We start from the raw sequence: 122,994 nt of genomic DNA, 5'->3' as shown, positions 1-122,994 counted from the left end.
GGACTCTCTTTACCAGGTTCAGTCTCTCACAGGCTTTTAAACCTAGTATGGCTTGCACATCCTTTGGCACCACGATTAATGCTAGAGTGTGCTCTCTGTCCTTGTGTGTTACTTTGACAATGCATCTTCCTTTCACTGGCATATCAGTACCTGAGTATCCTGTCACTTTCACTTTTATTCCATGTATCTTTGGTCTGGGTCTAATTTTCTTAAAATCAGTCTCTGATATCACATTAACTTGTGCTCCAGTATCCAATTTAAATGGAATATGTATGTCATTCACTTTTAGTGTCAACATCCAGTCTCTCTTCTTTTTTGTTTTCAGACACAACATCCACATTGAACTCCTCTATCTTGCTTTCATCCACTGCATGGACCTTGCTTTGTTGCATTTGGTTCTTACAGCAACGGGCATAATGGTTGTTCTTGTTGCAACTATTGCATTTTTTACCATATGCTGGACACTTTTTTGATGGATGCTGTGTACCGCATCGACTACATGGCTTTCGATTGTCCCTTTCATTTTCGTTCGCTGGCCACGCCTCTTTTTTCACATTGGCGCTCTTTTTGTTAAACGGTTTGTATCCGTTCTTACTCACTGCATCCATGTTGCAGCTACTGTCACTGAACAGCTCCTTTGCCTGCAACTTCACAGTCTCTGTAGCCCTACACAGTGCTATGGCTTTTCCCAGGTCTAGATCTTGCTCTCTTAGCAGTCTTTCCCTTAGACCATTATCTGGAATACCACATACCAGTCTGTCTTTTATCAGCGAGTCTGTCAGTCCCCCAAATTCACACGATTTGCTTCGGTTTCTTAGTTCAGTCACATACTGATCAATAGTCTCAACCGTGTTCTGTACACATGTGAAAAATCTGTGCCTCTCAAACGTCACGTTACGTTTAGGTATGCAGTAGGCCTCAAACTGTTCCATTATTTTATCTAGCTTCATTTTGTCTCCATCAGCAGCGAATGTGAAGTTATTATACACCTCCAGCGCTTCATCACCCACGACATGTAAGAACAGTGATGATTTCTGTTTATTACTTTTCTCGTCAGCTCCGATTGCTGATAAATACAACCCCACACGTTCTTTGAATCTCCTCCAATTTTCAGCCACATTACCTGTCAATTGAAGCGTGGGTGTAAACCTTCCATTCTTTCACTTCGTTAGCTATTCTCTAATGGTAAGCAACGATGTTCTCTTTTGGCTTGCTAATATGTGGAGAGCTGATGTAACTTCAGATCTTTTCTCTTCATCTCTTTCAGTCACTTCTGACACCATGTATCAATTTCTTTGTGGGTTCAATGATGAGACATTTATGAAAGAGAATGAGTTTTAATCTAAAGTCTGTTCAACTCTTTATACAGCATTCAGGAGACACCATTATGCTAGTGATGCATCTAGAACAAAACTGAAACTAAAACTAACTGCCTTGCTTCTCTCGGTCACATGACCTCTGCTGGTCAGGCACAAGCAATCAATACATGCAATCATGCTGGTAAGACATGATAATCAAACAGGCAAATAACATCACTATTTGCTGATATCATTACAATTATGTTATAAATTTAATATTTTGGGACATATGGTGAGGTGACCACCTAAAGGATCTGGATAAAAAAATAAAATCAATGATTTGATTGGTTGCTTTTGTGGAGGTTGCTGGCTGTCCATTGACTGTATTTTAGTTAAGGAAAATTAATGACAGTAAGAGAAAATAATTTTACACATAGTCAGTGGGCTTTTTTACTACATTGTGGGAATTGACGAATTCCTAACTAATAACTAAGGTCGACTCAGGAGATCAATCAAACAGGTCTTTAATGTAAGACTAAACAAGTTTAAACAGTTTGATGAGATCGATACAGGAGAGCCACGAAAACAGGTCTTAACAAGATGGAGATTCCATGAGGACTGCCTGGGCAGTCACGTGGTTTGCAACGTGACGTCATCGCGTTTGCCCGCGCCCTTAAAGGGGCCACGCCCCGTGCAAACAAACACTATATACAAAACAAAATAATGTCTAACACAATGGTACAGGCTTAGGCTGGTGTTAGAACATCATTAAAGGGAATTATGTACAGTTGCCCAGAGTCATTCAGTGGCTCCGCCACATGCGACCCTCCAGAATTCGCTTTAACGGACAAAGTCAAACGGTGAGGGGGTCTGATGAGCCTGTTGGAACGACTCCTGTACTCCTGAGGTGGAGGCTGCTGGGCAGCTGGCGGTCTGGTGGGTGGTTGCGCTTGGTCTGCCGTAACGGCGATGGGTGGCCGACCTCGTCTCGGCGGTTGTGCTGTCTCGAAGGGGCGGTCGAGGTCCAGATGTGCCGGCTTTAATCGATCGACTGAAATGTGGTCCGGTTTACCACCGACATCTACCATGAAGGTTTTGTCCCCTGCCTCCAACACGCGGATGGGACCAGTGTATGGGGCCTCGAGTGGATCCCTATGAGCATCGTGGCGAATAAAGACGTATTCTGCCTTGTGAAGCTCCGTTGGAACGTGCAAACTCTGCAGCCCGTGGTGCAAAGTGGGCACCGGCGCGAAACATCTGGCCGCCTCTTGGTGACTAGTAAGCTGGTCAGACGCGGACCAAGGCTTCGTCGATTCTGGTAGGAAATCCCCTGGGACTCGCAGCGGTTGACCGTACACCAGCTCCGCGGATGAAGAGTGAAGGTCTTCTTTGGGGGCCGTGCGAAGGCCCAACAGGACCCACGGTAGCTTGTCTGCCCAACCAGCGTCCTGGAGGCTGGCCCTCAGGGCGGCTTTCAGTGACTGGTGGAAACATTCACAGAGACCATTCGCCTGCGGGTGGTAGGCTGTGGTGCGGTGTAATTTGACACCGAGTCCTTGGGCCACTGCAGTCCAGAGTTCAGAGGAAAACTGTCGTCCCCTGTCTGAAGAAATATCAGCGGGCACTCCGAAACGGGCGACCCAGGTGGAAATGAACGCCCTGGCCACGTCCGCCGAAGTAGTGGATGATAGGTGAACCGCATCTGGCCATCTGGTGGTGCGGTCAACCATGGTCAGGATGTGTGAAAAACCATGGGAGGGTGGGAGTGGACCCACCAGGTCCACATTGACATGGTCAAACCGTCGCTCCGGAACTGTGAAGGTGGCCAACGGAGCTTTAATGTGACGCTGTACTTTGGCTTCTTGGCAGACCACGCAGGTGTTGGTCCAGTCGCGGACATCCTTGTGCATGCCGTGCCATACGAATTTCGCTGACATCAGCTTCTGAGAGGCCTTCATTCCTGGGTGTGACAACCCATGTATGGCGTCGAACACTTTGCGGCGCCAGACGGCCGGTACGACAGGGCGAGGGTCCCGTATGGAGATGTCACACAAGAGTGTGGTACCTGCCGCATGGAACTGGACGTCGGCCAACTGGAGGCCAGTGACAGTGATTCTGTAGGCCTGGACTTCTGGGTCCGAGGCTTGATCCGCTGCCATGAGGGCATAATCGATGCCTAAATGAACCATATTGACGGTCGCGCGGGAGAGGCAGTCGGCCACCAGGTTGTCCTTACCGGCCACGTGCTGTATATCCGTGGTGAACTCGGATATGTAGGTCAGTTGACGTTGCTGTCGGGATGACCACGGTTCGGCAGTCTTAGCCATGGCGAAGGTGAGCAGCTTATGGTCCACGAAGGCGGTGAAGGGACGTCCTTCCAGGAAGAAGCGAAAATGGCGGATGGCCAGATAAAGAGCAAGCAACTCCCGGTCGAACATGCTATACGTTCTCTCGTTCCGCCGTAGTTGATGGCTGAAGAATGCCAACGGCTGCCACGTCCCATTCACCCACTGCTCTTGCACGGCGCCGATTGCGTAGTCTGACGCGTTGGTGGTGAGGGCGATGGTGGCTCCTGGCAGCGGGTGCGCCAGCATAGTCGCATTGGCCAAGGTGCTTTTGGTGTCGGCGAACGCCCAGGCCATGTCAATCGTCCAGTCTACCGTATCTTTGCCAGTCTTGCCCTTGAGGGCTTCGTACAGGGGCTGCATGAGTAGTGCTGCCTTAGGCACGAAACGGTGGTAAAAGTTTACCATGCCTAGGAATTCCTGCAGGGCCTTAATGGTTCGCGGGCGTGGAAAGGACGTCACCGCCTCAACCTTCGCTTGTAAAGGAACCGCTCCCTCTGAAGTGATGCGATGCCCCAGGAAATCAATTTGTTGCAGGCCAAACTGACACTTGGCCGGGTTGATAATCAGGCCGTGTTGGCTGAGACCTCGAAAAAGGGTGCGAAGGTGACAGATGTGTTCTTCTTTAGTGGGACTGGCAATGAGAATATCGTCCAGGTAGACGAAGAGGAACTTGAGGTCCCGCAGCACGGAGTCCATCAGGTGTTGGAAAGCCTGGGTGGCGTTCTTTAACCCAAACGGCATTCTTAAAAACTCAAAAAGGCCGAATGGGGTGATGACTGCAGTCTTCTGGACGTCTTGGGGATGAACGGGGACCTGGTGGTAGCCCCGGACGAGGTCGACTTTCGAGAAGACAGTGTTCCCTGCCAAATGGGCGGAGAAATCCTGGATGTGGGGGATCGGGTACCGATCAGGAGTGGTGACGTCGTTTAGGCGTTGATAGTCGCCGCATGGCCGTCATCCACTGCCAGGCTTCGGGACGATGTGGAGGGGTGAAGACCAGGGACTATTCGACCGGCGAATAATCCCTAACCGTTCCATGGTCGCGAACTCCGCTTTTGCTACCGCCAGCTTGCCAGGTTCCAGGCGCCGGGCCCGCGCGTAGACCGGGGGGCCGTTGGTGGTGATGTGGTGTTTCACACCATGTTTCGTGGCAGTGGAGGAGAACGTGGGTCTTGTCAGGTCGGGGAATTCGCCGAGCAGGCGAGCGAACTCATCCAGAGCCGGAAAAGCACAGGCGACGGTGCGCGACGTAGTGTTACTGTGGTAACAAGGGATAGAATGAAAAGTTGCCGCGTTGATCAACCGCCGGTTCCTCACGTCAACCAGGAGGCTGTTGGCGCACAGGAAATCCACGCCGAGAATGGGTTGCGAAACCTTGGCCGTCACAAACTCCCAGTAAAAACGTTGGCCCCTGAAACACAACTGCACCCGCCGTCTGCCGAAGGTCTGAATCGCTCCGCCATTGGCCGCTTCAAGGGTGAGGCCGTGAATCCCGGTCTGCACGTCGAGGGCGGACGCGGGTAATATGCTGCACTGCGCCCCGGTGTCGCACAGAAAACGATGACCAGAGAGAGTATCGGTGATAAACAGCAACTTGCCCGCATTGCCGATCGCCATCACGGCTGCGGGGCACCCGTTAGACCCATTCCTCGGTGGTCGTAGTTGTTTTTTTGGGGGGGAAGCTGCTGGGAGGGCAGCAACGTCTCGCATTCGCGCCGAACTGCGCGTGGTAGAAACACAGCCCAGCAGGCTGACGAGCTGGGGCGGCACCTGTGGGGGATGGGCGCCTCGTGGCGGCACAGTGCTGCTGAGTAACCGCGAAAATTTTGTCCGCCTCTACCGCGAGTGCTGCGCAGTCCTCAACTTCGGATCTGGCCAGGGCAACTTGCACCTGTTCAGGCAGCTGGCTGAGGAATATTTCACAGAATAGGAAGCATCCCGGTTCGGAGCCAAGGAGTATGAGCATTTGGCTCATTAACTCCGAAGGCTTGGAGTCCCTGAGCCCGGGCATAGCGAGCAATCGACGGGCGCGCTCCGCTTTAGTGAGCCCAAAAACTTGCAGCAACCACGCCTTGAGGGTTTCATACTTGCACTCCGTTGGAGGGTTCTCGAGGAGGCTGATGATTCGCGAGGTGGTAGAGCTGTCGAGTGCGGAGACCACATAGAGATATTTGGTCTGATCCGCAGGGATGTCCCTCAGGGCAAATTGGCCCTCGACCTGAATGAACCACGAGGTCGCTTGCTGCTCCCAGAACTGCGGTAGCTTCAGCGAATCGGCGTTGGCCTCCATGCTGTGTCCTTTTTGTGAAAAACGTTCACAAAAAATGGGGTCACCAATGTAGGAATTGACAAATTCCTAACTAATAACTGAGGTCGACTCAGGAGATCAATCAAACAGGTCTTTAATATAAGACTAAGCGAGTTTAAACAGTTTGATGAGATCGATACAGGAGAGCCACGAAAACGGGTCTTAACAAGATGGAGATTCCATGAGGACTGCCTGGGCAGTCACGTGGTTTGCGACGTGATGTCATCGCGTTTGCCTGCGTTTTCCCGTGCCCTTAAAGGGGCCATGCCCCGTGCATACAAACACTATATACAAAACAAAGTAATGTCTAACACAATGGTACAGGCTTAGGCTGGTGTTAGAACATCGTTAAAGGGAATTATGTACAGTTGCCCAGTCATTCAGTGGCTCCGCCACAACATGATACAAACTTTATAACTTTTATATTTTCTTTCTCCTCTGACAAGTATTCTGAAGTATTGTAGAGAAATCTATCATTACTCTTCCTTCATGCAGTACATTCTGGGAATAATAACATCACTGTAGCTATCCAGATATACAGGTAGACTATCCTTTATCCGAAAACCTCGGGACCAGCCGTGTTTCGGTTTTCGGAAAATTTCGGATTTCAGAAGGTATTTTGTAAGACTGGGAAATTTGTCGGGGGTGGGGGTGGCGGGGGGCCAGGGTGGGGGTCGGCGGGGGGTCAGGGGTGGGGGTTGGCGGGGATCGGCGTCGGCGGGGGGGTCGGGGTCGTGCGCACGACTTACGCTGAACGAAAAAACTTTCGGTTTTCAGAGGATTTCGGTTTTCGGAAGTGCGGATAAAGGATACACTATCCCTTATCCGAAAGGGTGGGGGTCGGGGGGGGGGAAGCAAAGAATATCGGACAGGCCGCTGCAGCTATCGGACGGGCCACTGTATTGTTGGGTTCACTCTCCCGGTATACCTCCTTCACACTGCCCGGCTCGGCTTGCAATCTCCTACCCAGGAGGGAACTCAGTGACCCTCTGCCCTCCTCAGCGTAAGTCGTGCGCCACTCTGGTCATGTCGTGCGCACGACTTACGCTGAACGAAAAAACTTTCAGTTTTTAGAGGGTTTCGGTTTTCAGAAGTTCGGATAAAGGATAGTCTACCTGTATTACAAAACTTGCTCGTAAAAAAATAATTTAAAAAATGATGTTAGGAACTACACTTCAAGCCTGTCTGAGAGGGTTTGAAGATGAACTGACTTGTACCTCTGCAAAGCTGAAGATGGAGCCTTTTCATATTGTGACTTAGCATGGAGATATTTTTCACTGTCCTTTTACTCATCTCCCATCTACCAGGGTATTTCAACTTTGCGGCCAATGCTGTAACAGGTCGTCCATTAACCAGGGCACTGAACCAACATCAGTGCATTGGTGTTCAATTAGATATAACGCTCAGAAGCTCTGGATAGGTTACATTTGTTGGTTACATTTTGTTGGCGGTATCTGACAGGTACATACAAAAATGACTGGCAATCATCAAGCAGTAATTTTAAATTATTACCAAATGGTAAGTGTTTTTTTTTAAATGTTTTAAAAGGTTCTTGAGTATAAATATGCCTACAGGAGGTTGTTATAAACAACAACTATGCCAAAGTCCTATTGAGAAAGATCACAATTAGAAATGGATGCAGCCTTGCTGATGGCTAGGTCTATTAAGAACAATTCAGAGGTAGTTGGCATATCAGGATTATCAGAAACTCAAAGATCATAACTGTATAATGTAATGTGGTCTCACGTTCCATTTGGAACATTAGCTGACAATTGTCAAAAGGTATATCTACAGAGGCCATAACATCATTTAGGACACAACCCATCATCACAGTTAAACTTGTGAGGTTACAATCTGAAGCCTGGATCAGGGTCCCAAGGGGTAGCCATATGTATTTCACTCCCCACGCACACAGCTACTCCATTTCCATTGTCCACCACAAGTCGTAAAAGAGATGTTTCCCTTGTCTTAATGGTTTGGCAGCAACTGGGGTAACTTGATTTTACACTGTTTGGTGAGATTTAATGAGGTTAATGCAGTAAACATGTTCCACCTGCTGGAGGAACATAAACCTGAAAACTGTCACGTTCTTCAGCTACTTCACCCTCACCAACCAAATGTGGTTCCAGGATAAGTCCCTGTTGGTGATCAGTAACAACGCCCTGGATACAAGATACTGTACATGATTGATTTGTATTGTGTTACTGCAGTTTTGGCAGAGATTTTGTTTTTCTAGTGTTTACCTGGTGGCTAACTTACAAAATACATTGAAAGCATACTTTCCATTTTTAATACTTAAATAATATTATGGGGCAGTTTATTGACACTATTTTGTTACTTTTCAGATGTTTCTGGATTAGGTCATTTTAAATTATTATTCAGAAAAAGAAAGGGACAGAATGGTCTGTGAGCACCTCCTTCAGGATAATCACCTCCATTGTTATAGTCCAACAATTATAAAGGAATAGCCATATTTCAGAAAGATACACCATTCTATGAACATAATTCTGATTTTATTAAAACATGACAAACTGGGGTTAAAAATCTAAAAGCCTCAATGACACAAGCTGTAAACAGAAATACAGGCTTCTGAGATAAGATGGTTTGTTGACACAAAGCTGTAAACACCATACAAGCTTTTGAAATGGGAATTGGTTGTTAATACTAAAACTATGGCCCTATTGAAAAAGCAAAGAGTTGCTTCCAGAATGTCTGCAGTTTGGGAGAAACACAATACCATTACCCAATTTAAAGTGTTATAAACCAACACTTCGAACAGAAACATAGAACATTAAAGGAACATGTGCCTTTGTAAAAGTAATATCAAATGAAAGACAGGAGACATAATTCTTAATACAACCAACTAAGATGGCTAGGAAAACAAACAAGTACTCGGTTGAAGTGTTTTTGATTTACATATTGTAAAAGGTACAAACAGAAGACTTTGTAAATATGACATCCATAGATGCACCAAGCAATCACATTGTGTTTGTGTTGAACTTAGAATAACTGGGAGACACAACGTCTGCTTACAAACAGCTAAGGTGATTTAAGAATTGAATTGAAGGCCTTCGTAAGAATGGCATCAAAGAGATACATCTGTCATAACCATTTTTTATGATAACATTTGAACACCTAAAAGGTAGAGACAGAAGTCTGCAAGTTAACAGCTGAACTGACAGTAAGATTAGAAAAAAAGTTAACAGAGAAATAACTAGAGGTAATTAGCTTCCATCAGCAGAAAACTTCAAAGGATATACCACTGCAAAAAGAGTACAAAATATAGAACTTTCAGGTAGAAAGTCAGAAGTTGCTGAAAGGGGCAAGCGATTTAGTTTTTAACTCTTTGAGTTTCGGGGATCAAAATGGTACTTTTATTTGATTTTGATGGATATCCTGGATTAGAAATAAGACTTAGAAATAAAAAAAATGTAACAAAGTTAAGATGTGAGAATAAGGATCTCTGAGAATAAGAAATGTAAGCTTCTGTATCAAACTCACAAACTCAATCTCTGTACACTCTTTGGTGAGGAGTTACAGAATTCTGGGGGAGTATTCCAGACCCTCATAATATCTGGAAGGTTACAGTCTAGTTAAACTTATTAAAGTGCTAACTGGAGGACGGTAACATCTTCAAGTCGTTCCATTCCTTTACGGAGAGATAGTCTGAACCTTTAGACCCAATTAAGCGTCCTATAGAATTCGGCTATCTCTAACTTTAGTTGAAGGCGAACGTCTGGGGAATATGCCTGGTCCGGGGTAGCCCAAAAAGGGCTAGGACTAGTAATTATCCCTTCACAATCTCCTCCAATAACTTTAGTGATAATCATATTTATGTAGGAGCACAACCAAATATAACAATACATTGATTTTTTTTTTAAATATTGTAATAATTGAATGGATGTTGCACATACTTTCACCAGTGCAAAGCAAACTTCAGCCACAATGCCTTATATTACACACAAAATTGCAACCTCCCTTCACCCTACCATTGGAGGACTGCCTTCAGCTGCCTAGGCCCCATGCTCCGGAAATCCCTCCCGAAGATGTCTCTGTCTCTTCACCTTCTTCTTCTCCTGTAATACCCTCTTTAAAAGCCACCTCCTTGACCAATCAACCCAACTAATAGCTCCTTTTTTGGCTCAGTGTCCATTTTTTTGTTTACACTTATGTGAAGTTTTATGGACATTTTTCTATATAAAAGGTGCTATATAAACGCAAGTTATTGATTGTTGTTGTAATGTAATGTACTGTCTACAAAGTTCTAGGGTTGATTTATAAAGACAGAAGTGTGCAATGACACAATTAGTGATACCACCGATTGTGTCTGCTTCATGAACAGCCCTTGATCGTGTCTGTTCTATTTCCTGCACTTCTGCTCTCATCCATGCCGGAACCATGATAGGGTTCCCCTTGCCCTCACCTTTCACTCCACCAGCCTCCACATTCAACGGATCATCCTCTGCCATTTCTGCCACCTCCAGTGTGATCCCACCACCAAACACATCTTCCCCTCATCTCCTCTTTCAGCATTCCGAAGAGACCGCTCCCTCCGCGACACCCTGGTCCACTCCTCTATCACCCCCAACACGCCTTCCCCTTCGCTCGGCACCTTCCCGTGCAAACGCAGGAGGTGCAACACATGCCCTTATGCCGCTCCCCTTCCCACTGTCCAGGCCCCAAATACTCCTTCCAGGTGAAGCAGCAATTTACTTGTACTTCTTGCAATTTAGTATACTGTATTCACTGCTCACGATTCGGTCTCCTCTACATTGGGGAGACCAAACACAGATTGGGTGACGGCTTTGCGGGACACCGCCGTTCAGTCTGTAAGGGTGACCCCGAGCTTCCGGTCGCCTGTCATTTTAATTCTCCACTCCACTCCCACTCAGGCCTCACCATCCTCGGCCTCTTACACTGTTCCAATGAAGCTCAACGTAAGCTCGAGGAACAGCACCTCATCTTTCGATTAGGCACTTTACAGCCTTCTGGACTCAACATTGAGTTCAACAATTTCAGACCATAACTTCTGCCCCTCTCCTTTTTTTATCCATTTCTTTTCTCTCTCCCACATGGCAGCTGTCTTTCATTCTGCCAGTGCCATTTACACTTCATCTAGAGCCATCTTTTGTTTCTTAACTTGTCCCATTACCATCTCCTTTTGCCTTGCACCATCTCTTAATCTTTCTTAACGTCTCTTAATCTCTCCTGCCTTCCATCCTATCACAGACCTTTCCTTTTGTTCTTTCCTCCCCTCCCCCCTTTCCCTGCCCCTACACTTGCTTAAAAACCTGTTCCATCTCCAGCTTTTTCTAGTTGTGATGAAGGGTCATCGACCTGAAATGTTAACTCTGTTTCTCTCTCCACAGATGCTGCCTGACCTGCTGAGTATTTCCAGCATTTTCTGTTTTTATTTCAGATTTCCAGCATCCGCAGTATTTTGCTTTTGTAAACATTATGTGAAGTTCAAGTAAAAACTGAAATAAAAGCAGGAAAACCGCATGACAAAAGTTCACAATGCAGTGGATGTAAAATATTCTTATATGCACGATGTATATATAACAGCATGAACTTTATACAATGGCCAACATGGACCAACTGTTGCAGAAACTTAGCTGACCAATATACTCTCCATTGTGACAACAATAATTGTTTAATGAGAATCCATATAACATTTTTTTCTTTCCCTTCCTTAAATCTCCTAATATCATGCACAACTCCCAGTCAAGAATGCCAGCAGATGACACCCTCGCAGACTTCTGACAATGCTACTCAAAAATTGGTCACTGGTGTGTGACAATAGTTTGCTGCAACTCTCCCTCCAATCTTCCCTCCCTCTATGGGGATGCCCTCAGCCTCTGCTTGATACTTTCCCACACAATGCGACTGTGAATGAGGACATGGACCTGCCACGCCCTGGCACTGTGCCTTGAGGCTCCAGTGCGCAGCATAATCTGTATTATTTCTTAAGTATACAGTTTGAGTCTAAATGTTTAGGCATGTACACAAAAACTGGAAACAGCAGGACTATAATCGTTCATAAAACTAAATATCATTTAAGGGCACGGTGGCATAGTGGTTAGCACTGTTGCCTCACAGCGCCAGGGACCCGGGTTCAAATCTGGCCTCGGGCGACTGTCTGTGTGGAGTTTGCACATTCTCCCTGTGTCTGCGTGGGTTTCCTCCGGGTGCTCCGGTTTCCTCCCACAGTCCAAAGATGTGCAGGTTAGGTTGATTTGGCTATGATAAATTGACCCTTAGTGTTAGGGGATTAAATACGTGGGGTTACGGGGATAGGGTGGGATATGTGTCGGTGCAGGCTCGATGGGCCGAAATGGCCTCTATCTGCACTGTAGATTCTGTGATTCTGTGATTATTCCATTTGTGTGCTGCCATTTAATATTGTCAATGCTGTACTTGCATTTATTATAATGTCAGTGACTCTATTGTCTGATACTGAAATGAAAAGAAGAATTCCATAATTATCAACACACATCGTACAGCAGAGGGGGAAGTGAAGACAGACAAATGGATTGGTGCCTAAATAACATAACATTGCATATCAATTTCTAAAGTATTTCCTCCAGTCGGATAGGTATTCACGGCTCTAACCAGAACAGACACGATGAGCTGAATGGCCTCCTTCTATGCTGTATGATTTCAGTAATACCAGTGTTGGTAGAATAGAGATCCTGGACAAATTGGTTTCAATTTACAGTTCTGTAGTCCATTGGCCATGTAAGTACTTTTAAACAGTATAGACAGTTTATGGACCAGCCACATAAATACTGTGGCAACAAGAGCAGGTCAGAGTCTAGGTATTCTGCGGTGAGTGTCTCACCTCCTGACTCCCCAAAGCCTTTCTACCATCTACAAGGCACAAGTAAGGAGTGTGATGGAATACTCTCCACTTGCCTGGATGAGTGCAGCTCCAACAACATTCAAGAAGCTCAATACCATCCAGGACAAAGCAGCCTACTTGATTGGCACCCCATCTACCACCATAAACATTCACTCCCTCCACCACTGGCGTACCATGGCTGCAGTGTGTACCATCTACAAGGTGCACCATAGCAACTTGCCAAGGCTTCTTCGGCAGCACCTCCCAAACCCGCGACCTCTTCCACCTAGAAGGACAAGAGCAGCAGGCACATGGGAACACCACCACCTCCAAGTTCCCCTCCAAGTCACACACCATCCTGACTTGGAAGTATATCGCCGATCCTTCATCGTCGCTGGGTCAAAATCCTGGAACTCCCTCCCTAACAGCACTGTGCGAGTGCCTTCACCACACGGACTGCAGCGGTTCAAGGCGGCGGCTCACCACCACCTTCTCAAGGGCAATTAGGGATGGGCAGCAACGCCCACATCCCATAAACAAATTTTTTAAATGTTGGTCACAGCCTTATCAATATGTATAAAATCAGGAAGATGGTTCATACTTCAGTTCTGAATTCAGTGTATTTTTCCAACCAGTTGGTTGAAGATCTGAAGTCAGAAGTCTGTACCCGATACTGTTACAGTGCTGCAGTTAAAATGTGTTTCTATTTATACTGAATTCCCTAGTGAGTCACAGAGTTAGAAAGTTAAACTAGTTACATGAAAAATGATTAAAACAGGATACTTTTGGAGCTGTGAGTGTAATATTTGTGAGGAACAGTAAGAAAAGAAAGCAGAAATTAGAGACGGAATCGTATATTTATCTCAGACTTTGCAACGCGTGTGGTTTACTAGTACATAAGTAATGTATAGTTAAGTACTGAAAGAGTAATAATTGCATAGAAGGTACAAAAATAAATTTGAAGAATAATTGGCAAAAACTGATAAAATGCTGCAATACTATTTTGAAAGAAAAACAAAGAGCTCACATTTATATAGCACCTTATGGCATCCTCGGAATATCCCAAAGCACATCACAGGCCATGAATTACTTGTGAATTCTGTTAGTTATGTAAGCAAATACAGCAGTCAATTTGCACTAAGCAAGATCCCACAAACAGCAAATTAGGTGAATGGCAAGTTAATCTGTTTTTGGTGGTGTTCGTTAAGACACCAGGAAAACTGCCTGCTCTTCTTCAAATAGTGCCACGGGACCTTTTAAACCTATCTAAACAGGCAGGCAGGGCCTCATTTTAACAGCTCATCCAAAAGACAGCAACTGAATACAATATCATACTCCCTCCTTGTGTCCTGCACCAAAGTGTCAGCCTAGATTATGATGATACTGAAATGGGGCTTGAACCCACAACTATCTGAGTAAAACAACCATCTGAGTAAAACTGATAAACTGAAGATAAGGATTTAGAAGATGCATAACAAGGTTAAGGTGCATAAGTGAAGTAGCATATTTCCTCAGTTAATTACAGCAGCATGTAGCAGTACCATTATGTCTCTTGAAACTCTAACCAACAGCTGGCACCTCTGACCTTTGATGACTCTACCCTTAATCCTTCCCATCTACCAACATTCTCAGCCTCATTATCACATCCGTCCTCAAATAGAACTCCCACATCTCCTCCAATGCTAAAGGTGTATCAAAGAAGCTTGGTTTCTTCTTTTATCTTCCAAATGTTATCTTCCCCTAACTCTTACCTCTCTATAATGCCAAATCTGCTCCCAACGTGAATACCGCACCTACCGCAAGGCTTTTGCACCCGATAGGAGAGTCCTCTCAACCAGTCGCCTACAATCTCTCTCTCTACTTTATCAATTCTAATATGCTCAATGCTTGTCTGAACTTTCCTCTCTTCCGCATACTCTTCCTCCTCCTTCTAAAACCCAACTGTATTGAAATCAAAATGCCAGTGTTTCCTTGACAGGGGCATGGGACAGGCTGGTGCTTGGGGTCGGGGTCCTATGTCAGAACACCATGTGGTGGGGAAGTCTGCACCCTTGGTGTCAAGATGCTCTTTTCTTATTCCAGTTTCATGGACTGCTGGCGCCTGCTACACTTTGCCAGTTTTTTTACGATTCCATTTTTACTTGCCTTACCCTATTTACATGTCAGCAAGTTTTCAATATATCTGGGGCTTGTGCTTGTGAAGTCTCCCTCAATATAATACATTGAGGTTTGGCAGCTATGATGTTTATAGAGGCTCCCACCTTGGAGTCATTTCATTAATATTACATAGAATTATACAGAATTTACAGCACAGAAACACACCATTCAGCCCAACTGGTCTGTGCTGGTGTTTATGCTCCACATGTGCCTCCTCCCACCCTACTTCATCTCACCCTATCAGCATAACCTCCTATTCCTTTCTCCCTCATGTACTTATCTAGCTTCCTTTTAAAGGCATCTATGCTATTCGCCTCAACTACTCCATATGGCAGCAAGTTCCACTGTGAAGGAATAAGCCATATAACCTATTCAGAAAAAGACACCATTCTATGAAAGAATTCTGGCCTTATTAAAACATGACAAACTGGGTCTGGAAATCTAGAAACCTAACTATGGAAAAGTTGTGATAGCATTCTGGCTATTGAGATAAGATAAGTTGTTGACACTGAATCAATAACCTTATTGAAACAGAAGGTTAAAGGCTCCTGACAGCCTGAACCTTTGGGAACAAGACAATAGTTCACCCTGTACAAGGTGTTCTAATTTACACCTCATAAAGAAGCACATAAAAGTAACAAACATCTGCCTTCATAAAAATGATACCAAGTAAAGTGCACCTGCTGGTACACCATTTTTTATGATAAACTTAGAACACCTAGAGGAGAGACATGGTTCTGTAGTGCTACCAGCTGAGGTGACTGTAAGAATTGCAGGGGTCAGCAGAAAAATGACTAGAGATAATTAGCTTACATCAGCAGAAAACCTTAAAGTAAATACCACTGGAAAAGGGTATAAATATTGAACTCTCAAATGGGATAGTAGACTCGCTTAAAGGGGCAAAGCAATTCTCAGCTTCAGAGCCAGCTCTGTAAGTCAAAGGTACTGTATTTGATTTTGGTGGATATCCTGAATAAAACTAAGAACTGTAAAACTGTAGCGAAGTTAAGATTTGAGAGTAGGTTCTCTGATAATAGAATTGTAAGCTTTCTTTTATTGGAACTGTTAATGTTGCGATTGACTCACCAACTGTAAATTATATGTCGGTTCTTTAATAAATCTATATATTTTTAGAATTGTCTCACATAATACTTCGGTATCAAACTCGCGAACTCAATCTCTGTACACTCTTTGGTGAGGAGTTGCAGAATTCTGGGGGAGTTTTCCGGACCCTCATAATATCCGGAACGTTACAGTCTGGCTAAACTTATTAAAAGTGCTATCTGGAGGATGGTAACATTTTCAGGTTGTTCTTTTCTTTTAGGGAGAGATAGTCTGGACCTTTAGACCCAATTAAGCGTCTTTAGGATTCGGCTACCTCAAACTTTAGTTGAAAGTGAACGTCTGAGGAATACGCCTGATCTGGGGTAGCCCTACAGGGGCTAGGACTAGTAATTATCCCTTCACCACATTCCAAACACACTCTGGGTAAAGAAGTTTCTCCTAAATTCCTTATTGGATTTATTAGTGAATATCTTATATTTATGGCCCCTAGTTTGGACTCCCCCATAAATGGAAACATCTTCTCTATGTCTCCTCATCAAACACCTTCATAATTCTAAAGACCTCTACCAGGTCACTCCTTAGGCTTCTTTCCAGAGAAAAGAGCCCAGCCTGTTCATTCTTTCCTGATTGATTGTAACCTCTCAGTTCCACTTAACTGTATTGTAGCACTTAACTGGGCTAATCTGCACAACCCTGCAAGTATGAATGGGAAAATTTAGCTTACCAGCCTGATGGTCACCTTACTGGTCTGCACTTTCCTGTCAACCTCACTTGTGAAAACATTTGTCATATATTAACATACTCTCTATCTTAAAGCTACAAGCTGCAAGAGAAAATATATCTATGCTGTAGAGGGAATACAATTTAGAGGTCTCATTCATTACGTGTGACACTTTGGCTTAGATGCGTGGGACTGCACTCACCTGGTTCCATTCTTATCTATCTACTTGAAGCCAGTGAATCACCTGCAATGGCTTCTCTTCCCACTCCCGCATCATTACCTCTGGTGTCTCCCAAGGATCTATCCTTGGCCTCCTCCTATTTCTCATCTACATGCTGCCCCTCGGCGACATCATCCGAAAACACAGCGTCAGTTTCCATGTGTACAGCTCTACCTCACCACCACTTCTCTTGACCCCTCCACGGTCTCTAAATTGTCAGACTGCTTGTCTGACTGGATGAGCAGACATTTCCTCCAACTAAATATTGGGAAGACCGAAGCCATTGTCTTCGGGCCCTGAAACAAACTCCGTTCCCTAGCCACCGACTCCATCCCTCTCCCAAGCACCTGTCTGAGGCTGAAACAGACTGTTTGCAACCTTGGTGTCACATTAGACCCGGAAATGAGCTTCCGACCACATATCCATGCCATAACTAAGCCCGCCTATTTCCACATCTGTAACATCGCCCAACTCCGCCCCTGCCTCAGCTCATCTGCTGTTGAAACCCTCATTCATGCCTTTGTTACCTCTAGATTTGACTATTCCAACGCACTCCTGACTGGCCTCCCAGGTTCTACTCTACGTAAACTTGATGTCATCCAAAACTCGGCTGCCCGTGTCCTAACTCGCACCAAGTTCCATTCACCCATCACCCTTGTGCTTGCTGACCTACATTGACAACTGGTTAAGCAATGCCTCAATTTTAAAATTCTCATCCTTGTTTTCAAATCACTCCATGGCCTGTAATCTCCTCCAGCCCCACAACCACCAAGATATTTGCACTCCTCTAATTCTGGCCTCTTGAGTATCCCCGATTTTAATCGCTCAACCATTGGTGGCCCTGCCTTCAGCTGCCTAGGTCCTAAGCTCTGGAATTCCCTCCCTAAGCCTCCCTATCCTCATTTAGGATGCTCCTTAAAATCTACCTCTTAGACCAAGCTTTTTGGTCATCTGCCCTAATTTCTCCTCATGTGGCTCCATGTCAAATTTTGTTTTATAACATTCCTGTGAAGCGCCTTGGGACGTTTTACTACGTTAAAGGCGTTACATAAATATAAGTTGTTGCTGGTGTTTAGAATGTAACCCTTTGATGCAATTCAATCTAAAAGTAAACACAGCTTCTCCTGTTTAACTGGGTTTGCAAACTTTTTCACTCTTTCTAATGATAAATTTCACGTCTAATATTTTTCAGGTAGACAGTCAGTAATAGTCACTGAACCTTTGTATTTTACGTCCTCATGCCTTATTATTAGGTTTTCATGTTGAGGGGTTGACGCCCACTCACTTGAGCTGCTGGTAACTGAATGATTTCACAGTCCCGGCTGGTAATGTTGCACAGCTCCTGCCCTAGTGTGTGCTGCTCTGGATGATCTGTTGGCGGCGCTGGTGTCCGCGGAGCTGCGGCTGGAGGTGAAGCGGTACAGTACAGCCCCCTTTTCCCGTCTCAGTGTTCCTGCCCTCCCGAGTCTGTGGACAGTTTCCCACCTTCACCCCGGCAGCGCGGACCGGGCAGGTTAGTGATGCGCTTCCACTTTACTTGTTTGTAGCCATTTCCCCTTTCCGCAGGCACGGGAACAGCCCTGGAAATGCAGACGGTCTTTCCAACTACGTAGGTCACCTTTGTTATGTTGTTGCATTAATCTGCTACTAATGTTGCATCTGTTCTCATCCCAGAATCAGATTGCAGGACTGAATGGCGTCATTCAGATGACTGTTCACGTTTTATTGTACGTACTGTGCTGCCAGGCTTCCTGCTCTGCAGCACCAGTGATGCAATAATATGTCTGAGAGTCCAAACTCACTTCCCGGTTGTGGCCTGATTATTGTATTCGATATATTCAGTCATTGGCAAACGGCTGACCCTTATCAGACAAGGTATGTCTCACAACCTGCTTTATTGGTGCTTCTCTCCCCTAACATAATGGCCTAATCTTTTCACAGGCCAGTTAGTACCGTCAGGGATATCGGAGGCCTAAAGATACAAACTCACAGATTTATACCCAAAACAGATTCTCATTTGTATGTACGCCAGGTGCTGCCCATACTGTAGATTCATCAAGTTTTGCTCTCTGTGAATGTACTTCCTATCCGTCTTAGAAATAAGCACAGTTGTATAACTATTTGCATTTCTATAGAATTTCCTCACTTGCAGGAAGAAGCCTCAAAGAGCTTTCCATAATGTTAAAACAATAGACATCAACCAGGAGAAAAGAGAAAAATAAAGAGGGTTAACTTAGGGGACCAAAGATGATAGAACAGAGGGTTTAGAGGAGGTTTTTGAAAGTAGGTGGCAAGGTGGATGGAAGCAGGAAGTTCCAGAGGACAGTATGGTGGCTGAATGGCCACACACAATGGAAGGAAATAAGGCGTTTGAGGGGCAGAGGTCCTGTGTGAAAACAAAGCAGGAGGTGATCACTAAGGTGGGGCAAGACTGTGGAGAAATATGAAGTGAGTTAGGAGAATTTTCAAGTCAACTCATTTCGGACTCTGGGAGCTACTGGAGCTTGGGGAGGACGGGGGTGATCAGAGCGTGAAACGGTGCAGGATATGGAATTTTGGATGATTTGAAGCTTGTGGGTTGAGGCAGGGAGGCTGCCAAAGAAATTATTCAAGAATTTTTTGATTCAAGTGTATTCAAGAAGTTGGGCTTGGAGGTGATACAGGCATGGTCTGGAGTTTAGACAGCAGAGAAGGTGAGGTGGAGGTGGGAGAAAGTGATCTTGGTAATAGAGCAGTTGTGAGAAGGAAGCTAAGCTCCGGGTCAACCAGTAGCCAATGTTCCATACCTCCCAACTCTGCCTGAGGTTGATGGGGCGCAAGGCAAGAGCACACCCTCAGCGCCATCTTCAGTTTGGAATGAGGATGTGATAGTAAAACCCTCACATCTGTCACTGTACCTTTCTTTGTCATTAAAACAAGGCCAGGCTGCAGTAGGACCAGAGTGTGCAGCTATGACTTCATTTAGTCTACTTATTTTTTAAATGGGGTGTGTGAGAGAAATCAAGATTGTATTTCTGCTTTAGATTATATTTTTTTTGCTAGACTTTTGGTGGTAGGATTGAAATAATAGAAATTTATAGAGGATGTTTTCTGTACATTTGAAAATAATGGACCTATTGAAGGGATAATTACTAGTCCTAGCCCCTTTAGGGCTACCCCGGATCAGGTGTATTTCTCAGACGTTCGCTTTCAACTAAAGTTTGAGGTAGCCGAATCCTAAAGACGCGTAATTGGGTCTAAAGGTCCGGACTATCTCTCCCTAAAGGAAAGGAACAACTGAAAATGTTACCGTCCTCCAGATAGCACTTTTAATAAGTTTAACTAGACTGTAATGTTCCGGATATTATGAGGGTCTGGAAAACTCCCCCAGAATTCTGCAACTCCTCACCAAAGAGTGTACAGAGATTGAGTTTGCAAGTTTTTGATACAGAAGTCTTATGTGAGACAATTCTAAAAATATATAGATTTATTAAAGAACCGACATGCAGTTTACAGTTGGTGAGTCAATCACAACCTTAACGGTTCCAAAAAGAGAAAGCTTACAATCCTATTATCAGAGAACCGTACTCTCAAATCTTAACTTCGCTACAGTTTTACAGTTCTTAAAGTTCTTATCAGGATATCCACCAAAATCAAATACCTTTGATCCCCGAGGTATAAAGAGTTGGAGACTTACAGAGCCGCCTCTGAAGCCGAGAATCGCTTTGCCCGATTAAAGCAAGTCTGTTATCCCATTTGAGAGTTCAACATTTATACCCTTTTCCAGTGGTATTTCCTTTAAGGTTTTCTGCTGATGTAAGCTAATTATCTCTAGTCATTTTTCTGCTGACCTCTGCCAGACTCATCTCATCTGGAGGTGTTCTAAGTTTACCATATAAAAAACGGTGTGACAGCAGGTGTTTCTTACTTTGTCATCTTTACAAGGGCAGATGTTCCTTACTTTATGTGCTTCTTTACGAAGTGTAAATTAGAACACCTTATCCAGGGTGACCATTGTTTTGTTCCAAATAGTTCAGCCTGTCGGAGCCCTTAACCTTCTGTTTCAATAAGGTTATTTATTCAGGGTCAACAACTATCTTATCTCAATAGCCAGAATGCTTTCATAGCTATTTCATAGTTAGGTTTCTAAATTTCCAAATCCAGTTTGTCATGTTTTAATACGGCCAGAATTCTTTCATAAGATGGTGTATTTTTCTGAATAGGTTATATGGCTTATTCCTTCACACTATGCTATTATACACATTTTACATCCTTTCAAAAACTGTCAAATTACAAACCTTAAAAGGTGATAACTTCACATGAATTAGAAGATGAAAATTGAGTTGTTCACATAACGGCTTACGGCAAGTGTTGCATTTATGTCTTGCACTTTTGGATCATACTTTGGTCACATGATTGTGGTAGCAAAATCTAGACGGATCTATTTTTTGCCTCAGCAAAGATTGAAATAAGAATCCTGGAGTGCCCATAATACTACAAGTTCATCGACAGATGCTGCCTGACCTGCTGAGTATTCCCAGCATTTTCTGTTTTTATTTCAGATGTCCAGCATCTGCAATATTTTGCTTTTGTATTAGGTTCTGAAAGACACTCGATTAACTTTATTAAAAAAAAAGTTCTTTCATTGGAAAATTTTGTTTTAAGAAATAAAATACTAGCAACAGATATATAGAAATATGTAGATATCTGATCACAAACAAATCATCCTCTCTCAGACCCAAATTTGAAAACCTGTGTTGTAAATTGTGCTTGTGCGGATATATTGTGTTAACGACATTCAAACCTATATGTTTATGCCATCTGAAGTATGTTTTGCTCAAACCTATACATGAGTTGTGCATATACAATCTTTTAAAAGGAGCAGATTTAATTTATTATTTTCTTCAATGATTTTAGTGCTGGGTTTGTGTTGGTGAACTAGGAGATTTTTTTGTTAATTCACTTAGTATACAGATCTTTCTAGGTTTTGTTGAATGAGCTATGCTGAGTTCAACCAATTTCATTAATACTGATTGCTGTCTCCCACTGCCTTATAATGCTGACAAATAGCAGCATCTGAAAAAATTACAAATCAAATCTGCTCCTTTTGAAAGAATGAGCAAACAAAATATTTAGTAGTTAACAGTGACAGTTGTTCACATATTGCCCCTAAGTCTTGCTGTCCTGGTAACACCATTGCTATGCATGTGGAGCACAGATACAGTTGCATAAGAAATAATTTTGCGGTCAGCGGCAAAGTGACAGTGCTCACTGCTGACCTCAAAGAAAGCTGCACACAAACTTTTCGCGGTCTCTGTGGCGTGGATTTCCCTTTTCCCAATGTTAATTTCATTCTTGCGCCAATTATAGGGGATCTCTGACATCGAGCAATATTGATGTCATCAAGCAGGCTAGGCAGCCAGTCACATTGAAGGATTCTCACAGACAGCAAACCAGGAAGTAACAAGCAGGTTTTTATCATTCACTTTTTCTAATTTTACAGAAAGCGAACTAAAGATTGGGACATACACATGGGATTAAGGTAGAAGCTGAAATCTCATAAACAAACTGTAAAAAAATAAAAAATAAATTTTATTAAAATTATAGAGTTTTTTTATGGAATGGAAAAATTTGACATTCCACAAATATAAAATTCGTTTTTCAGGGCCAGAGAGGGTGTTTAGCAGTAATTGTGACTCAGTATACCGTTAAAAACTCAGTTACACCTCATTCAATAAAGCTTAACTTTTTCAAGGTTTTTTACAGTGAGAATAGAGCGTAAAAAGTGGACGTTCACATCAAATCAAGTGATTTCTAATTGATTCCATCTGCAAGGACTTCAACAGCCCACTCTGTGGAGGAATGGGGAATCACTGACAGCAACTTCAGGATTTCCGTGTTTAAGTGCGCATGTGCAGACTCCATACATTGCTGTCAGTTTTACAGAGTAATGACAGTGTGTGCTGACAGTTTTGCCATCAGTACAACTGCAAATTCCAGGCCAATGATACTGATGGTATTGGATTAAGGTCAGTTGAGTTCAATTTCAATTTTGTTCCTACTGGGCACAGATCTACAACACATAGAAACATAGAAGATAGGAGCAGAAGATAGGAGCAGGAGTAGGTCATTCGGCCCCTCGAGCCTGTTCTGCCATTTAATGAGATCATGGCTGAACATCCAAATTCAGTACCCTGTCCCTGCTTTCTCCCCATATCCCTTGATCCCTTTAGCCTTAAGAAATATATCTAACTCCTTCTTGAATATTATATTTAATAAGTTGGCCTCAACTGCCTTCTGTGGTAGAGAATTCCACAGGTTCACCACTCTTTGGGTGAAGAAATTCCTCCTCATCTCAGTCCTAAATGGCTTACCCCTTATCCTTAGACTGTGACCCCTGGTTCTGGACTCCCCCGCCATCAGGAACATCCTTCCTGCATCTAGTCTGTCTAGTCCTGTTAGAATTTTATAAGTTTCAATGAGATCCCCTCTCATTCTTCTAAACTCGAGCGAATGTAAGCCTAATTGACCCAATCTCTCCTCATACGTCATTCCTGCCATCCCAGGTATCAGTCTGGTGAATCTTCGCTGCACTCCCTCCATGGCAAGAACATCCTTCCTCAGATAAGGTGACCAAAACTGCACACAATACTCAAGGTGTGGTCTCACTAAGGCCCTGTACAACTGCAGCAAGACATCCTTGCTCCTGTACTTGAATCCTCTCGCTATGAAGGCCAACATACCATTTGCCTTCTTAACCGCCTGCTGCACCTGCATGCTTACCTTCAGGGCCTGGTGCACAAGGACACCCAGGTCTCGTTGCACTTCCCTTTCTCCCAATCTATTGCCGTTCAGATAATAATCTGCCTTCCTGTTTTTGCCACCAAAATAGATAACCTCGCATTTATCCACATTATACAGCATCTGCCATGCTTCTGCCCAATCACCCAACCTGTCCAAATCATACTGGAGTTTCTCTGCATCCTCCTCACAGCACACATGCCCACCCAGCTTTGTGCCATCTGCAAACACAAAGCTATCCATAATTTGGCACAAATTGTCAGTGAATTGACTCACTTGGGTGTCTGGCATTGGGACATGGAAAGGTACGATTGATGGTGCTCTATCTCAGGTTGGAATCAAGGCACATTTTTGAAGAATAGAAAATACATTATTGTGGCTCTAAACTAGGTCATATCTGCTATCTAGTAGATGGGCACTAATGCACACAAAAAGAGATGTAGATATAACTATAATTTTGTGGTGTTGGGAAAGGGAGGGGAAGCAGATTTTACAATACCTGCTGGAATTATTCCTCTATATTGAGGTATTCTGTAATGATTATCTTGCATTGTAGCCTATAAGAGCTGATTTGAAATCAAACTCCCATTCTGGTAAAATGATTGGGATATGATTATACCAGGTTCATAAATAAGAGAAGCAGAATAGTGTAATAGCAGCTAGAATTGTCACCAATTATGTTTATGATAAAAATTGTTAAAATTAAATATTGTATGCCATACAGATGAGGAGGCCCCAGGTTTAATTTCTGATGTGTGTTGAGTTAGCTGATATTGGCTTGGATGGTAGAAGGGGCACTGAAATTGGCTTCTGTGCACGTGGCATTAAGAGGATTGTGCTCCCAATTATTGTCCAAGAGATCCTTGTTTGTAAATGCAAGTGTGGGCACTGGGTCAGAACAGGATCGGGCTACTGTTGATGCTCCCTGTGAGCCTGCTGATCCTCACTGTCTTGGTTCAAACATGAAAAGCAGCCACTTGGACGAGGTACTGTAGAGTGACCGGTGTCTGTAAACTTTACTTCAGGAAAGTTATCTTTAGAAGAGGAATCAAAAAAAAATTTCCATTGGCAATTGCATTTCCGTAGTTCTTGGCAGCCAATATGTTGGTTGTGGAAACTGAGATTTCAGAACAGGCTGTTCCAGTAACTGAACTTGCTTCAGCTCATTGCATTTGCTAGTTGAAAAGAAAACTTTAATTCTACAAGGCTTTAAGCTTCTTTTACAAACATTAGCCAGTGGCTTCCAGCTGAATATTTTTTTAGTGGTCAGACCAAAAACTTAATGGGAAGCCCAGAGTTTTGGTAGCACAAAATTCAAACCACATGATCAAAACAGTTACAGTATTTATTTTGGCCTTTTGTACAATATCAACTACAGGAAACTTTTTTTTATCCGGCACGGACAGGACCGACATGGTGCCGGTTCATCAAAAATTCCGGATAACCGAACGCTATAGTAAAAGATAGGGAGAGCTGACAGCTCCATATAAAGCAACAAACCCTGTTGCTTAGCAACAAGTGTAGAACAATGGCCACAAGTTCCAAGCGTCTCTGTAGCTTAGCAACAGCTGCAGCCACACCCTTGCACAGCACAGATGGAAGAAGGCAAATACATATGAAGTAAAACCTACTCCTGAATTTTGCCGGTTAACCGAGAGTTCCGGTTATTTAGGTGCCGGTAAATCGAAAGTTTCCTGTACAAGAAATGTTCGTCTGATTTATTTATTTCAAATAGACTTATTTCAAGTCACTGTGTCTAGGGTCACCTAACTCCAATAAATACCATTTTAGGCAGCCAGTTACATATTTTTTTTAAAAAGGCTAGACTGGAGCCAGATATGTAGCATCGGAGGTCATTGTGAACCAGGGTGCCTGTGGTAACTGGGGGAGAATTGTTACACGTTAGGTGAAAATCTTAGACACAGTAAGTTGAGTCCTGTTGCAGCCACTTAACAAAATAAAGCCTTCATGCTTTGCAAGTATACCTGTGAAAATCAGTTCTAGAGGTTCTTGATAGAAATTTAAATAATTACGTGAAGTGTAATTATTATTCCACAAAATGTTAGGTGAGGAGTTTTACTTTTATCAATAAATACATTGTGATGTTTCACTGTACAATGAGGTACAGTATATCAAAAATAAACAACTGTAGTGACTGTCTACTCTTTCCCTTTAGCATTTTATAATGGAGGCAGAATCTCACAAGTCACCGATGGCAGAAGAGAATGCCCCCTGCAATGGCGATGCCCCTTCAAAGGCAGCAGAGCTTCAATTACAAGCCTCCCCCAAAGCACAGACATATGTGTGCACATTGAGTCCACATCTGATTGCTAAGGCACAAGAAGAACTTCAAGAGAAACCTGAATGGAGACTCCGGGATGTGCAGGCCCTGAGAGACATGATTTTAAAGGAAGCACCGAATCTAAAAACCCGTTTGGACGATGCCTTTTTACTGCGTTTTCTCAGAGCTCGCAAGTTTGATTATGACAGGGCGTTGAAGCTTTTAGTGAATTACCATGCAAGCCAAAGGACTTGGCCTGAGGTGTTTACAAATTTGAGGCCATCTGCAATAAAACATGTGCTAGACTCTGGATTTCTTACTGTTCTGCCTTATCCTGATCCACTCGGTCGATGTATCTTGGTAATTCGACCAGGTAAATTAACAGAACTGAGTGAGGACTTATTTGCAAAACATGAAGCAGAGTGTTAATGTTCTATTGAAGACCATATCATTATTCAATCTTAAATTTAAAAGAAAAAATCCAGGGTGTGCGATGGCAGGATTTCAATCAAGCTAATTGGATTGGATAGATGGCGCTATTCCAGTCCTATAAATAAGGAGAGGATCTTTGTGCTGAACCAGAATAGCACTTCGTGACATTACTACCAGCTGATGAAACTTTTATATAATTAAATTTATAGGATTATTAGTTACAGATCAGCAACGTGCCTCCGGCATTCATTGGTAGCAGAATCTTCAGTAGTACAATACTACTGCTGACAATTAGCAGATATAATTCTACATCCTCTCTTCTGTTTACTCTTTACTTGACAACAATAATTAAAAGCAGAGATGCACTCCGCTACCTTCATTGTGGATGGGCTATGTGCTTCTTCCTATTTGCAGTTTGACTCACTTTGCAAGGCAGTGATTTACAAGGACAGATGTAATAGGATCACTGTTAATCTGTTACTCTTACTGACCTGAAGGCATCACAGATGCTTGTAGGGCAATTGAGAGTGCGCTGCCTTAACCACTTTAGATTTAAAATAACAATGTTTTATTGAAGCAGTTCCCTTGGGAGCAATGAAGACAAGTTTTTTAAAATTAAAATACTGTACAAAGAAATTTGATCCCTATACTTTTTTGTTTTCTCTATTTATGGTCTGCTTTCTAAATGTTTAGTTTGATCTGCTTTGCTGTAAATTATGTATTTCTATATCTGTCCTTTTTAGCTCAGATTCTTCCTCCTGTGTTTCTTTTTGCAATTTCCATTGTACAGAGTCCCCAATATCTGACTGAAGGGAATAACAAAGTATTTTGTCTATACCTGGGATTAAACTGGGGCCTATCAGTAATCCCCACACATCAGTGAGGGTTCTTATACTCAATTGGTTGGCTGGCCACAGTAAAATAGCATGTGGAGAGCTCTGTATAAACTTCATACCTACACTTTACATCTCTTAAGATCTTTAAAGGAGTTCTGTAACACTCTTTAAGAACTTATTATTTGCTCCTGGGATTTTTCTCACAGGTGTTAAAATGTCAAAGAACACAACCTGGGAAAAAAATCACCATTATCTGAATTCAAATTAATAGTTACCAATCATAGTACTGTAGATATATGAATGTACTGCATGGAAAATTAGAGATCTAATTGTACCAATTTATTTTAGAAATGTTTCTATATTGTCTTTTCATGTGGAGTATGGAAGAAACGTTCATGGTCTGGGTTTCTTAAATTATATGTTGGCCGATCAAAGGGATACTGTATTCTTGAGTGTAAGTTAATGTGCTTTACAGTGACAGTTAAACACATAACTACTAAATGCCTCTTTTACATTGTTCTAGGAAAATGGAAGATTGCTGATTATCCCATCACAGAAAACATTCGTGCCATTTATATAACATTAGAGAAGCTTGTTCAGTCAGAAGAGAATCAGGTGAATGGAATTGTCATCCTTGCAGACTACAGTGGAGTTACCTTGTCCCAAGCTGCACAACTCGGTCCATTCATGGCCAAAAAGGTCATTGGAATTCTTCAGGTAAATATAGAATAGATCAATTGTTTTCAGGGCTTTAATGTTTTTTCCAGCATTAGGCAGAGCTGCCACAGACCTTGATGTGCCTCATCCATGGATTTTCATATTTCTCTTTTTCTGTCAATATGGCATATAAAATTTAACCTTTCTTAAGAAATGAAGTCATAAGAACGTAAGATGTAGGAGCAGGAGTAGGCCATTTGGCCCTTCAATAAGATCATGGCTGATCTGATCTTGGCCTCAACTCCACTTTCCTGCCCATTCCCCATAACCCTTGACTCCCCTATAGTTCAAAAATCTGTCGATCTCTACTTTAAATATATTCAATGACCCAGCCTCCATAGCTCTCTGGGGTAGAGAATTCCAAAGATTCACGACCCTCTGAGAAAAGAAATTCCTCCTCATCTCCGTTTTAAATGGGCGACCCCTTATTCTGAAACTATGCCCCCTAGTTCTAGGTTCCCCCATGAGGGGAAACATCCTCTCTGCATCTACCCTGTCAAACCCCCTCAGAATCTTATATGTTTCAATAAGATCACCACTCATTCTTCTAAACTCCAATGAGTATAGGCCCAACCTGCTCAACCTTTCTTTATAAGAAAACCCCTTCATCTCAGGAATCAACCTAGTGAACCTTCTCTGAACTGCCTTCAATGCAAGTATATCCCTTCTTAAATAAGGAGACCAAAACTGTATGCAATACTCCAGTTGTGGTCTCGCCAACGCCCTGTACAGTTGTAATAGGACTTCCCTACTTTTATACTCCATTCCCTTTGCAATAAAGGCCAACATTCCATTTGCCTTCCTAATTACTTGCTGTACCTGCGTGCTAACTTTTTGTGTTTCATGTACAAGGGCCCCAGATCCCTCTGTACCACAGCATTTTGTAGTCTCTCTCCATTTTAAATAATAATTTGCTTTTTATTCTTCCTACCAAAGTGGATAACCTCACATTTTCCCACATTATACTCCATCTGCCAGATGTTTGCCCACTCACTTAACCTGTCTATATGCCTTTGCAGATTCTTTGTGTCCTCTTCACAACTTGCTTTCCCACCTATCTTTGTATCATCAGCAAATTTGGCTACATTACAATCAGTCCCTTCATCTAAGTCATTAATATAGATTTTAAAAAGTTGAGGCCCCAGCACTGATCCCTGTGGCATCCCACTAGTTACAGTTTTCCAAACTGAAAATGACCCATTTATCCTGACTCTCTGTTTTCTGTTAGTTAGCCAATCCTCTATCCATGGTAATATATTACCCCCAACCCCGTGAGCTCTTATCTTGTACAGTAACCTTTTATGTGGCACCTTCTCAAAGGTCTTATGGAAATCCAAATACACTACATCTACTGGTTCCCCTTTATCCACCCTGCTCGTTACATCCTTAAAGAACTCTAGCAAATTTGTCAAACATGATTTCCCTTTCATAAAACCATGCTGACTCTGCTTGATTGTACTATGATTTTCTAAATGTCCTGCTACTACTTCCTTAATAATGGACTCCAGCATTTTCCCCAGTGACAGATGTTAGGCTAACTGGTCTATAGTTTCCTGCTTTCTGTTTCCCTCCTGTCTTGCATAGGGGCGTTACATTTGCGGTTTTCCAATCCGCTGGGACCTCTCCAGAAACCAGGCAAGATTACAACCAATGCATCCACTATCACTGCAGCCACTTCTTTTAAGACCCTAGGATGCAGGCCATCAGGTCCAGGGGACTTATCCACCTGTGTGGATTCTTTAACCATTTGAGGCAGAGCAGTCCAGTATCATTTCAAGAAACATATTTAACTGCTTCTGCTCCCCTTATAGACCTTACATTTTATCCTTGGTGAATTTAGGCCAACTACAAGAATTATGTTTAATAGAAACATAGAAGATAGGAGCAGGAGTAGGCCATTCGGCCCGTCGCGCCTGCTCCATTCAATGAGATCATGGCTGATCGTCCAAATTCAGTACCCTGTCCCTGCCTTCTCTCCATATCCCTTGATCCCTTTAACCTTAAGAAATATATCCACCTCCTTCTTGAATATATTTAATGAATTGGCCTCTACTGCCGCCTTTGGTAGAGAACTCCACAGGTTCACCACTCTCTGGGTGAAGAAATTCCTCCTCATCTCTATCCTAAATGGCTTACCCCTTATCCTTAGATTGTGACCCCTGGTTCTGGACTCCCCGACCATCGGGAACATCCTTCCAGCATCTAGTCTGTCTAGTCCTGTTAGAATTTTGTAAGTTTCGATGAGATCCCCTCTCATTCTTCTAAACTCCAGCGAGTACAAGCCCAATCGACTCGATCTCTCCTCATACGTCATTCCTGCCATCCCAGGTATCAGCCTGGTGAATCTTCGCTGCACTCCTTCCATGGCAAGAACATCCTTCCGCAGATAAGGCGACCAAAACCGCACACAATACCCCAGATGTGGTCTCACTAAGGCCCTGTACAACTGCAGCAATGCATCCTTGTTCTTGTACTCAAACCCTCTCGCTACGAAGGCCAACAAACCATTTGCCTTCTTAACGCCTGCTGCACCTGCATGCTTACTTTCAGCGACTGGTGCACAAGGACGCCCAGGTCTTGTTGCACTTCCCCTTCTCCCAATCTATTGCCATTCAAATAATAATCTGCCTTCCTGTTTTTGACACCAAAGTGGATAACCTCGCATTTATCCATGTTATATTGCATCTGCCATGCTTCTGCCCAATCACCCAACCTACCCAAATCATACTGGAGTTTCTCGGCATCCTCCTCACAGCACACACGCCCACCCAGCTTTGTGTCGTCTGCAAACTTGGAGATATTACATCTAGTTCCCTCATCCAGATCATTAATATATATTGGGCCAGAAATTAGGATCGGGTGCTTGCCGCGTGTGCAAGCCCCCGATCTGTACTCACCCTGCACGCTGACATCTGAAGCCCGGGCCTGCTTGCATTTCCTGTCACAGGCCCGGTTCAGATGTCGGCGCGATGTGCTTACCTGATCCAGCAGCGTAGTTAGTGCGATGTGCCGGCTGGGATCAGGTGAGCACCCTGCAGCCAATCGGGAGGGGAAACTCATTCATGAGTTTGATAGTAAAGACTGTCAAACTCATAAAGTACGGGCGCCCAAAAGACTACTTTAACTTTAATTAACATTTTAAAAAGCATCCCAATAATTAAATAAACTATAAATAATTTTTAAAACTATTTAAAACAATTAATAAAATTTTTGAATTTTTTTTTTCACGATTTCAGGTCTAAAAATAAACTTACCTTACTGTAAAGTCCTTAAAAACAATGAAGCTGTGGAAAAAATGTAATAATTTTAAATATTAGACCACTTACCTTCAAGAATCCACTGCTTACGCCTCCTTTTTTCATTTCCAAAAAGTTCAGTCCCTTGCACACGCGCAAACCTGTCTAAACGAAGGAACTTCCAACGGGCCCACACGTCAGTACACCGTCCGTACTCACGCGTTGGGACCGGAATTACTGGCCCATTGTGAATAGCTGGGGTCCAAGGACCGATCCCTGCGGTACCCCACTAGTCACTGCCTGCCACTCGGAAAAAGAGCCGTTTATTCCAACTCTTTGCTTTCTGTCTGCCAACCAGTTCTGTATCCAAGTCAATACCTTGCCCCCAATCCCATGTGCCTTAATTTTACACGCTAATCTTTTATGCGGGACCTTATCGAAAGCCTTTTGAAAATCCAAATATACCACATCCACTGGTTCTCCCTTATCTATTTTACCAGTTACATCCTCAAAAAATTCCAGTAGATTAGTCAAGCACGATTTACCTTTTGTAAAGCCATGTTGACTTTGTCTGATCCGGTCACTTTTTTCCCCAAGTGCTCTGCTATTACATCCTTTATAATGGACGCTAGCATTTTCCCCACTACCGATGTCAGGCTTACCGGCCTGTAATTCCCCGTTTTCTCTCTACCACCCTTTTTGAACAGTGGGGTAACATTAGCTACCCGCCAATCCATGGGTACTGTTCCAGAGTCTATCGAATTTTGGAAGATGACCAGCAATGCAGCTACTATTTCTAGGGCCACTTCCTTAAGTACCCTAGGATGTAGATTATCAGGCCCTGGGGATTTATCGGCCTTCAATCCCATCAATTTCCCTAACACCATTTCCCTACAAATACTGATTTCTATCAGTTCCTCCCTGTCATTAGATCCTGTGTTCCCCGACATCCTTGGGAGGTTATTTGTGTCCTCCTTTGTGAAGACAGAACCAAAGTATGTATTTAATTGGTCTGCCATTTCCTTGTTCTCCATTTATAAATTCCCCTGATTCTGACTGCAAGGGACCTATGCTTGACTTCACCAATCTTTTTCTCTTCACATATCTATAAAAGCTTTTACAGTCAGTTTTTATGTTCCCTGCAAGCTTACTCTCATACTCTATTTTCCCCCTCTTAATTAATCCCTTTGTCCTCCTTTGTTGAATCCTAAACTGCTCCCAATCCTCAGGGTTACTGCTTTTTCTGGCCAATTTATATGTCCTCTCCTTGGATCTTATGCTATCCCTAATTTCCCTTGTTAGCCACGGTTGAGTCACCTTTTTTTTATTTTTATGCCAAACAGGGATGAACAAAATCTGTAGTTCATCCATGCGATCTTTGAATGTTTGCCATTGCCCATCCACCGTCAACCCTTTGAGTGTCATTTCCCAATCAATCCTACCCAACTCGCACCTCAAACCATCGTAGTCCCCTTTATTTAAATTCAGGACCCTTGTCTCCGAGTCAACTATTTCACTCTCCATCTTCATGAAGAATTCGATCATATTATGATCGCTCTGACCCAAGGGGCCTCGCACAACAAGATTGCTAATTAATCCTTTCTCATTACATAATACGCAGTCTAAGATGGCCTGATCTCTAGTTGGTTCCTCGACATATTGGTCCAGGAAACCATCCCGTATACACTCCAGGAATTCCTCCTCCACAGTATTGTTACTAATTTGGTTAGCCCAATCTATATGTACATTAAAGTCACCCATGATAACTGCTGTGCCCTTATTGCACGCTTCTCTAATTTCCTGTTTAATGCCATCCCCGACTTCCGCATTACTGTTTGGAAGTCTATATACCACTCCCACTAACGCTTTCTGCCCCTTGGTATTTTTCAGTTCTACCCATACAGATTGTACATCAGAGCTAATATCCTTCCTTTCAATTGTGTTAATCCCCTCTTTAACCAGCAATGCTACCCCACCTCCTTTTCCTTTTTGCCTATCTTTCCTGAATATTGAATGCCCCTGGATATTGAGTTCCCAGCCTTGGCCACCCTGGAGCCATGTTTCCGTAATCCCAATCATATCATATTCGTTTACCTCTATTTGCGCAGCTAATTCATCCACCTTATTACGAATGCTCCTTGCATTAAGACACAACGCCTTCAGGCTTGGTTTTTTTAACGCTCTTAGATCTTTCAGAATTATTATTTACTGTGGCCATGTTTGATTTAAACCCTTGATTTCTCTGCCTGCCACTTTTGTTTTTCTCCTTCCTGTCTTTTTCTTTTATCCTTGTTTCCCTTTCCTCTGTCTCTCCGCTCAGGTTCCCAACCCCCCTGCCATTTTAGTTTAAACCCTCCTCCAGAGCATTAGCAAACACTCCCCCATGGACATCGGTCCCGGCCCTGCCCAGGTGCAAACCGTCCGTTTTGTACTGGTCCCGCCTCCCCCAGAACCGGTTCCAGTGTCCCAGGAATTTGAATCCCTCCCCCTTGCACCATTCCTCTAGCCACATATTCATCTGAAATATATTTCTATTTCTACTCTGCCTAGCACGTGGCACTGGTAGCAATCCTGAGATTACTACCTTTTGAGGTCCTATTTTTTAATTTACCTCCTAACTCCCTATATTCAGCTTTTAGGACTTCATCCTGGTTTTTACCTATATCGTTGGTACCTATATGCACCACAACAACTGGCTGTTCACCCTCCCCTTCCAAAATATTCTGCAGCCACTCTGAGCCATCCTTGACCCTTGCACCCGGGAGGCAACACACCATCCTGGAGTCTCGTTTGCGGCCACAGAAATGCCTATCTATTCCCCTTACAATAGAATCCCCTATCACTATAGCTCTCCCAGTCTTTTTCCTCCCGTCCTGTGCAGCAGAGCCACCCCTGGTGCCAGGCAGTTGGCTGCTGCTGCTTCCCCTGGTAAACCATCCCTCCCATCAGTATCCAAAGCGGTATATCTGTTTGAGAGGGGGATGGCCACAGGGGACCCCTGCACTACCTGCCTGCGCCTACTACTCTGCCTGTTGGTCACCCATTCCCTCTCTGCCTGTGCCACCTTTACCTGCGGAGTGACCAACTGATGAAACGTGCTATTCACGACGTCCTCAGCATCGCGAATGGTCCAGTATATATCCAATCGCTGCTCCAGCACCGTAATGTGGTCTGCCAGTAGCTGCAGCTGGACACACTTCCTGCACACGTAGTTGTCAGGGACACAGGAAGTGTCCCTGAGTTCCCACATAGCGCAGGAGGAGCATACCGCGGCACCGGGCTGTCCTGCCATGACTTAATTTAATTTGAATTAATTAAAGGGTAACAAATGAATGCCACCAATTTCTCTACAGTTAAATGATATATTTAAGGGCTCTGGTTTACAAACTATCCCCGCTACACCACAGCGACCTTAAAAACTATAAATCACAGAGTTAAAGTTTTAAAAAGAGAGAAATACTCACCAACCAATCACTTACCTGCTGTGTGGTGACGTCACACCTCGATTACTTTTTACTTCTTTCCCTCTGAGATTGGAGATTAGTAGGCCTACCCGCGCTCGGGCTTACCTTTTTATACTCGCTGCCGCTCGGGTTCCCGCCGCTGCCGCACTGAGGCCTACCCGCGCTTGGGCTTACCTTTTTATACTCGCCGCCGCTCGGGTTCCCGCCGCTGCCGCACTGAGGCCTACCAGCGCTCGGGCTTACCTTTTTATACTCACCGCTGCTCGGGTTCCCGCCGCTGCCGCACTGAGGCCTACCCGCGCTCGGGCTTACCTTTTTATACTTACCGCCGATCAGGTTCCTGCCGCTGCCGTACTGAGGCCTACCCGCGCTCGGGCTTACCTTTTTATACTCGCTGCCGCTTGGGTTCCCGCCACTGCCGCACTGAGGCCTACCTGCGCTCGGGCTTACCTTTTTATACTCGCTGTCGCTTGGGTTCCCGCCGCTGCCGCACTGAGGCCTACCAGCGCTCGGGCTTACCTATTTATACTGCCGCCGCTCGGATTCCCGCCGCTGCTGCACTTTTGCCGCAATCTTTGACACTTTTCCCTTCTAAAGTTCCAGATCTAACCTTCCACCTTGACTTGGTAGCCTATAATCGATCCCAGTAATTACTTTTTCCTTTTTAATGCCACTTGCCTTGCTCCACAATGTTACACTTTGTCTGCATCTGATATAGATTTCTGCATCTCAGACGTGTCCTCGTTCTCAAAAGCTACATCCCTCCCAGTTTATTTTTTCTGTTTAGAGAGAGCAATTTACATCATTCTAAATTCACCCCCTCCCCAGTCCAAGTCCTTATTTTATCAAGTTCTGTGACACGTATGTTATCATGGTTTCCTGCCCTCGAGTGTCAGCTTGGCTCAGTTGGTGGTACTCTTGCCTCTGAATCAAAGTTGTGGGTTCAAGCCCCACTGCAGACTTGAGCGCATAATCTAGGCTAAAACTTTAATGTTGTATGGAGGGAGTTCTGCATTGCTGGAAGCACCATCTTTCAGTTGAAATATTAAATCAAGGATCTGTCTGCCTGACCGGGTAGACACTAAAGTTCCCTTGACACCAATCAAAGAAGAGCAAGGAATTCTCTTAACCACCATTTGTAAGATCCCAGAGGGACCCTGGTTCCAAATGATTCAAGGTTGACCCATATTGGGGACAGTGATTTAACTTTATTCAGCACATGCAAGACTATAATACATTACTGTATTTGAGCAGCAGTTTACAGAGAATAATGACGACTTATATTACCCCGTTATCCTCTGGGTAAAAGTGCAACTTGTGACTAAGCTACATTCTGTGTCTTGTCTTTTGTCTCTCTTTGTCTCCTGGGTATCTCCTTGATTCTTCCTGAAATCTTCTACTCTTTCTGAAATCTTCCACATTTAATTCTTACACACAATTATAAATCAATTACTGATGATTATAAGATATGAATGATTATGAGACATTAAACAAGTATTCTAAATACAACGAATCCATGATAATCTTACACATTCCTCCTTCAACTAACATCACCAAAAACAGATTATCAGGTCATTCATTCATTTGCTATTTATTGGACCTTCCTGTGTGCAAATTAACTGCCATATTTGACTACATAACACTGACTGCACTTTAAAAGTTATGCATTGATTGTAAAGTGCGTTGGACTTAGTAAGGCACTATATAAATACAAGTTCTCCCAAACATAAACCTCTAGATTCCCGATTTTATTCTCAAGACTTCTAGTAGCTGTGTCCCCCTATTCCCTAACCTAAGCTGGTTTTCATTCAGGCATTACCCTCCCATGTGTTCATATTCTGCCCACTTTCTTGTTCGAACACTGTCTGCAATCAAACTGCTGTCTATCAACCCTACTTCTCTTCTATAATAGCTAGCCTCTGTATTCTTTCTAGCTACAAACATTCATTTTCCATTGTTTATAATCTGATATATTTACCCCTCCACTCTCTGCAAAAACATTCAGTCCATTTCAGTTGAAGCCTAACCAATTCCCTCATCACAGAATTAATCCCAGTATTCTCAGAAACTGTCCTTTCTGCACTATCTCTCAAGCCCTGCATTGACCTATCTGATCCCTGTCTGTTGATCTGGCTCAGCATAAACCACTGAAAGTAATCCTGAAATTACTATCTTTGAGCTCTTGTTCTTTAATCTAGCACATACCTCCTCAAAGTCCATCCTACTATTTACTATTCCATTGGTTCCTACATGAATCATGCGTTTCAACTGGTTCTCCTCCCTAGTTTTTTTAACCATTGCATTATGCCCTTCACACTGACACCTAAGAGCCAACACATTGTTTGTGACTTTCAGCTATAGCTGCAACCTGAATGTCTATTTCCCACAATTACTACTTGCCTATTGCTCATTTTTGTTCCTATGGGTAACCCTTTACTCCATGGTGCTGTGGTGCTGCTCCTGATTACCCTCCCCATGTCAGTATTTGTACATATTATATCTACTGGACAAGTTAGGACTCTCGGGGGTTTATTATACTGGTGATTCGTATCCTCTCCTCATACTTTTCCTGCATCTGGTCACCCAGTCCCTTTTCTCTGCTTCATTATCTCAACTTGGCCCACAAACTGTGGAGTGGCCATCTTCTGTTACTTAAATTCCAACCCTATGTTCCAGAATGTAATCAGCTGGTTCTCGATCTCTGCATTCCTCTACGCAAGCAACAAAACCATCTGACACTTCATGTATCGGTACTCTTCAGGGTTTCCCCTGTAGCTCCAGGGTAGCCCACATAATGCATATTGCACACATCATGAGCTCACCCTCTCATGTTGCCATTCCTGTACTCGTAGCTGCAGTCCGACTCACTTGCTATTTTTTACATCATGCTTTTGATAACCTCTGGCTCATTTTACTAGCTTAATGCGGGTTTTAAAATTGATGTGTTATAATATACAAATTTAAACACAACCTGCTAAATATAATTAACTGACAAACCTTCATCTGTTATTGGTCTGAAGTAACTGCTGCTCATTGGTCCCTGGTAATTGCATAACTAACCAATAACATCACAATCACAAATTGGCATTAATTTCAACTGCTTTTCCTCTGGTGACACAAAACCTTCAAAAATGTCTAAACAGGGTCATAAGTATAGAACATAAATTAGTGCCCAAGATGTCTTTCTATTCATTATAAATTAATAGATATGCAGCACAGCAAGTGAGCAATGGAAAGCAGGAAATATAGCTAGACAATATATATACTTACGTGTGTGTATTTTATTTATATATATATAGATATATATTATATATCTATATATATAAAGCGGCTCTTCTGTCTGTCTGTCCCGATGTCTGTCTGTCCGTCCGTGTTCTATACGTTTGAAAGTTACAGAGCGTACCGACGCGCGCGTCGCCTCAAAAGAAAGCTTGCGATTCCGGACCGGTCATAGGCCTATTTACCTTTCGGCCGGACAAAAATCGCGCCCGCGGTATCCGAAAAACGTTCAGCGTTCCGCTCATTAGCATCTCATTAGCGACCGTGTGACGTCGAGGTCGACCAATCGTACGGCGGGTTCCTGGCGCGTGCCATCCTACAGTTGAGTGTCGAGTGACTCGACGATTGACCAATCCTACACTTCGGTGACCTGACCGGTTGACTAATTGGTGCGTGTGTGGGCGGGCCTTATCCTTCTGAACCGAGGTGAGTGGCCGCCATCTTGCTTCCATTCTTTTTCCTGCTTTCTGCGTCTTTCTTTTCAAATATACATTTCCAGCAAAATAAAATTGAATTTATTAAATTGTTTCAAAAAAAACTTCATTCATTTGCAAATATTTTTTCTAAACTGAACATTCTTTCTCCTACCTTTTCCCGTTTTTTTGTTAGGCCTGAAAGCCTGGGACTTTCTTGCCCAGCCAGGCCCGAGCTAGGGCTTCTGCTAAGCTCCTCAACAGCCGCCCCCCACCCACCCCCCCCCAGTCATGTTACCCGGGGCAACGGCGTCAGCCACGAGGGTCAGGGTGCGCGCGCAGCAGGAGCAGGTGAGACGCGGCGTCGGATCTCGGCCTTGGTGAGCGGGAAGGGTTACCCCGGCAACCGGCAAACTTCCCCCCCAGTCGCTCCCTCTCTTCCCCCCCAGTCGCTCCCTCTCTTCCCCCCCAGTCGCTCCCTCTCTTCCCCCCCAGTCGCTCCCTCTCTTCCCCCCCAGTCGCTCCCTCTCTTCCCCCCCAGTCGCGCTCCCTCTCTTCCCCCCCCAGTCGCTCCCTCTCTTCCCCCCCAGTCGCGCGCCCTCTCTTCCCCCCCCAGTCGCGCGCCCTCTCTTCCCCCCCAGTCGCGCGCCCTCTCTTCCCCCCCAGTCGCGCGCCCTCTCTTCCCCCCCAGTCGCGCGCCCTCTCTTCCCCCCCAGTCGCGCGCCCTCTCTTCCCCCCCAGTCGCGCGCCCTCTCTTCCCCCCCAGTCGCGCGCCCTCTCTTCCCCCCCAGTCGCGCGCCCTCTCTTCCCCCCCAGTCGCGCGCCCTCTCTTCCCCCCCAGTCGCGCGCCCTCTCTTCCCCCCCAGTCGCGCGCCCTCTCTTCCCCCCCAGTCGCGCGCCCTCTCTTCCCCCCCAGTCGCGCGCCCTCTCTTCCCCCCCAGTCGCGCGCCCTCTCTTCCCCCCCAGTCGCGCGCCCTCTCTTCCCCCCCAGTCGCGCGCCCTCTCTTCCCCCCCAGTCGCGCGCCCTCTCTTCCCCCCCAGTCGCGCGCCCTCTCTTCCCCCCCAGTCGCGCGCCCTCTCTTCCCCCCCAGTCGCGCGCCCTCTCTTCCCCCCCAGTCGCGCGCCCTCTCTTCCCCCCCAGTCGCGCGCCCTCTCTTCCCCCCCAGTCGCGCGCCCTCTCTTCCCCCCCCAGTCGCGCGCCCTCTCTTCCCCCCCAGTCGCGCGCCCTCTCTTCCCCCCCAGTCGCGCGCCCTCTCTTCCCCCCCAGTCGCGCGCCCTCTCTTCCCCCCCAGTCGCGCGCCCTCTCTTCCCCCCCAGTCGCGCGCCCTCTCTTCCCCCCCAGTCGCGCGCCCTCTCTTCCCCCCCAGTCGCGCGCCCTCTCTTCCCCCCCAGTCGCGCGCCCTCTCTTCCCCCCCAGTCGCGCGCCCTCTCTTCCCCCCCAGTCGCGCGCCCTCTCTTCCCCCCCAGTCGCGCGCCCTCTCTTCCCCCCCAGTCGCGCGCCCTCTCTTCCCCCCCAGTCGCGCGCCCTCTCTTCCCCCCCAGTCGCGCGCCCTCTCTTCCCCCCCAGTCGCGCGCCCTCTCTTCCCCCCCAGTCGCGCGCCCTCTCTTCCCCCCCAGTCGCGCGCCCTCTCTTCCCCCCCAGTCGCGCGCCCTCTCTTCCCCCCCAGTCGCGCGCCCTCTCTTCCCCCCCAGTCGCGCGCCCTCTCTTCCCCCCCAGTCGCGCGCCCTCTCTTCCCCCCCAGTCGCGCGCCCTCTCTTCCCCCCCAGTCGCGCGCCCTCTCTTCCCCCCCCAGTCGCGCGCCCTCTCTTCCCCCCCAGTCGCGCGCCCTCTCTTCCCCCCCAGTCGCGCGCCCTCTCTTCCCCCCCAGTCGCGCGCCCTCTCTTCCCCCCCAGTCGCGCGCCCTCTCTTCCCCCCCAGTCGCGCGCCCTCTCTTCCCCCCCAGTCGCGCGCCCTCTCTTCCCCCCCAGTCGCGCGCCCTCTCTTCCCCCCCAGTCGCGCGCCCTCTCTTCCCCCCCAGTCGCGCGCCCTCTCTTCCCCCCCAGTCGCGCGCCCTCTCTTCCCCCCCCAGTCGCGCGCCCTCTCTTCCCCCCCAGTCGCGCGCCCTCTCTTCCCCCCCAGTCGCGCGCCCTCTCTTCCCCCCCAGTCGCGCGCCCTCTCTTCCCCCCCAGTCGCGCGCCCTCTCTTCCCCCCCAGTCGCGCGCCCTCTCTTCCCCCCCAGTCGCGCGCCCTCTCTTCCCCCCCAGTCGCGCGCCCTCTCTTCCCCCCCAGTCGCGCGCCCTCTCTTCCCCCCCCAGTCGCGCGCCCTCTCTTCCCCCCCAGTCGCGCGCCCTCTCTTCCCCCCCAGTCGCGCGCCCTCTCTTCCCCCCCAGTCGCGCGCCCTCTCTTCCCCCCCAGTCGCGCGCCCTCTCTTCCCCCCCAGTCGCGCGCCCTCTCTTCCCCCCCAGTCGCGCGCCCTCTCTTCCCCCCCAGTCGCGCGCCCTCTCTTCCCCCCCAGTCGCGCGCCCTCTCTTCCCCCCCAGTCGCGCGCCCTCTCTTCCCCCCCAGTCGCGCGCCCTCTCTTCCCCCCCAGTCGCGCGCCCTCTCTTCCCCCCCAGTCGCGCGCCCTCTCTTCCCCCCCAGTCGCGCGCCCTCTCTTCCCCCCCAGTCGCGCGCCCTCTCTTCCCCCCCAGTCGCGCGCCCTCTCTTCCCCCCCAGTCGCGCGCCCTCTCTTCCCCCCCAGTCGCGCGCCCTCTCTTCCCCCCCAGTCGCGCGCCCTCTCTTCCCCCCCAGTCGCGCGCCCTCTCTTCCCCCCCAGTCGCGCGCCCTCTCTTCCCCCCCAGTCGCGCGCCCTCTCTTCCCCCCCAGTCGCGCGCCCTCTCTTCCCCCCCAGTCGCGCGCCCTCTCTTCCCCCCCAGTCGCGCGCCCTCTCTTCCCCCCCAGTCGCGCGCCCCTCTCTTCCCCCCCAGTCGCGCGCCCTCTCTTCCCCCCCAGTCGCGCGCCCTCTCTTCCCCCCCAGTCGCGCGCCCTCTCTTCCCCCCCAGTCGCGCGCCCTCTCTTCCCCCCCAGTCGCGCGCCCTCTCTTCCCCCCCAGTCGCGCGCCCTCTCTTCCCCCCCAGTCGCGCGCCCTCTCTTCCCCCCCAGTCGCGCGCCCTCTCTTCCCCCCCAGTCGCGCGCCCTCTCTTCCCCCCCAGTCGCGCGCCCTCTCTTCCCCCCCAGTCGCGCGCCCTCTCTTCCCCCCCAGTCGCGCGCCCTCTCTTCCCCCCCCAGTCGCGCGCCCTCTCTTCCCCCCCCAGTCGCGCGCCCTCTCTTCCCCCCCCAGTCGCGCGCCCTCTCTTCCCCCCCAGTCGCGCGCCCTCTCTTCCCCCCCAGTCGCGCGCCCTCTCTTCCCCCCCAGTCGCGCGCCCTCTCTTCCCCCCCAGTCGCGCGCCCTCTCTTCCCCCCCAGTCGCGCGCCCTCTCTTCCCCCCCAGTCGCGCGCCCTCTCTTCCCCCCCAGTCGCGCGCCCTCTCTTCCCCCCCAGTCGCGCGCCCTCTCTTCCCCCCCAGTCGCGCGCCCTCTCTTCCCCCCCAGTCGCGCGCCCTCTCTTCCCCCCCCAGTCGCGCGCCCTCTCTTCCCCCCCAGTCGCGCGCCCTCTCTTCCCCCCCCAGTCGCGCGCCCTCTCTTCCCCCCCAGTCGCGCGCCCTCTCTTCCCCCCCAGTCGCGCGCCCTCTCTTCCCCCCCCAGTCGCGCGCCCTCTCTTCTCCCCCAGTCGCGCGCCCTCTCTTCCCCCCCAGTCGCGCGCCCTCTCTTCCCCCCCAGTCGCGCGCCCTCTCTTCCCCCCCAGTCGCGCGCCCTCTCTTCCCCCCCAGTCGCGCGCCCTCTCTTCCCCCCCAGTCGCGCGCCCTCTCTTCCCCCCCCCAGTCGCGCGCCCTCTCTTCCCCCCCAGTCGCGCGCCCTCTCTTCCCCCCCAGTCGCGCGCCCTCTCTTCCCCCCCAGTCGCGCGCCCTCTCTTCCCCCCCAGTCGCGCGCCCTCTCTTCCCCCCCAGTCGCGCGCCCTCTCTTCCCCCCCAGTCGCGCGCCCTCTCTTCCCCCCCCAGTCGCGCGCCCTCTCTTCCCCCCCAGTCGCGCGCCCTCTCTTCCCCCCCAGTCGCGCGCCCTCTCTTCCCCCCCCAGTCGCGCGCCCTCTCTTCCCCCCCCAGTCGCGCGCCCTCTCTTCCCCCCCAGTCGCGCGCCCTCTCTTCCCCCCCCAGTCGCGCGCCCTCTCTTCCCCCCCCCCCCCCAGTCGCGAGCCCTCTCTTCCCCCCCCCCCCCAGTCGCGCGCCCTCTCTTTCCCCCCCCCCCAGTCGCGCGCCCTCTCTTCCCCCCCCCCCCAGTCGCGCGCCCTCTCTTCCCCCCCCCCCCCCAGTCGCGCGCCCTCTCTTCTTCCCTCTCCTTCCCGCTCTCTCTCCTTCCCTCTCTCTCTCTCCTTCCCTCTCTCTCCTTCCCTCTCTCTCCTTCCCCCCAGTCGCTCCCTCTCTCTCTTCCAACAACAACATGCCCTCAAAAAGCCTCGGCACCGCCGGGCTCCCCACAGCTAGTATATATATATATATGATGACCTTTCGTCAGAACTAATATTTTTGGGGTTGCATGTGTGGTACCCTTTATCCAATCATTCCTATCAAGCAGATGGTGTTGAATGTGATATATGACTCACTACTGGAGAAAATGTACCATTTCTATTAACAAGTGTATATCATGTCTGCTTTATGCAAATACAATGCTGCTAAATTTCATAAATTAATTCTCTTCACAGGATGGATTTCCAATGAGAATAAAAACAGTCAATATCATCAACGAGCCCATTATCTTTAAGGGTATTTTTGCCATCATTAAACCTTTTCTAAAAGAGAAGATGACAGAAAGGGTATGTACTTTAGATTATTTTCTTGGTTCAGTTGTTGAATTTAATACACCCCCTCAATATATTAATGTAGAATTGTATGTGTAGACCTGTTGAATGCTGTGTATGTCTTTCATTAAGAGGCTTCTAGTTGTACTATGACCTTTTAGAAATCCATTACACTTTTGCTCCAAACCTTCCATACTACATTTTAAACTGTTATCAAATATTCAGTGTAGTACATTATTGTGCCTTTTATATACTGTATTTTAAAACATATTTCTGGTATTTTGTAAATTGAGACACCTCTAAATCCAGATTTGTATATCACTTAAGGTCGGATTTTCTGACTACTGGATTTTGCAATGACTGGTAATGTTGCCTCACACTTTTGCAATGGATTTTTCAGTACTATATTGTACTTCTAAACTATCTGGAGGTTAGAGAAGGCAGAGGACACCTATATCAGTCTCTGCCAGCTTAGAGCAGTATTTAAAGAATCTTGAGTTCACCTTCATTTCCAATAAAGAAGGCAAACTGTAACATATCGGGTTTGCTCTATAACTAAATTGTAGAGTCTCAGGCTAACTATTCCACCCACTCTCCTAGATGTTCCTTTGGTGATGTGTCTCATCTACACTAAATCCCTGTCACTGACAGACATTCTGACACATGGCAGATTAAATTCAGTGTGAGGTGATACATTTTGGTAAGAAGAATGAGGAGAGACAATTCAAGCTAAATGGTACAATTTTAAAGGGGGTGCAAGACCAGAGAGACCTGGGGGTGTTTGTGCACAAATCCTTGAAGGAGGCAGGACAGGTTAACAAAGCAGTTAATAAAACATATGGGGGGAGAAATTCGGTTGGTTGCGCCAGCGATTAGCGCCTAAAGAGGCCGAGAAGTGGGGCGTTAGCCAATTTTCGCCCGTGCGCAGTGAACCCAGCGCCTCTTGCTATATTGAGTGGGTTTTAGCTTAGCGCCCGTTCACGGGCGCAGGCAGATCATGACGTCATTTCAGTGTGCAACGCCTTTTTGGTGCCCCGGACCGGAAATTGAGTGGCTTCCGCCTGGCGCTAATAGTGACAGCTTGCTGGAACGTTCCCAAGTCCTTCTCGGGCTAAGGGGGCGCTATTAAAAGGGGACTGCACTAGTATAAAAGCGGCAGCCATTTTGGGTGGGCATCTTGCTGGTTGTTGGAGAGAGTTGCTGACCTTCAGTGGGAGAGCGTACTTTTCATTGAGCCAGCGGTGCCTTTGGACCTTCAGCCCTGTCCACAACAGTTTGCTGGTGAGATATTACTGTGTCTTACTTCTTTCACATAATGGGAGCTGCTTTGGAGGGGAACGTCCTGCTGGCTGAACATATGGCAAGGGCACAGAGGCGGAGGGAGAGAGGGCTGGGAATGGCCAGAAGGAGGAGGGGCAATGGACGTCGCCAAATGCGACCGTACGCTGCCAGGGTTTTCAGGCAGCAGGTGTCATACATTGCCATGTCGGAGGAGCAGTGTATGCGAAGGCTCCGATTCGGAAAGGATGTGGTGACTGAGCTGTGCCACCGGCTTGCTGAAGATCTGCAGCCGCAGTTAGTGCAGGACCTCTCTGTCGGTGGCCGTCAAAGTCACTGTTGCCCTAAACTTTTTCGCCAGCGGCTCGTTTCAGGCAGCAACTGGGGACATTGCAAATATTTCTCAATTTGCGGTGCATTGCTGCATCCAGCAAGTTACAGCTGCCCTATATAGAAGGAGGCGGGAATTAATCACCTTCCCTTTGACCCTGGAGAAGCAGGGGGAGCGCGCACAGGGCTTCGCGGCTATAGCGGACTTCCCCATGGTGCAGGGCGCCATTGATTGCACACACGTGGCTTTGCAGGCGCCATTACAGAATCCCGAAGAGTTCCGCAACCGCAAGGGGTTCCACTCCCTCAATGTGCAGCTGCTCTGTGACCACCGGCAGATGATCATCGCGGTCAACGCCCAATTCCCTGGCAGCAGCCACGACGCGTTCATCCTGCGGCAGACCTCAGTGGCTGACCTTTTCGAGGCCCTGGCTCACCCACGAGGCTGGCTTCTTGGCGACAAGGGCTATCCTCTCTGCCCATGGCTCATGACCCCACTCCGTTTGCCCAGCACCCCGGCAGAAGAGCATTACAACACCAGCCATCAGGCGACCAGGAACATTGTGGAGCACACAATCGGTGTGCTGAAGCAGCGTTTCCGTTGTCTCGACCATTCGAGGGGCGCCCTGCAGTACTCCCGGAGCAAGTGTCGCGCATCGTCGTGGTCTGCTGCATGCTCCCCAACCTGGCCATCCGATGCACCCAGCCAATGCCAGCCAACCTTGAAGGTCCAGCAGAGCAGGCGGACGAGGAGGAGGAGGTGGAGGAAGACGGGAGGGGTCCAGAAACTGGAAGGGCCGTCCGTCAGAGGCTCATAAGGACTCGGTTCTAGGCCCCTCTGACGGAATGCTGGGTGTAATTGGAACAGTGCCCTCCGGTTCGACCAAAGCCTATGAAGGCCACCATGCTTGTAAATAGTCTAGAGTTCCAGTGTAAATAAAACATTTTCTTTATTTTCCAAAAAGTGCTTCCTTCCAGCAGGACAAAATAATGGCAACAGAAAGCATAACTAACGAACTAACACATAACTGTCTGGCAAACCCGCGACACTACCCAAAGCATGACTAACATTCACAGCAGGTGTAGATGGCCTTGAATTCTACAAATGAGACGTCTCAACAGCTCCCTCTACTCTTTACCCCTTGATGGAGATCTACTTCTCTTACGAGATCGGCCCCTTCCCTCCCTGCAGCTCCTCCGTAATTGGACCCCAGTGGCTGCGTCAAGGCTGGGGGACGCCTGCTGAGTGTCCGAAAGCGCAGAAGCCCCTGAGGGACGGCCTGGACGACCTCTGGGCTTGGAGGGCCCGGATGCTGACTGCTCCAACTGTGCATGGTTGGAAGCAGTCTGTCCTGCAGGTGGTGGCAGCTGCAGTGGAGACGTGCCAGCAGTGGCATCAGGAATGCTTACATCCTGAGAGCGGACACCTGCTCCGTGGTCGGCCGACACACTGGCACTCTGACGGGGCAGCACCGCAGCATGCGCCACAATCGGCTGGTCCACAGATTGATGGCCTGCTGTGGTGCTGCAAGGGCCCCGGGTAATCCTGCCTGATCCAGCTAGTGTTAAGTCTGTGTGTTATATTGAGAATTACTACACAGACCACAAGAGTAAAATTTAACAAGTATTTACTGGTTGAAGGTCAGGGCGGAACTGCCCAATAAATCATTACACAGCACTTATATACCGGTGTGGTCACCGCCGGTATTACAGTATACAGCAGCCAAGATAAAGTAGTGCAACTCTTAAAATAGTTCTCTTAAAGGTGGAACGGTTACTAAAATAGTTCTCTTAAAGGTGGACCGGTTACATACACTACAATCCTCCCTTTTTAGCTTAACAGTATATCTATTCCCCATTAAACATAACATCATAACATATATGCACAACTTCATGTAAAAACAGTTCACAGATTCAGTCTCTGCGGAGGCGCCTCCTGCGCTTCCTGACTCGGTCCGGATAACGCCTCGGTGGTGTAGTAGGTTCTTTTGGCAAGGTCGATTCGGCTTGAATGTCAGTGTCGGGTTCATCTGGTTCCAGTATTACCGGATCGGAGGTAGATACTATGGGTATCTCTGCTTCATCATTAGGCGTATGAAGTTGTGATGTAGGTTGTCCCTTTTCGGATGACTCTATGATCTGGTCAGCATGGCGCCTTTCCGGGGTCTCTGGTTCTCGTTGCTGGGGTGACTCATCTAATGGTCCTTCACTGGACTTAACAGCTTGAACTTTCGTAACTTCAGAACCAGCATTGTTGACTTCTAAAGGCTCGAGTACCTTGGGAAGTTTTTCTGCTTCCAGACTGATTTGGCTCAGTTCGGAGGGACCACGTGTGTGACCTGGTAGAGGTGATAATGGTTCAGATGAGTCATCATCTTCATCATCATGGGACAACTCACATGAATATACTAGATTGCTGTCCTCCAAATGTTTTATTATTTCAATTTTTGGAGCTTCAACTGTGAGTGTGGTTGTGGTCTGTGCATTACTTGATTTGCAGCTATATTCACCAGAGTCTTTGGGTGTGAGGTTTGTAATGGTAAGTTCTATCACATTCTTATTTTGTTTAAATTTGTATCGGTCAGAAGATTCGATTAAGCTCTGGTCTTGGTACCATCTGACCATCTTGGGAGTAGGTGTAAACTCACAGCTCAAAGTAGCAGAATGCTTCTCTTCCCCTGTAATGTTCTGTAGTTCTTTGACTACCTTTGACGGAGGCTTCACGTCAGCAACTGAAAGCTCACACTCAAGAATGGCGTCACTTGGCTCTGTCACTTCCACATCACATATGGGTTTAATGATGGCAATTGATTGCTCTTCTACATATAACTTTGCTGGGCTTTGGTCATCTATGGCATCGCACATGCATTTGCCTTCATCTTCAAAAGCGACATTATTAATAACGAGCTTCCTGTACACATCTTCACTCACAATCTCATATTTCTTACTGGGATGAATCTCTTTGTCTTTGTAATACCACTTGACAGCAGCATTTGGCCTGGAAACCTTGCATTCGAAAATGACACGATGTTTCTCCATGCCAATCTTCTCTCAAGGGTTTCACAATTTTAACTGGCAATTCTTTAATTCGAAGCAAAGCTCTGGAAGTAGCGCTTTCAGCAACAAACATGATCTCTGCAGCATCTTCAGGTTTTGCCTCTGCCACCAATTCCCTGAGTGGCTTATTACTGCTGACACTGCTCACAAAAGGGTGCTCTTTCTTTTTAGCTTTCAACTGATCGATGAATTTGACATATTCCCTTTCTTGCTCAGCTTTGATTCGTTTGGCCTCATCGCGCAGACGGTTTGTGTGTTCCTGTTCCATTTTCTCAATCAGCTGCTTCTGCTGTCTTTCCAGATTCTCCCACTCTGTGTCAAAGAACTTTTTCTTTGCATTCATCTCTTGCTCAAAACGGCGAATCATTTGTTCTAATTGCTGTTGTAGTTTGAAATTGAGTTGAGTTCGAGCCCGGTGTTCCTCAGAAATGTGCATGTCTGTAGACTGGACAGACTCAGAATTCTCTGTCAAACTATGTTGTTGTTCAGTGGAATTCTGTTCTGATACTTTGTTCTCTCCTGAAGCATTTATACACTCCTTTGTTTTTCCATCATTAGTCTGCAAGTCCATTTTAGACTTGTCTTTTGCACATGGGCTGGTCTTACCATCATCAGTTCCAGGGTCTGAGCTGATTGTCTTCACCAAGTTCTCACTCTCTGCTTTGTCACTGTCACTGCTGCATATGGCCTCATCCAATATTCTGGACAATCGTGCAGGTTTGACATCTTTTCTTTTTCCGGAATCTCCCGTTATTGCTTTTAGGGGGTGCCAGTCCATATTTATTTTCCTGATCCACTCCCGTCCCAGAAGTGGTGGACCTCCCTCAGGTAGTACATATATGTCCATTCCTTGGTGTTCTTTGCCCTTGTGTACCACCTTGACTTTTATCCTTCCGATGGGGTATACTCTTTGCCCCGTGTATGTCTTTAACACTATCTCCGTATCCCGTAGGGGAATATGTGTGAATAACCTTTTGTAATCTTGCTTATTCATGACCGTCAACGCCGATCCAGTGTCCAACTCCATCTTCACTTGGACTCCTGCTATCTGCAGGGTGACCCAGATAGTTTGTCGGTCAGCTTCCTTACTCACATTGTGAATTCTCAGACTACCCAGTTCCTTGCTGTTGGAGTCTGAATCCGAATTCTGTTCATCCGAACTCTTCTCAGCCACCTTATGTACCTTTCTGTACTTTTCCTGTGGTGACTTTTTGTTGCTGGTCTTCTTTCCTGACCGGCACACTTTAGCTATGTGACCAAGCTTGCCACATTTTCTACATTCCTGGTTTTTAAACCAGCATTGGTTCTGATCGTGTGTTGTCTTCCCACAACGATAACATTTCGTTGTACCCAAAGCCATTTGATCTACGCTGAGCACCGCTGCCTTCAGCTGCATTTCCGCAGTGCCTCTCGCTGCGGCTTCGTGCGATGCTGCAATAGAGACAGCCTTATCAAGTGTAAGATCATTCTCTTCAAGTAGCCGCTTTTGTGTTCCTTCTTTCGACAATCCGCACACGAATTTGTCTCTCAGTGCCTCTGTCAGTCCTTCCCCAAACTGACAGTATTTCGCTAGCTTACGCAGTTCAATTAAGTACTCCGCGTTGCTTTCCTCTTTCAGTTGCGTTCTCGCATAAAATTTAAATCGTTCCGCTAACATCAGCGGTGTGGGGTTCAAATGATCCTTCAGGACAGCAACAATATTAGCGAAAGTCTGATCCGCCGGTTTAGCTGGTGATAGAAGATGCTTCAATAACCCGTATGTCTTCGCACCCATGGAGTTTAGTAAGGTTAATGCTTTATCTTCATTTGATATTTTATTTGCCTTACAATATATCTCTATGCGTTCTACATACGTGGCCCAATCTTCAACATCGGGATCGAAATCGTTGATGTTACCACGCTTAGGCATCCTCGCGATCTTCTTGAGAAACAAAAGAATTTTTTTTTTTTTTTTTAACGAAATGGCGGTTTCCCGCGCTTGTCTTCTTCCCCCGCCTCCGAAAATGGCGGCTTCCCGCGTTTGCCTTTCTCCCCCGCTGGCTGTAATGGCGATTGCCGTATTGCTGCGTTCGCCCGTCCCCAGCGGTTTTCAAATCGCGCCTCCCAGCCCCTCTTGCAGTCCGGTCCTTTCCCCCCCCCCGGCTGCGGCTGAGTTCTCCGCGGTTTTTTTCTTTGTTTTCTCCCGCGCTTACGCTGTCCCGGTCGCTGCGCCTCGCGGCCTCGGTAGCTGCCCGGCCTTTTTCACCGGTCGCGGTCGAGCTGTCTCTCGACGCTGTTGCGTCTCCCAGCCCGCTTGTAGCCCGGTCTCTCACACCGGCTGCGTTCCCGCTTGTAGCCCGGTCTCTCACACCGGCTGCGTTCCCGCTTGTAGTCCGGTCTCTCTCACCGGCTGCGTTTGCATTCACCGCGGCTTCCGTGCCCTACGCTGCCCCAGTCTCAGCGCCTCGGGCCCCGACTTCTGTCCGGCTCTTTTCCCCGGCCGTGGTCGAGTCCTCCGTTCATCCCTCCCCTATTTCACAGCCAACGTGGCCGACTTGCTGCTCGTCGCTGATCGGCTTACCCACCACCGTGATAGAGGGGATGATCACTGCCTGTTGCTGATGGAAGGCTTCGTGTCAGAATTCTTCCTTCGCTCTGCAGACTCGAGTCTTCTCTCAGCAGAATGATGAGGGCGGATGCCTCTTCTCGACGCCCGTTAAACTGCCTTGGATGTATCTCTGCCGCAGGGTAAGATCGTACTCGTTGCCACTGGTTGAAGGTCAGGGCGGAACTGCCCAATAAATCATTACACAGCACTTATATACCGGTGTGGTCACCGCCGGTATTACAGTATACAGCAGCCAAGATAAAGTAGTGCAACTCTTAAAATAGTTCTCTTAAAGGTGGAACGGTTACTAAAATAGTTCTCTTAAAGGTGGACCGGTTACATACACTACAGCTAGGGTGGCAGCGGTCAGTGTTCGCGTGGCCTCAATCTGCGTGTGCAGGAGGCCAGCAAGTGACTGCGTGGCAGCACTGAGCACTTGCGTGGCAGGTGCCAGTGCTTCGGAGAAGCCCTGGACAGTCCTTTCCACTGCTTCGGACAAGGCCGGGACAGCCCTTTCCACTGCTTCGGTCAAGCCCTGGACAGTCCTTTCCATTGCTGCCCCAAAGTCCTGCACACTCTGCCAGTGTGTCGATGGAGTCAGGCATCCTCCCCACTGCAGCCATCAGCTCAGTGTGCCTGAGCCGAGCCTGGGCGCTCATTTCTGAAAGGCTACGCACCTCCTCTGCACTCTGTGCAACAGTCATCGTGGCCTGCCTCACCCTCCGGGGAGACAGCCCCCGAGCTTCCCTACCCTCCTCGCGTTGCTCCAGCCCGCTGGTTCCTGCAACTGGTTCCTCATCAGAGACCGCCCCCCCCTCTCCAGGGAACTACTATCCCCAGTCTCCAGATGGGCTGGCTCCCCTGAGGCTGGCACAGATGTTCCGGCTTCCTCCTGTTCGTCGCCTCCGGAGACAGTGGCACTGGCAGCTTGAGGGCCCGGCTCCCGAGCTGATGATGCAGCATCTGAAAGCAGGGAGGTTGAAGAGTGGCTTTAGCAAAAGGACAGGGTGGCAGCAAGGGATGCAAGATTACTGCAATGCTATGACATGGCTCCACAGTGAGAAAGCATGCTGGTGGGGGGAACAAGTGGAAGGAGACAGCTCCAAAAGGTGAGGACCTTACCATCGCTGTGCACAATGGGGTCAGCAGCTCCAGTGGTGACGGGACCAATCATACGGCCTCCAACAATCTGGTGGACTCTCTCTTCGAGATCCGTGAGAGTCTGGAGTTGAGAACGTCCTCCTCTGGTGCGAAGCTGCTCCTTGCGGTTCCTCGCCAGCTTGGCCTGCAGGAAAAAGGACGGGAAGTGATGAAACATGATGCCCTGAGTTATCATCTCATGCCCCCCATGGTGGAATAGCCCTTACATCATGCCCTGAGTTTAATGTGCATGTGTGTTCCCAGAAAGGGCCATGGGTGCTTGCTGACAGATGGCCAATGGGGCATCGCGCACCCTCTGACTATAAAGTCAGGTGCAGAGGGAGGGATGAAGAAGTTTGCCGAAACACCACTCACCCTCACGACCCGAGTGAGGTCGTTGAATTTCTTCCTGCACTGCACAGGGCTCCTGGTCACCATGCTATTGGAGTTGACCTTTTGAGAAACTTCCCTCCAAGCTCTTCGGTATTCCTTCTGATTAGACCTCCTGCCATTGTTGGGGTACAGCACATCTCGCCGGCGCTCCACTGCGCCTACCAATTCATCCAATGCCCCATTGGTAAAGCGTTCCGCTCTCTGCCTCACCCTCTCCATCTTCTCAAAGTTTGTAACGCCACAGAATGGCCAGCTCCGATTTTGAGGCCTACAAGGCACAGAGTGTGGCTGCTGATCCTTACTGACCCACCCCTTTAAGAGCTGGCCGGCGCCTGAAAGTCTTGTGGTCATCGGTAATTGACAGCACCTGCGCTGCGCCCGCCCCGATATTGAGTAGCGCCGCCAGTTTAGCGCCTTAGGAGTCCCGTGTAACGCCTGATTTTGCGCCTCAATCGCCTTTAGGGGCGCTGCAACCCAATATCGCGCAAGGTGGCGATAAGTTGCGTCTGGCTATAAAATTTGCGCAGCGCCAATTCTAACGCCCCAAGCGGGGCTATACTCAATTTCTAGGCCATGGGATCCTGGGCTTCATAAATAGAAGCATAGAGTGCAAAAGCCAGGAAGTTATGCTAACCTATATAAAACACTAGTTCGGCCCCAACTGGAGTATTGTGCCCAATTCTGGGCACCACACTTTAGGAAGGACATGCAAGCTTTGGAGAGAGTACAGAAGAGATTTATTAGAATGGTTCCAGGGATGAAGGATTACAGTAATGGGGGTAGACTGGAGAAGCTGGGGTTGTTCTCCTTGGAGCAGAGAGGCTAAGAGGAGATTTAATAGAGGTGTTTAAAATCATGAAGGGTTTAGATAGAGTAAGTAAAGATAAACGGTTTCCAATGGCTGAAGGGTCGATAATGAGAGGGCACAGATTCAAGGTGATTGCCAAAAGAACCAGGAGCGACATGAGGAAACACTTTTTTACGCAACAAGTGGTTAGGATTTTGAATGCGCTGCCTGATAGGGTGGTGGATACAGATTCAATAGTAGCCTTCCAAAGGGAATTGGATAAATACTTGAAGGAGAAAAAATTGCAGGGATATGGGGAAAGAGCAGGGGAGTGGGACTAACTGGATTGCTCTTCGAAAGAGCTGGCGCAGACTCGATGGGTCGAATGGCCTCCTTCTGTGCTGTGCTGTTCTATCTATATATATAAAGCGGCTCTTCTGTCTGTCTGTCTGTCCGTCCGCCCGGTCTCTATACGTTTGGAAGTTACAGAGTGTACCGACGCGCGCGTCGCCTCAAAAGAAAGCTTGCGATTCCGGACCGGTCATAGGCGTATTTATGTTTCGGCCGGACAAAAATCCCACCCGCGGTATCCCAAAAACGTTCAGCGTTCCGCTCATTAGCATCTCATTAGCGACCGTGTGACGTCGAGGTCTTCCGACAGTTGAGTGTCGAGTGACTCGACGATTGACCAATCCTACGCTTCGGTGACCTGACTGGTCGACCAATCGGTGCGTGTGTGGGCGGGCCTTATCCTTCTGAACCGAGGTGAGTGGCCGCCATCTTGATTTTCCACGATTTTTTTCCCCCACACTTTCTGTGTGTTAGGGAACTAAGGTAAATATTTCAATTATGTGTTCGGCAATTAATTAACAATTTATTTGAGTTTTATATTGTGTTTAGCAACCCCCCCTCCTCACCCTCGCGCAGGGGGGACTCGGGGCCTGAAGCTGAAAAAAATTTCTCTCTCTCTCTCTCTCTCTCTTCCCTCTCTCTCTCTCCTTCTCCTCTTCCCTCTCTCCTCTTCCCTCTCTCTCCTTCTCCTCTTCCCTCTCTGTCTCTCTCTACTTCCCCGTCTCAGGTGTCGCGGACGGAGCGCGGGCGCGCCGCCCGAAGTTTCCCACTCGCTAACGGCCTTGCCGGCTCCCGCGGGCCGCCCGCACTCACCGCGCATGCGCCGCCCGCACTCACCGCGCATGCGCCGCCCGCACTCACCGCGCATGCGCCGCCCGCAGCGGCCGTCCATCAGCCGCGCGATACGCGGGGGACCTCAGCAACGGCACCGGACCTCAGGCGCTAGGCAGGGGGAGGGGCCGGAGAGAGGGACAGAGGGGTGAGGGGAGGGAAGGGAGAGAGGGGAGGGGAGGGAAGGGAGAGAGGGGAGGGGAGGTAAGGGAAGGGAGAGAGGGGAGGGGAGGGAGAGAGGGGAGGGGAGGGAGGGAGAGAGAGGGGGAAGGGAGGGAGGGACAGAGGGGAGGGAGAGGGGGGAGGCAGAGAGGAGAGGGGGGAGGGAGGGATAGGACAGGGAGAGGACATAACCGGGAGAGGGGGGACACACAGGGGCAGGGAGACCAAACGCCCCAAAATTGCCCTCGCGCCCCAAAATTGCCCTCGCAACGCGGGGCTCCCCAGCTAGTAATTCTATATTGTACACTTATCAAATGGGGGGGGGGGGTTGTTGACATGAGCATGAACCTCATACCCTTCATTCTGTGGTTTAGCATTGTTAGTAAATTGATCAATTATTCCATTGGAAAGAATAAGAGGATTCCTGGTCAGTAGGTCAGTGATTATAAGATTACAGCTTATTCTGTCATAGTACCAGATAACAAGTATGGTGAAGCCCACTTAAACACTAAAATTAATAACCTGCTTCAAGGAAGATATTGCTGCACAAATTATTTTCTAATGACTTGCAGATCATTTAAGTAAATTGAATAGGCTAGAACATGAGTGTTGTCTCCGGAGTCCTATTCTGCCCAGCCCAAGTGCTCCACTCCCAGTCTAAGTCTAGGTCTTGTCTTGGGTGCTGAAAATGGGAAAAGTAGAATAGTCAGACTAAACACATGAGCATAATTGGCAAATGGGATATTCATTTGAGCACATTCTACTGTACTATTTAATTCTTATTTGTGACAACTTGGTTGGCCTGTTCACATTGGTATGCCTCCATCACTAAGCATAATATTTGTTAAATGAGACTGTTTTGCTGAGAGTGAAGACAAAAGTCTCTTTTGCAGTGATGGAGTAAGAAAAATAATACATTTGATGGAGGAAAATCCTGTCATTTTAAAAGGTGGTGTTTATTTTGGCAGTATATTTCATATCTTTCCATATTTTTTATGGAAGGTTATTCCTGTTGTTTGGTTTACCTTTCTAAAATCTTGTTACAGAATTGAACTTTACCAATTTAAAAATGCACTGCATAATTGATATTACAGTAATTCTTAGTGATAAAGATCTGAATATATTAATCCCTCTTTTTTAGTTTGTTCTTCATGGCTCAGATCTAAGCTCACTTCACAAGGATATTCCACCTAACACCCTTCCTCAAGAGTATGGAGGTACAATGGAAAAACTCAACACAACAGCCTGGGCTGAGTCTTTGCTGGCATTTGAGGAGGAATTTGTAGCAGAATTTCGTCAGACACATTCACCGACGGATAATTCACTTACGCAGTTTGCAGTCGGGGCAAATGATCATTCAGGTCAACAGTGTGATGATTCCTTTAGAGGAGTGAGGTCACAGCTGTATTACTGTTATTAATAAGACTCAGTGTTTGCTACTTGCCCTGAAGGATTTTTCTTTTGTGCTGGGGTGCTTATTCAAAATTAGCAGTGTGATCACTTAAAAGTACTTGATTATTTTAGACATTGAAGAGACTGTATTGTCAGAAATTTCTGACTTGTACTTTCCTACTTATAGAATTCAATACATTATAATATTCTTGATCTATCAGCAGCAATTTTAAAGATGGCAGCAGACAGACCCAACCCTCTGCAATTTCTACATTAAATATTGTCTGACAGTCTCTCTCAATTTTTGATAACCAGTTTATACAAAACCTCAGCTGTCAAAGAAAAAAACACACAAATTTGAGCAGTCCTGATCTGTCTGCTGCCATATTATTGACCTTGCATTGGTAACACCTCAAACAGGAATTTTTGGTTTGGAAGCTAGATATTTTTCAACTGTATAGAGATTAAGGCCTGATTTTTAACTGGAAATACTGGTCTCAACTTAAACCTTTTGAACATTGATAGAATAGTCACACAATTTCCATCATCCAGTATATGTAGTTACTATCTGGAACTGCTAAGTATTACAGAAAAATATTTGGAGCCAGAGAAAATGTTCACTCAGTAACTACACTGAAATGTTGCTGTGGGCCTTAAAGGGATGAAGGGAAGAACAGTTTTTACTACCAGCTGTCCACCTGAAGTATACTGTAAACAGTATACAAAGTTTAACACAGCATCCTATTAAAGAAGAGTTATTATACTTGATCTGCAATAACCCAACCATTTTTATTTAATTCTAAAGCATTTCAGGATTATATTAGAAAGAAAAATTCAGCCATATATAATCTTTCTCTCACCTGCATTGTTATCAACTGCTCAAGATAAATTAATACAAAAAATACTTTCTGCTGAATCTAATATGGAGGCAGTATTGTTGAATAAAATAATAAAACCGTAGAGTTCAGCATAGCTGTCACATCCATCTTGAGTCGGCTGCTCAGTATGTTTAGTATTGTCCAATCCGGCCTGGAGATGTGCAGAGCTTGTTGAACAAACAGTGTCACAGTAGGCTTTGGCAATATGTAATACAAGCAGTTTTTTTTGATACACTGAATTGGATTAATAAGGAATGATAGATTTTTTAAATGAAGTCACACATCTTTTTGTTCATTATGTGGTAGTTTAACAGAAGTACTTTTTGTTGCCCCTGAGTTTTCAGAAGTATATTTAATATATTTTAGCCCAAAGAAAAGAACACAGACAATGCACAGCCTACATTTTATGGTAAATGTTACATACAAGTTAGAACATAATGGTACGGTCAGCTTCTGTCATTGCATCATACATTATTATAGTGTATGCACTGAAGTATGACAGGATATAAACTGGGTCAAAATGTTACATTTCTGATTCTCCCCTCTATTTAAACAGCAGCATTTGCTGAAGATAAATGATTAGGATCAAAGATCGACATGTGTAATATTATAGCTAGCCAGCACAAGAATATAAACACTTAATGTGTAAGAAATTGAGAGATAAGCACCAGTTCCACAAATAGTCAACATCATAGACACTTATAATGAAAAAACAGCTGCAAAAGTCAACAGTATTGTAGAATCATTAGAGACTGGGATTCAACTAGTCTTCAGCTATTTTTCAGTATTTTGTGGTGTTGTAAAGTGCAAAATCCATTGATTGCTCCTATTTGGAGAGTTTTACGAAACGCGTGTCCTAAAATATTTTGAGGTTTCTCAATTGCTGAGAGAACCATGAACTAAGTGTTGTATCATAGTGTTCTAATGGAGTTATTGTATTTATAAAAGCAGAAACAAATTGTATGGCCTACATTTTGAGAATTATTAGTTCCCCATTCAGGAAAGTCTATTTGGCTTATTTCTAATATGACAAGTTTTGAGGCTTTGTGTAAGATTTTTTTGTCAAAGACCAACTACTCTTACTGTATCCTTTTGGAGGGGGAGTGGGGGGGGGGGGGGGGGGAAGAGAGACAAGGTTTAAGTAAAAGTCACTACTGCAGCATTGACCAACCTGCAGCCCATGGGCCAAATCCATCCTGTTCCCTGATCTTACCTGACTCTTTGAATTTTTTTTCCAGATTTTAGTCCCTCCCACAGGTGGAAACTGTTAATGTGCCAGTGGCTTCATGGGAAATTAAGAAAATATTTCTGCCAGTACTATAGGCTTTTGTCAGCAGGAGGATGCTAGATTATCATACAGCTCCTGCTCCCTGCAGCGCTGCACTCTTCATTCAATCAAGACCTCAGGAATTCACGGTACTGCAGGTCTCGACTAAAGGAGACGAGCAGTAAGTTTCTGTAAGTGCACTGCCCTCTTACTGATTCCGACCCACTGCTCCAAATGGTTGGACGCTTTTGTATTAGTGCATCTCCTGTGGCAATGCTCATCCTAAGTCACTGGAGCCCCGACAGCAACCATCCCTCCCTCTCCCAACATACACTGCTTTGAATTTACCTTGGCTTTTTTGAGACCCCTGATTGTCACCCTTTTTTAATACTAAAAATAGAACCTAAAATATGCTCAAATAATAGGTTTTAAATTGGCAATAAAAACTGACTTTAATGATCCTTGCCAATGTGCCAGTTACAGTTGACAATAGCAGTTTTCTACAAGCCAGTGCAAATAGTTCACTTGGAAGAGGAACATTTAAAAAAAATTTAGAATAACTTTATAAAAATTTAATTTTGTATGGCACTAGCAAGATTCCAGACCATACCTGCCTGTATCTTCCAAACGTTCCACTAACAAAATCTGGTTCACCACCTCTCAAATTCAGTTTACCAATTAATTTGGCAACCTTATTGTAAATCTTGATCAGTGAAATACTGGGCTTTCCTTTCTTATGGCTTAATTTGGCATTGGAGGACCTTGCTTTTGGTCTTAAAGTATCCATGTGGACAATTGGACTTTTGAGCATTTTGCACATACAAATCCAAAGATGATCAGAGTTCAGCAAAGTTGCAATCTGACCAGAATATAATAATGTCATTTAAACTGTTGCCAAAGTTAGTTTAGCTCACTGCACACATTATCAAATTACATCATTTAATGATTCTCTGCCAATAGAAGAATTGATTCAAAACTAAAACCCACAGTTATTTTAAATCTGTATAATTTAGGAAACAAACCACTCTTAATGCTTTTTATTTACAAAAAAAGCCGGTTGTGGTTTCATTGTATAGTTTCAAGAAATAAATTAATTGTGGAGCCATTAAGCTTTAAACAATCAAGCTGACAAACTCTGGATTGCTTGCCTGTCTCAATGGCATGATTCACATTCCACAGTTAAATTCTGGCGGGGATTGCAGGTTTCCAGCAGGATCCGGTTTCAGCGAGTTAATTTCCCACCCGCCAGTGGCCGATGAGGCCTGGCGATTTTAACCGCCAGGCCTCATCTGCATGCTGCCAAATTTGCTGTACGCCTGAAAAGAGTGCAAAGTGGTAGCTGGCTGGCAGGTGGGAGAGCAAATTCGACCAGCACCAGGGGAAAGTTCTCCACAAGCAGGTACGCCACGGGAGTCCGGGGCATGGGAGGCCACAACCTTCCACGTGGGGCACTCCTGCTCCTCCTGATCCCACAAAGGAAAGATTTCACTTACCATGGAGGGCCTGTTCATCCTTCCCAACAGCTGCCAATCTGCTTTCACCTGGTGGGAAAGCCATGGCGGTGTCCCCACTCAGGCGGGGGTTAAAATGCAATTTGGGGTCCCATTGATGCAATAGGACCCTGATTTGCATAAATTCATGAGATCCTTGCCTGCTGTAGGTGGGCCCACAGAATCCTGCAGGTTAAAATTGGCAGTGTCAGGGAAGGGACGAGTTGCCCCTTGTTCCTGCCCTGGTTTCCGCTGGGCAGGTAGGATTAAAATGGACCCCGAGTTGTTTGATTCCACTAAGCTTTTAGCAGTTGTTAACATCCTATTACAGTATAATTATTTTGTGCCAAACCAGATATTATAGAATAATTATTCTCATTGTGGCTCACAAATCTGGAGGGCAAGCACTTAACAAATTTTCTATATTTAAAAAAAAAAAAAAGAATTTGCATTTTTGCTGGTAATAGCATAGCATATTCTACTGTTTTCTGCTGTACAACCATAGTTCAGTCAAGGCATATTTAAAATTGAAAGTTATTTTATAAATATGGTGTAATGTTAAAAGTATGTATAATATTACATATTACTGATGTAAAAAGCAAAAGCCTCCATGTTGGGCTAGCTTGCTTATCCAGTGAATAACTAAACCATACCGAGCAGTTTCCAAGTTTGACTCCTGGTCTGATCTGCACTGGGGTGGCAGTGGCTGCACTGTAATTGAGCTGAGTTAACGGGTGGAAAATCAGCCAGAGTTCCTGCTCCTGATCACTATCCAACAGCCCCTGCTGGCAATGTATGTGTGAATGTTGACCAGGGATAACATTAGACCTGGCTCTCGTGCCCCCCTACCTGTCAAAAATGTTCACGTAAATAATGGACCTATAGAACCATACCCTAGGAAGGAGTCACCAAGACGGTCAGGAGAAAATTGGAGATGAACATTTTTATTTTAATAAATGAATGTTTTATATTGTGTCTTTTGTACTAGAGTTATTTGGCATAAGAGGATATGTGAACTAGTTGTATTAAATCTTGGGCTAGGCAGTTCATTTTGTTTTAAGTCATGTTCACAACAATATACTCATACAGGCCTAAATAGGAACTTAAAATATAGTTCACCATTACTTTTGGGGCTTTTCTAAACTGAGAGTTATTGGAATATTATTCCACTGTATGTTAATTGTTACAACTGTCAATAAAATTTGTTTAAAAAATCTCAGGAAGTTTTCTTTGAGGGCAAGCATACATGTACAGTTCATGTATTCAATTTAAATTTGGTTGAAGCTTCTTGCAAACAAAAAGTTGTCCAATTCTGAATTGCACTTTAGTGGCTACTGGCTAGGCATAGGTATTAGCCTATGCACACCAGACATGTGGAGTAAGCTCAAATTACAAGATTTTTGCAATATGTTGTGATGTGGTTACACAAAAATCTGTCCAATGTACTTTGGTGGTCTAAGAGATATTGGGGGAGAAATTGGGTATAGCCCCGTTTGGGGCGCTAGAATTGGCGCTGCGCAAATTTTATCGCCAGGCGCAACTTATCGCCACCTCGAGCGATATTGGGTTGCTGCGCCCCTAAAGGTGATTGTGGCGTTGATTCAGGCGCTGCACGGGAGTCTTAAGGCGCTAACCCGGCGGCACTACTCAATATGTCGACGGCCGGGCACAGCGCAGGTGCTGTGAATAATCGATTACCCCGAGACATACTGGCGCCGGCCAGCTCTTAAAGGGGCGCGTCAATTAGGATCAGCAGCCACACTCTGCGCCTTGTAGGCCTCAAAATTGGCGCTGTGCTTTCTGTGGCGTTCCAAACTTTGAACATATGGAGAGGGTGAGGCAGAGAGCGGAGCGCTTTACCGATGGGGCATTGGATGCTTTGGTTGGCGAAGTGGAGTGCCGGCGAGCTGTGCTGTACCCCGACAATGGCAGGAGGCCTCATCAGAGCGAGTACCGCAGGGCTTGGAGGGAAGTTTGTCAAAGAGTCACCTCACAGAAAGAAGTTCAACGACCTCACTCGGGCCGTTAAGGTGAGTGCCTTTTTCGCAATCTTCTTCATCCCTCCATCTGCACCTGACATTATGGCCAGAGGGTGCGCGAAGCCCCAATGGCCATCTGTCAGCCAGCACCCATGGCCCTTTCTGGAAACACACACGCACATTCAGCTCAATGCATAATGTAAGGGCTATTCTACCATGGGGGGCATGTGATGTCAGCTCAATGCATAATGTAAGGGCTATTCTACCATGGGGGGCATGTGATGTCAGCTCAGGCTTGCATGTTTCATCACTTCCCGTCCTTTCTCCTGCAGGCCAAGCTGGCCAGGAACCGGAGGGAGCAGCTTCGTACCGGAGGAGGCCCTCAGCTGCAGACACTGACGGACCTGGAGGAACGAATCCACCAGATTGTTGGAAGTCGGATGATTGGTCCTGTCACCACTGGAGCTGCCGACCCCATTATGCACAGCGATGGTAAGGTCATCACCTTTTGAACTCTCTCCTTCCACTTGTTCCCCCCACCAGCATGCTTTTTCACTCTGGACCCATGTCAGAGCATTGCAGCACTCATGCATCCCTTGCTGCCACCCTGTCCTTTCGCTAAAGCCACTCTTCAACCTCCCTGCTTTCAGATGCTGCATCACCAGCTCGGGAGCCGGGCCCTCAAGCTGCCACTGACTCCGGAGGTGACGAGCAGGAGGAAGCTGGACCATCCCCGCCACCCTCAGGCGAGCCAGCCCCTCTGCAGACTGGGGAGACTACTTCCCTGGAGGGGAGCGGGGGGGAATGCTCCGAGGAGGAACCAGTTCCAGGAACCAGCGGGCTGCAGCAACGCAAGGGGGGTAGGGAAGCTCGGGGGCCGTCTCCCCGGAGGGCAAGTCAGGCCGCGAGTACTGCTGCACAGAGCGCAGAAGAGGTGCATTCCCTCGCAGAAATGAGCGCCCAGGCTCGGCTCAGGCACACTGAGCTCATGGCTGCAGTGGCAAGGATGCCTGAATCCATCGAGACACTGGCAAGGAGTGTCCAAGACTTCGGGGCAGCACAGGCAAGGAGTGCGCAGGACTTCGGGGCAGCACAGGCAAGGAGTGCGCAGGACTTTGGGCAGCACAGGCAAGGAGTGCGCAGGACTTTGGGGCAGCACTGGAAAGGACTGTCCAGGGCTTCACCGAAGCACTGGCACCTGCCACGCAAGTGCTGAGTGCTGCCACGCAGTCACTCGCTGGTCTCATGCAGACGCATGTTGAGGCCACGCGACCAATGACTGCTGCCACCCTCGCTGGATCTGGCGGGATTACCCGGGGCCCTTGCAGCACCACAGCAGGGCGTCAATCTGTGGACCAGCCGATTGCTGCGCTGCTGCCCCGTCGGAGTGCCAGTGTGTCGGTCGACCAGGGAGCTGCTGTCCGCTCTCAGGATGTCAGCATTCCTGATGCCACCGCTGGCACGTCTCCACTGCAGCTGCCACCACCTGCAGGACAGACTGCTTCCACCCATGCACAGTTGGAGCAGTCAGCATCCGGGCCCTCCAAGGCCAGAGGTCGTCCAGGACGTCCCTCAGGGGCATCTGCGCTTTCGGACAGCCAGCAGGCCTCCCCCAGCCTTGATGCAGCCACTGGCGTCCCATTACGGAGGAGCTGCAGGGAGGGAAGGGGCTGATCTCGCAAGAGAAGTAGATCACCATCAAGGGGGAAAGAGTAGAAGGTGCTGCTGAGACGTCTTATTTGTAGAAATCAAGGCCGTGGATGCTGGTCTGAATGTTAGTAATGTTTTGGATAGTCTCCCGGGTGTGCGATACACTTGTGTTACTGTGTTACTTTTGCTTTCTGTAGCCATTGCTTTGTCATGTTGGAAGGAAGCACATTTTGCAAAATAACAACTTTTTTTATTTACATTGGCCATGTCTGCTATTTACATTCATACTGCCCTTCATAGGCTTTGGGTTATCCGAACGGTTCCATTCCTGCTCTTCGAATGGCACCAAGCATTCTGTCAGAGGGGCCTAGAAGCGGCTTGTTATCAGCCTCTGACGGACGGCCCTTCCAGTTTGTACCTCTCTCCCGTCTTGGTCCTCCTCCTCCTCCGCTGGTGCTTCAATGTCTGGTGGCATTGGCTGGGTGCGTAGGATGGCGAGGTTATGCAGCATGCAACAGACAACCACAAAGTGGGAGACTTGCTCTGGTGAGTACTGCAAGGCGCCTCCGGAATGGTCCAGACAGCGGAACCGCTGCTTCAGCACACCGAATGTGTGCTCCACAATGTTCTTCGTCGCCTGATGGCTCGCATTGTAGCGCTCTTCAGCAGGGGTGCTGGGCGAACGGAGCGGGGTCATCAGCCATGGGCACAGAGGATAGCCCTTGTCACTGAGAAGCCAGCCTCCTGGGTGAGCCGGGGCCTCGAATAAGTCTGCAACTGAAGTCTGGCGCAGGATGAAGGCGTCATGGCTGCTGCCAGGGAACTGCACATTGACTGCGAGGATCAGCTGTCGGTGGTCACAGACCAGCTGAACATTCAAGGAATGGAACCCCTTGCGGTTGCAGAACTCCTCCGGATTCAAAACAGGCGCCCGCAAAGCCACGTGCGTGCAATCAATGGCGCCCTGCACCATGGGGAAGTCCGCTATTGCTGCGAAGCCCCCTGCGCGCTCCCGCTGCTTCTCCAGTGTCATAGGGAAGGAGATGTACTGCCACCTCCTTTTAAATAGGGCATCTGTTACTTGACGGATGCAGCAATGCACCGCAAACTGCGATATGTTGGCGATGTCCCCAGTTGCGGCCTGAAAGGAGCCGCTCGCATAGAAATTCAGGGCAACAGTCATCTTGACAGCCACCGACAGAGGGGTCCTGCACCTTATCTGAGGCTGCCGATCTGGCTGAAGCAGGTGGCACAACTCAGTCACCACCTCCTTTCTGAAGCGCAGCCTTCTAAGACACTGCTCCTCTGACATGTTCAAGTAAGAGAACTGCTGTCGGAAAACCCTGGCAGCGTAAGGTCTGGTGTGGCGACATCTGTTGGCCCTCCTCCGTCTGGCCATTCCTGCCCCTCTGTGCCCTTTCCAGATGGTTCAGCAGTAGAACGTTCCCCTCCAATGCAGCCCCCATAATAATAGCGTGCAAGAAATTGTTAACATTGTAAATGCTCACCAGCAGCAAGGTGATGGTCAGAAGGCTGAAGTTCCTCTGGCCAGCGCTGGCTCACTGGTGCAATGGGTCTGAGTGCAGCTCAGCAACTCTGTGAAAGTCTCGAGGAAGTTGTGCTCCCAAAATGGCTGCCGCTTTTATACCAGCGCAGTCCACTTTAAAGAGCGTCCCCCCCCCCCCCAAGCCCGAGAGCGACTGGGGAACGTTCCAGGTAAGCAGTCCTTATTAGCGCCAGGCGGAACGGAGGGGGGCGCCACTGAATTTCCAATCCAGGGCACCAAAAAGGGGTTGCACACTGAAATGACGCCATGATCTGCCTGCGCCCGCGAGCGGGCGCTAAGAGCCCACTCAATATGGTAAGAGGCGCAGGGTTCGCTGCGCCCGGGCGCTAGTGGGTTAGCGCCCCACTTCTCGGCCTCTTTAGGCACTAATCGCTGGCGCTACCAACCGAATTTCTCCCCCATTGAGTTTATATAGCCACAGGATAAAAGTGCTGCGCACATATGTTAAGTCCGTGAATGATTGAGACACGGACTAGCAGGAGAGAAAACAAACAGATCTTTAGTTTCGTTTATGCTTTTACCAGTAAACAACAGAGGCTCTCTAGCGCCTTTTATACAGGGGTGGTCACTGCCGGTACTGCAGTCTGAGACCAGTTATTCTCTTAAAGGTACATACACAACAACATATATGTTTCACGTGAATACAGGTCACTTATTAACCCTATCTGCATTGTACTACCATCATAAATACAACCATTCTCTAGCATCAAAACATCCTTTTAGACAGTAATTTCTTCCAGGGTCTAAGGCAATCTAAATTGAAGTAACATGCCCAAATAAAATTATAAAATGATAGAAACAAGGTGGGGGGGGATTTTAACCCCAAAAAATGGGTGGGAGGTTAAACAGTTAATAACTGAATCCCGTCCCCAACCTGCCTCCAACTCGACCACTTCCGGTTTTGATGGGGGGGTGGTGGTGTGGTGGGCAGCCAACCTGCTCCCAGAAGGTGGGTCACCCATTTAAATATAATGAGGCTCTGTGCCTCAGTGATCCACCATTACAAATTTAACTCTGGCTGGTCGGGTTTCCCGGGCCTCGGGAAACCCGCCAGCTAAAGGAAGGCAAGGACTGCTGGATTCAAGAGGGAAGTGCCTTTACACTTACCTCCTGGATCTAGCATCCCTGCCTCGCCCACCATGAGGCCTCCAATCTCCTTCCCCCCAGGCCTTCGATCCCCCTCACAAGGTGTCTGATCAACCCCCACAACCTAACATCCCCACTCCCTTTTGAGGCTTCCGATCTCCCCCCTGACCTTCTCCCCTCTCCCCGACCCTCCTACTCCTCACTCCTCCAGCCCCCGACCATCCCCTCTTCCCCCAAATCAATCAATTACTCCCTCCCTCCTCTCTGCGGCCTAGTGCCACAGGCCTACCCGCCCGGAGCCAGTCAACCTCTCCATCGGCCTGGCTGCAAGCAGGAATCGGTGCTTTGAAATGCTAATCAGACCCTGCCGTTAAATTCGGCAGGGCCTGTGGGAAATGCATTCTCCCGGGTTTCCCGACTACTTGATAGTCCCCACAACCTGCTGCCAGATTAAAATTCCGGCCAAGTTGGGTCTTGGCAGTATGACTGAATTTTTGGAAAATACAGTACTGTAATTGAATCAGAAACTTTTGTTTGTGTGATTTATACTAGATATGCCACTTTCCCAATGTATAGAAACCCAAGGCAGCTTAGCAGCATTTCTTGTAACAGCTTCCTCCCCTAGTTTCCACAACTGCACCTTTGCACTGCAGTCTAACAGTGCTTTGCTGCAGCAAAAATGTGATTCTTATATGGATTAAATTTCTTCATGTGCAGAACATTTCACTTATAAATAAACAAACAGCTCATCCAGGGATACAGACTATTGAATACATTTGTAAATTCACGGGGGGGGGAGGGAGTCAGCGGTCGTGTTCAGTGGCGGGTTGGGTGGGAAAAATATATATATTTTTAACAGCGGGTTGGGACCCTGCAGTCAACCCGCCACCACACGACTTTCCCAGATGTCAGATCTGTCGGGCTGAACAGACCGGACACGTAGTGGCAGGGGAGGCAATGCAGCTCATTATGATCTTGTTAAAAGCCCATTAAAAAGTATTTTGAGCTCACCTTTACAAGGTCACCCATAGGGTCTACGCTGCTCGGGGATCATGTCAGGTAAGGAGGTTGGGAGTTGTATGACCATGGAAACATTTCATTACTTGACAGCTGCAAATGTGCTATAAAAGCTCCCATCTCACACCTGTTCACTGTCCAAGCTCAGAAGCTGTTGCTTACTGCATTTGGAAGGCAGTTTGCAAGTGTTTGGAGCAAACCCTCTATTCAGGGTCACCTCATTGGAACAACCTCCCTCACCATCGATAGATCTCTTCTGTCATCTCAAGTTCACCTGCCATCTATTACATCAGTATCGGTGCCCTTGAAACTATCTCACCTTGGTTCTCAGAATCCCACCATGATCAGCCCCAACATCAGCAGCACCAGGCACAGCAGCACCAGGCACAACAACACCAACCTTCTCCGCAATCAACTGATGCTGCACAGGCCACAGGGCATCAGCATTGATGCCAGGGATGGCCTCGCCATAGCCAGATTAATTTCACTTGATGCTATATGCCCTGGCTGCCACATGATGTGCCAGGTTGGCACCACTGACACCAACACCATAAAGCATCCCTACAATGCCCAAGCCAATCCTTTCACACTCACCACCATTGCAGGGGGTACCATTATGTCTCACCATTCACTGCAACTCACTAAGCCACTTCCAAAGGTGCACACAAATCTGTCCAAGAACGCAAAGTGCTGAAAATAAAGGTTTCAATGTTTGACAGCACGTTACCAAAAACTTCACATGAACATTGGCTAAACCACCCAAGTGCCTACCCTTGTGTGTTCTTAGTTGGTATGCTTGTAGTAGGATGAGGGTGAGTGTGAGGGGTGGCAAGTGAGATGGGGAAGTGATAATGTAGATAGAGGGATGGGTGGAGGTGCAAGGTAAGTTGGTGTGAGTAAGGATGTGCAGGGAGTAGGGTAGGGAAGGCAGAGTGATGGGGATGTGATGAGTGGCACAGGAGGATGAGGTTGAGTGTGGCTTTGCAGTAACAAAGAAGTGGGTGACCAGTCTGTTGCGTGCTGGGCGTCCCATGGATGCTGCAGCCAAATGGACTGAGAGCAAGGATCATAAGAAGTCGGTAGAGAAGGCCATCTGGTTGGTCTGTGCCCTACGACAGATCCAGCTTTTAGATCAGCAGGTTAAAGCTTTGACAGCAGAACTGCAGAAGGCAGCCAAACTGTCTCGGGCAAGAGCTATGGCAGGGGAGGAACTATTGCAGGAATTACAAGCCCAAAATCAAGAGAAATTACAGCTAGTAGAGAAACACAGAAACAGGCATGAGTATTTTTGGTGTCAAGTCACCGAAGCAAAAAGAAATGAGCTAGTACTGAAAGAGGAGAAGAGGAGAATGCTCACCTAACCAGACAGTTAAGGGAACAGGAGGAGCAGTACAGAGATGTAAAGGCAGCTTATAAAGTAGCAAGCACTAGGGATTTTGAAGCGGGAGATCACGGCCCCTGTCAAAAGCAGATAGACAGTTTAAAATTTGCTCTGTCCAGGACAAAAGGCATGGTATGCCTAGTGAGCCTGGGTTCGGCCCAGGTAGACCTGGAAGTAGAAGTAGAAACTGTGCAGACGTCACCTGTTGCGCCGGGGAGCAACTCGGTTGGGCAGCAGGAGGGACAAGCAATCTGTAGGGAAGACAGGAAGGAGTGCACACCACCGCCACCTGTGGCGCCGGGTTTTGACTCAGTTTGGCAGCAGGCAGAAGTGGGCAAACAAATGCAGGAAAGGTCGGAGCCGGGGCCAATGTGCCCAGCTCGACAGCAAAAGTTTGGCCCACCTGGGGTAGGTGGGGGCCAGGGGCCCCTTGAAAGCCAGTTTGTGATTCCCCATGGGGCCCAACAGCTTAGGGCTATGGTAAGCCACTTGAGTAAGCTCACCCACAAGGGAGACCCCTCAGTCCACTTTATGGAAGTGGAACAAGCAGCAGGCATTAATGAGTGCGACAACTCAGAAATGGCCAAGATGCTCCTGTTCACCTTGGATGGCAAGCTGTACCAGTCCCTCTCTGCAGAGTGCAAGGAGGGACAGGGAGAGTACGCTGCCATCCGGGATCAAGTTCTGGAGGCGATGGGGATGAATGATGGTAGTCCATTCTCCCAGGTGGAGAAGACTACACAGTTAGCAGGGGAGACCCCACAGGCTTTCGCAGACAGGCTGTGGCCTGTGTATAGGAGTGCCTGTAATGGGGAACTCGACCGGGCTAATTTGAACCAGGATAAGCTGGCTCACTGGCTCCGAAGTCTGGTGGCAAACAGCTTGCCATGGATCAGAGCCAAGGCCGAGCTGTGGTTTGACCCAAAAGGCCCCCAAGTCACCGAGGAGACAGTGGTCAGACAACTGACCCTGGCTTGCCACAACGGTAGGGGGTAGAAGAACTACAAGCTAAAGGGAAAGTTCACGAGTTAAAACCCTGCCAGGGTAAGAAGGAATGGCACCAGGAAGGGGGTAACCCTTCCGATATGAGGCGTAACTGCTTCGGGTGTGGGAAGAGTGGGCATTGGAGAAGGGACTGTAAAAATCCTTTGAAGGATAGTGTAGGAAAGAACTCCCCAGCTCATGCCCCAAAGGCAGAAACACCGACCTCTCCCCCCACAGTTGATTCGATAGTAGCTGCACTTCGAGTTTTGTTGGCTGGCCCAGGGAGGGTAGCCACAGCCACGGGTGCTTTAACTCCATCTGCCCCCCCCCCCCAGATAACACAGACTTATGACTAGAGCCAGCACAGCCTGTCTATCTGTGTCCGCTTGAGTATGATGTATGGAAAAGACCGCTTGTTAAGATGGAAGTGGAAAAGGTAAAAGGGACCTATCTGTTGGACACGGGAGCTTCGAGCACCATAGTCTACTCAGATAACCCCGCTACCTCACCTCTGGCTAATGGGGTCCCGTACAGCTTAGTGGGGTTCACAGGTAACGAGCAGGTTGGCTCGTTCTCTATCCCGCTGTCCATTCATTTAGGAGCACTCCACACCAAGTGGACTTGTGTTTTAATGAAGTGGGAGCTGGAAGGAAAGGGGATCCTGGGGGTTGTCTGTGGCAGTTATCCCAGGGAAGCAGGGCAAGGGGACCTTGTGTACCCTAAAACCCAAGGAGGGTTACGACCTCGAGCAAATGGTCAATAACACTCCAGTGGAGTACCAGGCATTTGTGCGAGCACACCTCGGCGCATTTGCTACTCACAAGCATGATTATGGGAGGGTGAACGAGGTTGAAGTAAGTGTAGATGGGGACCCCATGACCCGACCATAAAAGCAGTATAATTTCCCCAGAGGCGGAGGTAGACATGGAAACGGCCATGACCTCTCTGGTCAAACAGGGGCTATTGAGACCAATAGCCACCCATGTAAACTCTCCGCTGTGGCCGATTAGGAAACCGGACAACTCCTGGAGAGCCACGGTGGACTATCGGGTACTCAATAGGAACATCCTCGCCTGTGCACCCACGGTCGCAGCTGCCGCCGACCTCATTGGAAGTATTCAAGCCTACGCAACCACCTTCACAGTGCTGGATATTTCCAACGGGTTTTGGTCCATCCCTCTACGAAGAGAGGACCAGTACAAGTTCGCTTTTACGTTTAAGGGCCAACAGTACACCTGGAACTGCCTACCACAGGGGTTCCACAATAGCCCCAGCATCTTCCACCAGTGTATGGCAGATTGTTTAAAAGACTTCAGCCGACCCTGACAGTTAGTCCAGTATGTGGATGACCTGCTGCTATTCACTGATGAAGGAGAGGAACATGGTCCACTCCTGGCTGAACTGCTGGAGTTGCTCAAGCAGGAAGGTTTTAAGGTAAACCCCAAGAAGGTACAAATCGGCCAAAAGGAAGTAAAGTTCCTAGGGCTGGCTGTACGAGCAGGGAAAAGGGCCATCGATAAAACCAGAAGGGAAGCAGTGCAGCAGTTACCAGCCCCCAATACAGTGACAGGAGTGAGATCTTTTCTAGGGTTAACAGGGTACTGCAGGGATTTTATTGAAGATTACGCCGCCACAGCAGCCCCTCTGCTGCGACTCCTACGCAAGGGAGTGAAGTGGGTTTGGAATGAGGGTTGCGAGGCAGCATTTGTAAGCCTCAAGAAAAATCTGCAGACCGCACCAGCTCTAGGGGCCATTGATGGGGAGAAAGAGTTTTTCTTGGAGGTAGCAGCCAGCGGGGGCAGTCTGAGTGCAGTGCTGCTCCAGGAGCGGCAGTGTCGGCTGAGACCGGTGGTTTACTCCTCCACGATACTCATAGATGTGGAAAAGGGCCATTCCAACTGTGAGAGGCACCTCCTCACCACTCACTGGGCTGTGAAAAGATCATTGATCTTCACAGGCACCTCGCCCATCACCCTCCTCACCCATCACACGCCCACCCAGATGCTCCTAGATGGGAGAATTAAAGATGGGACAGTGAGCAGTGCCCGCATTGCTCGCTGGACCCTGCTTCTCTCCCAGATGGATCCAAGGGTGAAAGGTCTCTGTGAACTGAAGCTCGCAGCCAACATGATTTATCCAGGGACGGTCCACCGGTGTTCCATTGAAGGAGTATGGGAAGTCAACATAGGTTTTCGGGCTGGGATACACCCCACAGGCCGCGAAATCTATCTGGACGGTTCCAGCACAGTATCTGCTGGGAAACGACTCACAGGGTGTGGAGTTTATGACCCAGGAGCAGACATTGCCCTGGCAATTAAACTCCCCACCACCATGAACACCCAGCAGGCTGAACTGTCTGTGGTAGTGTACGTGGTTACACACCCAGAGAAATTCCCTACCCCATACACGATTTGCTCGGACAGCATGTTCACGTGCAATTCATGTACGGAATACCTGGCCATCTGGTCTCGTCGGGGATACATCTCCGCCGACGGTAGACATCTGGCCATCAAGCCCCTGCTGATGAAAATCATGACAGCCGTAGGAGAGGAAGGGAAGGTCTATATCCATAAGGTTAAGGCCCATTCGAAGACAGAACACATGAGGGAGGGAAATCAAAGGGCAGATGAATCGGCCAAGCAGGGAGCTATGGAAGGAGAGTTTTGGGACCCCTACCAGACAGGTTCGGTAGCCGCAATCCGGGACAAGAGAGGCACACAAGGGGTAGCCTTAGTCCCGGACCTAAAGCAGGCCCAGGTACGGGATCCCATCCTCAGAGCCGTCCTGAACGCGCTCACGTAGAAACATAGAAGATAGGAGCAGGAGTAGGCCATTCGGCCCCTTGAGCCTGCCCTGCCATTCAATGCGATCATGGCTGATCATCCAAGTTCAGTACCCGGTCCCTGCTTTCTCCCCATACCCCTTGATCCCTTTAGCCTTAAGAAATATATCCAACTCCTTCTTGAATATATTTAATGAATTGGCCTCTACTGCCTTCTGTGGTAGAGAATTCCACAGGTTCACCACTCTCTGGGTGAAGAAATTCCTCCTCATTTCTGTCCTAAAAGGCCTACCCCTTTATCCTTAGACTGTGACCCCTGGTTCTGGATTCCCCGACCATCGGGAACATCCTCCCTGCATCTAGTCTGTCCAGTCCTGCCAGAATTTTATAAGTTTCAATGAGATCCCCTCTCGTTCTTCTAAACTCCAGCGAGTACAAGCCCAATCAACCCAATCTCTCCTCATACGTCATCCCAGGTATCAGCCTGGTGAATCTTCGCTGAACTCCTTCCATGGCAAGAATATCCTTCCTCAGATAAGGGGACCAAAACTGTACACAATACTCAAGATGTGGTCTCACCAAGGCCCTGTACAACTGCAGCAAGACATCCTTGTTCCTGTACTCAAACCCTCTCGCTATGAAGGTCAACATACCATTTGCCTTCTTAACCGCCTGCTGCACCTGCATGCTTACCTTCAGCGACTGGTGCACAAGGACACCCAGGTCTCGTTGCACTTCCCCTTCCCCCAATCTATTGCCATTCAGATAATAATCTGCCTTCCTGTTTTTGACTTCAAAGTGGATAACCTCACATTTATCCACGTTATATTGCATCTGCCATGCTTCTGCCCAATCACCCAACCTGTCCAAATCATCCTGTAGTTTCTCAGCATCCTCCTCACAGCACACACGCCCACCCAGCTTTGTGTCGTCTGCAAATTTGGAGATATTACACCTAGTTCCCTTGTCTAGATCATTAATATATATTGTGAATAGCTGGGGTCCAAGGACCGATCCCTGCGGTACCCCACTAGTCACTGCCTGCCACACGGAAAAAGACCTGTTTATTCCAACTCTCTGCTTTCTATCTGCCAACCAGTTCTCTATCCAAGTCAATACCTTGCCCCCAATCCCATGTGCCTTAACTTTACATGCTAATCTCTTATGTGGGACCTTATCAAAAGCCTTCTGAAAGTCCAAATACACCACATCCACTGGTTCTCCCTTATCTATTTTACTAGTTACATCCTCAAAAAATTCCAGTAGATTAGTCAAGCACGATTTACCTTTTGTAAATCCATGTTGACTTTGTCCGATCCTGTCACTGTTTTCCAAGTGCTCTGCTATTACATCTTTTATAATGGACTCCAGCATTTTCCCCACTACCGATGTCAGGCTTACCGGTCTGTAATTCCCCGTTTTCTTTCTACCACCTTTTTTGAATAGCGGGGTAACATTAGCTACACTCCAATCCACGGGTACTGTTCCAGATTCCATCAAATGTTGGAAGATGATCAGCAATGCATCTACTATTTCTAGGGCCACTTCCTTAAGTACCGTAGGATGTAGATTATCAGGCCCTGGGGATTTATCGGCCTTCAATCCCATCAATTTCCCTAACACCATTTCCCTACAAATACTGATTTCATTCAGTTCCTCCCTTTCATCAGACCCTATGTTCCCCAACATTTCTGGGAGGTTATTTGTGTCCTCCTTTGTGAAGACAGAACCAAAATATGTATTTAATTGGCCTGCCATTTCACAAAAGGGGAGAAAGTAGAGGGCCCATACGGTGCAGCAGCCATCACAGTCAAGGAAGGCATGCTGTTCAGAGGGGAGCAATGGGTAGTGCCGCAGCAGCACCAAAGGGAATTCCTCCAACTGGCCCATGAGGGTCCAGGAGCAGGGCATCCCGGGCCTGAGGCCACCTGGCAGTGGGTGAAGCAGGTAGGATGGTGGCCAGGACTGAGGGAACAGGTCTGCAAGTTCTGTGCCAGCTGTCTGGTGTGTGCTGCCAATAGCCCTGACCCCCAGAAAAGGAAGGGATCTTTGGAACACACCAGGAGGGTAGAGGGACCATGGCAGTCGATCCAGATCAATTACATTGAGCCCCTACCCACTGCCCAGGGAGGCTACAAGTATTGCCTAGTCCTGGTGGATGTGTTCTCAAAGCGGGTAGAAGCTTTTCCCTGCCGTACAGCTACCGCATTGGGTACAGCCAAGATCCTGGTCAGGGAAGTGTTCTCACGATGGGGCCTCCCACAGTATGTGGAGTCTGACCAAGGGAGTCACTTTACCAGACAGGTCATGCAGGAGACCCTCATGGTACTCGGCCTTGAAGGGAAATGGCACGTCGCCTACAACCTACAGTCATCGGGTCCTGTAGAGCGTTTAAACTGTACTATAAAGGAAAAGCTGCGCAAGGAGACAGGAGATTCACCCAAGAAGTGGATGGAAGTCTTACCGTTGGTCCTAATGGGGATCCGGGCCAGCCAGTCAAAAAGCACGGGGTATTCCCCACACGAGCTGATGACTGGCAGGGTTATGCGGACCCTGACCCATGTGCTAGCCCCAGTGCTCACGGAAGGTCAGCTCAGAGAGGTGAACCGGACAGTTTTGTCAGGAATCTGTTTGAACACCTTAAACAGATTCACTGGCAGGCTGCTAGCAACATGGGAAAGCAGCATCGGAGTAACAGATTGCTGCTGGAACCCAACAGGCACCACGAGTGGGAAATAGGAGATCAAGTCATGGTAAGGAACTTTGCCCGGTTGGGAAGTTTCGAACCATTGTATATGGGGCTGTACAGCATTGTGGACAAGGCAAGCCCCATGGTGTATGCCATCAAGATGCCCCACCGCACAAAATGGTTCCACATTAATCAGTGCAAGCTGTTTAAGACTGAGAGTGGAGAACGGTCAGCAAGGGTTAACCGCATTAAAGCTAGGGAGCAGCAGCCTGCAGCTGTGGCAGACTCACAGACCGCAAAGGTGGGGGCAGTGAATTGTGTAACTGGAGAGACCCTCCCACCAATTAAGTGGGACTCAGGTACACCCCCAGTAGCCGGAGCCTTAAGGAGGTCTCCTTGCACACCACAGCCTAGACTACCTTGGTCACCCGAGTATCATTTTAAACAGTCCAGCCCCAGGAGAGCCCTTAACAAAAGGGGAAAACCCAAGGTCAGGGACAAGTCTAAGGATACGGATCCCCAGCCTACAGCCTCCAAAGGTGAGGGACTCACAGGAGAGGTAGTGTTGGGAAAAGAGAGAGAGAAGGGTCCCCAGCCTGCGGCATCAGGCTGCAGGGAACCCACAGGACAGGATAGGGACTCGGCAGCCACACAGAAAGGAATAGTGTGTGCTGCAGCACAGGAGGGCACACTCCCCCGATTAACTGGGAGTCAGGGAAGCTCCCAGGTGTTTTAAGGAGGACTCTCCGAGTCCGGTGGCACAGGACACCTTATGCTCAGGCGTACAAGCTGCCCAGATTCCACAAGAGGTACAGGCCTATCAGGAATTAGCCTGGCCGTCTGGAGACAGGCGGCAGACGTATATAGCTTTCTGAAGTAATTTAAGTATTTTTACAGTTGGGAAGTTTGGGATTTTAGTGGTTTAATTTTAGTATAGGAGAAGTTGAAGTTTTGAATTTTGATAACTGTGTCAGGCCAGAGAACCTTCTCGGGACATGGCTATTTTGTTTGTGTGTCCCTACAGAGAGGAAATCGGGATGAGGAAGGTTCTGCTCCTGCTCGCCCTGGTAGGGGTGAGCATCGGTGACTGAGGAGATGTGGAGAATTCCCACATCTATGGGTGCTCAGGAGAGAGAGAGCACCGATCGTTAATGCAGGGGGTGGCGAACGGGGTGTGGAGGAGCTCGCCATCTACTTCCATGAGGGAAGGTGGCCAGGGTGGATGGGGTCTAACTCGACTCAGTACTCCAGCTAGACCGGGTTCACGTACGGGGAGGCCTCCATCCCGTGCCACAGGGTACAGATCGTTGTTACAAGAGTCAGTGTCACCGAGGGGAAACGTGTGTGTTTGACATGCAACGGACAGATTCCCTTGGATAGGTGGTGGTGGCTCAGAAAACTGAGCAAGGATATAGGAAACCCCGCAGTCGATTGGGAACGATTGGGGAACAATACCCATCGGATGATTACAGGGACCCGAGGGGGAGTGAGTGTGTGCTGGGACAAGTGGTGGGAGCCGGATCAGGGGATTTATGTCTGTATGTGGGGGTCAGAGAATGTCTGCCCCACAGGCATATCCATCATCTTCCACCGGCAATGGCAAGATGCCAGGGAGGGGATGGAGTGGGATTCCAGCCTGCATGCGTGCGCGGTCCCACACCCCCCGATCCCAGTCAACGCCACCAAACTCGTAACCCGCCCCCGGAAGCCCCTGCCCACGACCACATCACGGACTATAGTCCAGACGTGTCCTACCACCACCAAGGGACCAGGGAATGGTTTAGTCCTAGTACCAACAGATAAGCTGCTGTACCAGGGGGTACACTATGCAGTGGCCTCGGTGATCCTGAACCTGACCGAGGTGCACTTACCTGAGTGGTGCCCTAAGGAGACAGAATGGTTGTACCAAGCCCTGCTGAAGGAAAGGTTTAGAAAATTTTATGAATTCGACTTTGCCAATGTATACAAAGCGAAACTGTACAGTTTACATTCTGAACATAATATGGGTGCGGGGAGACAAAGAAGGGGGACCTGGAATGATATTTTTACAGCTTATAGTACAGGGTCCTCAGTGATAAACAGCTTAGATGATATAGAGCTGCAAACCCAGATAAATGGTTTAAAGACCCAGTTAAGAAAACTCCTAACAGAGGAGAACAGAGTGGTGGGCTCAGAGCTACATGAGGACCAGGCCATGACGGTCCATTTAAAAGAGATAATAGCTGAGCTGGAAAGACACGCCAAAACAGTAAATGCACTTATACGGGAGGACAGGAATGCTTCGGATCAAGCTGCACAGAATGAGGGGTGCGTGCTATATGGGGCATGGTTGCTGGGCGAGGGCCGCAGCAACCTGGAGGATTTAAAACAAGGTTTACTCTCCTCCTGGATTAGCAACAAGCACCTCGCAGCCCTCCACCCATTTAGTAATTCGCTGAGCCTGTGTCAGCTCCGCCTAGCCTCTGAAGCCTACCCTGTCCCAATGGATTGTGGACGTTCCAATCACACGATCATGGGGATAGTAGTGAGGATGCCGGTCATGGGTGGGACAGCCCGACCCGTTCCGGTATACAGGGTGGAGAACATTGGGATCATTCAAGGGGGTGCACATGTCCATTTTGCAGAGGTCCCACCTTATATGTCATAAAGTGGGAGCACGCTATGACAGGTACAGACCTCTCTGGGTGCCGGAGCCGGGGAGCACACATAATACTGTGTCCCCAGCACTTGAATGCCTATTCGAGACCACAGTGCGGGTTTAAAGCTGCTGGCGCACGGCCTGTGAACTGTACCATGGAGGTAATGGCACAAGACCATGTTTCCCCACAGGTAGCATTCATAGGGGTGGGACATATTATGTCACCACAAGTGCGCCCCACTACCGGCATGGACAGTACATCTGATGTCCAGTGAGTGACAGCAGTTTTTGTTTTAAACCAGAGGCAGAAGTTCAAGTGGCCCAGGAATGGATTGTACCCATCCCTGAACCCTCGACTGTTCACCTCACTGTCAGGGAAAACATCACCAACCTGCAAAATTATGTAACACATTTCGGCTATGAGATTCCCCCTCTACCAGAACATCTTACCGCCCTATTAAAAGCAGTGGTCATCTCACAAACATTTCTATACATTAGAGCAGAAGACAGTTGAGATAGGCGCCAAGATCTTGGATGTTGTAGTTCCACCCTGGTGGGACATTTTTGAAAATAGAGGTCCCCTCTTGGATTAGACTGGCTTCACACATTTTAGTGGTTTGCCGGCTTGGCATAGTTTTCTACCTGTTGTGTACAAAGTGCAAAGGATGGGACCAGATGCTCCGCTCTCAACATGAGGGAGCATGGGACAAAAATAAAGTCTATGACCAGGTATAAAACCAACCTTGACCGTTATTAAAAATAAAGTTTGATGAGTGTGTGTGTCATTTATTTTTCCTATGTGTATGTAATTTTTCCACGTGGTGCAGGGGTGTTGGACCCCCTCCGTGCTTGGATGTGAATGTAAAAAAAGTTTTGTACCTTGTGCATTTCGATAAACACTACACCTAAAGGGAACGGGAGAGAATGTTTTGTTTGGGTATTAGTTAGATAATACAGGGGAAGGTTGGCTCCCGAGGATCAGAAATTTTGCTCACAACTGCATGATGCTATAGTGATAAAGTATCACAGGGGGGTGTGTAAGGCTCGCAAAAATTACACAAGTTCCCCCAGAGTAAGAAAAGGAGAGATATTGGACTGTTTGAAGGAAATATTGGGCCAAAGGGATTTAAAAATCAAAACCCCAGGAAGATTTGGGTGGTTTAAAAGGCATGTTCAGACCTGTGAAAAACTGTGACAAAGAAAGGTGGGATGGGCCCCCGAGTTTGGATATTGGGCCGTCTGGGAATGTCCTGGGCCACCTCAACCTTTACATAAAGACAATAAAGCCTGTTCCTGCCAAAACAGGGGGATAGGATACAGAGTGGAGCTATAATAGGGGGTAGCAAAATACTGCAGATGTTGGAAATCCGAAATAACAACAGAAAATGCTGGAAAAACTCAGCAGGTCAGGCAACATCCGTGGAGAGAAATTTGAGTTGACGTTTCGGGTTTTGAAGAAGGGTTCAACCCGAAACGTCAACTCAAATTTCTCTCCACCTATAATAGGGGGTGATGTACAGCCAAATATAGAGGAAAAAACAAGTCAGACTGGAAGGCAGAGCAAATATGTAATGGCACAAGGGAGTAGGGCAAAGCTGAATGGCATTTATTTTAATGCAAGGAGTCTTGCGAATAAGGTGGATAAACTGAAGCTGTTGATGAACACATGGGAGTATGATATTGTTGCTATCACGGAGACATGGTTGTGGGAGGGGCAAGACTGATAGCTCAATATTCCGGGGTATAGAATCTTCAGGCGAGACGGGGGGGTAAAAAGAGGAGGGGGTGTCGCAATATTAATTAATAAGGAGTCAATTACTGCTGTAAGGAGGGATGATATATTAACAGGTTCCTCTAATGAGGCCATATGGGTAGAACTTAAAAACAAAAAGGGGGCAAGCACTTTGCTGGGAGTGTACTATAGGCCCCCAAACAAATCTCAGAGAAGTGTGCAAATAATAGGGTAATAATAGTGGGGAATTTCAACTTCCCCAATATTAACTGGGATAGTCAGAGTGTGAAAGGCTTAGAGGGTGCAGAATTCTTAAAGTGCATCCAGGAGAGCTTTTTGAGCCAGCATGTAGAAAGCCCTACAAGAGAGAGGGCGGTACTGCACCTAATTCTAGGGAATGTGGCCGGGCAAGTGGTGGAAGTGTTAGTAGGTGAGCACTTTGGTGACAGTGACCATAATTCGGTGAGATGTAAGGTAGTCATGGAAAAGGACAAGGATGGACCGGAAATAAAGGTTCTAAATTGGGGGAAGGCCGATTTTAATATGATAAGGCAGGATCTGGCCAATGTGGACTGGGATCAGCTACTTGAAGGAAAATCCACATCAGAGCAATGGGAGTCTTTCAGAAAGGAAATTGAGAGAGTACAATGGCAATATGTTCCCGTAAAGGTCAAGGGTGGGACCAACAAGCCCAGGGAACCTTGGATGTCAAGGGATATACGAGGATGGATTAGGAAAAAAAGGGGGGCTTTTGGCAGATACAAAGGACTAATGACAGAGGAAGCCCTAGAGGAGTATAAAAAGTGCAGGGGGATACTTAAAAAAGAAATTAGGAGAGCGAGGAGTGGCCATGAAATAACACTGGCGAGCAAAATAAAGGAAAATCCTAAGGTGTTTTATAAGTATATTAAGGGCAAGAGGATAACTAGGGAAAGAGTAGGGCCCATTAGGGATCAAAGTGGCAAGCTGTGTGTAGAGCCAGAAGATGTAGGTGGGGTTTTAAATGAATTTTTTGTATCTGTGTTCACTATGGAGAAGGACGATGTGGACATAGAAATCGGGCAGGGGGACTGTGATATACTTGAATATATTAGCATCGAGAGGGAGGAGGTACTAGCGGTTTTAGCAGGCCAAAAAGTGGATAAATCCCCAGGCCCGGACGAGATGTATCCCAGGCTACTATGTGAGGCAAAGGAGGAGATTGCAGGGGCTCTGACACAAATTTTCAGAACCTCTCTGGCCACAGGGGATGTGCCAGAGGACTGGAGAACAGCTAACATAGTACCATTATTCAAGGGTAGTAGGGATAAACCAGGGAATTACAGGCCAGTGAGCCTAACATCAGTGGTAGGGAAATTATTGGAAAAAATTCTGAGGGACAGAATTAGTCTCCACTTGGAGAGGCAAGGATTAATTAGGGCTAGCCAGCATGGCTTTGTCAAGGGAAGATCATGTCTGACCAATTTAATTGAATTTTGAGAGGGGGTGACTAGGTGTGTGGATGAGGGTAGTGCAGCGGATGTGGTTTACATGGATTTCAGTAAGGCTTTTGATAAAGTCCCACATAGGAGACTGGTCAGGAAGGTAAGAGCCCATGGGATCCAGGGTGCCTTGGCACATTGGATCCAAAACTGGCTTAGTGGCAGAAGGTGATGGTGGAAGGTTGTTTTTGTGACTGGAAGCCTGTGTCCAGTGGGGTACCGCAGGGATCGGTGCTGGGTCCCTTGCTGTTTGTGGTCTACATTAATGATTTGGATGTGAATGTAAAAGGTATGATCAGTAAGTTCGCAGATGACACGAAAATTGGTGGGGTGGTAAATAGCGAGGAGGGAAGTCTCAGGCTACAGGACGATATAGATGGGTTGGTCAGATGGGCGGAACAGTGGCAAATGGAATTTAACCCTAAAAAGTGTGAGGTGATGCATTTTGGACGGATTAACAAGGCAAGGGAATACACAATGAATGGTAAGACCCTAGGAAAGACAGAGGATCAGAGGGACCTTGGTGTGCATGTACATAGATCCCTGAAGGCAGCAGAACAGGTGGATAAGGTGGTTAAAAAGGCATATGGGATACTTATATTCTATGCCTCGGCTAATGAAGGCAAGAGCAGGGAGGTTATGATGGAGCTGTACAAAACGCTGGTTAGGCCACAGCTGGAATACTGTGTGCAGTTCTGGTTGCCACACTATAGGAAGGATGTGATTGCTTTGGAGAGGGTGCAGAGGAGATTTACCAGGATGTTACCTGGGCTGGAGCGCTTCAGCTATGAAGAAAGACTGGACAGGCTGGGGTTGTTTTCCTTGGAGCAGAGAAGGCGGAGGGGGGACCTGATTGAGGTGTACAAAATTATGAGGGGCATAGATAGGGTAGAAAGAAAGGAACTTTTCCCCTTAGTAGAGGGGTCAATAACAAGGGGGCATAGATTCAAGGTAAGGGGCAGGAGGTTTAGAGGGGATTTGAGGAAAAACTTTTTCACCCAGAGGGTGGTTGGAATCTGGAACTCACTGCCTGAAAGGGTGGTAGAGGCAGGAACCCTCACAACATTCAAGAAGCATTTGGATGAGCACTTGAAAGGCCATTGCATACAAGGCTACAGACCAAATGCTGGAAAATGGGATTAGACAGGGCTTGATGGCCGGCGCGGACGCGATGGGCCGAAGGGCCTCTTTCTGTGCTGTATAACTCTATGACTATCTATGACTCTAAACTCAGAGAGCCAAAGTACATGAATAAAACAGTACATGCCCACAGCAACACAAAAGAAAGAACATGGCCCAACAGGAAACAACAATCAAACAGCAGTCCAAAACCAGAGAGATTTCCAAAACGTTTTACATTTTTAAACTGGTTTCAAGGCAATCCCAAAACCAGTTAAAGGCCAATTAAGAATAGATGGACCATCCCCGAAGCTCGTTAAAGTTAGATGGGCCATCCCCGAAGCTCGTTAAAGTTTTAAAACATATTAAAAATAACGAGCCCGCCAAAACTTAACAAAGAAACCAGAGATTTGGCGGTCAGATAAGCCAGGCCTCAAACCAGTATAATTGAGGCCTGCTTGTCCAGTGAATCAGTTCAGTGCAGTCAGCTCAGTTGGTTCCAGTAAGATCGGAGAAGTTCAGTTCAGCCATCCAACAGTAAGATCATCATCAGAGCACGAGTTCAGTACAGGAGAGAAAGTCGGAGAATCGGAGACTTGAAGGAAGAAGGAAAAGAAAGTCACAACAACCAAAGGCTTCAAGAAACCAACAACTACCAATATTACCACCAACCAGGTAATACTGGGCCACCGCGACCAACAAGAAACCAACCACCAAAAATTCAAAAATCAAAACTTGTTCCCACTCTACAAGCTAGTCTGACTTACCCCTGGGTAAGATTTTGACACAAAAGACCCTAAAACTTAGCCTAACCAAAGGAAATTGGGTACTTACCCAATACATCCAAACTACGCAGCTAACCGCAACAGCGGACAAACCCAAACTGAAGACCCAACGCAGGTGCAGTCTTCTACCATGTCCGGGGTACGGCAGACCCCAACCGCCACAACTAAGGAGAACCCCGAAATCACGAACCTCTACAATCTGTCAAGAAAGTCGTTTGGTGAGCATTTCCTGGTCCTCTGGTTTTCAACCTAGTTAGGTTATTGGGGTTGGGAGGGTAAGGGATTTTGTCTATTGTAATTCTCCCTCGCATATTCTGAGTGTTCCCCACCCTTTTAGAGCACAAGTTTTATTGTACTGTGTATTTTCCTGTCTCAAAATAAAGATCTCAATTCTTTTGACCAACCCAGGTGTCTGTTGCAAGTTCATTACAACCCCCAAATAATTCCAAAGTCTAGAACAAAAAGGGAGTGGGAGCGATTCAAACCGCTCAAGGGAGTCAGAGGTGAAGCTGGCCAAACCCACACCACCACCCCTTACATCTGCCCTTGTTGAAAGTAGACTCCCGAGGTATGGAAAGTGGTCCACGTTGTCTAAGGCCTCATCATGGATTTTGTTAATCGGGGAGCAGTACTGTTTGGTGGGGGCAGGTTGATAGAGGACTTTTGTCTTGCGGATGTTTAGTGTAAGGCCTATGCTCTCATACACTTCGGTGAAGGTGTTGACGATGGTTTGAAGTTCGAGAGTGTGTGCAGACGCAAGCGTCATCTGCATACTGTAATTCGATGACAGAGGATGGGACGACCTTGGATCCGGACTGGAGGCGACGGAGGTTGAACAGTTTCCCGTTTGTTCTGTAGATTAGCTCCACTCCAGCGGGGAGCTTACGGAGGGGGAGATTCTGCATTGCAGCCAGGAAGATCGAGAAGAGCGTTGGTGCGATGACACAGCCTTGCTTGACCCCGGTCCATACGTGAATTGGGTCTGTGGTGGATCTGTTGGTCAGGATCACGGCTTGCATGTCGTCGTGAAGCTGGCAGAGGATGGTGACAAACTTTTGAGGGCAGCTGAATTTGAGGAGGACACTCCATAATCCCTCATGGTTGACAGTGTCAAAGGCCTTTGGTGAGGTCAAAGAAGGCCTTGTACAGCGGTTGGTGCTGTTCCCTGCATTTCTCTTGAAGTTGACACGCGGTGAAGATCATGTCCATTGTGCCCCTTAGTGGACAGAATCCGCATTTCGACTCTGGGAGGAGCTCTTCAGCCACTGGGAAAAGGCAATTGAGGAAGATTCTTGCGATGACTTTCCCTGTAGCAGACAGCAGGGAGACTCCTCTGTAATTACCGCAAATGGACTTGTCACCTTTCTTGAAGATGGTCACGATTACGGCGTCTCTGAGATCCCCTGGCATGCTCTCCTCCTTCCAAATAAGAGAAATGAGTTAATGTATTCGCGCCAATAGTGCTTCTTTGCCATGTTTTAGCGCCTCGGAGGGGATTTCATCTGCTCCCGAGACCTCCTTGTTCTTCAGTTGTCGGATGGCCTTTTCAACCTCATGCCAGGCTGGGGTTGTGCTGAGGTGGTGGCAGGTAGCATGCTGCGGGATGGAGTTGAGGGCACTCGTGTCGAAGACAGAGTTTCGGTTAAGGAGATCTTCGAAGTGCTCCTGCCAGCGGGCAGTGACTGCCTCTCTATCCTTGATGAGTATCGCTCCGTTCTTGGCCCGCAGTGGGGTAGGACCTTGGGTGCTTGGGCCATACGTCGTCTTGACTGCGCTAAAGAATCCAAGCACGTCGCAGTCGTCGGCTAGCTGGATCTCCTGCGCTTTCTCCACCCACCATCTGTTCTTTAGGTCGCGAGTTTTTTGTTGGACCTCGGCCTTTAGGAGTCTGTAGAGCTGCTTTCTTGCTCTCAAGTTCTGTTGCTGTTTCCAATTCAGGAATGCCTTGTGCTTGCGGCTTATTAGCTCCTGGATATCCTGGTCGTTCTCATCAAACCAGTCTTGGTGTTGCCTGATCGAGTGAACGAGCATCTCTTCACAGGTGCTGATTATGGAGGCCTTGAGTGCAGACCAGGCGCTGTGGACACTCTATGGGCTCAATTTTGTCAATGCGGAGCTTTTGGAGGCGGGACTCCCACTTTTTGGGTTGTAGTCCCGCCTCCATCAACTTGTGGCCAACCCACGCTATTTTCCCTTGATTGACCTTGTTAAGCCCGTCCAGCAGGCTCAGCAGGCCAATTAAGGGACACTGATTACTGGTGACATCAGCGATTGACATTTCATCTGTCAAGAGCTTTTGACAGATGAAAAATCAGCGTTTGACAGCTCTGTGAAGCTGTCAAACACGGACAATCTGTCTTCTAACTTGAGTCCTTCTACTCAGACTCAGTTAGAGAGCTCTCCAGACCAGAAAGCAGAGGCTCCAGCTTTTGACAGTTCAGCGGCCATTCTGCTTTCTGTGCCGGTGAACTGAGGGACTCCCGAGAACTGAAGGAAGCCTGCAGGAGAAAGTAAAGGTAAGTAAAACTTATTAAAACACTTTACACTTACCTCACACACTTACCTCTGCACACATGCACCCATCACTCACCTGCGCAAGAGACATCTCGACCCCTCCAACCCCTGCAGACCGACGGTCCGCCTCGCTAACTTGGCGTGGTTCGGAGCCGTCGGACAGCCCACACTTCAGGTCTAAAAATAGGGATTAGGCAAAAAACTGCCTGTTAACTACCTGTTAACAGGCAGTTAATTGGCATTAATCCCCTTTCTGCCTCAGGGAGGCGCTCCCAGCACGTCGGGTACCCGCCTCCTGGGACATTGGCACGGAGGTGGGTTGGGGTCGGGATGGGTTCCTGCCCCCCAATTCTGCAATTTTCCCACCACTCCCGCCTCCAAACCCACCTCCTCGGGGCTTGGAAAATCAAGCCCTCTGTCTCTGAATCACTGGGAGTCATCAGGTTGGTTGTGAGACACAGGCCAAATAGGGCTTTCTTATGGGGGTCTTTGAGTGCTCCAGCGTTGATTTTCCTGCGGCATTGCTTCTGTTGCCACCGCTGTTTTGGGGCTACGTTGATGGAGATGACAGAGCGGATTAGGCGGTGGTCTGTCCAGCTGTAAAGAGGTCGGGACCCAGGAGCGAGGATGGCACCCGGGGGTGAGGACAGGGCCCAGGGGAGAGGTCAAGGCCCCGTCCTCGCATCGAGGTCGATGAATTATATATTTAATGCCTTGCAGACTCAATAGTATTTCAAAATGAGAATATCAACCTCTCCCACCTAAATAAAATTTTACAAAATAAAATTAATTTTATACAAAATAATGCAAGAATCTATGATGCTTTAAATGAGTTGAGATTGAATAATTTAATCCAGATCATAGAGGTTGAGAGCACTCCCACAATTGGTATTGTTACTACCATTTGCACGCTTGAGAATATAGTTGTGACAGATTTTCCTAATTGGTGTTGTATAAGCCATCCCTAATTTACCATACACACTTTTCTTAAATGAGATTAAAAATGTAAAAGCAATTTTAAAAAAGCAGGCAGATGGTCTAATTTAGTATACAAAAGCAGAACTCAGAAATGTGTTACATATATCACAATGGAACACAGCAGCTCCCTCTAAATTCAGGTTAATTCTACATAAATTTGTCATCTCAACATGCACTTATTCAAAATCTTTTCAACCTTAAACAAAATTCCTGTTTTTTCTAAAAAGAATCAATCATTAATATGACTCATGACAATCCAAGTTTGACATTGAAGCAAAATCAAGTTTTAAAAAATAAAATGCAAACACATCACTTGTGTAGTTAAGAAACCGTGGTCAACAAATGGCATAAGAGACAGTATCAAGCTAAGAGGAAAGGCGAACACGAATGCAAGGAAAAATGGAAATCCGGCAAAGTGGGAGAGCTGTGAAAAGCAACAAAGGGATACAAAGAAAGTAATATGAGGTGCAAAAATGAAATCTGAAAAAATAAACCTGCAAAGGCTATCAAAGCTAACAGCACAGGTTTTATAAATATAATGGCCCGTAATTTGCGGTCGGCAGGATGGCGGATTGGCAGCATTCATCATCATTCCACCTTTGAAACTTCGGGATTTGGCGCCTGCGGAAATCCCGAAGTTGAGGTCGGTCATTGACAGCTCTGAAACAGGCTGCGCTGTGCCCCCCCTCCACACAGCCGGCAATCTGTGTAATCAACCAAATCATTGTAACTGACAAAAACGTCGGCTCTTCTGCAGTAAGTACGCTGTTAAATTCCCCACTAAAAGTTAGACCCAAAGCGATTAGGTGTAACTAGGGTTTTGACAGCGTTAGTACTGCTAAATAAATGTTGTCCATTTTAATAAAAATTTAAATGAAGAAACTTTTCTAAAAACATTTTTCAGGTTTGCCTTTTCCCCATGCGAGAGCCCCAATCTTTCTTTTGCTCGAACTATTTTAAAAAGTTAGAATTTTAAGAGCTTACTCACTTCCTTGTTTGCTGTGTGAGAATTCTGCCTTTTGATTGGCTGCTTAGACAGCCTGTTGATGTCACAGCACTTTGCACAAGGGGTTCCCCACTAGAGTTTGTTGATTTGAATTGAAGGTCGGAAATTCCGAAGTTCACGACACAGGGAGCGTGAGATCCTTGTGTGAAGTGTACTTCGGGGCCAGCAGCACGCCTTCGCTTCGCTGCTGACTGCAAATTCCAGGCCATTGAGAAAGAAAGTGGTCCCTTGGCAGCATCATGTGCAAGAACGGGGCCAGCTTTCACATGTCTGTTGATGCTACCCAGCTCTACCTATTCACCACTTCTCAACCCCTCGACTGCATTCGTCCTGTTTTAGAAGTGTCGCAACTTTTTCCACTTCAACATTGAGAAAGCAAATCTATCGTCTCCAGACGCCAGCACAGACACTGCGCCCTGGCTACTGATGTGATCTCCCTAACTAGCCACTTTCTCAAACTTAACCAGTTTGTTCACAAGCTTAGCGTCTTGTTTGACCCTGGGTTTTAACTCCATCACCAAGACCACTTACTTCCACCACAACTTTTCCCCAGCTCCACCAATGTAGCTCTTATAGTTATCTTTGACATATCCAGACTCAGCTATTCAAACATTCTCCTTGCTGGCTTTCCATCCTCCACACACTCCAATTTGTCCAAAATTCTACTGCATGTGTCCTGTCCTTCACTAAGTCCCACTCACCCATCACCCTGTCCTCACTGATCTACATTTGGCTCACCATTCCCAACACATAAATCCCTTCAAAGACTAGCCTGTCCAATTTCTGCAATCGCCTCTACCCCGTATCAGTTTCTGAACACTCCATTCTTTAAACTCCAAACTAATGTATGTTCCTCCCCCGCCCTTCCCACCGCTGCAACATTGATGGTAGAGCTTTCAGCTGTCTTTGTCCTACTCTCTGGAACTCCCTCCCCAAACTTCTCTACCTCCACACCTTTAAATGTCCATCTCTTTCATCAAGCTTTTAGTTATCCCTTCTCATCTCTTCCTTCCTGGTCTGGCATCCATTTCCTTACATCTATTTGTGAAGTGCCTTGAGATGTTTCTTTATGTTAAACTTTAGGCACTATATAAATGGAGTTATTATTGTTATCCAACCATAGGTATACACAGCAGTGCTGTCAATCAAGTATAATGAAATAAAAATAATGAGGTTGATTGACTTGCTCAGCTTTTTTACAGCCTTAAGGCACTGCCAGGGAATAAGAAGTTTCTCCCAAAAGATAGAAGAAATATTTCAACTCCCTTTCGTTTCCCTCCCTTAAAAAATTTGCGTGGGATGGGGAAACAGTACCTTTTTTTCTTAACCTTCATAAGGACTTTTAATACCAGTTTAATCTTACACAAATAACAGACTGTTCTGTCAAAAAATAAGATTATCCTGCCTCAAATAGTAGTAGAGACTGAAAAATTAAACTAATAGCATTCAATAAGCTTGTTCAATCATGAATAAGAACTCTTTCAGTTATAAATTTTGGAGAAAACAAAATGAGAAAAATGACACACACACACAATCACATTTATTCTCCAGAACTTTAATAGTGCTAAATGCTTAATACAGCTTTGGTTAGGATAATTTAGCATTCATCCTTTCTATACAATTTTTAACAAACTCTTTACAGACCAGATTATTTGGACTAGGCTTCATTTGCAGCATGCATGAGACATTATGCTCACTCTTTTATTGGCCTGTTTCTATCCATAATGCTCACTACCAGCCATACAAGACAAATTAAATATTCGGTACGAGTCACTATTTGATGCTAATTTTTTTTAGGTCTTGTTGGTACAGAGGAGTGACATGTTTATTAACTGTAACACCTATGCGATTTATGTAATGCACAAAAATAAGGACACAATTTTTAATGATACATTAATAAAAGCTTCAATTTAAGAAAAAAGGCCAAGTGGAGTATGAACGCATAGAACAGAACAGCTAGCCTCTGAAAAACAGTATTACGTGCTTTGTGGAAACTGTAACGAGCTTCTAATCAACATTGCTTTACAATCTATGATAGACAACCTAAATTAAGAGTTTTAAAATTGCACCCCCCCCCCCCCCTTCCCCTTCTTATAGCTTTCAATAGGATGCAACAAGTGCATATTACTCATCTGGAGATAATAACATTAAGGCTAAAAACATTGTTTCTTGTTTTATGCAATGATTCAGTGCAATAGGCCCCATAAATGTTCTTCGGTATGCAATGCTTTTTAAAAAAAAAAATCAATAGCTATACCATTTGGTTTCACGTTAGATGGATTTTGTTTAATTCAGCAACCATGGTCAAATGAGAACACAGCACTCTACTCAAAGTCACGGTTACTAAGAATAAGAGGTGCTACCAATGTCCAGACATACAACAGAAGGCAGACCCAGCTTGATGTGATTTTCACCCACACAGAGGGCCATTTGCTCGTCATTGTCGTGTAGTCGGCATCAGGGCTGTAGAGGAAAGAAAAAGCAAAAGCAAAAATAAAAAGTTGCTAGTAGCTTTTCAATCATTCCCAAAACAAGCAAAGGGATGTCATCACTGGAGAAGGAGAACATTTCCACTCTGCATATCCAATGTTACCATCACAAGATTACAAATAATATACAATAGCTTGGACAGATAGAGTAAAGTATTCAAATGTTAGAAGATTCAGCATTCATCCATGTGTTAAAAGGCAACAATTCACTGAACATTATTGAAAACTCTTTCTATCTAACTTGAGATAGGAGACTTCTTTAAAAGAAACTTGCTTAATGAGGGAATGACTCTTTTGTTTTGAGGTGCAAGGAAACTGCCTGAACCAGATATATCTATGTGCCAGCCCTCATACTTTTAGTCAATTTGGGAAACTGCAGTAAGTAAGGACTCTGGGCAGAGAGCTTCTATTTTGCTTCCTCTGAAACCCTGGAAATAAGGACTCGAACCAAATTAAATACTGAATTTATATTTTCATTTGCACAATTTATTTCTTGTAATTAGCTTTAATTAGTAGTTTTAGCCTGAGCTTACATGGTCTGTCAGCGTAGCGTTTTTCCACCTATCAGAGATCAGCAGTATATGGAGCCATCCTGAGGTAAAGGGCACAAACCTAAGTCCCAGAGCTAAAAAGGGGATAATGTTTGCACAATATAGACTTTCCAGTAACTAATGATCTGAATAAACTTCAATCAAGTTATTTGCAAATTGGATATTTAGTCTTGGATTGTGTGAAGAATTTGTTGGCCAACCACAAACAGTATTGGTGAACCACATTTTATTCCCAACACCAAAATCAATATTATCTGAAGAAAACCAACCAAAATAGACGTAAGAACAACATAAGAACACAAGAATTAGGGGCAGGAGCAGGAGTAGGCCATAGGCCCTTCAAGCCTGCTCCGTCATTCAATAAGATCATGGCTGATCTTCGACCTCAACTCCAGTTTCCTGCCCTATCCCCGTATCCCTTGATTCCCCTAGAGTCCAAAAATATATCTATCTCAGTCTTGAATATACTCAACTCAGCATCCACAGCCCTTTGGGGTAGAGAATTCTAAAAATTCACAACCCTCCGAGTGAAGAAATTCCTCCTCATCTCAGACTTAAATGGCCGACCCCTTACCCTGAGCCTATGCCCCATAGTTCTAGACTCTCCAGCCTGGGGAAACAACCTCTCAGCATCTAGACCAGATTAACTGCATTAAATGTAATACCTAGAAATAATTCACCCTTTGAAAAAGTGGAGGGCCTTTGCTGTAATGCAATTACTTACCTGTACCAGTTTGTCAGTGTCATCATAATGTAGAGTGAAGCCAGGAAAAGCATGAAATGGAAGAATGAATAGCTATACTGGACGGCATCCTGCTCATTGTCATGGGCTCTCCGTACTCCATCTCCTTCCTCAACGTCAACAGCATTTCCAGCCAAGGAGTCATCCAACATGACCGTTTCACTGCCTGAGAGTGTTAGCTTATTCACCTGACTGTTGTTCGAGGAACGAATGCTGCAAATATAAAATTACAATGATCAAAAATTACTCATTTCAGCTGGAATGCATGCAGTAACAGCCCCAATATTAAACTAAGCAAATTTAGGAGAGCTAAGATTAGCGGCTCTTGACATCAAAGAAGCATCCGACTAGGTACAGAACCAAGGCACCCCTGCAAAAGTGAGGTCAGTGGTAGTCAAAAGGGAAAACCTTCCAGTGGTTAGAGTCATACCTAACTCAGAATGGAAGGTAGTTGCAGTTGTCAGAGGCCAACTACTGGAGCCCCAGGAAATCTCTGCAAGAGTTTCTCAGGGACCAGTCCAACCATCTTCAGCTGTTTCATAAATGACCTTACCTCCATCATAAGGACAGGAGTGGGACTGTTCACTGATGATTCAGTGTTCAGCTCCATTCACAACCATTCAAATAATGAAGCATTCCATGGCAGCCTACAGCAGGACCTGGTAACATCCAATATGGGCTGACAAGTTCCAGGTAACATTCATGTAACAGAATTGTCAGACAATGCCCATCTCTATCAAGAGAAGACCCAATTAGTTCCCCCCGACCTTCAACAGCATCATCATTGTCAAGCCCATCATTATCAATATCCCGGGGGGGGTCACCATTGACCAGAAGCTTAACTGGACCAGCCATATGAACACTGTGGTTACAAGGACAGAAGCTGGATACTCTGTAATGAATGGCTCACTCCCTAATCTCCAAAGCCCCTCCACAAGCTACAAGACTCAAGTCAAAAGTGGATGGAATATTCACTAATGGCATGGATGGGTACAGCGGCAACAATTCAAGAAATTCAACATCATCCAGGAAAGAGCAGTTTGCCCGACTGATGCCCCTGCTACTAGACTCGATATTCAGCCCTCCATCTCCAGAGTACATGCCGCAGCAACAGATTTTAATTTTCACATAGACTGGGAGATGCTCAACAGCTCAAGTCGCAAAGGCAAGAATTTCTAGAGTATATCCAGGAGAGTTTTCTGAAACAATGAGGGGAAATTTTAACCCCTCCACAATGGGATGGAGAGGTTCGAAAGGGGGTGGGGGGGTTAAATCAAATTTGGGAAACACGCCGCCAACTTCCTGTTTCCGTTTTGACCGCGTTGGGTTTCGGGGCATGTGAGTAACACGCTCTGCAGAGGCGGGTCTGTAATTATAATATTTAAATGAGGCTCTGTTCCTGATATTTTGGCGGTGATTTGAATTTAACAACTCCTGCATGGGTTACCCAGGGCTCGGGAAAACCGGCAGCTAAAGGGAGGCTGGAGGAGCCAGATCCAGCAGGTATGGGCTTTTTATAGCACAGCTTGTGGGCCAGGAGGAGTAGCAGTGATTTCCCCCGGCCCGTCAAGCAAATCTTCTGCCGCGACCACCCCCCACCACCCCCTTTCAAACCTGCGATCTCGCCCAGACCCCTCCCTCCTGCCGGTCTAACTAACCCTCCAAGCCCACAATCTTTCCCAAGGCCCCCTCCCTCCCGATTGCCGGTCCGATCCCGCCCACCAACCCCGCGATCTTTGCTGCTGGGGACGGTCTGCAGCTGCAGCCTTCTACCGCTGGCTTTCCCATGCAGCAGTCGGCCAGCCTGTCAATCTGGCTGGCTGCCAGGCGGGAAAAGGAGTAAAAAAATGATAATGAGGTTCTGCTGCTAAATTTGGCAAGACCTCCGCATTCCCAGGATTTCCGAGTTTCCCTCCACCCCTTAAATATCGGGACCAATATGTTTTAGAACTGACAAGGGAACAAGCCATGCTAGATTTAGTAAAGAGTAATGAGCCGGAGTTAATTAATAACCTGACAGTAAGGGAGCATCTTGCAAACAGTGACCTTAACATGATAAGAATTTGACATTTAGTTTGAGATGGGGAAAGATCACACACAAACCAAGGTTTTAAACTTAAATAAGGCTGATGTTGAAGAAATGAGCCGTAAACTGAACACATTAAGCTGGGCTGAGTTGTTAACAGATAAACCGACAGAAAAACAGACACTAAAGGAAGTGGCTTACACAAATGACAAGAAAAGTGGTAATCCAGCAGACTGGAAGAAATATAGAAAACAACAAAGAGACACAAAGAAAATATTAAGAGCTACAAAAAGGGAATATGAAAAAAACGCAAGTACTATCAAGGCTAATAGGGGTTATGGGAGATATGGGCCCATCAAAGACAGATGCGGGTGATACTGTAATAGACCTGGTAATGGAAGATTTATTAAATGAGTACTTTGTATCCATTTTCACAATAGAGGAAGAGGTTAAAATATCAGTGATAGAAGGGAAACTAAAAATAAACCAAGGGGAGGAACTAATTGGATTCGATACAAATAAAAAAAAAGGTAATGGAGAAAATAAATGGGACTTGGGATAGATAAATCTCCAGGAACTGATGGTTTCCACCCCAGGCTATTAAAAGAAGTAAGTGAGGAAATTGCAGAAGTGTTTGTCATGATTTTTGAAAGCTCTCTTGATACAGGAATTGTGCCGTTAGATTGGAAATTTGCTATTATTTAAAAACAGTGGGAGAGAAACCAGCTAACTACAGGCCTATTAGTTTAACAGCAGCTGTGGGGAAGCTACTAGAATCTGTCATTAGGGATAGAATGACCGAGCACGAACAAACTGGAGCTGATCAGAGAGAGCTTTGTTAAGACAAGTCATGTCTGACTAATCTGGTTGATTCTTTTTGAGGAGGTCACTAATAAGGTAGATAAGAGAATGTCTATGGATGTTATCTACATGGATTCCAGAAGGGATTCGATAAGGTTCCACACAAGAGATTATTAGCAAAAATAAGAGTGTACAGATTGGAGTTAGCCTCTGACTTGAGTTGGAAATTGGTTAGGAAGTAGGAGACAGAGAGTGGGAATAAAGAGTATGTACTCGGATTGGTGGGATGTGACAAGTAGTGTTCCCCAGAGATCTGTTCTGGGGCCTCAACTACCTCCCTGATCGTCCCCACTCCCGGCCACCGCTACCCTCCTGATCGACTCCCTCTTCTGTCCCCTTTAAGGACTTACCTGAGGGCCACTGCCAGCGACACTATCGTCGAGGCCTCTTCTCCGGCAAGCTGCTTGAGTACACCCATTAGGTGTCCGCAGCTCGCTGGTCTGATGATGAGGTCCAATATTAGATGTGCCTCAGTCATTCAAGCGCAGGGATCATTCTTGGCACCCAATGCATTTTTACCCTATTATTTCTCAGAATATATCCCTCAGGCCTACCTATTTCAAAATGGCTGTGCTTAATATGGATACATTTACAATCCCTTCTGGTGTGAACTTACCTTTCCTTCATGTTCTGCCGCAGCTGGAATCCATCCCTACAACTAACGTTTTTGAGCTAAATGGTCATCTCTAAGAATGGGGACATTTAGATTGCTTCAGGCTAGGTGCATTACCCATCCAACCCAATTCTAGCAGTCACATACAATACCATTAAACAACTGAATGAAAAATAAGTTAACATATTAAATAATCTGCCTAGTATAAACAATCTCCAATAATAATGTGGCTTAAACATTCCTGCCCAGACCATACCTTGAATATAATAGACACAGAATGAAGAGGGCGAGTCCAATAATACTCTGTGCATCCCACCACTGCAGTGAGATTGGAGGTGAAGGTGTTACATGTATTAAAGGTTCACTTCTATTGGCTGGACTCAATGTAGGAGAGGCTAATTGTTTAATAAGGTTCAGAAGGCTAGGATTGCATTGTCGGTCTGAAAAATAAAGCACGAGATCTTACTTTAAAACACTGCAATGTCTTGGTCTACAAATTATTCTAATTTTAGGTGGATGTGCACATGAGCAATGCTTTTACAGCTGATTATTCAGCTTCTACAGTTTAGGTTTCATTAGTTAGGAGCTCTAATGATTAACACCCTAGAAAACTTTTCTATAGAAAGAATATATTTGGTAAGTTACCTGGACTGAAAAAACAGACAGATTAAAAATTGACATTACCCACAACATGGTCTGCACTTCAATAAAGGTCTTTTTTTTTTTTTTTTAAATAGAAAAATATTTACGTAATCCATTTTGCAATTAGGAATTTCATTTCATTTGAATTGTGATATCAACTCAAAAAAAAATCAGCTTTATTTAAAAGTATCATATTTAGTGTCACAAGCTAAGTCCACATGCCAAACACATATCATTTCACTCAAGTATCACATTAACCACCCTTCTGTAAAACATGTGAGGGCTTACCGGGTTCATTAGACATTGCAGACCATGTGAGATACATAGTATACAGTGTGATGATTGAAGACTGAAGGAGACCAGACCGAGGTTGCGCTTCCTATAAATAAAACATTTAAAATAATAGATTATAAAAAATATTTGTGACAGCGCTTAAATATTTTAAACCCAACAGAATAACTTTTCACTTTAAAAAAAAAAGTTACTGGAACCAAAGCAGAGGTAGTGGAGATACTTGATAGGATAAATATTGATAAAGAGAAGGTATTAGAAAGGCTGGCTGTACTTAAAGTAGATAAGTCACCAGGAGCGGATGGGATGCATCCTAAGATGCTGAGGGAATTGAGGAAGGAAATTGCAGAGGTACTGGCCATAATATTTCAATCCTCCTTAGATATGGGGGTGGTGCCAGAGAACTGGAGAATTGCAAATGTTACACCATTGTTCAAAAAAGGGTGTAAAGATAAACCCAGCAACTATAGGCCAGTCAGATTGACCTCGGTAGTGGGGAAGCTTTTAGAAACAGTAATCAGGGACAAAATTAACAGTAATTTGGACAAGTGTGGATTAATTAAGGAAAGCCAGCAATGATTTGTTAAACGCAAATCATGTTTAACTAACTTGATTGAATTCTTTGATGAGGGTAATGCAGTTGACGTAGTGTACATGGATTTCCAAAAGGCGTTCGACAAAGTGCCACATAATAGGCTTGCCAGCAAAGTTGAAGCCCATGGAATAAAAGGGACAGTGGCAGCATGGATACAGAATTGGCTAAGTGACAGGAAACAGAGAGTAGTGGTGAACGGTTGTTTTTCAGACTGGAGGAAGGTATACAGTGGTGTTCCCTAGGGGTGGGTTCTAGGACCACTGCTTTTCTTGATATGTATTAATGACTTGGATGTGGGTGTACAGGGCACAATTTTAAAATTTGCAGATGACACAAAACTTGGCAGTATAGTGAACAGCGAGGAGGAGAGTGAAAAACTTCAGAAGGACATAGGCAGCCTGGTAAAATGGGCGGACATGTGGCAGATGAAATTTAACGCAGAAAAGTATGAAGTGATACATTTTGCTTGAAAGAATGAGGAAAGGACGTATAAACTAAATGGTACAATCCTGAAGGGGGTGCACGAACAGAGACACAGAGAGATGTTGAAGGTGGCAGGGCAGGTTGAGAAAGCAGTTAAAAAGGCTTATGGGATTCTGGGCTTCATGAATAGAGTACAAAAGTGTGAAAATTACAATGAACCTGTATAAAACACTGGTTCGGCCACAAATGGAGTAGTGTGTCCAATTCTGGGCACCACACTTTAAAAGGATGTGAAGGCCTTAGAGAGGGTGCAAAGAAAATTTACGAGAATGATTCCAGGAATGAGGGACTTCAGTTACGTTGATAGACATGAGAAGCTGGGGTTGTTCTCCTTGGAGCAGAGAAGATTGATAGGGGATTTGATGCAGAGGATGTTTCCCCTCGTGGGGAAATCTAGATCTCGGGGGCATAGTTCCAGAATAAAAGGTCACCCTTTTAGAACTGAGATGAGGAGGAATTTCTTCTCTGAGGGTCGTAAATCTGTGGAATTCTCTGCCCCAGAGAGCCATGGAGGCTGGATCATTAAATACATTTAAGGTGGAGATAGACAGATTTTTGCAAGATAAGGGAGTGAAGGGTTATGGGGAGCGGGCAGGGAAGTGGCTTTGAGCCCAAGATCAGCCATGATCTTATTGAATGGTGGAGCAGGCTCGAGGGGCCAAGTGGCCTATTCCTGCTCCTATTTCTTATGTTCTTATGATAGAGGTGTTCAAAATCATGAGCGGTCTGGACAGAAACTGTTCCCATTGGCAGAAGGGTCGAGAACCAGAGGACACAGATTTAAGGTGGTTGGCAAAAGAACAAAAGGCGACGTAAAAACAAACTTTTTTACACAGCGAGTGGTTAAGATCTGGAATGTACTGCCTCAAAGGGTGGCGGAGGCAGATTCAATCACGGCTTTCAAAAGGGAGTTGGATAAGTATCTGAAGGAAAGAAATTTGCAGGGCTACGGGGTAAGGGCAGGGGAGTGGGACTAGCTGAAGTGCTCTTGCAGAAAGCTGGCACGGGCTCGATGGGCCGAATGGCTGCCTTCCGTGCTGTAACCATTCTATGATTCTATGAAAGCAAATAAATCCTACACTGGAAGAAATGAGTCAGTGGAGTGGGGAAGATCACCAACAGGTCACAAAACATTTACAACTAACAAGAAAGCAGAGAAAGAACATGAAAATGTGAGATGGAGGAACAAACACAATTTAAACAAATGCAGCCAAGTTGCTTTGTTTTTCCATGCACTGAAATTAGAAATTCCTTTCTGCTCCTTCCTCCTATTGTCTGTCAGCAAGTGTAATTTCTCAGCTGCAATGGTCTGACTTAACCCCAAATTGTAACAGGCTGTATATTACAGAAGTCAAAAATGTACTCATTTGTGAAGGGAAGCCACATAAAAATAAAAGCTGGTTAAATTTAAGAACTAAATTTAAATATTGAGTTACTGGGGTGAGGCTCCCAAATATGATCTTTATTAGCTTTCCCTGGAGTATTTTTAAATACTCCAAAGTGGATTTTGAAGCTTAACTAAAAAGAGGAGTTACTACCAACAACATTCTAACAAAGTCAGGAAAGTTGCCAAACATTTCTGTCATAGACTGGATTTTGCTTATGTTGCCTGAGCTGATATTTTTAATTTACAGGAAACTTAACCGGAGGTTAAATGTCCGGAAAGCTCTATCTACCGGCAAAATTCAGGAGCCGTTTCCTGTAAGTTGTTTTTACTTCTCGTTGCTTTTTTTTTTCCCCAGTCAGGCTCTGCAAGGTCTAGCTGAAGCTGTTGCTTAGCTACAGAGACGCTTTTAAGCTGCGGCTGACTGTTTTGAAGCTGTTGCTAAGCAACAGGGTTTGTTGATTCACACGGAGCTCAAAAGCTCCGTATGTTTTAACATTAGCGCTGGTTTCTATGGCAATTTTGATGGTACGGCACCAGCTCGGTCCCATCAGTGCCGGATACCAGAAAGTTTCCTGTATAATGTTTCTGTAATGTTAGATTCAGCTTATAAAGAGTTAACTCTGAAGGTGTTGCGTGCAGTATTTTTCTCAAACATAAGGCAGTAGCCTGAAAATTCATTAGGCTCGCAGGGCGTTTTGAGGTGTTAATTAGTTATACAGTGGTAAGACTGTTATTTAGAATATCCAATATTTCAGACTATTGCAAGCAGATCACTCTTTGTGACACCTGAGGGTCTAGGCATCATTCCATTCCAATCGCATTGCTGAGGCAGACCTTTGGAAGCCCGCTGTTAACACATCAGATGGTAGGAATTCACCCGAGCTGCAACTGTGATTGACCAAGACCCCCATCTCAGAGACTCGAGGGGCAGTTTCCAGAGTGCACTCACTCTCACTCGTGCTCGCTCTCTCTCACGCTCGCTCTCTCTCACACACACACTGGGAAAACAGTATTCTCGCAGCAGCAATCTGTGTTTTAAAAGTCTGAACCAGTTCGGCTTTTTAGCTAGAGATGAGTGACCATAACGAATTGGTAAATTACATCTTTATTTTTCATAATAGAAGCACAGGGAAATTGATTGTTCTCACTGCGAAACAGTTCATTCGTGTATCTTATGTAAAATAATGCAATTGTTGATTTGAAGTTGTGCCTCAACTCAATGAGTGTTTTTCAATCCACCTTCCATAAGAATTCACTTGGCAGCACGTGGATGCATTTCAGTATATGGAACAAGGGTTGTGTTACAATCCCTGGGCCATTCTATCATTTGACTAGAAATAGGCAGTGAAAGGTGTACTCCAGATCTTGGGTAACCTGAAATCAGCTTATGAGAGTGACTGGTGCCACTGAACCCAAGAAAATATCTAGCACAAAAACCCTTGTATGCTGAAACTAGCATTACAGAAATATATATGTTACAAATTCAGCTCAGGCAAAATTCAATCTGTTACAGAAACTTTTGGGAAACCTTTTTGACTTGTTATTGTGGGTAGTAAAGTTTCTTTGTAGTTAAGCTTCAGCATTCACCCTGTAGTATTGTGACAGTTTCCTCTTCGCTATTAAAAAATGCTTCTAAAAGTGTGCTTACTGCAAATAACGCTTTCCAGGACTATATGACCTGTGGATGCATCCCATTAAGTTACAATTGTTTCTCAATTTAAACACATTTCTCAAAAGCGAGATGAACATAAGAAAAAACTGGGCAAACCAATCTAGGCACTCATATGAGTCTTCAAGCAGCTGGTTCAAGAACAAAGTAGGTGGAGAACTTGGACTTAGTCTGTGCTCTCATATTAGTATGGGAACAAAAATATCAGGAAAATAGACACTGCATGTTTATTCTTACCTGTATTTTTGGAAGAATAGAAGTAATAGACACAGCAATGCAAAGGATCATATTGAAACTAATGAAGAACTTGTTCTCAACACATCCTTCAGGCTTAGTGTAAAACACATAGAAAAGCACAATTGCTATGAAAGACAAGACGTAATTCAGGCTAGTGATGGAGATCAAGGCTGCAAAAGAAATCAAAAAAGGTAAATCTGTATTATAACTTTAACTCATTTTTGGAGTTTTTATTTTAAGTATCTAAGGTGTAAGCTAATCTCAATATAGGAGAGCAAACAGTTTTTTGAACACGATACTACTAGTCAATTAAGTAAAAAAAAAGCCACAATATTTTCTGGCAGGCTAAACCACATGTTACTGTGAAACAACTTTGAAATAGTACTGTGTGTTGTATAGTTTGTTGCATACTTGAAATCCTACAACTGTACTGACAACTTATATTTCTATAGTGCTCCTCACTTAGAGAGACATGGGAGCACTTTGCAGGGTGGTGGACAAAACAGTTCACGGAGCAGGAAGGAGAAAGACGATGGGTTTGACAGTGCTGTTGAGGAAGAGGGCCTTTAGGAGGCTTGCACCAAAAAATGAAAATTAATTTTTCAATTCTAAGCCCACTTATCATCAAATGGCTTAAAATGAATTCCACCTGTACAAATTAAAGACTTGACCAATTCTTTGGGGGTGATTTTCATTCAGAAGTCGGGAAGGAGGCGGGACTACAACTTTTGGGGTTGTAGTCCCGCCTCCATCGAGATGCGGCCAATCCACGCGATTTTAACTTGATTGACCTTGTTGAGCCCGCCCAGCGGGCTCAGCAGGCCAATTAAGGGCCACCCGGCAACAGGTGACGTCACAGACTGAAATTTCATCTGTCAAGACGTTTTGACAGATGAAATATCAGTGTTTCACAGCTGTTTGAAGCTGTCAAACACGGACAGTCTTACTTCTAACCTGAGTTCTTCTACACAGACTCAGTTAGAAATCTCACTGGCACAGAAAGCTGCAGGCTGTCACTTTTGACAGTTCGCAGCCATTCTGCTTTCTGTGCCAGTTAGATGATGGACTCCCGAAACCTAGAGGAAGGAAAGCTGAAAAAGTAAGTACAGGTAATTTAAACTTCTTTAGACACACCAAACATACTTACCTTTGCACTCATGCACACATCACTCACCTGAACACCGACATCTCGACCCCTCCAAGCCGACGGCCCAACTCCTCTAACTTGGCGTGGTTTGGAGCCGTCGGGAATCCCACACTTCAAGTTTTAAAATAGGGATTAGGCTAAAAACTGCCTGTTAACTACCTGTTAACAGGCAGTTAATTGGCACTAATCCCTTCCCGCCTCGGGTAGACGGGTCCCACTGCGGGGCGGGTACCTGTCTCCTTTGAAACTTACATGGAGGCGGGTTTGGGGCGGGATGGTGTCAGGACCCCCGAATTCGGGACTTTAACCCCCCCGCACGCCTCCAAACCCGACTCCACGGGTCAATGAAAATCGACCCCTTTCCGTGTCCATTTGGCTGGTGCAAAGTGTCAAAGAGAACTCTTATTTTATTGGACCCATGTGAGTTTGAAGTTAAGAACATGAAAAAAGTCAGGGATGAGAAAAAGCTATTTGCCCATCAAGACTCCATCCAGAAGTAAATTAGCTTCTCCCATGATGACATTCAATTGAATAACCACAATATTTTACTGTTTATTACGTTCTTTGGTACATTATTTAAAATACTTTTTACTCTAAAGCCTTTTTTCCTGATGTCTAATTTCCATTTCGGATTCTATTTTCTTCCTGTACTTTGAAATAATGCTTTGGGTTTATCTTACCTATACCACTTAACAGTATTTTATATACACATCAATGATAACCCTCCCACCCTCCCTTAGCCATCACTTTTCAAGAATGTAATGCTTAAGTGTCTCTACTCTTTCCTTGCTCATCCCTTTCACACTTGGGATCAGTCCTATTGGTGATTTCTGCACCATTTCTAGTGGAAATATATCTTTATTGAACACTGTTTTCTAAGTGTGGTGCAACAACAGGAATCATGAAGCCGTAGCATAGTTTCTGGAGACTTGTATTGAAGTGTAGTCACTGCTGTGGTTAGGAAGGATATAAATTGCAGCATAATTAACTATGTGCCTACTGTAAGGAAAGACACTTTTAATCAGTCTCTTGGACAGGACTGAGCTCGGCTGAGATGCCTTTACAATCAGTAACCTGCCGACACACGCTGCCTAGGCTCTCATGTGAAACATGACCACTATGATAAGGCATCAGCTGTAGACCAGTAAGGAGTCTGCAGAAAAGCCCAGAAGGAAGAAGGGATGGAAGGAAGGACAGAAGGATTTATAAGGCGCGTTTCACCTGCTCAAGACGTCCCAAAGTGCTTTATAACTAATGGATTATTTTTGAAGCGAGCCACCATTTTTACATAGGCAAACACAGCAACAAATTTGCACACAGCAAGTCCCTCAAACAGCAAATGAATGGATGATCAAATAATCTGATTTGGTAGTGTTCGATTACTAAGGTTTTTTCCTTATCCACTTCTTCCCTTTTGACCTGAAAGCATAGACTCCTTGCTGGTCTACAGCTGATGCCTTATCATAGTGGCCACGTTTCACATGAGAGCCTAGACAATGTGTGTCGGCAGGTTACTAAATGTAAAGGCATCTCAGTCATTCTCAATCCTGTCAAAAAAGACTGATTAAAAGTGTCTTTCCTTATAGTTAATTATGCTGCAATTTATATCCTTCCTAACCACAGCAGTGAATACACTTCAAAACTTTTTGCTTCACTCCTTAAAAAAAGTGTTTCAGTTTCAGAATTAGATTTTTTTTTAATTCTTAAACTGGAGTCTTCAACTGAGTTTCAGTTTCACATACTAATCCTCGACAATAAAGCCAATTAACAACCATGGTATATTCATCAGACTCAGTCTTATAGAGCTTTCTACTATCAAGTACAGTGAGAAGTCGTTACTCGGTATCTTTCATTCTAATAGTGTCCCATGGAGAATTTATTCAACAGCCCTTTTGGGGAAAAAAATCATACTCCTTACTAGCTCACTAGCACCTCTTTTGTTTCTTTGTTATCTACTTCCTATCTAAATGCCTTCCTACCCTATTCATGTCAGGCAACTGCTTTCAGACCACTGCTAATATTGACCCACTCCTGTCACTATTCAGTACTTAATGCTGGAAGTATATATATGTGGATGTTGAGTGAAGATAAGACTCTTTCCACTGTACTGGCTCCCAAGGTAAAACAGCTTGCTGATATTTTCAAGGCTACCACTTCCTGTTAATTGGCCGGTAACAAGGTAAGGCACTGGAGCAAGGGCGGGGTGGGTGGGGTGGGGGAGGAGAAAGAGAGTAAGAAAATGCACAAAGAAAAACAGGTAAGGAAAAAGAACGTTCACTCCATATTTAATCTAGGTAAAGTCGTAGACAAAGAACGAAGAATAAAATCAAAATGTCAGATCATTCGGTTTAAATGCGGACCGGAGAGGGTTAGAAAAAGGACAGATGAGGATCTTGTTGAGATGAAAGATGCATTAGAAATAAAACATCTTCCTTGCATTCTTCCAGTACTACACTACAGCCATAAGTGCAAGCTGAGAACTTGGCTCCCATTTTCTACCAGGGTTGCTCTCAACCTACATACTAAGGGATCTACAAGAGCAATTTGGATTAATATTCCCTCGGATTTTCACACACCTGTGTAATGTACGTAGCCTTTTCGTGGCAGAATCCCTTAATGGCATGACTTACAACAGTAACACTTACTAATACTTTAATACACTCCACGTAAGAAGAAACTAATAGACGCAGAGCCTTAGTATGGGAATTAAGAGATGATACCAAAAGATTGTTCAAAGAGATGGGATTTAAGGTCTTAATATCAGAGATAGAAGGAGAGAGACAAAGGGCTTTAGAAAGGAAGTTGCAGAGTAGGACGGAGACAATTGAAAGCTCTGCCAATGATGAAACACAGGGACAGATAGGTGCACTGAAGATCAATGTCAGAGGCAAGGTTGGAGGAGGCTGTAGAGGTGGGGTGGCGTGAGGCTGTGAATTTGTAGATGACAAGGATATTAAATTTGATGAGTCAGGGAGCCACTGTAGGTCCGTTTGAGTAGATGTGCCGGATAAGCGGACTTAGTGCAGGGCAAGCAGAATTCTGAGAAGGTTAGAGTTTATAGGGGGGCGGAGCCGGGAAAACAAGAAGGTTGGACTTTAGAGAAAATTGACTTGACAAAAGTACAAATAAGGGCTCTGGTGGAAGTGAGGTAGTAACAGAGGCAGGCAATGTTATGAATGTGAAAGTAAATAATCTTGGTGATGGATAAGGTATGTAATTTGGTGTTCAGTTCTAAACGAAGTGCTAAGGTTACACATGTTCTAGTGCAGCTTGAGCAAGCATCCAGAGAGGGATGGTACTGGCAAAGGAGTTGATTTTTTTTTTTGGGTGGTTGGGGGGAGGGGGGTTTGAAAACAATGGCTTTGATTTTCCCCATTCATTGGAAGAAATTTGGGGTTTATCCATAACAATGTCAGGTAGGTGATCATGGGGACAAGGACAGTGGAGAGAGATAAATGTGGGTGTCAGAAGTTGGTCTCATGTCTTTGGATGATGTCTCCGAGGAGTAGCTATAGATGACAAAGAGGAGGAGGCCTCAGGGAACTGGAGGTAACAACAGTGGCAGAAGAAGCCATTCATCAAGATGCATTGGAAGAGATAGGAGTGGAACCATGCAAAGTCCACAGAACTGAACCATAGAAAAGAGGCAGTGGAGGAGGATGGTGTGAATTTACAGCACAGAAACAGGCAATTCGGCCCATGCCGGTGTTTATGTTCCACATGAGCCTCCTCCCACCCTTTTTCATTTAACCCTATTAACATATCTGTCTATTCCTTTCTCCCTCATGCGTTTGGTGAGGTCAAATAGGACAAGGAGAAATAATGTGCCACGGTAACAATCACAGAAGATATCGTTGGTGACTTTAACCAGGACGATTTCAGTTCTACAAGAAGGGCAGAAACCAGACTGAATAAGTTTGAACAGGGAATTGTGGAAGAAGCGGGCTTGGAGCTGGGACCTTGAAAAGTAAAGAAACTCAGGAACTAACCATTTCAAAAATTATGTACACAAACCCAATCCTGCTATACAGTGGCACAGTGTATTATTACATCACCATACTATCTGCTAAAAGCACATTTGTGTTATTGGAAATAAAAACAGAAAATGCTGGAAATACTCAGCAGGTCAGGCAGCATCTGTGGAGAGAGAAACAGAGTTAACGGCTGCAAATTTAATTGTGCTGAGGGGCGGGTTTGGAGGTAGGTCCGCTGTCAAAATCACAAAGATAGACAGCGGGTTTCCTACCCGCTGTCAACCCGCCTCCACGCAAGTCTCCCTGGTGTCGGGTCTGTCAGCGCAGAACTGACCCGATAGCAAGCGGCGGGGGAGACAATTCACCTACTTAAATGGCTTGTTAAGAGCCAATTTAAGAGTATTTTGATGCTTACTTGTAATTTTCCCTTCTCCCCCACTGGTTACCCGCTGTTTGGGAAACACGCCAGCTCAACCTGGTGTGTTTTGAGTCTGTTCTGAGCTTTGTGAAAAGCTGACAACTGCAGAAGTGTGTCAAGATGGTGAGTTTCAGAGCACAGAAAATGTTGGTTACTGCATTTTTAATACATATAGAAATTTCTTTAGCTTACAAGTTTTTAGATTCAACTGTATGTCCAGTGCCACCTCATTGGGAGAACCTCTCTCACCAGTGACAGATCGCTTCTCTCATCTCACCTGCAGCTGCCATCTATTCCAGCAACATCGGAGCCAATGAAACAATCAGACCGTGGTCCTCCGAATCCTTCCACGATCAGCCCCAACACCAACATCACCAACCTTCTCCGCCATCACCTGATGCTGCACTGGACACAGTGCATCAGCCCCAGACAAAATTACTGGCCAGGAGGCCAGCGATGGCATCACCGTAGCCAGATTTTCTTCACTTGACGCTGTAAACCCTGGCTGCCACATGAAGTGCCAGGTTGACACCATCCCACACCAACACCGTGAAGCATCCCTTTAATGTCCAAGCCATTCCATGCTATAGCGGGGTGGGGGGGTGGGGGGGGGAAGTTATGACTGAACAATCGCTGGAACTCAGTAAGACACTTCTCAAGGTTCACTCAGAAGAAGGGGCCTTTTTTGAAAAAGAGATTTCACTGTATAACAACACATTACCAGAAACTTCACATGGACATTGGCTAATCCTCTCAAGTGCCCACCCTTGTGTGTTGTTAGTTGGTATGCTTGCAGTAGGATGAGGGTGAGTGTGAGGGGTGGCCAGTGAGATGGGGAAGTGATAAAGTAGATAGGGAGGGTTGGGTGGAGGTGCAAGGTAAGTTGGTGTCCTGGGGAGGTCTCTTCCACCCTTGGAAGGGAAGAGAACCTCCCTGCGTGCTGTGACTCCCTCCATAAGCACATGGAGGGAGTCACTGGATAGTCTGGGTGCAAGCGTTCATCTTTGTGCAGTGATTGTCAGTGTTTGCAGCACCTCAATGCTGTCAAACACTGACAGAACAACTGTCAAACTCCATGTGGACGTGGTCAGTTTAAGGAAATCGACTGATGACACGTCATCAAAGGACGTCATCAGACCCGCTTCCTGTTAATTGGCCGGTAACAAGGCCAATCAAGATAAAATCACGTCTGCAGAGCAGAGGCAGCTGGGAGCGGGACCGGAACCAGCTGTCCCTATCCTGCCTCCAGAATTAAATTTGTGGCCGTTTCAGGTCGCTGACCCTTTGTCAGAACTGAAATGTTAACTCTGTTTCTCTCTCCACAGATGCTGCCTGACCTGCTGAGTATTTCCAGCATTTTCTGTTTTTATTTCAGATTTCAAGCATCCGCAGTATTTTGCTTTTGTATTTGTGTTATTGGAGTTTGGAAGCTAAAATAATTATCTTGATATTCCTGTTTATAATTAAGATTGTTACACGTCATATATTAAATTATACAAGTAGATGGGAATACTATGACAATCTTGTTCAAAAAGTCTTCAATACACATTTATAACACTCAAAATGTTAGCTAAAATACTTTCATAACCTCTGTACAAAAAAATCTGCCAGCTCAAATGTAGACTTATCCTTGCTACTGAAGAATGGCACATTACCTAAATAAACCAGGGCACATTGCAGGAAATGATGTATTAATTCAAACGTTTTCCTGTAAAAATTTATGCTATTAGAAATGCCAAATTAAAATTAACTGGACTGTTACAAATAGATTAAGTAGGTTTCAATTCGCAATCTTAGTGATGAAGTGGTAATTTTGCACAGAGCTCTCTACAAAAACACACTGTATTGAACTCATTATGCTTCCAAAAGAACTCTAGCAGTTTTTAACAGCTTGATGCATATTTGCTAATGACTTTTCCTGTAAGTACAGATTTTTATCTGTTACTCACCTGCATACCAGCATTTGGAATTTCCATCTTCCATCTTTCCCACCCACGACTCATTCCAAGAATGAGCAAAATCAACCAGTAAAACCAACTGGATTAGTATGAAGCAGAATGCACCAGCTGTACCAATCGCAAACAAGGCTAATGGGGGGAGAAAACAAACACAATTAGCAAACTGGATGTTTAACATCTAAAAAAAACCCTGCTCTTTCATCTCTCCCCTTCTGTCTCCCTCTCACTTGACAACACTTTCCTTTCTCGCCTATTCTTTTACTTATTTGCTCTTACATTTTTTCTCATTTTCTCCTCTATTACACTTCTGCACATGAATTTCAAAAGTCAGATCGACTGGGACCATCCTGCATACAAGCAGCTGCACAGTGAACCATGAAGACAGGTTCTGGCTCAACTGGGCTCATGTTGTTTATGGATCACTATGAATGACACTCTGGGCAACAACAGGTCAGCAGCGTATGTGACAGAGTAATCAGTCAGAGATTAGAAGAAAAAGAGATTTAAAAAAGTGTCAGAAAGATTAACAGACAGGTATTGAGCAGAAAAAGATCATGATGAGTAAATAGGCCCAAAGTGAAACAGCGAGATGGGGGTGAGAGAGAGGGGCGAGTGAGAGAGGAGGAAAGAAAAAGAAAAAAAAGAGGAAAACAAAGAGTGCATATATGAGGGAGATTAACAAGAAGAATCAGGATCAGAGGGAGGAAGAGAGATAATTACAAGAAGAATCAACCAGAAAGAAAGGTCAGCCATGTATTCTGATGCATAACATTTCTAGCCAGTAGTTTTTTTAAAGGGAAGTGGGGGGTGGCGGTGTTGGGGAAGAGATCAGATCAGCTGGTGAGTGTATAAGTTTCAAATTGCCAGCTACAAAACTTAAGGATTCCTCATACTGGAAGGGTGGAACTCCACAGTTGAATTTGAATGCTCCTGCTCTCCCTGGTGAGAACAAGGAGAGAAGGGAAGAGAAAAGGGGAACAAGAAAGTGTGTAGAACTTTTACCTATAGATTGGAAAACATGCAATTATGTGGCAATGTAGATTGTAATACAACTCATTTACTCCACTGATTTTGCATCAGTATCTGTTCCCCAGCAAAATAGGAAAAATCACAGTTGTTTGTAGTTGCAAACAATAAATAAGATATACATTTTATAAAAATCTATTAAAAAAAATTGTAGCTCAAACTCATTTCATCTGCAAGCAAGTCAATTTATTATACAGAGAAGCAGTACGGTTCTGAATAATCAAATATCAAGGTTCTTTCTACTCTAAGACAATATTCCTTTGTTTATCTTAACAGCTGAATAAATAAGAAAAATGATATAAACACAATGACCAGTATTCTTTTCCTTAAAGACAACTTGCTGCTCTACCTCGTGTGAAAGGTCCTTCAGGGATGTAGAAGGCTCCTACTATAATAGCTATGATGGCAGCTATTTTGAAGAACCAGAATCTGTCAAAAGCAAAAAAACGTTAACAATTAAAACTTTCCAATAGAGCAATTTTGAAAATATACAGATAAACCATATGGACAAACCCAACCACATCTTGCAGAGTCAAAGAACTGAATCTTAACTCCCAAAAACAGCTGGGTTGGGGTCGGGTGAGGTGTTAAGTTTAAAAAGCTCAAACCTGCCCACTTCCGGGTTTAACGGAGGCAGGACAATGGGCGAGCAGCTAACCCACTCCCAGGAGGCAGGTTGACCAATTAAATATTTTAATGAGGCTGGCAGCCTCCAATTTAACCTGCTTTGCAGGTTTAACCCTGGCCAGCCGGGTTTCCCAGCTCTCGGGAAATCTGGCAGCTGAAGGGAGGCGAGGACAGCTTCATGGAGAAGGCAAGTGTTTCCCCCTCCCCCGGGGTCGGGGATCAGACCCCCTCGGTGGGGGGGGTCAACCTGGGGAACAGATATTTTTTTAAACCAGGTCCTCCACCCTGGCTGTTTTAGGACCACTTTGTAATGTAAACAGGGCAGTTTTAGCAGCTGCAAGGCTGGAAATTGGATCAGCAGAACTGATGCCTAAAATGTGCAGCAATTTGAAGAGGCTATCAATCTCAATTTTTACAAACATTAACTTCTCTTTTACTTCACTTCTAAACTCTGAACAAACAACATATGATTACTTACAGCACCTACCCATTATGTATTGCAGCTCTGGGATCCCTGCTGGATTTCACATTGATCAAAAGCAGAGAGAAAAGAAAGAAGAAGACAGCCAATCCAAAGCAGATACGGTAAACTGACTTGTAACTAACTAGTACATCACAGTTCACGGACCCATGAACATTTGGAAGTTGGGTACCAAAGCCATCTTCACAGAACCCTGGAATCTATCAAGAAAGAGAATCAAATTATACCTAAATTACAAGTTAACCGAATATTTTTACTTCTACATATTTTTCAATATACTAGTCTATCTCCCATGGCTTTGCATAGACAGACAGAGAATAATGGTCATTCTCTTATCTGTGAAGCCTTCATGTTGCTGATTCTCTGTTTCTGTCTCTCTATTTCGCGTGGGCTGTATGACTTTGTGTGGCAGAGAAAGGAACCACTAATGGTTGTAGGCTTCATCTAAGGTGAGGATTACAGCAAAAACGTGTCCTTCTTCACATCTCCTCCCCCAACCCTATTCTCTCATTACATCCCCTACCTCTTCACCTCTTGTTTGAACTATTCACTCAATCTCTGTATCCTCCTCTCCCCTTTGCTCCAGTCACTCACCTGACCATTAACCCTCCATCCATTTCCCTCACCAACACCCCACTCTCCCCAAAGCTGGATGCCAAAAGGCCAGATGCCCCCTGACTCTCAACCAGTTCAAGATCAAAGTCATCTTGATTACTTTAAATGACATTTTCCGAGGATATCATAATATGTATAAAGGGAATGTAATGGATGTTGTATGTATGGATTTTCAGAAGGCGTTTGATAATGTGCTACATAAATGACTTATGACAATTAAGGCACATGGTATTAAAGGGAATGTAGCCATATGGATAGAGAGATGTCCAAGCAACAAAAAGCAAATAGAGGTAAATAATGTTTTTTAAATTGGAAGGATGTGGGTAATGGCGCGCTCCATAAATCTTTGCAGGGACCATGTTTGTATGCCATTTATATAATTAATTTGGACACTAGCACAAAAGGAACAATATCAAAATTGGCTTATACCACCAAATCAGGGGGCATGACAAACTGAAAAAGGATGCAGGAGTTGCAGGAAGGGGACATAGGCAAGTTAACAGAGTAAACAGATAGGTGGCAAATGCAGTTCAACAGAGATGTGGACACACTTTTTAACTGGAACAGTGGAGGTTAAAGGGATCTAACAGAGGTTATGAACGTTTTTGAGAGGGTAAATAGTGAAAGAATGATTCCACTGAATGGCAAATGGGTAACAAGGGGCATAGATGAGGGTTATTACTAGAAGAACAAAGGGCAAGTTAGAATTTTTTTTCCACACAAAGGGTTATTAGAGCATGGAAATCTAGCAGTGTCACAGGGGGAATAGGTTGAAATGTCTTCTTCTGTGCTGTAAAGGCTCGTGTACAAGCTCTAAGCAGCTGGCATTCAATGCAAAACGTGCAAATGGATAAGAAACTGGCTGAAAGAAAGGAACAGCAAAGGAACGGAATAGGGAATTGGTACTGGAGTGGGATGGGTGGGGGCGGGGAGAACGACTACCAAGAGGAGTGCCTCAGGACCCAGACTCTCTCTAATGTACATCCAGGACCTGGACTCAAACTCAATTCAAAATGATCAATGCAGATCAGTCAAGGAAAGCAGCCCGGGAACTACAGTTAGAGAAAATCTGTATATGGACAGAACAGTGGCTCATACAATTTGAGAGAGAAGTGTAAGGTATTAGAGGGCAAACAAAGTTGATATACATACTCTATGAATGCTGTAAAGATTGCTAAAGGCGAGGTTGATAGAGATCTAAGGGTATTATTAGATTCAGTACATAACATGTCAAGGAACTGTGCAACAACAATTAAAGCAAACAGAATGCAGAACTATATTGCCAAATCAGCAGGGAACAAGTCAAAGGAGGTTATGCTAAAATGATACAGTAATCTATTCAGATTGCACATTAGGGAGTATGAAAAGAAACTTGCAAGGGATATCAAAATTAATACAATTACGTTAGGAAGAGGGTAGTCAGAAGCAATGTTGGCCCTTAAAAACTGAAAGCGGTGATATTGTCAATGATAATAAGGAAATGGTGGACATGTTGAATAATTACTTTGCGTCAGTATTTACAGTAGAAGAGGATAGCATGCCAGAAATCCCAAGGAAACTAATATTGACTCGGGGACAGGGACTCAATAAAATTAACGCAAGTAAAATAACAGTAATTAAGAAAATAATGGCACTAATGAGTGACAAATCCCCAGGGCCAGATGGTTTCCATCCTAGGGTTATAAAGGAAGTAGGTGAGCACATTGCAGATGCCTTAACTATAATCTTCCAACGTTCTCAAATTCAGGAACTGTTCCTTTAGATTAGAAAATTGCACATGTCACTCCGCTATTTAAGAATGGCGAGAGAGGGAAACCAGGGAATTATAGACCAGTTAGCCTAACATCTGTTGTCGGGAAATTGCTAGAGTCTATAATTAAAGATAGGGTGACTGAACACCTCAAAAATTTTCAGTTGATCAGAGAGAGCCAGTATGGATTTGTGAAAGGTAGGTCATGCCTGACAAAACTGATTGCATTTTTTTGAGGAGGTGACTAAAGCAGTGGACAGGGGAATGTTATATATATGGACTTCCAGAAGGCATTTGATAAAGCCCCACATAAGAGCCTGTTAACTAAGGTAGAAGCCCACGGAGCGGTGAGCAAATTATTGACCTGGTTAGGAAATTGGCTAAGCAGCAGGAGACAGAGAGTAGGGATAATGGCCTAGAAATTGGGTTGGGGCGCCAAAGTGGCGCAAAAGTCGCCTGAGCGCAGGATTTAGCGCAGCGATCGGAGTAATACCGATCGCCAGAAATTCAGTTTCAGTGCCACTCGAGGGACACGGGGCGAGGCTCGAGGCGCTCCGCGTCCCTCTTAGGGCGCTGAAACTGATTATCGCAGTGCAACGTGCCGCAGCGCCACACGCTGCGACACGGCACGCTGTGGTACTGCAGGCCTTCCTCCCACTGTTAAGGGGGAGGTGCCTGCAACAGCGCGATCCCCGCTCGCGAGTGCCGGCAAATGAGCCCGGCACCAAGGAGAAGTGCCGGGCTCTCGGGAAACAGCCGGCAATGCCGCGGGGGGGGGGCGTTAGGAGGCCGATGACGGAGGTGCTGGCAGGCGGCCGCCCCGCACCTCCACCTTAACTTGCGCCGCTGCCAGCACAGTAAGGCCCCGTGAACCGGGCGCAGGTAGCGAACGGACCAAATATCGCGAACGGGGCACGAATGGGGCGCTGCGCACACCAATGACGTCATCGGTGGCGGCGCAGCGCAAATGCCTAACGCCACCATTAGCGCCCCTACTGAATATCGCGGGAGACGCAGCCAGTGGCGCTACAGCCACTGACTGCCTCTTTAGGCGCTAACAGGTGGTGCTACTCACCCAATTTCTCCCCAATGAGTAAGTACTCAAATAGGCAGGATGTAATTAGTGGTGTTCCGCAGGGATCTGTGTTGGGGCCTCAACTATTCACCGTATTTATTAACGACTTAGATGATGGCATAGAAAGTCATATATCCAAATTTGCCGATGACACAAAGATAGGCGGCATTGTAGATGAAAGCATAAAATTACTAAGGGATATTGATAGGTTAAGTGAATGGGCAAAACTGTGGCAACTAGATTTCAATGTAGGCAAATGTGAGGTCATCCACTTTGGACCTAAAAAGGATAGAACAGGGTACTTTCTAAATGGTGAAAAGCTAAAAACAGTGGAGGTCCAAAGAGACTTGGGGGTCCAGGTATATAGATCATTAAAATGTCATGAACACGTACAGAAAATAATCAAAAAGGCTAATGGAATATTGGCCTTTATATCTAGAGGACTAGAATACAAGGGGATAGAAGTTATGCTGCAGCTATACAAAACCCTGGTTAGACCACACCTGGAGTACTGTGAGCAGTTCTGGGCACCATACCTTAGGAAGGATACCTTGGAGGAGAAGCATCCGGGAAGGCGCCGAACACCTCGAGTCTCTTCGCCGGGAGCAAGCGGAAACCAGGCGCATGCAGCGCACATCAACCCAAGCACCCCACCCACCCGCCCCTTCAACCACCGTCTGCCCCACCTGTGACAGAGACTGTAGGTCCTGCATTGGACTCATCAGTCACCTGCGAACTCATTTTTAATGTGGAAGCAAGTCATCCTTGGTTCCGAGGCACTGCCTAAGAGAAGAAGAACTGGCCTCAGAGGGAGTGCAGCGTAGGTTTACCAGAATGATACCCGGACTTCAAGGGTTACGTTACCAGGAGAGATTACACAAGTTAGGGTTGTATTCCCTAGAAGTTAGAAGGTCAAGGGGTGATCTGATCAAAATTTTCAAGATATTAAGGGGAACAGATAGGGTAGATAGAGAAAAACTATTTCCGCTGGTTGGGGATTCTAGGACTAGGGGGCATAGTCTAAAAATTAGAGCTTGACCTTTCAGGAGTGAAATTCGGAAACACTTCTACACACAAAAGGGTGGTAGAAGTTTGAAACTCTCTTCCACAAATGGCAATTGGTGCTAGATCAATTGTTAATTTTAAATCTGAAATTGATAGCTTTTTGTTAACCAAAGGTATTAAGGGATATGGGCCAAAGGCAGGTATTAAGGGATATGGGCCAAAGGCAGGTATATCGAGTTAGGTCGCAGATCAGCCATGATCTCATTGAATGATGTAACAGACACGAGGGGCTGAATGGCCTACTCCTGTTCCTATGTACTGTGTACCAGTTTTTGGTCACCAAGATGCCAAAATAGTCAGGCCCTGGAGGCAGTTCAGAAAGACAAACAAGGCTGATCCCCAACATTAGAGGATTAAGCTAGGAGGGTAGATAACAGAAACTAACGCTCTTTAACTTTGAAGGAACATAACCGAAGGAACCTTATAAACGTATATACACGTTAAACAGTATAGGAAAGGTTAACCGGGACATTGCTTCAGGGTAAACCAAACAGTAAGACATGGGGACATAGGTTCAAACTGAAATGCAAATTTAGGACTCATGTCAGGAAGTATTTCTTCATACAAAGAGTAATCAACACTTGGAATAGGTTTCAAAGTAGTAGAGGCAAAAACTTTAGTCATTCAGGAGCCTACTGATTGGCGGGATGAGAGGTTGTAGATTCTTATTTTTCAGATGGATAAACTAATGTTGGGCCAAATGGCCTTCCCCATATTCTGCTTTTGTCAAGCGAGTTACCAAAGGACTGTCATGTTTGATACAGGCACATACAGTCAATTCAATGTTAAATTCCTAAGGAGATAGGTAATTTGTGTGTTTCCAGACAGTTGGCAGTAAATACATTGTTGGAATTAGCTGAATTCTAAACTACGTGCATACATTCACTGCAGTTAGAACACCATTGCCTTTGGTGGTCTTCCCAAAAGGGAGAGCACTAGTTTATTATCCAATTACTCTTCTGTTTTTGGAAAGTGTTACTTTGTGTTTTTACACCTGCACCCAGAAAAATTATGAATTAATTTTGTAATTCATATCAATAACATTATGTATTTAATCCATGGCAAACTTTCAGAGATATACCATTTCTCAGTTTTATCACAAAGGAGATTAATTATAAATACCATGATACAAGTTAATGTTTAACCTATGTGAAGGAACTGGGAATGCCAAGGACATTTAAACTTAAATATGATTCTGTGACAATTAGTGAAAATAATGATCCATATAATTTTAGTACCCCATCTGCCCAACAATCATGATGTGAATGTAATTATTCATTTGGAGATAAATAGTAACATTCAAAAAGGAAACATTAATGCTTTCCATCAAAAGGGGTTGTAGCCCTATTCCCTTCAAGTTCCATCTACTTAGGATTCATTACATAAAACATACCTTTTTCAGTTGAATTTCCATTCCAGGTGCCAGCATAATACAAGCCACAACAGTGCCCAGAAGCAGAATGAATGCATAGATTAATCTGGTCACTGTGGAATTCCTGCTGTTGGGGCAGCAGGTGCATAGCAAACAAGGAGCACTGCTGCACAGACATGGCACCTATGGGGGAATATGACAAACAGAAGTATTACAAATGTCTAAATAGTAATTCAAGTTGCAACATTAATTCAGAAAGCAAGTTTGAGCATCAAGATACGCATCTGCACATTACACAGCATTTAAAGCTGAAACAACTAGCTCAGGGTGTGGAGATCTGACTCTCAAATTCAGATCCTACCTCAGCATATTGAAGCTTCAATGAACTCGGCCTACATTGCTCCTTATGATGATTATGGTTTGGAAATTGTGATAATGGTAGTAATGGTGCATCTACGGCATACACCATTGCCATGGTACAGAATTTCCAGAATATTATGGCGTGAGCGAGTCAAGCATTACTTACACCACACCAAAATTTCCTGGTACCTTTTGTGCCGAGAACCTTGCCAAATCAGTGAGAATTTGTTTTTCATAGCTCCGCCACGCCTTATAAAATCAATGGCGATGTCCAATTTGCTGTATTAATGCTGATTTGATTGCCACTGCCACTTGAGGACTGAACCAGATTGGCGATGGTGACCTGGCAGCAGTATGATTTATTGCTCCAAGATAATTTTCCCTTAAGCATAGATGTCGTTTTACTGAGATTTCCTGATTTATTTAGATAATGCAAAAATAATTGGATTTTGGATATACTAGATAGCTGGAATGTTTCCTGCTAAATGGAATTGAATTTTTTTATAGCCATGCACTTGATCTCTGCTTCCTTAACAGTGTCAATCGCTACTTTAGAATACTGATCTATTTAAAGAGTTAAGATGACCATTAGAGACCATGCAGCTGCAACTGCTCTGCATTTAAAGGCAGTGCTATCTGAGGAATGAATTATTAAATAATTACTTCCTACAAATCTTCCATTGAGTTTTTATATATTTCCCCTGAAAATCACAGGACGAGTGCTTTGAAATGAATTTGCCTACCAACATCGAAAACGATTACAATTTAGAAGCCTTCAATTAGCTCAAGTACCTGCAGCCAGATGTGCAGCCCATACTACACCCAGAAATTATATTTCCACAACTTCAGAAAACAAAACAAATAACCTGACTAATAGGGCTGGATTTTGCTGCAGAAATAACGGTAAGGATAACAGCGCTCACCATTACTAAAGTGTAAATTGGACAGCAACATCCTGCAATCACACATGCGCAGTTAAACGCAGAAATCCGGAAGTTGCTGTCCGAGTTGCCCTGCTCCTCTAGAAGTTGTGCGATAACGGTATCTCACTAAGAGATTTGTCATTCAAATATATGGAACGGTGTGAAATTGCTGTACTTACATGATATATTCAGACTAAACTCGCCAGAAAAAGTTAGGGCTTGACCATTTCAGTGTAAGTACATTTTTAATAGCGTGATAAGATTTAATTACTGCCAAACCACCTCTCTGGCACTGAAAATTAACTTTTACAAGTGTGGAGTCTCATTCCTTCAGATTTTAATTATTGTTGGAGATCTTAAAAAATTTAAAAATTATTATTTTTTTAAAACCTTTTCTTTATGTTTCTTTTATATCTCTCTATCTTAAGCCCATCTTTCTTTCCTTCTCTTTATTTAGCATTCTGTACCTGATTTGGCATTGAATTAACTATTCTAATTGGCACTTCCTGGTTTAGACATTGCGCGGTTTGTTAACGATTCTTCAATCTGATTGGTTGCTTGCCCCATACACGGAGGTCCCAGATCCCCTGTGGAAGGTGCGCACCGAAATGGCTCTCTAATTACAGTAAGTTCCAGTGAAAAATCCCATAGAAAATCTGTGGGCAAGTGCAAGTGTAACGAACGGCTTCGCCACTCGGAGCAAAATCCGGCCCAGTGATTTATCGTTACCGCGAAACAGGACTCATGTCAAACACGGGCTTATATTAAAAAAAAGTGGATAAATGCCGAAATACCATTCAACATCGGAATTGATAGCAAACATTTCTCAACGGCATCGCTTCTGATTGCCACTCTTCTTGCTGTGGCCTATTTTACTCTTTTATCATTGAAACAATAAAGTGACGCTGGATCAATCCAAAGATCCAACAAAAGTGCCCCTTTGTAGAGAGGCACAACTAATAAAACCTAAATCATAAAAAAAGACAAAGGAATTTTAACAATTTAAAAAATAATGTTTCCACCCATGTTCAGTACACACTCCAATCAATGCGGTGCCCACCTATCGCACAAGTGTGGCATATTCTAAATGAGTTCTCCAGCAAAGTTTGGCGTCAATTCACCACTGGAGGATCGGGGCACTCAACGGTCTAACTAACAGCATTCAGGGCCAAATGCACCATTCCAGCAAATTCTGGGCCTTCAAAACATTGAAGAAAATGTCTATGAAGACATATTTTATACTTTGAGGGCTTACTTAAGGCTAGGAACAGTTCAGTATGCAGCACATCCAGTTTTGTTAGTGTAACTGACAAATTTAAAATTAAACTAATAAAATGCATTTCTCACTATTATTGAAGCTTTACATTTTCATACATTTAATAATATATTATTAATAATAACTGGTCCTGCCAATTAATGTGATCAGTGTATCCACAAAGTGGAGGCTGACATTCCATGTGCAGTCTGAGGGAGTGCTACACGGTCAGGGATGCCGTCTTTCAGATGAGACTTAAACTGTGGTGCCCTATGAGGTTCATTTTAAAGATCCCATACACTACTTCAAAAGAAGATCAGGAGTGTTCTACCTGGTAGCCTAGCTAATAGTTATCCCTCAACTAACATCACTAAAACAGATTAGCTGGTCCTTATCTCGTTGCTGTTTGTGGGATCTTGCTGCACACAAATTGGCTGCAGCGTTTCCTACAACACTGAGTACACTTCAAAAGTACTTCAATGGCTGTAAAGTGTTGTGCAGTTATGAAAGACGCTATATAAGTACAATTCGTTATCAACAAGTCTCATTTGCAGCTATCGTATTAATTCTGTTAAGATCCAGCGCCCAATATCACTGCTTTTTAAAATGGTTTTTAGCCGGAAATATTGCCAAAATTTCAACTTGTAAATATTTGGCAAACGAGCCCTGCATTTCTTGCGACTGAACGACTGGGTGCTCAATGCGATCAAGCTTAAAAACATCACATGATCATAGACTGATATTAGGAAATACTTGTGCAATGACTGATTTGTAGAGTGGGTGGTTTCTTCCTCAGTATACGCTCAGATGTGGATAACGACAAGCGTGTCCGGACACAAGAGGTGCCGTGGCACGGTGGATGTAGCTGGTTAAACACAGACTTTGAAGGGCGGGTAGTAAACTCACAGCCAGCGCCACACCTTTATTCTGATTTTCCAGGCGGCTTAAGGCATCAGTCCGAAACTTCTGGAATTGCAAATTCGCCAGCAGCACCTTGATCTGAGTGACCAAGCGCTGGGGGAGGGTGGCGGCTGATGTTGTATTCATCACCGGAAATGAAACCTTATCGCAAGCTATGAACCGCCATCAAACAGCCAAGTGTGAGGCAGATCAGTCAGAGCTTCGCCGACTGGAACTGCAAACACCTCCTGCGGGCTAGGCGGAGGAAGGGTGACAGGGCCCCGGCCCCAAACCCGAGGCACCGCCGCTCACATTCCGTCCTTACCAAACTGGCGAGGGAGCAGACCCCTAAAACAGAACCCATGATCTGTGTCGCTACCGAAAACACCAATCCAAAATTTCGCTTCTCCGCGGTGACGAGCAGCCTCTTTTCCCCCTCTTCGAATGACAGTAGCGTTACCAGGCAGCCAGAAGCGGCGAGCAAGTGGCGCCACCCCTCACGTCATCGCGCCAGCACGTACAGTCACGTGACGACTGTGACGTGCGTCAGCTGGCGAGACGGCGCGTAAGCGCTGAGCTCGAGTCGATTCCGCGCGTTCCTGCAATTTGACGGGCAGGGCGTGACAGCACGGTCGTGATCTGGCAGCGTTTTGGACCCAGTGGTCCAACATCTATTGTTGGAAATAATATTGGTCATTTATGCCTATACCTATTAACAATTTTTTTTGCTACTACATCTGGGTAAAAATGCGTTTCTATATTTAGTTACCAGTGAGGCAAGTGCAAATCAAATATTAAATACAGATTTTAATATGATAAGGCAGGATCTGGCCAAAGTGGACTGGGAGCAGCTACTTATAGGAAAATCCACATCAAAACAGTGGGAGACTTTCAGAAGGGAAATAGAGAGAGTACAGCGCCAACATGTTCCTGTAAAGGTCAAGGGTGGGACCAACAAGCAAAGGGAACCTTGGATGACAAGGGATATACAAAAATGCATTAGAAATAAAAGGGGGGCTTTTGGCAGTTACAAAAGACTAAAGACGGAAGAAGCCCTAGAGGAGTATAAAAAGTGCAGGGGCATACTTAAAAAAGAAATTAGGAGGGCGAGGAGGGGCCATGAAATAACACTGGCGAGCAAAATAAAGGAAAATCCTAAGATGTTTTATAAGTATATTAAGGGCAAGAGGATAACCAGGGAAAGGGTAGGGCCCATTAGGGACCAAAGTGGCAATCTGTGTGTAGAGCCAGATGATGTAGGCGGGGTTTTAAATGAATTTTTTGCATCTGTGTTCACTATGGAGAAAGACGATGCAGACATAGAAATCGGGCAAGGGGACTGTGACATACTTGAACATATTAGCATCGAGAGGGAGGAGGTGCTAGCGGTTTTAGCAGGCCAAAAAGTGGATAAATCCCCAGGCCCGGACGAGATGTATCCCAGGCTGCTGTGGGAGGCAAAGGAGGAGATTGCAGGGGCTCTGACACAAATTTCAGAACCTCTCTGGCCACAGGGGATGTACCAGAGGACTGGAGAACAGCTAATGTAGTACCATTATACAAGAAGGGTAGCAGGGATAAACCAGGGAATTACAGGCCAGTGAGGCTAACCTCTGTGGTAGGGAAATTATTGGAAAAAATTCTGAGGGACAAAATTAGTCTCCACTTGGAGAGGCAAGGATTAATCGGGGATAGTCAGCATGGCTTTGTCAAGGGTAAATCATGTCTGACAAATCTGATTGAATTTTTCGAGGGGGTGACTAGGGGGGTGGATGAGGGAAATGCTGTGGATGTGGTTTACATGGACTTCAGTAAAGCCTTTGACAAAGTCCCGCATAGGAGACTGGTCAAGAAGGTAAGAGCCCATGGGATCCAGGGTGCCTTGGCGCGTTGGATCCTAAACTGGCTGAGTGGCAGGAGGCAGAGGGTGATGGTCGAAGGTTGCTTTTGTGACTGGAAGCCTGTGTCCAGTGGGGTACCTCAGGGATCGGTGCTGGGTCCCTTGTTGTTTGTGATCTACATAAATGATTTGGATGAGAATGTAAAAGGTATGATCAGCAAGTTCGCAGATGACACGAAAATTGGTGGGGTGGTCAATTGCGAGGAGGAAAGCCTCAGGCTACAGGACGATATAAACGGGTTGGTCAGATGGGCGGAAAAGTGGCAAATGGAATTTAACCCTGAAAAGTGCGAGGTGATGCATTTTGGACGGACAAATAAGGCAAGGGAATACACAATGAGTGGTAGGACCCTAGGAAGTACAGAGGGTCAGAGGGACCTTGGTGTACATGTACATAGATCCCTGAAGGCAGCGGAACAGGTAGATAAGGTGGTTAAAAAGGCATATGGGATACTTGCCTTCATTAGCCGAGGCATAGAATATAAGAGCAGGGAGGTTATGATGGAGCTGTACAAAACGCTGGTGAGGCCACAGCTGGAGTACTGTGTGCAGTTCTGGTCGCCTCACTATAGGAAGGATGTGATTGCTTTGGAGAGGGTGCAGAGAAGATTCACCAGGATGTTACCTGGGATGGAGCGCCTCAGCTATGAAGAAAGACTAAACAGGCTGGGGTTGTTTTCCTTGGAGCAAAGAAGGCTGAGGGGGGACCTGATTGAGGTATACAAAATGATGAGGGGCATAGATAGGGTAGACAAAGAGGAACTTTTCCCCTTAGTAGGGGGGTCAATAACAAGGGGGCATAGATTCAGGGTAAGGGGCAGGAGATTTAGAGGGGATTTGAGGAGGAACTTTTTCACCCAGAGGGTGGTTGGAATGTGGAACTCAATGCCCAAAAGGGTGGTAGAGGCAGGAACCCTCACAACATTCAAGAAGCATTTGGATAAGCACTTGGAATGCCAATGCATACAAGGCTATGGACCAAATGCTGGAAAATGGGATTAGACTGGACAGGGATGGATGGGTGGCGCAGACACGATGGGCCGAATGGGCCTCTTTCTGTGCTGTAAAACTCTATGACTCTATGATACCTTATGGATTCAGTAGCATCAGTTACACCCACATTACAACAGTGACTACACTTCAAAAGTACCTCATTGGCTGTAAAGCGCTTTGGGGAAGTCTGGTGGTCGTGAAAGGCGCTATATAAATGCAAGTCTTTCGTTTTATAAGTGGATTCCATACAGATCGGACCAGGAGAGCACCGAGGCGGCAGTACAAAAGCAGGAGAGAGGCCAGGCCCGACCAGATCGGACCAGGAGAGCACCGAGGCGGCAGTACAAAAGCAGGAGAGAGGCGAGGCCCGACCAGATCGGACCAGGAGAGCACCGAGGCGGCAGTTAAAAGGAGGAGCGAGGCGAGGCCCGACCAGATCGGACCAGGAGAGCACCGAGGCGGCAGTACAAAAGCAGGAGAGAGGCGAGGCCCGACCAGATCGGACCAGGAGAGCTCCGAGGCGGCAGTACAAAAGCAGGAGCGAGGCGAGGCCCGACCAGATCGGACCAGGAGAGCACCGAGGCGGCAGTACAAAAGCAGGAGAGAGGCGAGGCCCAACCAGATCGGACCAGGAGAACTCCGAGGCGGCAGTACAAAAGCAGGAGCGAGGCGAGGCCCGACCAGATCGGACCAGGAGAGCTCCGAGGCGGCAGTACAAAAGCAGGAGTGAGGCGAGGTCCGACCAGATCGGACCAGGAGAGCTCCGAGGCGGCAGTACAAAAGCAGGAGCGAGGCGAGGCCCGACCACATCAGACCAGGAGAGCACCGAGGCGGCAGTACAAAAGCAGGAGCGAGGCGAGGCCCGACCAGATCGGACCAGGAGAGCACCGAGGCGGCAGTACAAAAGCAGGAGTGAGGCGAGGCACACCAACTCAGCAGCGGGGAGAGAGATAAAAAGTAATCAGAGTGTGATGTCACCAGGGAGCAGGTACGTGATTGGTTGGTGAGTATTTCTCTTTTTTAAACTTTAACTCTGTAGTTTATAGTTGCTAAGGTCTTTTCTGGTGTAGCAGGGACTGTTGGTAAACCATACAAGTGCCTTAGAGTTTATCTTTAATTGGTGATAGTGAATTAATTAAAATTAATTAAAGGGTAGTCATGCCAGGAGAGCCCAGCCCCGTGTTATGCTCCTCTTGCTCTATGTGGGAATTCAGGGACACGGCCGGTGTCCCTGATGACCACGTGTGCCAGAAATGCATCCAGCTGCGGCTACTAGCAGACCGCATTGCGGCGCTGGAGCTGCGGATGGATGGGCTTTGGAGCATTCACGATGCTGAGAGGGTCGTGGATAACACGTTTAGTGAGTTGGTCACACCACAGGTAAGGGCTGCACAGGCAGAAGGGAAATGGGTGACCATCAGGCAGAGCAGTAGAGGCAGGCAGGTAGTGCAGGGGACCCCTGTGGCCATCCCCCCTCTCAAACAGGTATACCGATTTGGATACTGTTCAGGGGGATGACTTACCAGAGGAAGGCAGCAGCAGCCAACTTCCTGGCACCAGGGGTGCTTCTGCTGCTCAGGAAGGGAGGAAAAAGAGTGGGAGAGCAATAGTGGTAGGGGATTCTATCGTAAGGGGTACAGATAGGCGTTTCTGTGGCCGTAGACGTGACTACAGGATGGTTTGTTGCCTCCCTGGTGCCAGGGTCAAGGATGTCACTGAACGGCTTCAGGGCATTCTGAAGGGGGAGGGTGAACAGTCAGAGGTCGTGGTTCACATTGGGACCAATGACATGGGTAGGAAGAGGGATGAGGTCCTGCAGCAAGAATTTAGGGAGCTAGGTAGCAGATTAAAGAGCAAGACCTCAAAGGTTGTAATCTCTGGATTACTCCCGATGCCACGTGCTAGTGAGTATAGGAATATGAGGATAGAGCAGATGAATGCGTGGCTAAAGAGTTGGTGCAGGAGGGAGGGCTTTAGTTTCCTGGATCACTGG

General features: G+C 46.2%; 2 protein-coding genes across 3 annotated transcripts; one reads left to right on the top strand and one right to left on the bottom strand.

Annotated features, from left to right (window-relative positions):
- The first annotated feature begins 18,382 nt into the window (after positions 1-18,382).
- Positions 18,383-57,545, top strand: ttpal (tocopherol (alpha) transfer protein-like). Of its 2 annotated transcripts, XM_086005362.1 has the most exons (7): positions 18,383-18,471; positions 22,308-22,408; positions 22,704-22,966; positions 25,915-26,392; positions 27,811-28,004; positions 43,150-43,260; positions 55,303-57,545. In XM_086005362.1, the coding sequence occupies exons 4-7, from the start codon at positions 25,924-25,926 to the stop codon at positions 55,579-55,581; spliced, it is 1,053 nt and encodes a 350-aa protein (XP_085861488.1). In that variant the 5' UTR covers positions 18,383-18,471; positions 22,308-22,408; positions 22,704-22,966; positions 25,915-25,923; the 3' UTR covers positions 55,582-57,545. The 2 variants fall into 2 exon arrangements, with proteins under 2 accessions (XP_085861488.1, XP_085861489.1); XM_086005363.1 differs by lacking the exons at positions 22,308-22,408; positions 22,704-22,966 and having other exon boundaries at positions 18,388-18,471.
- A 30,565-nt stretch (positions 57,546-88,110) lies between these two features.
- LOC147108665 (serine incorporator 1-like) lies at positions 88,111-118,621 on the bottom strand. The gene is made up of 10 exons (XM_086005360.1): positions 118,434-118,621; positions 114,692-114,853; positions 108,800-108,993; positions 108,035-108,114; positions 106,651-106,788; positions 99,163-99,332; positions 94,789-94,879; positions 94,115-94,298; positions 90,341-90,571; positions 88,111-89,039 (listed from the first exon to the last, which is right to left on the bottom strand). The coding sequence occupies exons 1-10, from the start codon at positions 118,470-118,472 to the stop codon at positions 88,901-88,903; spliced, it is 1,428 nt and encodes a 475-aa protein (XP_085861486.1). The 5' UTR covers positions 118,473-118,621; the 3' UTR covers positions 88,111-88,900.
- Between the last annotated feature and the right edge of the window lie 4,373 nt (positions 118,622-122,994).

Source organism: Somniosus microcephalus, chromosome 13 (genome assembly GCF_052327205.1).
Source record: "Somniosus microcephalus isolate GS21.2 chromosome 13, FLI_Smic_1.0, whole genome shotgun sequence".
Taxonomy (NCBI): domain Eukaryota; kingdom Metazoa; phylum Chordata; class Chondrichthyes; order Squaliformes; family Somniosidae; genus Somniosus; species Somniosus microcephalus.
Note: the sequence above shows the minus strand (reverse complement) of the source record. Positions and strands in the feature narration are given on the sequence as shown.

Coding starts and splice junctions, on each gene's coding strand:
- ttpal (XM_086005362.1), top strand. CDS start 25,924: ATGGAGGCAGAATCTCACAAGTCACCGATGGCAGAAGAGAATGCCCCC. Junction 28,005..43,149: donor AGGTCATTGGAATTCTTCAG/GTAAATATAGAA, acceptor TTCTCTTCACAG/GATGGATTTCCAATGAGAAT. Junction 43,261..55,302: donor AAGAGAAGATGACAGAAAGG/GTATGTACTTTA, acceptor CCTCTTTTTTAG/TTTGTTCTTCATGGCTCAGA.
- LOC147108665 (XM_086005360.1), bottom strand. CDS start 118,472: ATGGGTTCTGTTTTAGGGGTCTGCTCCCTCGCCAGTTTG. Junction 108,994..114,691: donor TGGAAATTCAACTGAAAAAG/GTATGTTTTATG, acceptor CTTTCTTGATAG/ATTCCAGGGTTCTGTGAAGA. Junction 106,789..108,034: donor TGAAGGACCTTTCACACGAG/GTAGAGCAGCAA, acceptor TCCCCCCATTAG/CCTTGTTTGCGATTGGTACA.